Source organism: Staurois parvus, unplaced genomic scaffold, assembly GCF_062004578.1.
Source record: "Staurois parvus isolate SC_StPar_1 unplaced genomic scaffold, SC_StPar_1.0 ptg000443l, whole genome shotgun sequence".
NCBI lineage: Eukaryota > Metazoa > Chordata > Amphibia > Anura > Ranidae > Staurois > Staurois parvus.
The window spans coordinates 158,287-262,611 of record NW_028318239.1 but is presented as its reverse complement, the minus strand read 5'-3'; the positions used below and the strand labels follow the sequence as shown (position 1 = coordinate 262,611).

Genomic DNA, 104,325 nt, shown 5'->3' with positions numbered 1-104,325 from the left:
GCAGGTGGTCTAAATCAGGCAGGACTGGAGCAAGAAGTTGCTCTTGGCCTGGGACTCAGAGAGCCATAACTGAGTGAGCTGTGGATGAAAGTTTGCATTGTACAAGAAAGGAAAAGGTTTGCATACCGTTTGGATTTTGTTGGTGACAGGGAGAAGCCCTTCACCGGTGAGATAGGAATCTCTTGTGTTTAGTTAGTGCCTGGATGGCAAGAGTTTATTTTCTGTTTAGGTTTGTTTTTGATGCATGCAACCTTTTAAATAAAACTGACAACAAGTCGGATTTTCCAAAAGCCCTGCTGTCTGGACTACCTTTTTCCCAGGGAAGGTGATCCCCCACCTGAGCTACTCCATATATATATATATATATATATATATATCAATACAGTAAAGAATTGTTAGAACCCCTGTTAAAGTGATTATGTCAGTATTTCTGTGCTCAAAGCGGTAGATTTTTTTACATGGAAATAGGTCGTTCATTTATTGTAGGCCTGTAATCTTTAGGAATAACTCACTGAACAAGAGTCTAGTAAACATCCCGGGTATGATAAAATTTGAAACACGAAAACATAAATTATAATATAATAATCATAAAAAGTAATAATATAATAATACATTTAATTCAATAATATAATCAAATCAAAAACACTGAAATTTAAAATCGAGCACCAAGTTTGCACATCACTGAGCAAAGTCACAAAATCGTTTTCAGTTTCTGACGAATTTCCCCACAAATCATCACTCAATTCTGCAAGTGGTTATAATTTACTATCGCTGTTCTCTAGCCGGTCTAAAACCGCTTTTGACCTAAAGGGATGCTTTTTGGACGCCATGGACATTTCTCAGTTTCCAGGCAAAAAGAACGGTAAAAATGCACAGGACAAAGCACTCGGGACAAAATGTATGTGAAATGGTTTGATACAGAAATGTTTTACTATGTGATTTTAGTGTATTTAGTGAATGTCACTTTTTGACAATTTTAAATTTCCCGCCTGTTCCGTCCCCCGTACGTCCCCACGTCACAGGGAACGGAATCCGGAAGACAGATGCCGACATCGGCCAGAGGGGATGGCCAGGGACACTGCAGTGTCAGAATATCCACCGCAGTCCCACTAAAAGTTGCTGATTGCCGCCAATGCTACTAAAAAAAAAAAATCCCAGTATCTATACCGCCATTTGTAAACGAAATAATTTTCACATAAACCAATTAATTTACATGTATTGGTATTTTTTTTAGCAAAGACATGGAGCATTTTTGCCTAAATGTATGACTAACTGAACATGTTTTACTGAACATGTTTAATAGCAGAAAGCCCAAAATATAGTCTTTTCTTCTCAAAATTGTCAGTCTGTTTTTGCTTATAGCACAAAAATAAAACCACACAGGTGAACAAATACCACCAAAAGAAAGCTCAATTTGTGGGGAAAAAAAGGACGTAAATTTCATTTGGGTGAAGTGTTGCATGACCGCGCAGTTGTCAGTTAAAGTAATGCAGCGCTATAATGCAAAAAATGGCCTGGTTATGAAGGGGGTAAATCCTCAGGAGGGCAAGTGGTTAAAAAGGGAACTAATGCATGTGTCGTGTCTAAGGACTTGTAAACTGCAATTGATAACTTTTTTTTATTTTTCTGTTTGGGTAGGTTTAAAGTTGAACTCCAGGCAGATATAAAAGATGCAATTTAATGCAGCTCTGTAATAAACAATTATACATAGTCATATACTTTTTTTCACACAAATAGAGCTTTTTTTTTATTTTTGCTAAATTAAAAAAATTTCAAAACTTTGGGGGGAAAAAAGCATTTTTCTTTCATTTCTGTTATAAAATTTTGTAAAAAAAAAATCTTTCTTAATAAATGTAGGCCAAGATGTGTTCTGCTACATTTCCTTGGTGAAAATGACTCAAATTGGTGTATATTATTCAGTGTGCAGAAAAGGTATAGAGCCCACAAACTATGGGATATATATCTGAAAAGTGATTAATCTTGATGTACTGATGGTCTATCTAATTTTTGAGACCCTAAAATTCCAGAAAAGTACAGATACCCCCCTAAATGATCCGTTTTTGGAAAGTAGACAGTCCAAGGTATTTAGTAAGAGGCATGGTGTGTTTTTTGAAAATTGAGAAATTTCATTTTTTTTTTCTGTCACCAGTGCAGTACAGCATCATCATATAACTAGCATGGTGTGAGCAGGGACACCAACTGGTGACAGTATGTAAAATATTTTCTATTTTTAAAAAAAAAAATTTTTTATACATACTGTGACCATAGTAACATTGAACTACACTGGGGGGGGGGGGGGAATCAGGATTTTTTTTTCTACATACTATGATTGCTTATAGCATTGAATTTAACTCCAATAAGCAAGCATTTTTACTAAATGAAATAGATTAATTCAGTGTGTATTGTGATTGGCTGTGATTGGCTGCAGCTAATCACATGGTACAGATGGCCTGTGATTGGCCCTGTCTTTATCATGTGATCACTGTGACCAATCACAGCTAGCAACACAATTGAATAGCATGAATTGTCATGTGATCTGCTGTGATTGGGCACAGTGATCACATGGTACCAGCAGCGGTCCGGTAGACACACCAAGTGATAAATCGTGCCAGAGCAAGGCCTCTTCTGGGGAGGACGTCATATGGCAAGCAATAGGGCTCCCGCCCGGCCATCATTTTGATATAACCCGGCTGGGAAGTGGTTGCGATATTTGAAACCTCTAAAGGGTTTATCTCTACCTAGATGGGAGGGTGAATGGGGTGGCATCGGAAAGAGTGTAAACAAATCTGGTGAAGGGGGGATGCAAATAAGCAGAACTTGGAGACACTGTGTGCAGACACCTTTATGCCTCAGTTACTAGGAGATTTTTGCAGAGCAAAAGCCCATCTGTTTAACCTCACTGACTCAGCCGTACTCTGTAATAATTACGGGCCCCACTATTTGTATGGAAGTATAGGAGCAAGATTCTACCTCTTAGCAACTGTTTTTGCTGACTTTTGTTCTACTTTAATCACTGGCCCTCCAGAGGATTTACCCCCCCCCCCCCTCCTGACCAGGCCATTTTTTGCTTTTCGGAGCTGCTTTACTTTAACTGACAATTGTGCAGTAATGCAAGCATGTGGCTGCAGCCACATGAAATTTACATCCTTTTTTCCCACAAATTGAGCTTTCCTTTGGTGGCATTTGATCACTTGTGCGGGGGTTTTTTTGCGCTTTAAAAAAACAACAATTTTGAGAAAAAAACAATATTTTGGACTTTTGCTTTTAAACATGTCCAGTAAAAAAATCAAATATATATTTAGAGCAAAATGTATTCTGCTACATGTCTTTTGCTAAAAAAAAAATCCCAATATGTGTAAATTAATTGGTTTACGTGAAAGTTATAGAGTTTACAAATGGCGGTATATATACTGGGATTTTTTTTTTTATTACTAGTAATGGCAATCAGCAACTTATAGTGGGACTGCAGCGGGCATTCTAACACTTGGGGGGAACAGACTTGGTTGCACTGACACTATTAATGGCACTGGGCATGAAGGGGTTAACATGCGCTATGCAGAGCCATACAAAGTAGTGTGCTGGAGCTGACAGCGGAGAGAACTGTATTGTTTAAGTACAGCTCTCTCCCTCCATCGGTAAAGATCCTCGATCACCGGGTGCTGCCAAGTAATCCCCAGCCGGGACCCGGTGATTGACAGCTGAGGCCGCGAATGGCGGCGCAGGTAGGGCACGCGCACGCCCCCTACCCGGAAATACAAAATCACATCTATATATACATGATTTTGCGCACCCCAACTTTTATGTAGCACCCTCTAGTTTAGGTAGGGTTTTTGCGTGATAGAGGCTTGTTAGATGCCTGGGATGAGTCAGCCTGGGAGTGAGGCAGTGAGGTTACCTTAGGGCAGGCTGAGAGGCTATACAGTTCAGGGCGTCTGGAGCCCTCCCATCCTTCTAGAAACAGAAGGAACTTTCTAGCAGAGGGGCAGAGGACGGGAGGAGGTCTAGACTTGTGTGTTTAAGGGAATTTGGCCAATCCCCAGACAGGAGGCTGGACATGGTGCCTTAGAGCAACTCTTAAATATGAGCAAGCCTGTGCAGCAGTAGTAGTGTTGTTTGGGTGGAAGATAGCGTAAGGAAGGTGCTGGAGAGTGGAGCCTAGGAGGGTCTCCAGGGAGAGGACAGGCCTACCTAGAGGCTGAAGCAGACAGGAGGATCTCAACTGCCCTATGGTCTCCTTGTGAACACAACCTGTGAGCAGGGAAGGAGCCAGCACAGCTTTAAAGCCTGAAAAAGCAGCTGCAACTCACTAAGCTACAGGACAGTGTGAGTACTTCTACACCCCTTGGGACACAGAAGGGTGAGGGCGGTCAGGTGCAACACCCAACTAGTCCTCATCTGGAACTGCTTCACAGTAGATTCTGGAATCCCTTGCCCAAGGATACCCTCAGGACAGCAGGGTGGATGAGGAGTTTCATCTGGGGTCTGAGGAGGTACACTTCAGTGCTTTTTTAAAGAGACTGTTGCTGATTTTTGATTTACATTTTGTACAGTCCTTGCTAAGAAGTGGTTTATAGTTCAGTGGGCATCCCATGTACACTTAGACCCCATCCAAGTTGTTAACCCCTAATTTAAAACAAAAAACCAAGCTAAAGGACTGTTTTACTGACTCTCGAAGAAAGTGTGGAAAAATGCGTGTTGCTTGGCTGTGCACAGCTTAAGGGGGACCCAAAATCCAGCAGCTCTCAAGAGGGTAATGCTACATTTATAAGGATGAAAAGGATATAAAAAGATATCAAAAGCCTTGAATATACCAATCAGTACTGTCCAGTCACTTAATAAGTGGAAAATTCGTGGATGTCTTGATACCAAGCCAAGGTCAGGTAGACCAAGAAAGATTGCAGCCACAACTGCTAGAAGATTTGTTAGGGATACAAAGAAAAACCCACAGATGACCTCATGGGAAATAAAGGCTGCTTTGGAAGAAGACAGAGTGGTTGTTTCAAGGAGCACAATACAACAATACGTGAACAAAAATGAGTTGTATGGTCAAGTTGGCAAAAAGAGAAAGAAGGCTTTACTGTGCCAATGTCACAAAAAAGCCTGGTTACAATATGCCTGACAACACCTTGACATACCTCACTGGGATTTTTTGTACATTGGAGCATTATAGACTTATTTCTGCCAACTTGACCATGCAGCTCGTTTTGGTTAAAGTATTGTCTCCTTGAGACAACCACGCAGTCTTTTTCCAGAGCATCCTGTAGTTTTTTGGGGGGGGGGGGTTTAGGTTACCTGTGGGTTTTTCTTTGTATCCTGAACAATACATCTGGCAGTTGAGGCTGCAATCTTTCTTGGTCTACCTGACCTTGGCTTAGTATCAAGAGATCACTGAATATTCCATTTCTTAAGTAATAGAACAGTACTGACTGGCATATTCAATGTTTTGGATATCTTTTTATATTCTTTTCCATCTTTATAAAGTTTCATTGCTTTGTTATGCGGGTCTTTTGACAGTTCTTTTCTGCTCCACATTGGTCAGTATCTAGCCTGTTCAGTGCATCCATGTAAAAGCTAACAAAGGCATTGGTTACTTATACACTGACACTAATTGCAGTTTAAAAAGACACAGATGTGGGAAATTAACCTTTTAATTGCCATTTTAACCTTTGTGTGTCACCTTGTGTGTCTGTACCAAGGCCAAATATCCCAGGGTATGTAAACTTTTGATCAGGGCCATTTGGGTAATTTGTTATTATGATTTAAAAAGGGGCCAAACAGGGGCAGACTGACAACTCATGGGGCCCCTGTGTCCTTGCCCAAACTCAAAAAAGCCTATGAAAAAGGTACCAGGGGCATCTCATGGGGCCCGCTACTGACCTCGGGCAGTGCCCGAGTTTCCAAATGGTCAGTCCGCCCCTGGGGTCAAACATTTACAGTATGTGATAATAAATGGCTTCATATGATCACTATCCTTTAAATAAAAGACAGTTTTTTGGCATGATCAGTCATATTTTCAATATCCATGCCAAAATTTAACGATTTCTGCCAGGGTATGCAAAATTTTAAGTAAGCTTTATATTGCAGCTTACCAATTATTAGATGTGGTGGCTGCATTAGTTTTCTTTTGTAAGCCTTTGTACTTTATTTTCACATGGTGATCAGGCCAGTAAGTCTGGTATTTTTCAACTTTAACAGACCGAGATGTCCAGCAAAAGTGGCAGTTAGTGATTTGAGACAAACCATTTAACACTGACCATGGTCAGATTGCATGTATTAATGTAACACCTTTTTTGCAAGAGGAAAAACAAAACTGTTGCTTAACCGCTTGCCCGCCGCCCTATAGCAGATGTACTGCTACAGGGCGGCAGGGCTGCGCCGAATCGCACACACACACACATACATTTATGTATGTGTGTGTATATATATGTGTGTGTGTGTGTGTGTGTGTGTGTGTGTGTGTGTGTGTATATATATATATATATATATGTATGTGTGTGTGTGTGTGTGTGTGTGTGTGATTTGCATTTCCGGGTAGGGGGAGCGCACACCGCTATTGGCTGCTGGGGATGTCTGCAAAGCTGACAGGGGAGAGACCTGTGTGTAGACACAAGACACAGATCTCTCTGCTATCAGCATTGACATGCTGCTTTGTATCTCTCTGCACAGCACACAAGGCACACAGCACAGTTAGTAAAACACACACCGCACACAGTTAACCCTTTGATCGCCCCAGATGTTAACCTTTTCCTGCCCAGCATCATTAGTACAGTGTCACTGCTTTTTATTAGCACTGATCATTGTATTAGTGTCACTGGGGATGTCAGTGGCAGTTAGTCAGTTCCCCTCAGTGTCAGAATGCCCACCGCAGTCCTACTATAAGTTGCTGAATACCGCCATTACTAGTATAAAAAAAAATTCCAGTATACTGTATATACCCCCACTTGTAGACGCTATAACTTTCATGTAAACCAAATAATTTACACTTACTGGGATTTTTTTTTTTTTTTAGCAAAGACATGTAGTGGACTACATTTTGGCCTAAATTTATGAAGAAATTTTATTTTTCTAATTTATTTTTATTGGATATGTTTTATAGCAAAAAGTCAAATATATATATAATTTTTCTTTTTTTCAAAATTGTCGGGGTTTTTTGTTTATAGTACAAAAAATAAAAAATGCAAAGGTGATCACATACCACCAAAAGAAAGCTCTGTCGGGAAAAAAATTGGCATAAATTTAATTTGGGTACAGTGTTTCTGTACCATGCAATTGTCAGTTAAAGTGACGCAATGCTGTATCGTAAAAAAAATGGCCTGGTCAGGAAGGGGAGTAAATCCTCTGGAGAGCAAGTGGTTTAATTGATTAAAAAGTGTTAACGGGAGTTCAGTTTTCATTTACTGCCCAATAGTGTTGACAGTTGACATTGCCGTGTCCAACAGTGCTATCACAATGCCTATTATTATTATTATAAAAGATTTATATAACGCCAACAGTTTGCGTAGCACTTCACAATATAAGGGAGACAGTACAATTACAATACATTTCAGTACAGAAGGAATAGGAGGACCCTGCTCATGGAGCTTACAGTTGGTAATCCAGTGCAAGCAGTGCTATCAATGTGTCTAGTTGTCATTCTATGGTGCCAAGCAGTGATTTTGCCATGTCCAGCTTCTTGCACATTCCCCATCAGTTCTCAACTCACACAGCAGTTCTCCAACACCATTCCCAATCAGGGGCGGACTGACAACTCATGGGGCCCCCTGGGCAATAGGGGATCATGGGGCCCCTGTGTCCTTGCCCAAACTCAAAAAAGCCTATGAAAAAGATACCAGGGGCATCTCATGGGGCCCCCTACTGACCCCTGGCCCTCGGGCAGTGCCCGAGTTTCCAAATGGTCAGTCCGCCCCTGTTCCCAATGCAACATTTTGGTTCTCCGTGACATTGCAACAATTTTTATGTCCTTGTGCATTGGAGGAAGTATACAAACTCCAGCAAAAGCTGTCCATAGACGACATGTTACATGTTAGTTCCACATAAATAAACACATTACATGTATACTCACACTTTCGGTGTTTGGTGCTTGACTAGTGCACCCGAGATAGGTTCATCCAGACCCCACTACACCACCATTACCCTTCCATACCAATCCCCTTTACTTACTATACTTACAGAAAACACAACACCAATTTTGGAGTAAATGGCCAGCACGGCCTTTTATTAACCAATCAAGTTTAAACACATCAACCATTCCTTATAACAGAAAACATAAAGAGTTGTCGTTGGTCTTTGAAGGCACCACCAAAACGATCCGAAATGCACCTGCGGACAACCATATTCCACTAGGCCTCCAGCCGCAACCAACCAGCTCGGAGACAACCATACTGTCCGCAGTGCAGCACCACCACCTTCCAGTTAAACCTCGGTTAACTGGGAATGTTCCCGGGCACACCATACCAACGATGGGTCCCACACCATTTTGTACCTCCAAGATAAGAACCGCCTCCAAAGACCAACCACCGCCCAGGAACCAAAATCACCCCCCCCCCCAGGAGGAACACAACATTCACCAAACAGGGCGGGCGGGAGGGAAGCTCTCTTTCCCACGTCCAGCTCCCAACTGACGCCCCTCCCCAGAACACTCCACCCTAAAGTGCAGGAGACCCCACCTACACTCTCCTCTACCAACCAGATCCCCCAGCTATCCTTTACCAACCCTAATACTAACATTAACCCTTACACATCTTCCTTCCCACTCTGGGCCTAGTCATGCCTGCCCTGCGCTAATTCTTTTCTTCTTTTTCCGCTGCGGGCATTTCTTTCTAAGTGTAGATCCAAATGTAAGCCTCAGGGAGTGTTTTCTTACAAAGTCCTGTGGATGCAGCTATAGTAGCTTCTCATACTGCCTTTAGATCTCTAATCTTGGGGACAATAATGTCCGGTTGTATAAAAATACAAGATTGTAAAGTATGCAAAGCAGCTAAACCATGTCATTGACACTACTAAAAGTCTTACAACATCATTTAACACCAATAAAAAAAATCGTATTTGTGTTGGCAGTTTAAACAGGCTGCCTTTTGCTCTTTGCTTCAAGCCGTTGTCTTGTTAATGTCTTTTGGTTAAACATTTGAAAGTGACCTGTGTACAGGGCCGGGACAAGGGGTGGGTAGGAGGGGCGGCTGCTCTGGGCACTGTAGTATCATGTGAGGTTGGGGGCAGTACTATGAGAATAAGAGGAGGGGGGTTTTGATTTGTGTTGGGAGGGGAATGAATTGTTTTAAGAGGGGGAATTTGGGGAGGTGCTAGGAGTGGTGAGTTGTGCTGAAAGGTAGAATGGGGGGGGGGGTTGTACTAGAAAATGTGATATGGTAGGGGGGCAGGGGATTTGTGATAGGGGAGGAAATGTATTTATTTATTCTGGAAGGGATTTGTCCTAGTAGAAATGATTGGGGGTATTCGTGCTAGGAGGAGACATTTGGGGGGGACGTGTGCTAGGATTGGGGAGGGGAATTTGTGCTGGGAGAGGAGGCATGCTCAGAGGGGAAATTTGATGAGTGGAGGATTTGTGCTAGGAGGGGGGAATTTTTTTTTGGGGGGGGGGATTTGTGCCGGGAGCATATGGGGAGAGAAAATATATGCTGGGGGGCAAAGATTTGTGCTGAGAGAGGTGATTTCTTTTTTTGGGGGGGTGGAGGGATTTTTTTCTGATACATAATGGTCACATATCTTGGAGGGGGGTGGTTATGCAATTTGGTAGGTGAATTGGATCCTGTCTAAATTGGCCCTAGTATGTGTATGGATGTAAGTTAGGGACCTTAGAGTGTACGCCCCTTGAGGGTTAGGGACTGATATGAATGTACAATATATATGTTAAGCATTGCGTAAATTGATGGCGCTATATAAGTAACTGAAATAAATAAAAAATAAATATTTGGGGAAAATGACCAATAACGAACAGTGACAATAACTTTACACAATAGCAAATAGCTGTTGCAATAAAAATAATTCACAAACAAGATATTATCAAACATAATTTCACAGAGTACCTGAAACCTGGCTCAAGGGGCAAAATTTGCACCTCCTGGGCCCTGACTGATGGGGAAGTCCTTTAATATTGAAAATACTGTGTACACTCAGGGGTCTAAAAGTCAGTTCCCTATTATCCCCTTCAACTAGATAGTGGTAAACCTGCCAGTGGCCAACGTTGGGGCCCAAACTGCATTGGTGTGCTCTCCAACAGTTTTTGTAATTCCAAAGGAAGGGAAATATTTTCAAATTAAATCCCAGAGGGGTGCAAAGTTGGGATGGTTCTGTCTGTTTTCAGAGGAGAGTAACAAACTGTACAGCAGACCATCTTGCATCCTCTCAACGTCTTTCACTCTTTTAAGCTTTAAGCAACATGTTTCCCTTTAAGCTTATTTGTATTTGCTCTACAAATAACTTCATGCCTATATGGGAGCACAGAAAAACGCTATATATATCCTTCTAAGCATCTGTAAATGTACAAATCCAAATATATAAATAAAACCATGCTAAGAAATCAATCCCAAAATTGTATTTGCAAAAGGGTCCTTTAATCTCTCACCAGATGTGTGTCTTCTCTTTATTTCACCACCTTCCACCCTTCCTCAGAATGTAGGTCCATATATTGCAAAAATAACAAAGAAACACAACACAAAATATACAGTATAGTGTAGTATGCTCCAATTGTATAAAAAAAAAAACACCAGCCAGGTCATATTGTTTCCACATTAAGCGAAAATAATTGTGCCAAAAATCACCCAGTGCTTTCAGTGCTGACCACTTCTTCTCATTGTCTCATCTACGCTTACCAAATACATAATTTCGGCTGGCATATATCACATGTTCTCATCCGTACTTTTCCCACTGAAGTTCCCAGTCAGTGTTGAAGATACCCAAAAAGCAAAAATCTATAATATCATCTTGCTATATCAACAACCATCCATACATGGAGGTGTTCACATTTTAGTATAACTTATAGTGCAAAATAGAACCATCTAGCTCCTGTATGTTTAAACATCCACATATCCATGCATCCCCTTGTGAATTAGTGCTCCTTATTGGACCATATGTCCACTGTTTTACGTGCTATATGTGCACATTCAATATAATCCAATATTTCCCCAATTCCCTTGTATCAGATACTCCCAGGGGCGGACTGACCATTAGAGCACTCGAGCACTGCCCCAGGGCCCGGGGTCAGTTGGGGGCCCCATGAAATGCCCCTGGTACTTTTTTTATAGGCTTTTTTGGGTGTGCTTTGAGTGAGGGCAAGGACACAGGGGCCCCATGATCCCCTATTGCCCAGGGGCCCCATGAGTTGTCAGTCCGCCCCTGGATACTCCTCTAGAGTATAGTTAGTAATACCATGCAAAAAATTCAAAAATTGACCATAGTGTAGCATTTGAATATTTAAAAAAAAACTTTTACTGCATATCAATAAACTTATGCAGGAAAACCATGTACAGCCCAAATCCAAGATGGCCAAACAGGTAATTCTGGTTTCGGTGTGTATCTGAAATGATTTACTGACTTTTCTCAAAGGATGTCTCTACAAATAAATTCATCCCTCCAGACCTTTTGCAACCACTTTTTGAGGATGTTAAAAATGTGTTTTCTGGTACTCAGAAGCCTCTAGAAATTTCTGTGGTGGGTTATAAAACATGGACAGGACATTATCTCAGATGGGTAGACAATGGCAAATAGGTGAATTTGCAATACAGGGAATAGGTGGGACTGTGATACAGAGCCAAACGTATAACAGGCAATAGTCAGTTATTCTAGCAGGGGTCAACATTACTGGGCCTGTTGGAGCCAACAAAATATTAGCTGGGCAAGTTAAATAGCAAAATTTACATTCAATTGTTAGGCTTCTTGATAAGTATTTTAGTGTCTACATAAAAATATGCTAGCCCCTCATCCTTTCTCTTGAACACTGGTCTTGAAATAACATTCTATGAGCAATATGTTCTGTAAGCCATGTAATCAAGGGCTACCACTCCCATGCAACAAAAATATTCTGGCTGTTCAGACAATATTTATGGGTATCCACAGTCTTAGATTGACTAGTAGGCAACATAGATTAAAGGAAGCCTTTCCTTATATAGTTGATGACCCCACTATCTTCACCATCACAGCCATCTCATAAAAGTTTTTTATACATTGTTAAAACATTGTAACACAGGCTAGGAGCAGGAAAACTAGAATGTTTTCTGTAAAAGACATGTTCCTCACATAAGGGTGTCAAAGGTTGAGTAGAAGATATTCCAGTGCTCAAATCCTAATAGTTTATACATGTAAATATAACCCTAAAGGGAGGGATCACGTTAAGTCAAAATTCTAAATGGATCTTCTGCATACTGCTTTACACCCTTTCTAGCAAACTTTGCACAAAAAAGGGTTTATTAGTTCATGTACATTGCAATACATGTTTAGGCTGGCCAACTGTGTCTAAGTAATCCTTCTCTGGCCCCTACTCTACTCTGCAAACTGCAATGCTTCAGTGGATTAAGTGCCAATGTGGGACAAATAGATACAAGTTGTAGGACAGCTACAGGTTCAGGTCTGGCCTTTGACCTGCACTATGCAGTAGAAATAAAACATACTGTTGAATATATTTTTGTTTTTGAAAATGTTATACATGTACAAGAAACAGTACACAGGATTAAGACCTCGATTCATATCCTCATACAGGATTAAACACATGGTATGGAGTGAAAATAAGGCAATAGAAGAAAGCATTAACCAGGTTGCAGAAATTAACATGTATGTCCACACTATGTAAGATTTCTGAACTAATATAACAGAGAAAAGAGCTCTCTCAGTGATGAATTGACTTTATTAGGAAAATCCTGCATGGAAAAATCAATCAGCAGAGAGAATCAAGAGGGAATAGGAGGAGGGGGTAGAAGAGAAAAAAGAGACAGTCTAGGCTTGGTATCAAAGCAAGAAATTGAAAAAAAACAGGTGCAGGACAAGGTCAATGACAGCTGGGCAGAGCGGGACAAAATTGGCAAGCAGGGCAAGTCCAGGAAGCAGGCCAAGGTTGAAGATAAACAGATGACCAGTGGTGATGCAGGAGGTGAATTTCAGGGGGAAGCCTGATCTAAGCATATGCAATGGATTAAGGATATGGGAACAAGCAGGTTTTTTAGAATAACTTGTACTCAACTGAAAGGACTTGCTAGGTAACCCAAGACAGCCATTAAGTATCAAGTCTGTGTTTCAGAGAATCTGAGGAAGAATACCAAATCCTAACTTACCATTAGGGAAGAAATTTGTCAATGGAGTCTGGATTGAAAGCTGGGAGTTCCACCATTTTCATTATGTCATTTACCAAAAGTACCCAATTTAGGATGGAAGGTAAACTGAGGGGCATCCAGAGAGAAGGTATGAATTGTCTACATGCTGAAAGGAAATGTCTTAGGGGTTGTTTTTAGTCAGGTTGTGGACATTGGGAGGATGGATAGTAAAGCAATGTCTCGAAAAGGAGATAACTCTCCATAGAGTTTGTCATAGATGTTGAAAATGTAGTGCCAGAAAGGAAGGGGTTTGCTACATTCCCATCATATATGGATATAGGTGTCTCTTGAAATGCCACATCTCCAGCAGACGTCTGAAACCCTAGGTTAAATATGGTTAAAAAAAAAAAAAGGTTGAAGGGAAGTGTGATAGGCAGAGTTTGGGGAAAAAAATACAGAGGTTTAGGAATCAATGCCTATTTTTAAGGTATTGATTCTTCCAAAGCAGCAAATATGCAAGAAATGCCAGGGATGGATCCAATTCCCTACATATTCTAGAGACTTAGGGGCCATAGTTGAGAGAAGATAAATTAGAAAAGCAGGCCAGGATGGCAGTATCTAAATAACTGATAGATGTGTACTTCCATTGGAAAGAGAAGTTGGCCTTCAGTATAGAAAAAGGCAGGTGTAAAGGAAACATTGAGAGCCTCAGTCTTTTGATATATTGATTTAAGAATGACTAAACATACCAAATAATTTCAAGTGTCGTCAGAAGTATTGAAAGGGTCTTATGAAATTTGGTCTCAGTCCTATTAGTTTAAGCAAAAGGTGTAGCAATTGCCAACTGACCCTAATAAACACCTTTTGCAGCACCGAAAGAAAGAAATCAAGACCGTAGACAGAGGCGGCTCTATAATTAGGCAGCCACCTAATTTGCATAACTAACGCCAGGGCTTTTTTTCTGGGCTGGCCTGAAGGCTGGAGGCAGCTAAAAAGTGAGCTGGTCGCCAGCTATTGACAATAGGGGATAGTGTCGGCTCAACAGTTCTGGCAACTGTACTGCACTAGAATGGAAGGTGAAGTGATATCAACGGCAATGCAGAATGGATGCATTCTTGGTGGCAGTCACACTTGGGAGCTCAGAGCTGTGTGGAAGTCTGGAAGAAGAGCGACTCCGTAGCCTCACTGACTGCTTACTGTGATCATCACTGTGCAGCACTGCTGTAGTCTGTGGAAACAGCAGTGAGTAGGAAGGAGTTGAACAGTGTCCACTGCCTTGCTAAAGGTAAATTATTGATGATTGGCATTTGGATTGGCAATGTTGCAGGGCAGAGGGCTAGACAATTAATGCTGCTTGGATGTGGGTCCCTCTGTGACTGTCTCTTAGTTGGTTTGGGCTGTCTCTTAGCTCAGTTGGGACTGTCTCTTAGCTGGATTGAGCTGTCTCTTAGCTGGATTGAGCTGTCTCTTAGCTGGATTGAGCTGTCTCTTAGCTGGATTGAGCTGTCTCCTAGCTGGATTGAGTTGTCTCCTAGCTGGATTGAGCTGTCTCCTAGCTGGATTGAGCTGTCTCCTAGCTGGATTGAGCTGTCTTTTAGCTGACTTGGGCTGTCTGTTACCTGGATATATGGGGGTTGTCTTTGCTGGATATATGGGGGTTGTCTCTTTGCTGGATATATGGGGGTTGTCTCTTTGCTAAATATATGGGGGATGTCTCCTTGCTGCATATATAGGATGTGTCTTTGCTAGAAACTGTGAATTCATAGTTCATAATATTTAAGGCTCTTAATATATGCAATTTTTATACAGCTCATTTTTATCACTTGAATTATTATTCCCATTATGGGCATGAGTGGAGCCTTGTGTCTAAGTTTTGCCTAAGGCCTCGCAAAGCCAAGAGATGCCTTTGACTGAAGATTGTTTTTGGATATAAGATGAGATGTAATGTTTTAGTAGTGCTGTCCTTAGCTTCATGACCAGGGACAAACCCCACCAGGTCACTGTGGATCAAATCTGGCAAAAGTAGAGAAAGACGGGTCACTATAATTTTGGCTTAGACCTTAAGATCTATATTAAGGAGGAAAATTGTCTGATATATTTAGGAGGGAAATTGGATATTTAATCGTTTAGAGACCCTGCAAATACATAAAAATACCTGTAAATCTGCCAGAAATACACTAAGCTCCTAATTTTCTTTTGTGGACTGAGAACACCCAGTATTTTATTCAATGAAATCACAAGAAATTCTGTTAGACCTGCCTAGTTGTCCTTGGTTAAACTACAGAATTTCTCCCCTTTCCTCATCTCTGCAACATAGAAATTTAAAGCCAGCCATACACTGCGCAAATTGCAGCTGATCCCAATGAACCTGCAAACATTTGATTGGTGGGTAGTCTTGTCTGCATCACTCTCCGACATCTTATGATTAAAAAAAATCAAAGGAGCCGGGGAGAAAATTTAAAAGCTGGGGTGTAAATTGTGTTGGAGAACAGGGTACATGCCCTGCAGCTTCTGGTTGGGGCCATTGCTTTCCCAACCACCTGCCCCTGCTACATAATGTCTGTGATCTGCACTGTGATTAGATCATAAGGAAAGACTTCGAGACAATCAGATTGACTTGGTGCCTTGTCATTGTTGCGCTGGCCAGTCACAGTATTCACAAATGTGTTTACGTTTAAAAGAGTGCCCTATCCACTTCTGCCACCAATCATAATCCTATGCCTACCCTTCTCCATGGTTCAAAAATGAGGTAAGTGTAATGATGATCCCACTGACCCCCAACATAATGGGGGCACACTGACCACTGACATGGAGGGGGTGGCATACTGACCTCCACCAGCTCTTTACACGTTACATGTTACAGTTTACTTGATTCTACCCGAAGGCATGGAGGGAAGCTGCTGTATACTTTGTTGCCTCACACACCTGTGGTCCAGGCATGATCCCTAGGACGGTTCTGTTACACAGTGAGCCCTAACATATGGACCCTGCAGCTTACAAAGGTAGAACAAATAGCCACCAATCCACCATTCTGACCATCTATTTTACCAGTCCCCACTACCAGCACCTCCCCTGCCAAGCTGACTGCTCCTCCTTCCTTTTTCTTTTTTCTTCTCTATCACGCAGAAGGTTAGCATAAAGGCTGCACTTCATTCCCCATTGCCATTTACGAATGTACAATCTCACTCTCTTTTGGCAGTAAATCAGACCAGTTGTAACTTACTCAAAACTCTCTTTATTTAAATTAAAAGCATAAGTAAAAGTTCCTTTTCATCTCCACAGTACAGCTCTCCAATAGTTACATTGGCAATGGAAAATATTAGCAAACATGATGGTACTCCCTCTTTCCTTTTTGTGTACTAAAGGGCTCATATCTTAGCTCATGGTATTTTCCAACCAGTCGAGGCATGGCTTTAGCTATACAGTCCCATTGGACCAATGCCTAATGGCAACCCCGCTTAGTTTGAACACTTCATCTTCCTGTGCATGCTTTTTGCTTATATAGATCCCTTCTACGGGATCAGCACAGTCCAAACACCAGACACAGTACAGCATCTGAACCCCTGAGTCACTGGACAGTAACCCTATAAGTGAAGATAAGAAGTAACATTTTAGGCCTACAAGTGAATGTATAAGTCCGCAAGTCTTTTCCTAGTATACAGCAGTGACGGAGTGCCATTGTGGGTGCACTGTCTCTTCATAATGTTCTGTAACAACTGTAATTTCCCATAAGGCTGTGCCCTTCATCCTTACAATATACCAAATCTGTTCTCTCTGACCTCACATCAAAAAATGTGCACTATTTGTTTTCTTTTTGCTACATCTTTTTAAAATAGTAGTAAACTCAACATTCTGATTTTCGTCAATTAAAGTAATTTATAAACCATATACATGGCATTGTGTTTGCATTCTTTCTAACCTTTGCCGTTCTGTAGAAATCGAGCCAGGTGCAATTTCATGACATCACTGGCACATGCGCACGTTTGAAGCAATTCACGGCATGCTCTGTGTGCCATCAGTCTATTCCGGAGGATGCCGTGCCTACGTCATGCACTCTCTGAGGCATTGCAATCCCGTGAGACTACGGCACGATATACAGCTTCTTCAAGCAGCCCCCAATGAGCATGCGTGAGATTCTGGCCCTTACTACAAGAAAGGGTGGAAGTTTCTCACAGGATAGATGCCGGAAAAGAAGAATAAATATGGTGCTGGCTTTGGACAAGGAGCTTAGAAAAATAAAGCAAGAACACACAGAGAGAGATAATCAGTGAGGCAGAATGGTATAAAAAACATTTGTGTACAAGCTGTATTGAATTTTAGGAACTGAATGGTTGACTTTACTACCACTTATAATAGTAATAGATTTCAGTCATTTCAAGTTGAGTTGAGTCTCTTGGCAAACCATATAGTCGACTTACATCACTCTGTAAAATCCGTGAAACTTCTAAACAGCAGTTTAGAAATCTGTTTCACATGTCACCACAAGCAATGCTTTTGAAAACGATCTTTGAATATTTTTGTTGCAAAGGTGAAAGGCTGTTTTATTTTTATTTACAGATTGCCAGTTTTGTTCTACAGGCTGTTAATATTGTTATGAACCTTCTAGTTTTTTGTGTGATCCTTTTCAGTTTTATCTTTAGGTGTCAAACTCTCTCATGTATTTTCACCATGCACTCTGTAAGAGATGGATATTAGAACCAGATAATTCTAGACCAAACATGGTACCAATTTAAAAAAAACAATTAAGATGTATAGCAGGAAACTCCTGTCCAGTCAGCCTAACATCAATAGTATGTAAGATTTTGAACGGAAAGTTAAGGGACTTTATGAAGTAATTTGTCTGTGATAACCAACACCACGGATTTATGAAAGACTGTACTTGTCAGTCCAACTTGTTATCATTCTATTTTCTGCAATCTAAAGTTAAACCTCCTTTCTCCCAATCTTAAAATTGTCTTTTCTGTTAGAGCAGTAAAACCTGGGCACCCCCCTCTCCCAAAAAGTAGTATTAACTGAGAGTGTCAACAACTTCAAAAAAGGTTTATATGCCTTCCTCAGGAAGCAGAATATACTGTACATGGCTATGAGAATTGTTAGAGAAAAAAACTCACACATAGGTTGAACCGGATAGACCTGTGTATTAGATCACTTTTCAATGAACTGAGCAGAATTTTCAGGGTGTCACTGAGGAGGACTACAGTTATTTATAATACATTCTTTGCTGTCTTCCTCAAAAAAATATACCTGTTTTCACACAAAGTTTCCGAAAGTTTGCTGTCTTGGAGGATTGCCATTTGAATAAATTAATTCTGAACTGTTTGGGATGTATGGAATTAGAATGGGTTTGCATAATTACATCTGGTGTTTATATTAATATGAAGGCAGGTGCAGTTAACCTTCCCACCTGTAGTTGGCTGTATGCCATTATTGCATGGAAAGGGGAATCCCATAAGGGAATTGAACCCTTACAGATTACATACAGTGCCTTGAGAGGAGAAGTGGCCTGCCTGGACATTGAACTCTCAAGAACGTGTGGTGGACTTTTAGGTGAAGGAACCTTTTCAAAAAGGAACACACTTCATTTTGGCATGCTCCTGGCAAGTGTGTGGTAGGGACAGGAAACCTCTTGTGAGGGAGAGAGCAAAAACAATGTTCCCGAGAGGTAGGGATGGCTCAGGGAAGGCTCCTTGGCCATTGCTGGTACTCTTGAGTTCAGAAGCCGGTAAGAAGTGCTTATAAGTGCTACATAAAACTTCTTAGGGAACAGTAACCCTGATGAATGAAGCCATATTCTGGTAATGTCAATGCTGAATATTGCACTGTACTCTTACAGTACATACTCTACTTTTTTCTGTGCATACTTATGTAAAACCCTGCAGAAATACTGGTTGCAGTATATTAAATAGACACAAGATGGCAATGTTCTGCAGTCTAGTTATACAGACTCTGCTAAAGAAAAGCTTTGTGGGACTTATAGGCTGATAGACTTCACTGTTTACTATGGAGCGGACAAACTACATTTCCTAAAGGAGCTGGCTGATGGGCGAGGGTAGATAAATACTCAAAGCCCGGGAACCGGAGAGGAAGTGGACAGTGTGGGTTGGAGAGGGAAGGTGTGCAAGAGGAAAGCTGTGTGGGACACTGGAGGTCTGGGCTGGGCCAGAACTTCAGAGGGTGAAGGAGTGAGAAAGAGTTGGTGACCGCTGATCACTGGCAAGTTGGACTGACAGCCTTCGCAAACAGGAGTGCTGGGCCCCATTTGCAGAGAGACTATCTGCTACCTAACCACAGCAAGGGATCGGGTTTGACAGCTCCATAACTCAAATTATCTATCTAAGTTACAAAGGACATTGCTGAACTCAGTTACACTCAGCTTAGTATTCTTTATTGTACAAGCTACACTTGTTGCGGCCTAGATTGTTTGGCCCATCTTGCCTTGTGGCCTGCTAATCATTGCACACTCTGAACTTACTAAATCACAAGAGCCCACTGCAATATCTGAACCCTGCATGCCCTGGGGTCTCAGACTCAATTTGCACCACTCACCAAGGAACTTCTCTAGCCTTACAACTTGCTGCCTTTTCCAAAAGAGGTAAACTTCCATTCTGATATAGAAGCGTGTTCTGCCCGCCCCCCTTTCTTAATCTCAGCCTCACTTCATAGTTTCACCCCAGGAGTGCTAAAGGGACACCATTCAAATTCAGCATTGCTTAACGGAGCAGCTTCCCTTACTTTATGTTCACCTTCTTTAGAGAATTCCTACCCTTGCATCAAGAGAGATTCAAATCTTTATGTGCACTAACTAGGGTTCCATCAAGCGCTCAGAAAATTGAACATTTTCAAGGGACATTGATCCATCCTTTTTCAGAGCTCTTCATAATTCAGAATTTACCCAGCTACTGGTTATCTGAGGGCCCAATGTGAGTTAGTCTGTCAGTTTGCTTGCTTCCCATTCTGCTCACTTGGGAGAAAACATCTCAGGACTGGGGTTACCATTTGAATTGCAGGACATCAAAAATTGATTTGGGTGTGTGTTGTTGCACCCTTATTTGACAGTGTTAACTGTCATTCCATGCACATATTTTCTTATTTTATTGTGCTTAATTTTACCGTGCTTGCCATTTGATCTTAAATAATCAGTGTTAGATCACTCTAACCTGTGTGAGAGTCTATGGTAACTGCCAGAGGGTTCTTCTGGCCAAAGGTCTAAGGTGGTGTCAGCAGGGGTTGGGCATCCAAAGCAGGCTCAGGGAAGACAGGGAACCCAAAAACAACTCAGCGGCTCTCAAGGGGTTAGTGCTAAACTTATAAATACCTTTGTACTGCATTATCAAGCAAATCAGATTTTGGCACAATTATACAAACTGTGTGAGTGGTTACTCCCAAATTAAGGTACCTAATTTAGGCCCCACCTACACCTAGGTTATAAATCGGAGACTACACGACTCCAATAATACGGATACAGACAACACATAATTACGTGAAATTGAGTATAATGCTATTCTCTCTTGATCCTGCAATTGAACACTAGAGGAGAAAAAACACCAAACAGCAATTAGTACAGGTAACCTGTTCTGCTGTGTACCTGTGTTCTAATAAGCGTAGACATGCATAAGTATTGAATATATGCAAAGACCATAGTAAGTTTCCATGTTTATTTTAAATAATTGCTATTGTATCAGCACTGAAAATGTTTCTTCAAAAATGAAAAAAAAAGTATTGTAGCATTACCCCCGAAGAAGCTGTGGGTTAAGATGGGTCCTCTGTTCCTGGCCTTGACCTCAACAACCTACATTCCCCTGACACATTAGGCTGAGTACGCCAACACAAGAGATCACAGGAAATCAGTGACAATTAATAAGTACCCAGCAATAAATGTATTGAAAAGAAACACAAACACCTAATCAATTTGACAAATATATATTGGGTTTGTTTTTTGTTTATTTTTTTCTAAAAAAACTTAGAAAGTTATGCAGAGACAAAGGGCAAAGTAAATAATAATGGCAATAATACACTTTAGTATACAGGGTAATAAGCCAAAAGGACAATGTGTAGAATAACACTTGCTGTCCAGATCAGCATAAACCGTAACAATGCCACCTAAAGTACATCAGTGAGCACTAATAAGACTGCTCACTGGTAAAAACACTACAGCTAATCTTCCAGAGTGCACTAATGGTAGCTATGCTAGGCCTAAGGCCATCTGGGGGAATTTGCAGGCAGGTTACGTAATGGGTCATCCTTAAGAGGTTTCCTCTGCTGGCTATCGTTGGTGTCCTTTAACAGCATTGGTGCACTTCGTGACAGTCCTAATGAATCTGCATGCAGTTTAGGGTTTCTATAGGGGTGGTATAGTCTTTGTACAGATGCAATGTAGATGTGGGACAGGTACTGAGTAGAGATGGGTCAGATGCAGTGACAGTTCCGTATAGTGGTGCTATAGAGTAAGCAGGGATGAAGTATAGGTGTACTATAATAAATGTGCTATGAACTGGGTGTATTTGGCATCCTGCTCTCCATGAATCTCTTTTTAGAAGTATAATTAATGGAAAATAGCCCTATCACTAGTTCCCAGGATACAACTGAAGGTGTCCACGGTCGAAGGGACCCCCTCTGTCTTTCCCTGAATCCTCCAATGAACAGTGGTATAAGCAGAAGGTGGAAAGATGCCCCAACCTCTCTGTGGCAGGTGTGCAGGTGGTGTTGGTGTGGCCAATGCTGTGGAGCAACAAATGTCCTTACCCAGTCACTTAACATGGTCTCCTCTGGCTCGACTTTCAGCGCACAGGAGGGCATACAGACAGATCCTGGGCACAAAAGCCTCAAGCTTTTCTGGGAGGTTTGACAACACATCCTTTCCTCCTTGGTCCCTAGTTTATGGGATTTGTAGTTTTGCAGCCCTCCCTGTGTCAAGCAGCAGCCCTTTTCTGAAAGCGACAACTATTATGTCCTCCTCCTGCTACTGATTGGTTGAGCTGCAGCTGCCAGAAGGGAGGGAAGGAGGGATACAGAGCAGGCAGGCAGGAAGAAGTCTCCCACAGGTACATGCTGCCCCCTGCTGGCGTTCTGTGTCCCTCTGTGCATCCAGCACCCAGCTATAGTATGTTTTAAAATGGCTGTTTTGTGGCTAGTTCTTTGTGTATACTGACATTCTCTTTAATAAATGGCACCTTTAAAGGATAGCAAAAATTTTAATATATACATGTGAAAGTTAAAGGATACCTGTTTCGAGAGCATATACAGTATTTTGCAGCTGACCTCTTCTCTTGGAAATACCAGTGCTAGCAGTTCTTCCAAACTGGCTTTAGGGCATTGACTAATTGAAATACAGTACAGTATGTCAAGATGAGAACTTAGCCCCCCATCACCTTCACTCTCCCCCACACACACACAACCCATTCACAAGTTCAATCTTAGACCCTCAACCTAACAATTTCAGCCGTACTGATAATATGTGAGAGAGGTGTTTTTCTGTATAATTAAAAAATGTATATTTTCAATTTTGCTGCAGATCTTATATTGTATGCAGAGTCAACCATGAAGAAGGAGCTGTGCCTCCGAAATGCGTCGGGTACTTTGTCTAGAGTCTCTGCTTGTATGATAAATTTCTGTATATAATTTTTGTAATAATTGATTGACATGCGGAAACTATTGTGTTTTACCTTTTAGATATTCTGTAATAAAAGTCATTCTTAATTGTCTTTTAAACCTTGTTCATATATTGCCTAAAAAATCCCACCCTTAGGGGGAGTTTTTTCTTGATCAACAATGAGGCTCTAGTCATTGATTGATAAAAGGTGATGTCACTGGAAAATCCTGTTTATAAATCAGGGACTAAGAATCAAGGTTTCTGTATAGCATTCACCTAAGAATGAGGGAAACCATGCATAGATAGAAGGCAATCTGAGGTTTAACAAAACTGCATGTAAGTTTTACCTGTCTGCACATATATGGTGTTTATTTGTATGTTTATAATCTGATTAGTTCACTTTTTAAGAATCAGTGGATGTTAAAGTTACATGAAAGGTTCATGTTAGGTTTTCAGGTACGGTTAGGGTAAGGGGATGGTTTCACTTTTAAATAAGATAAGCCTGAACCAAAAAAAAATAAAAATTAGGTGAAGGGTGGACATGACTGGGTGAACAGGGGAGGCAAGAAAATATAGGGTTAACATCGGTAATAAGGTCAATAGCTGGAGTCAGGAGATATGAGGTTACTCATTGTGATTGTTAGAGTTGAATTTTAGAGGGGCTCCAAGAAGGATCTTGTTGTGATAGAGAAAATTTCAAGCTTTTGAAGACGAAGAAACTTCCCTCCCTCCCACCCAGTGGTTTTGAATTGGTGCTCCTCAAAGGTCATAGTGGTCAGGCGATTAGGATATTTGAAGGCGGTCTAAATTAACAGTCTATCTCTTACTAGGGACCCATCTAACGTATGGTGTCTTCTGGAGACGTTCCAGTTAATGATGGGTTAACTAGAAAGTTGGTACATGGAGGTATCAGCAGAGAGTTGGGCTGTCCCCGAGCCGGTGTCTTGCAGCTGGTGACCTTTAAGTGGTTCTGCAGATTTAAAACGATTAGTCTTTTGGTGCCTTCAAAGACTGGCACCACTGCTGCTTTATCTGTTTTGTCAATATGTTTCTTGTTTCTGTTTAAAGGAATGTTACATTGGTTATTTATTAATAAATGGCTGCTACAGTCAATTTTCAGCACAATCTTGTGTTGGTCTGATTTTATTTTGGGCATATTAGATAAGTATTAAGGGAAAGTGGTATTGATGGTGAGAGATTGGTGACATTCGTTTTAACCTAATCATGAGTTTAATCAAGTTTGTCATACCCATTGAAATTATAAATTAGAATGTTAAAAACAGATTTTGTAAAAAAGTGTTGATCCTGTTTCCTCCAGGGCTCAGGATGTGTAAATTAGGCCTAAGACTGTCTTGCAGGTAGTTTTCAGACATATAACAAAGTTAAGCCTGGCTGAATTAATCAATTGATTAATTTCATGTTAATTTTTAGAAAGGCAACACATTATTTTCTGGTGTACTCAATTCACATTCCACTGAAGAAATCTCAATAAGGTTTACTGGTCTGCCCAAAGAATATATCAAATGAGGTCTGCTCTCAAATCATCTATAGCAAACAAAGTAACAAGTAAAATGTTCGGTGCTGTAACTAGTTGCTTCTCCACCCAAAAAGGTCTCACAGAACTATCAGTAAAACCATAAATAAAGCATCACTCTAAAATTGATATTTGATTAATATATTGTAGTATACAGATATAGTGACAATGTAATACATACAAACATATACTGTGTGTGTGTATGTGTACATTATATATATTATTATGTGTACATTATTTATATTACTATACAGAATTTATGTAGCGCCAATAGTTTTCCCAGCGCTTTACAAAATGATATAGATTTATTTTTTTTTGTACCCCAGGTTAGCTTAGTTATGCTATACAAAAAGTGCTACTTATAGCTATAAGCAAGCAATAGTCATAGTACTGTATAAGACAATAGGGAAGCATTAAATATATAAAAAACATCATGATATGAAGGACTAACCATAGATATAGAGCAGACAAATGGAACTGGTAGAGGTGAAAAAGACAATTCCCTTTCTCAAGTTGAGCCCCAGTCCAACACATTAAGAAACCTTTTTTTGCAAATAGTTATCACTTTTAGAAATACAACCTAAGAATTTTACTGATATTGCTAAGTTACTGATTCGTAATAATTAGGAAGCAATCCAGTAGAGAGCTGATCCAGCCCATAAAATATGCAAGTGACAGGTGCTCTTTATTAATGGATTGGTCAAGGTTTATAAACGTTGCCTGGATATGCCGGTGGTGGTGGCGGCGGCGGTTGAGTATAAGTTGTAGTTACAGGAATGGGAATGGCACCAGGATTCATGGCAAGGACAACATCATTCTGTAACATGAACACCTTCAGAAGAGAAAAGAACATTAAAATAAAGGATATTATTTTTGAGGAAGAAACCAAAATATTCTGATCAAGGTTTAAGGCTAGAAGGCATGAAGACAAATTTCTGAGAAATGTGATTCATAGAAGGAAAGCTCTTAGAAATGAACATAATCCACAATAAATAATAACAAACCAGATGAAGCTTCGATTAGTTTTACTACTAGGTTTTCAGAACAATCTACGAAGGCAAAAAAATCTCCGCCATTGATTTCAGGAAGAACCAGTTATATCTAAACTTGTCTGAGGCAGTGGATATTTGCTGCTGGAACCTCAGGTGGATGTTAATTGGTAGATGTGATTGGTTTTATCAAAACCATACTGATGCTATCTTGATGGGTTATCTGGGTGATATGTGGGCTGCTTTTCTACACTGAAGAGCTCCCATGAAAACCTTGGAATCTAAATGTAAGATTTAGATCATGGGCTGCAACGTACTATCTGTCGAAGGGGACTGAGATTCAAATGTACAATTTTACAGATTTTATCCATTACCAAAGTCCTTTACAGCAGTCCTTTTAGGCGCTGAAAAAGGTACCAAAGTGTGCACCCCCCCCCCCACAATGTGTTGGCTATTACGTTTGCTACATGCTTGGAGTAAAACCTTTTTTTTGAACTTCAACATTCTGTTGTGGTGCTTCAATCTTCTGATCTAGTTATTACACATGTAAACTTGTGACAGCTTTCCCTTACCATCTAATATATATATATACTGTGTATGTATTTATGTATGTCTATATATATATATATATATATATATATATATACACACACACACACACACACACACACACACACACACCTCCACGCTCGATAGCGGATCAATAAGGCGTCATTTTGGAGAAATTACCAATTATGCTGCCGAACTAAGGACACCTATAAGTGTGGGGCCTGTTCAACTTGCAAACATGGAAACACTGTCAAATGGATTGATTTATCGAATGTAAAAAACTTTGACTCCTAGACATTTTGTTAATTGCAACAAAAAGGAAGTTATTTATCTCCTCCTTCGTAGTTGTGGTGGCTTTTATGGTGGTAGGACAAAAATGTCCATTTAAATGGCAAATTTCAGACCATATCACAAATATATGTTCATAAAATCTCCAATCACCTATGCTTTATACAATCACAATGACATGGCATCCCATTTTTTGGGTTCTGGATGGAATCCATAGGAGAGAAAGAGGGGGTGAATTTGTTAAATATATTTTGATATAGGAGAGCAGGTGAGTATACATTTTTCTTGGCGTAAATCATTCTAATAATGTTGTCCGGTTTTTGGATTCTTAGATTTTACTTTGAAATTTGGAATAACGAAGGTTATTTTTTTTGGGAAGTGGAAGAGGAAATGGTACAAATTTGTTTTCAGTAAGTTCTATATTGTTTTTTGTTAATATGATGATGCGATATTTGTTTTGCCTTTAAGTCCAATGACTGCACCATGACAACTTTGTTGGCTTTTGTTGGATTTTGTTTGGTTTGTCATCCATGTGATGTATAAGTAGTGTATAGGTCTTGATGTCAAGGTACATTCAAGTGTTACATTGCAGCATTCACATGTGGCACAATGCCATCTGCATAACCATGACCCTTGTCTAGCATCATTTTAATTTACATGTACACATGCTATACACTACAATTCTTACATAGTTAGTCCATCTAGTTTAACATAAAAAAATTATAATCCTATAACCACAGCTGATCCAGAGGAAGGCAACCCCCCCCCCAGTAAAGCATGATTCTGTTTGCCCCTGCAGATGAAGATTCCTTCCTGTTTTCCTGAGAGGCAATAGGATATTCCCTGGATCAACTTTACCTATAAATGTTTGTATCCAGTTATATTCTGTGTATCTAAGAAAGAACCCAGGACTTTTTTTTACACCAATCCACTGAGCTGGCCAGAACCAACTCTTGAGAGATTCTAGTCCACATTTTCACAGCTCTCACTGTGAAGAAACCTTTTTGTATTTAGTGATTAAAATGTCTTTTCCTCCAGATGTAAAGAGTGCCCCCTTGTCCTCTGTGATGACCTCAGGGTGAATAACTCTACACCAAGATCATTATATGGACCACTGATGTATTTACACATGTTTATCATATCTCCCCTTTATCTCCTCTTCTCAAGAGAGAATAAATTAAATTCCTCTAATCTTTCCTCATAGCTGAGCTCCTCCATGCCTCCTATCAGTTTAGTTGCCCTTCTCTACACTTTTTTCAGTTCCCCAATATCCTTTTTGTGAATTGGTGCCCAAAACTGAACTGCATATTCCATATGAGGTCTTACTAATGATTTGTAACTGGGAAGGTGATCTCTCTCTCTCTCTCCCTGGAGTCTATACCTATTTCAATACAAGAGAGGATTTTGGTCGCTTTAGAAACTACAGCTTGGCATTGCATGCCATTATTAAGCGATCTACCAGAACCCCCAGATCCTTCTCCACCATTGATTCCCCCAGTTGTACCCCCCCTACTATGTATGATGCTTGCATAAACCTCATTTGCCACATAGTTGCTTTGGTTGGTACGTTGGAGACATCCTGTAAGAACGTTATTCCACAGCACAGCTTGGTGTCACCTGCAAAGACTGAAATGGAATTTGTAATTGCAGACCCTATATCGTTTATAAATATGAAAAAAGTAAGGGTCCCAACACTGAACCTTGGGGTACACCACTGACAACCCTAGACCATGCAGAGTATGAATCAGTCTTTTAGCCAGTTTTCTATCCATTAACAAACTGTTTTTTGCAAGCCTGTAGACTTTACCTTACACATTAGCCATGTGTGGGGAACTGTGTCAAACGCTTGTGCAAAATCCAAGTATACCACGTCCATCGCCACCCCTCTGTCCAAGTGAAACAATGGCTTTGAAATTAGAGAGCTCAATTCTTTAAGGACCCATGGGTGTATGTCATCCAGTCCAGGGGCTTTATTAACCTATATTCTCTCTAAATATTTCTGGATCATATTAATTTTGAGCCATTGTGGATCATTTGGAGCTGTGTCAATATCATGCCCATTATGGACAAGAGCTCCCCCATGCTCCTTTGTATACGCAGAACTAAAGAAAGTATTTAATACATTTTCCTTCTCTTTGTCACCCACTCTAGATTGTTTTGTAAAGTGCCTACATGCTCGGACCTGACCCTTTTACTATAAATATATTTGAAGAATTTTTATGAGGTTTGTTCTCCTATCTTTTGCAATCTGTCATCCATTTTTCATTGCTTGTGGCCTTGATTTCCTTTTTTACATATTCTGTTTTATTTTTTGTATTATTTAAACAATGATAAGGTTCCTTCCTTTTTTAATAATCAATAAAAACTCTTTTCTTCTCATTTATAGCTTTTTTAACTTTGGCTGTAAGCAACATAGGTTTTAGTTATAGCCTTTTAACCACTTCAATACCTGACACTTTTACCCCCTTCCTGCCCAGGCCAATTTTCAGTTTTTAGCGCTCTCACACTTTGAAAGACAATTGCGCGGTCATACAACACTGTGCCCAAACTAAAATGTTATCGTTTTGTTCACAAAACTAGAGCTTTCTTTTGGTGGTATTTAATCACCGCTGGGTTTTTTAATTTTTGTTAAATGAACAAAAAAAGATCGACAATAAATAATTGTCATTATTGTCATAAATTTAGGCCAAAATGTATTCTGCTACATTTCTTTGGTGAAAATAACCCAATCAGTGTTTATTATTTAGTTTGTAGGAAAGTTATAGAGTTCACAAACTATGGGATATATCTGAAAATTGATCAATCCTGAAGTACTGACAGCCAATCTAATTTCTTGAAGCCCAAAAATGTCAGAACAGTACAGATATCCCCCAAATTACCCCTTTTTGCAATGTAGATAGTCTGACATATTTCATAAGAGGCATGGTGAATTTTTTGAAATTGTAATCTTTTTGTCATTTTTTTGGAAAATTAAGAAATTAAAATAATAATTTTCACAATTTTTTTTTTTACATACTGTCACCAGTGCAGTACAGCATCATCATATAACTGGTGTGGCAGTGATCAGGGACACTGGTGAAAGTATGGGAAAAAAAATGAGTTTTTTTAAATTTTTTAAATTTTTTATTACATTTTATTACATTTTTTCTCTTTTTTAAGATTTTTTTTCCATATTAAACTATGACCAAAGTAGTATAATGTTACCATAGTAACATTGTTCTATTTTGGGGAAGTGATCAGTATTTTTTTTTTTTTACACAATTTGATTGCTTATAGCAAAGAATTTCTTTGCTATAAGCAAGCATTTAACTGAATTAAATTGATTCATTTAGCTTTTTTTGTTGTGATTAGCTGTGATTGGCCACAGCTAATCACATGACACAGATGGGCTGTGACTGTCCCAGCCTTTGCATGTGATCACTGTGACCATTCACGGCTAGACACACTTTTATACATTGGATGGCATGAAAGGAAGCCATCCATTGTATACAACTGTCATGTGACCTGCTGTAATTGGTCACAGCAGGTCACATGGGACTGGCAACAGGGCTGTTACACAGATCTGTCATCGGCCGTGTCCGAGGTAAATAGTCAGTGACAGATCTCACCACAGCGTGGCCCTGTGGGCACGCACAATGTACAATCCGGGAAGGACGTCATATGACACCCTCCTGGAGTGACGGGAGGTTCGCCCGGCCATCATTTCACTATAGGCTGGGTGGGAAGTGGTTAACTTGCTGCCCATGGGATTATATATTGTAGTGTGTTCACATATAGACTTTTTGAAGAATTCTGGAGAAGGTTGCCATGCTGGCAATACTAGCTGGTAGCAGTATTGTTCTTCGTCACATCTCCTAGCACTGTTATCCTCTGAGGCAGCCTTTTTCAACCACAGGGTGCCTTCAGGTGTCTTCAGGGATGCCTTGGCAAACTGCTTAAAAATTGCCCAAAAATTGCACACAAGCCAACAGATGGATCAGACTGCCTTTTAGTCACACAAAGCCACATGTTTTCATTGTGAACTACTCCACCCTTCTAACCGCCAGTGTCCTAAGAACTAATGATGTGGCGGTTGATAAGGAGGATGTTTGGTGCATGCACAGCATCCTTGTTTGCCCCTTCCCTACCCCTCTCCATCAGCACTGAGGTCACATTATCTGAATGAGGGAAGGAACTAAGCCAGAAGGGAAACACTGGAATACTAGTCAGTACCAGTGTACAAATTTGTGTTTGCTTTGGAAGAATAAATCATCTCTAATATTGGGTGTCCTACATGTGCGGGTGCTGCTGTGTTATACAAAATTTTTTAGTTTTTTGAATTTTACAATGGAGTACCGTGGGATTGTGCAGAATTTTAAAAGGGTGCCTTGACTTAAAAAAGGATTATAAGATATGGAAGACAATTACACAGAGTGGATCATCTCAAAAGAGTATTTTTGTTGGGGTTAAGTATAAATATCATCATGGCATACATTTGCTGAATATTTTTGATCTTGTACATATTTATGGTGGATTACTTTGTGAAATTTATGCACAAGATTAATGTTCATGCAATAGTTTAGGCACATAACCCATGTTTTATGGTCTATGCAAGGGTTGTATAAATGAGACCTTTTGGTTGGTTTGGTAGGAAGAAGTCAGCATTGGTGAATTTTGACATTTTGAATTATTGGGGGGTATTTATATTAATTTTTTTGATCTTGTACATTTTTGTGGAGGATTACTTTGTGAAATTTATGCACAAGATTAATGTTCATGCAATAGTTTATGCACATAACCCATGTTTTATGGTCTATGCAAGGGTTGTATAAATGAGACCTTTTGGTTGGTTTGGTAGGAAGAAGTCAGCACTGGTGAATTTTGACGTTTTGAATTATTGGGGGGTATTTATATTACATTTTTTAGCTTCTCCCAAATCAACAGTCTTTTAAAGGCTCTTAAGCAGCAGTTATTCCATTTACATTGGTTCCATCCAGGTTATATGGTGGATTATACTTTAATCTGAGGGTTCTATTTTGAGGTTTTTGTTACTTTAGTAACTTTTCTTGATTTTTACATTTTTATATAGACACATAAGCCCTTTCTTTTGAAGAACATATGAAGGTTCACATATTTGAATGAAAATAAATGTGGTCAGTAGGTTTCATAAAGACATAATGCCTAAAACATACCATTTACTTTGGAGTGGGGAAGAGGTTGGTTCTAGCAGGATCCCATTTCTGTCTGTACCCTCATTGGGGAGTTTTTCCCTCATTTATGATTTTCCCTCATGATATGCACAGAAAAGTAAGGGAGCTGTCATCAGAGTAAGGCATGGACCTTATCCTGCTAAATATGTTTTTGTTTTGTTTGTGTCCCCATTGGAGAGATTTCCCATTTTAAAGACACAAGCAGCAATAATTATCTGGCTAAGGTTTTAACTTTCCTGCGCTATATAAAACCGAATAAAACATTTGGCTGGCATTCAGTTTTAGTTTACTGAAACTTGGTATGACAGTTTTGGGTGATGGTTTGTAAACGCCTTCTAAAAACATTAGAAGGAACTGGGGTGGAGACAAACAGCACAAAACTATCTCCCTTTTCTTGTTTAGTGTTGTGTATGTTTAAAGTATATTTAAAGTGGTTGCAAATGCTTAAGGTTTTTTGCATTCTATGCATGAGGGTAAAAAACCTGTGTGCAGCAGACCCCCCCAGCCTCCCCAATACTTACCTGAGCCCGACTGTGATCCAGCGATGTGCATAAGAGCCTTGGCTGTTAATCACAGCCAGTGTGCCACTGAGGAAAGAGAGGGGGCAGGGTCAAGCTGTGGCTCTGTGTGTGAATGGACATGCAGAACAGTGGCTCGAGAGCAAGCCTACTTGGGTGTCCCCATTTAAAGTTGCTTGCTCTGGTGGCACTCAGCTGGAGGGAGGGGCCAGGAGCATCAGCGGGGGGGGAGAGGAGGAAGATCGGGGCTGATCTGTTCAAAACCAATGTGTAAAGCAGGTAAGTATAACATATTTGTAATTTTTTTTAAAAAAAGCCTTTCATATCACTTTAAAGCCAAAAAAATCATTTTGGATACAGTAAGTAGAGTAAAGGTTAAAACCACTGCCATTTTAACTATCTGTGTCTTCATTTCCTGTAGACTTACTAGGACGTGAGAGGATATCATTCCAATGTGAGGGAAATCCCCTTAGGCAGCTGTCATGGAAACAAGTGTCATCATTGGAAGATTTTCCCTCTATTCCTGTTCTGGTGTATTTTATCCTCACTTACATCTCACTTCCTGATGACACTAGAGATTGGGACAATTAAAGAGACTGAATCTCCGTAAGGAGGACTAAAACAGCAATACAAGTCTGACAGTTGTTCTAACCTTTCACCATTCTATCCAGATCTCAAAAAAAGAAGCTTAGCCTCTGGTTTGCAATTTAAATAACTCCATCCATAAAGTGTAAATATAGTCCGAACATTTTAAAGTCTTAGCCACTTGCCAACCTGCCTCAGTACATATACTGTGGTGGGGCGACACGTAGAGGCCCAATCACGTACATGTACTTCATTGTGCCTGTTTGGGCTAAGGGGGGCACCCCCTGCAACTGTTGTATCTGGTGGATTGTGGATCCCAGTACTTGGTACCTAGGCCAATCACAGCACCCTGTGCCATGTGATTAGCTGTAGCCAATCACAGGTCACTAGTGATCACATCTGTCATGAATATATAATAAAATGCAGCGCTATATATTTACATTACTGCTATGTCCTGAGGTGACCTTTATGCTAGCAGCTAGTACGTTTCTTGTTTATGTATTCATTGTTGTGTCTCTTTGACCCAGCGCTTGATTTTATCATTTTTTACAGCTGTCATAAATGGTTAACCCATTCATGACAGTGGAAAAATTTGCTGTTACTTTGATCTTCACTGTAACAGCAAAGTGTAAAAAAAGAATCCCTGATCACTTTAAGTAGTACAGTGTTGCTATGGTGATGGTGAACTACTCTGGTGAAAGTATGTAAAAAAAGAATAGTAAAAGAAAAAATGGGAAAAAAGTTTTAAAAATCTAAAAAAAAAATTTCAAACAAATAATGTGTCCCTGATTATCGACACATCAGATATTTGATGACATTGTACTGATCCAGTGAAAGTTTGTAAAAAAAAATGTGAAAAAATGCAAACTTTATTCAATTTCTTAATTTTCACAAAAATTGTGACAAAAAATTACAACTTCAAAGAACTCGCCATGCCTCTTACTAAATGCCTCACACTGTCTACTTTTCAAAAAAGGGTCATTTGGGGAAAATGTGTACTGTCCTAGAAATGAGATGGGCCATCAGTACATCAGAAATAATCTAATTTCAAATATATATATATATCATAGTTTGTAGACGCTATAACTGTCAAATAATCAAATTAAAATACACTTATTGAGTTTTTTGGGGTTTTTTACCAAAGACATGCAGCACAATACATTTTGGCCTAAATTTATGATGGAATTTAATTTTATTGGATATATATTATAACAGAGTAGAAAAATAAATTTATATATATATATAATGTTTTTTCATTTTTGATCTTTTTTGTTTATAGCGCAAAAAATTAAAGTATTGATCAAAGACCACCAAAAGAAAGCTTGATTTGTGTGGAAAAAAATTACATAAATTTAATTTGCTTACTGAGTTCCAGTTAAAGTAGCGCAGCGTTGAATAGCAAACAATGGCCTGGTCATGAAGGGAGTAAAACCTTTCCGGATAGAGAAGGGTAGGCTGAAACCCCTTACCAGGTAAGGGACGTGACTTGACAATTCTTTTTACAGTAACCCTGTACGTCTCTTACCTGAGTGGCGGGTTGTACTTTTGAGAGAGTCCGGCATCCAAAAATGGAGGTAGAAAAGGTGATACAGAAGAGCAGCAGATTTATCACAAGAAGTAGAGCGAGAACAGCATAAGAACCATTCTGGAAAAAAAAAAAAAAGAAAACCTGCTAGTAAATCAGTGGCTATTTCTGATGGGGAATTTTTAGTCTGTAGTTTATATATTGCACAGGACACTGAAGAATCTCATGGCTTGGGTTCTGGTCTCTAACCCTTTTGCTGCCAAAGCTGTTTTTTGCATTTTTGTTTACATGTCTAAAACATTATTTTAGGCCTGAAGATTACGTTGTACATAAAAACCCCCAAAACATATCATTTCTAATAGCAAACACCCTAGAGAGTATATTCTAGTTCTAATTTTTTGCCACATGATATTGATGCAACTGTTTAGAAAGGGGTTCTAAATCCTCAAGTTTTTTTTACCTGAATGCATTCTATGTGTCTCCTACTCCCCCCTCACCCCCCACCTTATACTTCCGTGAGCCCCACTATGATCGAGCACTGTGGCTCTTCTAACTTTGTACCTCCTCCCGGGGCAGATCAATAGCAGCTCCTATCAATCAACTCCAGTGACAAGGTAGTGCGGGGGTGGGGCCGAGTCTGTATCAATGGACGTAGAAGCGGGACTTGGGAGTGAGTCCACATAAGTGCCCCCATGGGAATTGGCTTCCTATTGGGGGCACTGCAGAGAGGAGGAGCCAGGAGCGCCGGCTGGGGACCTGAAAAGAAGAGGATCGGGCCGCTCTGTGCAATTCTATTGCACAGAGCAGGCAAATATAGATTTGTTTGTTACATTTTTTTTCCTTTACGACCATTTTAAGTTTAGGATACAAAAACACAAATTACTCAAATTATTTGGTCAAATATAAACCATGAAGTTGTGTTGAGTACCCAATAAACTGCATGCCAACAAACTTCAGTATCTTATATTTTCCATAAACACAAAACAAAGAGAGAGTGGGCTGTTCTAAGTGTACTATTAGTGTGTAGTGTGTATTATAAGTGTAGTATTATTTTCTAAATAAAAAGATAAATGATAAAAATGCACTCGAGGGGCGTGTCCAAGATGGCGATCGGACTAGTCGCCTGACCTGGAGCTCCGGCGGCTCATCTCCTCATCCACCGGCATCCAGGTTGTATCAGAGGGTAGGGGTGAGTGTGAGACTCACCCGTCCCTGCGGCATCCCTGCTAGGCAGCTTCGGTGCTTTTGGCGCTGCTTGGAGGCAACGACCCGGTGTGGCCTTGTTGCGGCCGGGTGAAGCCACGGAGTCCTCCGGCTCACAACGGGTCGGTCGGCGGTGACATAGCACGCGGTGCAGAAGTGGGAAGGCTGGTCACCCCCCCCTTCCGCTTGTTCAGTGAACGGTCCGCTGGTCATCCCTCCGTACCAGACGGGACGACAGGAGCATCAGTGTCACCCTCCCTCCCCCCATATGTGATACAGGGGCGGTGTGGCTTAGAGAGGCCTAGTGAGCCCAGGACCTCTCCCATCAGAGTACAGGCTGAGTACGTTCCCATTCAAGGGAGGATCATCACATAAGTGCATACTCCTTCTCCCACAGAGAACTGCCAGCACTCCACGATCCATTGGGACACCCCCCACACAAACCCAGGAAACATCGGCATATTGTAAAGGCCTTGCTACAGCCCTTACAACAGGGAGCTGTGCTGAGGATAGGCCTATAGAAGACATCCCATACAGATTCATATAAGGGGAAGGCAGTGGTAATCCCTGCATCCGCACTTCCGCACAGCAGAAACCATTGTCCCCCCTGTTTTGCCTATCCTTTCATGCACGCTGAGGCATACAGTGCAATTTTGGGCCTGTTGTAAACTACCTATTCTCATTTTCACATACCTGTTCTGGGGGATCCAGCTTGACCCCAAAGAAAATGGCAATATAATACCGTGAGCCTTGACACACGTAGGTGGGGCTACGCAATCATAACAGAGAGGCGCCGCAGATATGGGGAAGGCAGGTAGGAAAGCTACTACTCCTAGCTCCAGATCCCCTCGCCGTACAGGTGGTCCTGCTAATCGCAGTATCCCAGAACTATTCCGGTCTCACACTCCGGATCACGCAGAATCCTCCTCTATTGCATCACCACTACATTCGCCTACAAAGGAGATTCCTTCACAGTCTATGAGTTTGACAACAGCTACCATAACTGGACATTCTGAACCTCCCCCTCTCACCATAGGGGACTTGAAAGCGGTTGCATCAGATATTAAAGGGACTCTTTCAGCGGTAATAGCTGAGCTACATATTGACATGCAGGCAGTGGCTCATAGGCTGGATGCAGTAGAGGATAAAGTTAGTAAGCAAGGCCTTGCTATTCATGATGTGCGCAAGCAGGTTGACACGCACACCATGCACCTAAGAGAGCTTGATCGTCATATTGAGGACTTGGATAATAGGGGAAGACGACATAATTTAAGGGTGCGCGGTGTACCGGAAGCAATAGTCTGGCCAACTCGCCCAAGCTCTTTTATCCATCTTTAATGATCTTTTAGAAAGACCGCATGAATCTGCAATTGAGATCGAACGTCTCCATAGGGCCCTACGTCCCAAAGGCAGAGACACTGACCCACCGAGAGATATAGTTTGCTGCCTAGTCGACTTCCGACTTAAAGAGGAAATATTACGCAGAGCTCGGGACAAACAGCGCTTGTTTTACCAGGAAACGGAAATTAAATTATTTCAGGATCTCTCCCATCTCACCCTGCAACGCAGGAAAGACCTGCGCCCCTTACTAGATCTACTTCGCTCTAAAGGTATCGCTTACCGTTGGAAGTTCCCATTTGGTCTTGCTGCAACACATATGGGGAGATCAGCTCTCATGAGATTTCCGGAAGATCTTGCACCATTCTGTGAAACCTTGAATATCCCTTTACCGGATATACCTAACTGGTCCAGTGAATCTTCTTTACAATTGCAGTTAGATGAAGGCCCCATGGAGGCACAATCCGCTGGCCACTCAACCAGAGAAAGACGACGCAAATCATCACACCAAGCTTCAACTTCCCCGGTACGAAGAAGACTTATTACTGGTGACAGTTTACCAGCATCGCCTGCACACCGCAAGGCATGTCATGAATGACCTTTCCCCGTTTTCATATATCCATGCTCATGAGTATAAACACCCCCGCAATCTGAGGCTGCTTTACTAGTGGATCGAGTATGTTTCGTTATTTTTTATCCACGGTTCCTTTACATGACATACCTAACATCACCTGTACTCCTTAAGGGTATGTGTATCGCATCAAATTGTCAAGCTTCATATGTGTAATATTTATCAGTCATATATATTCGTTTTGTGGGCATGTAAATGCTGAGGTATCCTCATTTGTGATATGGAAGAGCGATGTTGGGATATGTGGAGCTATTGATTGTGTCCCTGCTGGTATTGAAGTTTTTTTGCTTGGCCAGTGATGGTCTAACGTTTCACATTACGAACCCGGCTGGACACGGGAGTGGAGGTATGGTTGGGATCCAGTGACACAGGTTAAGCCCCCCCCCTTTTTTTTTTTTTTGGACTGTTGCCTCGGGACTAGCCTTTACACTTGTACTTACTATCTTTGGTGGGGCAGGGGATCGGGGCTTGTACGGATCAGTATCGTACTGAGATGTGTATATCTCTCCTAATGCATCCTAAGCAATAATACCGTAATATGGTTTCATGAGATTTCGTACCATCTTGGTGTACTGGTGTACGTGCATGCCTCTGACCCTTGTCTCATAATTAGATCAATGCTAACATTATATTAATAGTCTATTCGCATTATTCATTTGCTCTCCCTAAATTATGTTCATCTTACATAACTCTTGGAATACCTCTATCTGCAATTCAGTTTATGATATGTTACATGCCTCCTAACTAGATGTGAATACTGTGGTATTTTAGATTTGGAGTCTGAGCCCGTACTATATGATATTCACATGTATAGTTCACTCCGTGGATGGGTACAATTTGGCCCTATACATTTAGCTGCTCTGCTTTGAAGCAGGCTCATATTGGGCCACAGATTTTAGATGCTTCTTCCCCAGCAACCTATCTGTTTTGTAGGCGACGGGGTGTTAAACACTACTTAGGATACCTTGGTTGGGATTATTACTTACATTATCTTTGGAAAATGGTTTAAGGAGATATTTGGCCCTTGGCCTACATCTCAGTTTCGTCATAAGTGATCTTGTTGCTACTGCCATGCATTGTTTCATGTACAGTAGATATCTTTATCCGAAATTGAAATGGCCTATGAAGACCCTTTTCAAGTGACTCGAGTGTTTACGTAGCACGGGTTAAAGTATCTTTCAGGAAATGACAGATTACAGATTGCATTATGTATAACTTGTGATAACATAATATATATATGGTAAAATATGCTACGCTCAATTGCATATCGTATTTCCAATGACTGACCAAGTTATTATGTTGTACAGTCTTAAATATTGGGTCTTATCCTTTTGGCTTACATTCACTTTTACACCTATTGTTGCACATCAACGTTTACGAGCCTTGATAGGGTCCAAGTGACTACCTACAACATTTGGTTTATCATGATGTTGCATATAATACTTCTAGCATACATCCCTCCCCAGCTACACTCCACTTATCTCTCGATACAAGTTAGCCACTTCCCACCTACGTATATGTGTCAAGGACACCTCATGTTGGAGTATTCCCCCTCTACACCTTTTATTCAGGAGAGTTAGGCCTCTTTAGAATTATACTGTATATTCTCAATACGGCCGTCTCTGGGTTTGACACCTCTCCGACAGTAAATTTCAGATTTCCATACAACGTCTTGCAAACAACCATTTCATAGGAGCTTTACTATGAGATAGAATAGTTGGACTATTCTGCCTCTGGAGTCGAGTTTTTAAAGGAAGTTGAAGGAACATAGATTAATACATACATATGGGCATATATGAAACGCACCTGACACTTCTTTTCTTCTCTGCCAAATTTTTTGACTCTGTTCCTCTATAATTGCGTTTCTATTTCAACAGTTTAGAAACTCTATACTAATCTTTTTTCTTCTGAAACCCCCTTTTCCCCCCCCATCACCACTCCTGCCCCCCTCTCCCCCCCCCCCTTTTTTTTTCTCTCTTCTCCTTCCCCTTCCTCTCCCTGCCTAAGCGATACGTATCGGGTACACTTATAGCCCTCAAGCAACCGGTTCTGGTAGATTTCATAATGGCTGATAACCACGCATCTAAACAGTCAATTCGCACACTCTCTGTGGCCTCTCTCAATGCGAGGGGCCTAAATGTACCTGAAAAACGCTCGCAACTACTCACTTATATGAAAAGCCTACGTGCAGATGTGCTCTTTATCCAAGAAACTCATTTTCGAGCAGACCAAGTCCCTAAATTCTCTAATGTTAACTATCCCACGGCATATTACTCAGTTAATGCAGAGGTAAAAGCTAAGGGGGTAACCATTTTACTTTCTAAAATGCTCCCGTTTGAACTTACTGAGTCTCTTGAGGATCCCGAGGGAAGGTTCCTTTTTCTCAAAGGCACCCTCTTTAATAAACCACTTACCCTAGTCAACATTTATAGTCCCAATACTGCACAAGTAGGCTTTTTTCGTAAAATTACCAAGTTACTTGCTACATTTCAATCGGGTATTTTGATTCTGGGGGGCGATTTTAATGTAGCTCTGAACCCACTGGAAGATACTTCCTCTGGGTTTTCATCCATACCGTTCCAAGCACTCAAACAAATTAAAATTGAATTGAAAGACCTTCTCCTTCATGATACATGGCGTACCCTTCACCCCTCGGACAAAGATTATACCTTTTACTCTGCTCCTCACAAACGCCACTCTAGAATCGACTATTTCTTTCTCTCGCAAAAAGATTTATATACCTTGCAGTCTTCCTCGATCGAACCAAAGATCCTCTCAGATCATCACCCGATTATGATAACTTTGCAATTCCTGGATACACCAGGCATATCCAAAATATGGAGATTGGATCCATTTCTCCTTACGGATTCACCAGTTACCCTCCAGATCCGTGATTCTTTGACGAACTACTTTCAAGAAAATACATCCTTGGAAACGACCCCTCTCGTACGTTGGGAAGCGCACAAATGTGTAATACGTGGACTTATAATGTCAATCTCAGCTGCGCGAAAATGTCGGGCTCAAGCATCATTTTATTCTTTATTGCAAAAAGTTTGCACACTTGAGTGCGCACATAAACGATCTATAGCCTTAAGATCGGCTACTGAACTAGATCGAGCACGACAACAACTCCGCGATGTCGTAGAAAAGAAAACTAAGCGTAATTTTACTCTACAACAGAAGCTTTTCTATGAACATGGAAATAAGAGTGGCAAATTTCTAGCCCGGGCTCTACAATCTAAAAAGGCAGCTCGGCACATTTATCAGCTCCATTCCAAGCATGGACGCCTACTGAAAACATCGTCGGACATTGCGGCGGAATTTGAAGAGTTTTACTCTAACTTATACAACTTACCTTTACCGCCCAAACCAACAGGTGATATTAGGCCACGCAAGACCATTATACAGGCCTTCCTCACGCAATATCTCCCCAAATCAGTTTCAAGGTCACAAGCAAAAGACTTAGAGGGAGCTCTGACGTTACGGGAACTACAACAAGCTATTACGCAGTTGAAACCTGGTAAAAGTCCAGGACCTGATGGCTTTATCAACTCTTATTACAAGTCTTTTTTTGACATTTTAGCGCCTCCATTTCTACAGGCCTTCAACACATTAGACACGCCAGGACAGTCCATGAGCCATCTTTCTGAGGCCCACATTACGGTTATACCCAAAGAGAATAAGGACCAAACTTCTACAGCGAATTATCGTCCGATTTCGCTATTAAATGTTGATCTAAAGATCTTTGCTAAAATTCTGGCTAACCGTCTACTACCTGTTATAGAATCCATCATATCACCGGACCAGGTGGGCTTTGTTCCGGGCAGAGAGGCCAGAGATAACACAATTAGGGCCATTAATATACATCATTGGTTACTCCAAAAACGACAGCCTGGATTTTTTCTCTCTTTAGATGCCGAAAAGGCGGTTGACAGACTAGCATGGGATTACCTCGAGGCAGTTTTGATTGGCATGGGACTGCCTTTGCGCTTTTTGACTTTTATTATGTCTCTATATATAGCCCCCCCAGCGCGAGTGCGAGTTAATGGTCGCCTTTCGGACTCTTTCTCAATCGGCAATGGGACCAGACAGGGATGCCCCTTATCACCCCTCTTATTTATCCTTACACTGGAACCTTTATTGAATTGCATTAAAGATAATGCTAACATCAAGGGGATTTTGATCAATGGCAAACTACATAAAGTGGCAGCCTTTGCTGATGACATACTTCTATTCCTAACAGACCCACATATCACGTTACCTAACTTGCTACAAGATTTCAAACTATTTCAGTACTTGGCTAACTTTAAAATCAACTTTTCTAAATCTCAAGAACTTAATGTATCATTAACTCCGGATGTGATTAGACAAGCGACATCAAATTTTCCTTTTACCTGGCAACGTGACGCTATCACTTATTTAGGAATCCAATTACCAACCCATCTTTTGGAATTATATGCAAAAAATGTTCTACCCCTCTTACGTAACATCGCCAAAGACCTACAGACGTGGAATAAACCCTGGTTTTCTTGGTTTGGTAGGGCGGCTATACTTAAGATGAACGTGCTCCCCAGAATATTATATCTATTGCAGACGATACCAATTCAATTACCAAACTCATTCTTCAAATCTTATAGAACGCTCTGTACCTCCTTTCTTTGGTATAATAAAACACTCAAGAATTAGCTTCACCCAACTCACCATGCCCAAGAAGAGTGGAGGTATAGGACTTCCGGATATTAACCGTTATTACAGGTCTTGTCACCTAGCCAGAATAGTGGACTGGACCACAAACCACATTCGTAAGGTCTGGGTTGGTTTGGAGGCTGATTTCTCAAAGATACCACTCTCCACCTCCCCGTGGCTGAAAACCTCTCACGTCCCTTCCGAGTTTCGAGAACATCCACTTATAGGTCCCACTTTATGCTGTAGTGCTCAGTTGTTCCAGAAAAAAGACCTTTCTTCCTTTCCGAGCCCTCTTACTTCGATCAAAATGAATCCGGACTTTATTCCAGGGATCTCTCCGACCTTTCTCGCTGGGTATAACCGTGATGATAATCTCACAGTACGTCAATTCTTCAAAGATTCTAAGCTCTTATCTAGAGAAGACATTGGAAAGGCGTGGCCATCCCTTACACTAACACCGTGGATGTATAGACAAATCCACCATTTTTTACGTAACTCCCCACATCTAAAAGACTATTCAAGACCGCTTACTGCATTTGAGAAGCTCTGCTTTACGGACATCCCCCAGAGGCATGTAATATCCAAGCTCTATTCCTATCTTGAAAGTACTAACTCATCACACTCGCGGAAGACCTGTGCAGCCTGGCAACGTGATCTACAACTTCCAATCTCACCAGAGGACTGGGACCACATTTATGACCACATGCATAAAGGTTCCATATGTGTCTCTACACAAGAAGGCAATTATAAATTATTTTCCAGATGGTACAGAGTTCCGTCTGTGATTCATAAATTTGATCCTAACGCCTCAGATTTATGCTGCAGATGTTCCCGGGCAACAGGTACTCTTCTACATATCTGGTGGGATTGCCCGAGGCTGCAGCCCTTCTGGAGAAAAGTTTTGGACATAATCACACAAGTAACTACATACACCCTAGACTTTACCCTAGCACAATGTCTACTTCATCACTACTCACTTTCTGTGAGGACTTATCGTAGGTCGCTTGCATTGCACATGATAAATGCGGCAAGGCAGTGTATTCCGGTTCATTGGCGATCGGACTATGTTCCCACCGTGCGAGAGTGGATTCTTAGGATCATCAGAATCGCGGAGATGGAGGAGCTGATTTCAGTGGCAAAAGAACACCCCGAGAGATTCAGGAAGACTTGGGCGTGTTGGATTCATTTCCAAACTACCGATACTTAGCATTGCCTAATGAAGGAATGAGCGAGAGGAGATTTGGAGACACGGAAACCCCTAGAACATTCACCTCAGGAATAGTTCCATTATTGGACTTTAACGAAATTGTATTTCTAATTAAAGATTGAATCTGTTTCAGCCTGGAAGCTGCTTATTGATATGACTGGTTTGGTTATGCCTATTTAATTATAAACCTCATCCTCCCCCCCCCCCCCTTTTTTTTTCTCTCTCTCTCTCCCCCTATGTATTTGTCCCCTACGTCCCTCCTTGCCCCATTATGATATTTCCCCTCATACTCTTCCTCCATTCCCTTGCTCGTCTCTTTCCCATCTTTTCTTTCTCTCTGTTTCACCTCTTTATCATATTCTAACTATATTTTTCATAAGGTACAGAGTACTTATAGACACACAGGTGTAACAATACTCCTCAAAACGAATCTACAATGTTCAGATACGGAAACATAGGACATATATGCCTTGAGTTGACACTAATATTGTTTTGCACTTCACAGTCCTGTTATTTGAGATCTCCCTACACAAGGACTAATGTACCCCGTATTTCTATAAATTACATACTGCTAACATCATTGCTATGGTTATATATTATGCCTTCCCTTTAGGACTGTACTTCAGGTTGAACTACAATTTACTTACATGTCCTGATCCCGTCTGCGTTACGGGAGAACATGCTTGAAGACTTGCGCGGACTGCAATCCGTATTTGTATATGACTTGTTATGCCTTTCATATTTCAATAAAACTTTTTTGGAATAAAAAAAAATAAAAAAATGCACTCACATGTTGGCATTATATCATGGGTCCCAATGGATAGTCAATCCAAGAAGGTCATAGGTAGAGAAGTATGCCAAGAAATGTTTCTTCCTGGTTTTCATCCTATGAGAGACTATAGTGTTTCTTGGCATACCTATACATCTTTGGCCATCTAGTCTACTAGATGAACTAGTCTCCTAGTGAACTAGGAGGGGTACGTATTTTTGAAAAGCAGGCTGCTAGAATTTTAGCATACATTTTTATGTCCAAATTTAGGAGAGAGATGGGTTATCGGTCAATTTCCCAGGTTTGGGAATAGTCAATATAGGTGCCTCAAGGGATTCTTTAGGAATCTTGCCAGTGGATGAAAAGTGGGTAAAGGTGTTTCAGAGGTGGGTTGACAACAAATCAGCATATTATTTGTAATATACAGTGCTAAACCCATCAGGGCCTGGGATAGACATGAAATTGTTTAGATAATTTTGGAACCAGTCCTAGATGTCCTAGAGAGGTCTGTGAGTTGATCAGATTTTACAGTCAGAGGGGTTAGGGAAACCAGGAATGTTAGATGGAGTTTGTGTTGGCGAGTGGTTCAGAAGCAGAATTGTTTATGTAGCACTACCCCTTTAGGAGTCACTGAGTTATTTTCAGGCTCCCTGGCATTCTGGACCCATTTCTGAAAGCCCAATTACTGCTGACACCACATGATTCTTTTGACCAGAGTCAATTACCACCAGAAAGTAGACTAACCGATTAATATAAAGCTCATATCTGTTTAAACTTCAATGCAAACCTGGTTAAACAGTACAAAATGGTATTGGTACTTAGAGTTGCTAATAGTAATCATTGCCATTCCAAGCAAAGAAACAACGCATATAGCAGAATCTCAGTGTAAGAAGGCCTGCTTTTTAGAAGGTAACCCACTACCTTCGACCTAATATGGTGTCAACCCCAGTGAGCAATAAAAAACAAACAATAGAATTAGCTCACTTTGGGCCCTCAAGAATCTGATGGCAAGGTTTAAATGTGAGATAAAAGAGCTCTTTGACCAGGGTATTCAATGTCCCTCTAAATGCAGTGAGGACTCTTTTTTGCACTCCCTGGGGCCCAGTTGGTGCACAAGTAGGGAGTCAAATAGGTGAGAGTTCCTTACAGGATTAATACAAGGGGAAGAAGAAGAGTAGAAGAAAAGGGCAGATTTAGGCAAATAAAGTGTCAAACTGGCAATAGAGCTTGTTGGCAAAAGAGCAACTCACTCTGGGCTGCAGTGACCAATGGCAATGGCGGTAGTAGTTCCTTTTTGGAGGATAGGCCAATGATTAAGGGAGCACTGATGTGGTCTGGCCTGAAAATTGCAGTCAGCTCTACTGATTGGACTATGCTGCAAATGTGTTCATCTGTAGCGGCTATGGGAAAAATGGAACACGTGGTAAATGAACGCAATGCCCGCAACTGTGTTGCCAGTGTTCTCTTGCTTGACTGGTGTATGGGACTCTCTCACCCGATCAATGGCTTCCAGCAGGTCCTGGCTGTCTCTTTCTGTTAGCAGATGGGGGCTCCCAAAGGTTCTCTGGCCTCACGTGCGGTGTTCCGTCTGGTCACCCCACTCGGGGTCTCCTACTGGCAGACTGTCTAGCTGAACAGGTTGGCAAGGCCAGTGGTCAGCTACTCCTTGTCTCTCCTCTGTCTAGATCTGTGGCCAGCTCCAGTTTCCCCATGCTTCTTACAGTCTGCGTATGCAGAAAAGCAACGAGGGAAACATTTGTGCTGACAAACAGGGGCTTTCCCATTAGCAAAATGTGTCTCCTGGGCACATAGTATGTCAGATCGCTGGGTGAGAGCCTCCTTCCATATACTTGTCATTTAAATGGGCTGTTAAGTGCCGTAATATTAAGATTTTATATTACTTGACTTTTATCCAGCCTTGCACAGTTTAGTAATATATTATTTGAATCAGTAGACATTTCCTCCCACACTCCAAAGACATGCTTGTGGGTTAATTAGATCCTGTCTGAATTGGCCCTAGTATGTGTATGTATGAATGTGAGTTAGGGACCTTAGATTGTACGCCCTTTGAGGGTTAGGAACTGATGTGAATGTACAATATATATATGTAAAGCGCTGCGTAAATTGACAATGCTATATAAGTACCTGAAATAAAAAAATAATTGTTTTTAGTGATTAATGTATTAAAGGAATTAAAAATATATAAAAAACTTTATATTCCATTTATATAACTATCAGAATAACACAGGAGGAGCCTGAGCATGGTGCCGGCAAGGTACATGGTATGAGAGCTTCTAAGAACTGCCAGCAGTAGTGCCTAGGAGAATTTGAGCTATTTGAAGTGCCTCAACCCTACCCTGTCCGAGGGGTGTCCTGCTCCTGTGTCCTGTTTGTTGTGGCTGTGTGGATGCTGAATTAGTGGTGCGAGCCAGGCATCGGCCGTAGTAGAGGCAGGCTCCAGTGGAGTGTGGTGTGGTGAATGCTGGGAAAAGTCACCTGGCCACTGTGGAGGAGTGCTGGGTGATGCCAGCCAGGTATGAGAGGAGGGGAGCCGACATGATGAGAACCGGATCGAGCAGGTTCCCACGGAGGGTGACCCCCACAATCTAGACCACTTTAGACCACCCTGGAATGCCCTGAATTGAGCTTGAGAGTTCTGAGAGCTCCAGCGGTGCTCTGTACATAGGGTAATAGTAAGGGTGGAGCAGCAGAGTTGACGAAGGCTGAACGGAGGTGGTGTACGAGGTGCTGTGGGAAGTGGTGAGTCTAAATTAACTTGACATTATATTGTCATAAGAAATCATTTGAGGGATCACCTAGTGGGTCCAGAAGAGGCAGAAGAAAAGAAAAGTGGCATAAAAAGCCCAGAGGGAGGAAACTGGAGGGGGGACATTTAAGTTAGGAGCTACTATCTTTGTATGCCAAAAAAAAATTAGAGTAGCCACAGTGGACTATAACCCTAATCTTTTCTGTGGAAGTTGTTTTTTATCTAAAAAGATAGAGATATCACACGAACGATATGAAGAGTAAATCTGTGAAAGGGGGAGGGACTAAAACACCCCAAATAAGCACAAGCACAATTAAAAAAATATATGCCCCCACAAAAGAAAAGTCCAGAGGGTCAAACGCCAGAGAAGCAATATGGAGCAAGTGAAAGACAGGAGGCAGAAAATAATGTTGGGGATCGCTCTATACTGTCACTGGGAGTATCCAGTTTGAGTCAAATTGAAGAAACCATTTATATGGAGATGGAATTGGATATAGAAAATATTGAAAAGAAAGGGAAAAGTTTACAAATGTTGCTTACTAATGGACGGCGCCATTAAACATGTGTGGGATGTTACTCCAAAAAAAACAAACACGCAGGGGGGAGCAGCTATCTAATATTTGGGAACCCAAAGTCATACAGCACAATTTGTTATTTAGAACAGCGCTCCTCAACACCCTATTAATGTGACATGGCTGTACAGACCATCTTAATATGTGAAAAATATGAAATATCTAATGTGCAAGAAATAACAAAAAAGCAAAATGTTAAATGCAAGAAACAAAGTACAAGTGCTAAATTATTGCAATATTGTGTACATCCACCCAATATTACCATAGTCTCATATATATATATATATATATATATATATATATATATATACTGTATATACTAATTCCCATCTCATATAGTGATAAATGTGCTGATTAATAAAAACAAATACATATATATAAACAAATAATATACATGTAACAACAATTATATATCATTAATTGTGTATACACCCAACCAATATATCTATGTTAAAAGTCCATAATATCATGTGAAAGGAAGAAAAAGTCCTTCAATTAATGTATAAATTCTATCCATGTGTATCCTGAAATACCACCACACAGTGCTAATCCACAACCAAAACAAACTGAATGAACTCACCAGAGCTCCGTGCTGGTAATATTATTAACCAGCTAGTGCGCAGTGGCTCTGGGAGCAACGATCTGCAGAGATGTCAATGACTCCTACACCTTCTTAGCTGGACAATCCTTATGTAAATATATGGAACCATATGAGAGGAAAGGAAGAGAAAGCTCCAATTTTTTTTGGTGGTGGATTATCACGGTGTGGTGGTGTTTCAGGATATACATGAATTGAAGGACTTTTTCTTTCTTTCACATGATCTTATGGACTTTTAACATATATATATATATATATATATATATATATATACAGTATACTGGTTGGGTGGATACACAATTAATGATATATAATTGTTGTTATATATTATTTGTTATATATTTTGTATTAGCACATTTATTACTATTTGAGATGGGAATTAGTAAATATGAGCTTATGGTAATATTGGGTGGATATACATAATATTGCAATAAGGGTTTTTTATGCTCTTAGAACTTTGCTTCTTGCATTTAACGTTTTGCTTTTTTGACATTTCTTCCATATTAGAGAGATTTCATATATTTTACATATTAAGATGGTCTGTACATCCATGTCATATTAATAGGGTGTCGAGGAGCTCTGTTCTAAATAATTGTGCTGAAAAGTCCACAAATACCTACAATAACTGAAATAGCAGAAATGTTCACGAGATTAGAACGCTATAAAGATGGAGGATCAAGAGAACAGACATTAGGAGGAATAACCTGAGGATTCGGGGTCTGCCTGACGAATCTCAAGGAATAGATTTGATGAAGATAATGAGGAAAGTGTTTAATGCAATGATGAATAGATCAATTGAAAATCGATAGAGTACATAGCATTGGAAGACCCCAAGGAGCAGTGAGCGAAACCCCCAGAGATGTGATTGATGGATATAACAATTTAATTAATATGAAGATAAAGCAAATCTATGGAAGAAGATAAGAGAGATACCAGAAATAAAATATGAAGAAACAAATCTACAAATCTTCATTGATATAGCATCAGAAACATTGGCTAGAAGGAGAACTCTGAAACCATTACTGGGACAGATGGGAAAACAAAACGTACAATACAGATGGGGGTTTCCAGCATGTCTAATCAGATTGAAAGATGAACGCTTTGCTAGACTGAGGTTCCCAGGAGAACTACGGGACTTTTGTGAGAGATTAAAATTACAGATAACAGACATTCCAAGATGGGTAGAAGGGGTTAAGGAAAATGCGGGAATAAAAAGAGATGGCAGTCAGTTTTTTTTCTCCTTCCTCCTCTCCCTCATGAAATTGGAAACGTATAAATGAGTGTAGTTGAAAAAAGAGGGAAGGGTGGAGGTGGAGAGAATTTTTTTTTTTCCCTAGGTAGGGTGAGAATCTTAGAAGACAGGTGGGGAACAGGAGGTCACACCTGTTGGATTTGTGACCCAGGGACTGGAGACACGGGTTTGGTTGGGTGTGTGTGGTCAATTTTCACCCCAAAATGGAATCTACAATGGGACTAGGACCACAAACGATCCAAAGGCAAGATAAGGGACAAGGGCTTCCAAGCTGGGGTGAGAGAGGGTGGGTGGAAGTGTACGGGGGGTAGAAGGGGAGGTATGGGATGTATGAACTATGGTGGAGATATCTTCTTGTTCCTGATTGTAGATATCTGCACTTATCTTGGGACGAATATAGAAGGAAAAAAAGGAAATAGAGGAGGAGGTTAATTTTATCACTTATAATGTGAAGACAATGAATACCCCGGTGAAGAGGCAAAAGATTCTTAAAGAATAATATCAACATTCTATTGAAGTAGTGTTTTTACAAGAGACTTATTTATCTCAGGAAAGAAATATTAAGTTATATTCTAAATACTATCCAACTTGTAGACTCACCAACAAAACGTGCCAAAGGGGTAGCAATTGGTATAGCAAAGAATTTAAGATTTAATACAGAAGATAGTTTGGTGGATCCTGAAGGTCGATTTTTGTTTTTAGGAAGGACAAACTAATTGTGGCAGGAGATTTTAATTTTTGCATGGATCCCTGGATGGTTACATTGGTCATGTGTGCAGTGGGATGGAGGTAAATGTTTAAAATCTATTCAAAAAAATGTTATATCAGTGTCAACATATGGATTCCTGGAGAATTAAACACCCCAGAGAAAGAGATTGTCAGGAATGGACTCGCCAATGGTGGTGGGACTCACCTGCCTTGTGGGCTGCAGTACCAGGGCTGGCCAGCGGGTGCTCTCAGCAGCCAGAAGCTTACTCCTGCAATCAAGCCATCACCTGAGGCTGATTGCAGGAGGTGTATTTAAGGAATGGCCAGGCCTGCAGTCAGGACCTTGGTGTATTGTTCCCATGAGCCCCTGTACCTGCATCCTGTCTGATCCTGACTCTGCTTGATCCTGACTCTGCTTGAACTCTGCCTGCACCGACCTCAGCTACTCCTGACCAATCTTCTGCCTACTCCTTGTACCTTGTCTGCCCGTTAGCTACCGGCCAGGCCCGCCTGACTATGTTGTGCTCCATATATATATATATATATATATATATATACAACAAGGTTTGTTTCACCTTGTTGTACGTATTTGTGTAAGCTTTGGGTTTGGTTTGTTGCACTGCGTTTGTTTGTGTTGCCCTTAATAAAATATATTGTTTACATGCTATACCTGAAGTCTTTGTTTCCCTGTGTAGGTTCACATACCTCTGGTCATTCCCGGAGCCCTGACATTACACCAAGGCCAGTCCTGACCAGAAGTGGCTGCACAGGGAAGCCATCTTGGCTTGTTGTTGGGAAGAATGCATCCTGAGGAGGTTTTGTACTTGTATCTGCTAGTCTTAGATGACAGAGATTATGCCTATCAGACTCTGAAGGAGTATGCCAGGGATCAGCTGCTAGAATGCATACGGATCGCTAATTTCCTAGTAGATCAGGGCACAGAGTTCTCTGAGGTGCAACCATTGATTCAGGCTTGTGCGGAGTTGGCTTTATCTAGTACCCCTGAAAGCAGGGATGACTTTTTGCCGCCATTTAGTGCAGACCATGTAGAGTCACTGGTATGGTTATTGGAGGATGATCCGGATTGCTTCTTGGAGCATTATTCAGCATGTTCACAACAGGTGCTAGTGGATTGTATAAACGCAGTACAGTCTTTGGTCAGACAGGCTTTGTGTAAGCTGAGCTTTGTTCAACCAGTACTACAGTCGTGGTCAGATTTGTTACACCCAGCCTCAGTCAGCTTGCAACAACCCAGTCCTGCTTCTAATCATTCCTATGCTCAAAGCTCTCTTCCTCCATTTCCCACAGCACCCCCAGTGACAGCCCAGTATACCCTGCTATCTACCACATGTCAGTTCCCTGTTCCCATTCCCTGCACCTATCCTGCCTTTAACCCTGTAAAGAAGTCATCTGTAGAAGCTGCTTCCTCCGTTTACAGACCTGCGTTTACTTACAGTGCTCCAGTAACTAAAACCAAGAAGAAGCGAAACTTCTTTTCAACCAGTACCATCCTGCCAGTATCCAAACCGGTCAGCCTGAGGTCTGAGAACCCGCCTTCTGTTATCCAGCCTGGTGCCCCGGTGCCCGCTGTTTGGCCTGATGCCCGGATGCCTAACGACCCAGTGTACGTTACCCAGCCTGATGATCCTACCCAGCCTGATGATCCTACCCAGCCTGATGATCCTACCCAGCTTGATGATCCTCCCCAGCCCGATGATCCTCCCCGGCCTGATGACCCGATCCAGCCGGATGACCCGATCCAGCCGAATGACCCGATCCAGCCTGACGCCCCGGTGCCTGCGGTCCAGCCTGATGCCCCAGTGCCTGCGGTCCAGCTTGACGCCTTGGTGCCTGCGGTCCAGCCTGACGCTTTGTTTCATTTCAAATCCATTGTGGTGGTGTATAGAGCCAAATATGTTAGAATTGTGTCGATGTCCCAATATTTATGGACCTGACTGTGTGTGTGTGTATATATATATATATATATCAGTTAAGGTTTGGGTTTGTTTCACCTTGTTGTACGTATTTGTGTTAGCTTTGGGTTTGGTTTGTTGCACTGCATTTATGTTTGTGTTGCCCTTAATAAAATATATTGTTTACACGCTATACCTGAAGTCTGTGTTTCCCTGTGTCTGTCCACACACCTCTGGTCATTCCTGGAGCCCTGACAGAGATTATATGTTCTATTCCCCTGCACATGGGATGTATTCCAGACTGGATTATATAATGATAGAACATAGACTTTTGGAGTCTCTGGTCAAAGTGGATATAGATGTTATGTCAATATCGGACCATGCACCTGTCACAATGAATTCACAATGGAGAAGAGGACAAAATAAGATAAATATGTGGAAATTAAATTAGACGCTCCTCACGAGACAGAAATAAGAATAAAAAATGAAATAGAACAATATTTTAGAATAAATTAGACTGAAGAAGTCTCAATTGCTATGGTATGGGAAGTGCATAAGGCATATATAAGGGGAATACTGGTCGCTATAGGAACAGAAAAAAAAGAGAGAATGGCAGAAGAAAATAAATATGTTAATAGGGGAATTATATGAACTAGAACAATCACATAAAAAGAGAGCAGTAAAAAATATTCATCATAAAATAATCCAAAAAAGAAATGAATTAACTTAATGGAACAAGAATTGAGGACAATATTTAATATGATGGCAAGAGAAAGATATCAGTGGGGAAATAGACCTGGTAAATATTTAATGAGAACATTAAGGAATAAGAAATCGAGGAACTTTATAGAGAAAATTAAAGATAATGGAAAATTGGTATACTCAACCACTGATATCACTAATGTATTTCAAAAATATTATAGGAAGTTATATGATGTAAAAGCAAAAAATCTAAAAGAAGGGGAGGTGGACAGAACTAAAAAAAAGACAGATGTATTTAGAGGAAGTGGGTTTACCGAGATTGGGAGAATAAAGTCTGGCAACTCTAGAAAAACCAATATCACAGGAAGAAATTCAAGCTGCATTGAAGAGTACCTGGACCTGAAGACTACACAGTGAGATATTATAGGAAATTTAAAGAACAAGAAGTCCCTAAAATGAGTGTATATATGAATGCACTAGGAGATGAGATGAAAATGAGTCATTACAGGCACATATTACAATTCTACCCAAAGATGGGAAAGATAGGTCATTACAGGCACATATTACAATTATACCCAAAGATGGGAAAGATGGGTCCCATTGCGCTAGCTATAGACCCATATCGCTGCTGAATATTAATACAAAACTATATGCAAAGGTCTTGGCAACTAGGATGAAAGACTTAATGCCAGAATGGATTCACTTAGATCAAGTGGGGTTTATCCCAGGAAGAGAAGGAAAAGATAATGGGTTAAGATCATTACTTCTTCTGCAAAAAATTAAGAGAGAGAAATCAATGGTCCTGTTGATAGATGCTGGGAAAGCTTTTGACAGGGTAGACTGGGGATTCATGATGGATATGCATTGGATTTCATATGCTACCAATACACCTAACGGGAACTTATTTTAAAATAGTTTAAAAAATTATACTGAGATATATATGGGGGAATAAAAAACAGAGAATAAAGGAAGGGTAATGGGGAAAATATGTATAGGAAAATGTTTTTGTTGTGATTGGTAATGTGTTGTTTTTTTAATGTTTAAATTAATAAAATATATAATAAAAATAATTTTTAAAAAATGATCGCTAGAACATTTAACTAAAAAAAAAGAATAACACTTACAAGTTTCTCTTGACATCGCCTCTGAGCTTCATAGCTATTATAGTACACACCATAGCTACTATAGTAATAGGAATTGCGGCAGTTGATGGTCCCCAAATCAATGATGTTTAAGATCACAGCTAACGTGCTGAAAATGGAGCTAATGATGTTCAGGGACAGAGAGCCTTTGATCTGTAAAGTGAAATCAGGAAGAATAAACCAATGACATAACAATACCATAAACAGCCTTATTTATAACATTTGCAAAGTGTTTAAGCTGTATTAAACCCAAAACCGACAATAAAATATATTGCAGCTTACCAATCATTAGACTTGGTGGCTGCATTTCTTATTTTAGGCGTTTTTCCCCTCTGTTTTCACCTCATTTGGCCAGTAACACGCCCTGTATTAGAGCGCCTCACTCTGGATGATCAAGTACAGGGGACACCTTTGGACAGCAGCATTGTCCGTTTAAATGTACTAGCAGATAGAAATACACTAACAAACTGAAGCCAAACACCAGCTAACAATTTATAAGTTACAACAAATAGTCTTGTTCCTTTTGGGTGAAAGATTTGACATTAAAATATGAAAGCTGACCACATGCTGCAGCCCTCCAGGCATTTCAGAACTACAAGTCCCATTATGTCTCTGCCTCTGGGAGTCATGCTTGTAACTGTCAGTCTTGCAGTACCTCATGGGACATATAGTTCCACAAGAGCTGGAGGGCTGCAGTTTGCACTACCCCTTTAACTGCTATATATGTATGTATATATATGTGTGTGTGTGTGTGTGTGTGTGTGTGTGTGTGTGTGTGTGTGTGTATGTATGTATGTATGTATGTATGTATGTATGTATGTATGTATATATATATATATATATATATATATATATATATATATATATACCGATCAGCCCTGTCCAGACAGCGGGTCACGGGTCATGCAGACTCACAGGACAATCAGAGGAGAATGAAAACTCCTCCTACAAGATTTGATAGAAGTCACAAGACTGCTCTAACTGCTGATGAGAAAAGGACCCTTATGGTCTGTAATTCAACAAGCCCTTCCCCCCTTTTTAATGAAAATGTCTTTTTTGAAAATGCCTATTCATGTGCGAGCTAGCTGGCCTTTGTAGTCCGCCCACCTGAGTTGCCCTTATAAGCCACACTCAAGATGGCTGATCTTAAGACCTGAGGAAGGAGCGTGCATGCTCCGAACACACACCAATCAGTGATCCTTCTTCTGCCTTCCGCTTCTGGTGACGTCATGGCTGTCGGCTTCGGATCTCTTGGAGTCCTGGACACCACCAGTGCGGCCAAACAATCTGTGGACCTCCACCCTTACAGTACCTGAGGTGGACTTCGTCCGAGGAGCCATTTGTATGCATTGCAAGTTTGAATTCATTTCTTGTCTTTTATTGCATTGACTAACTGCTTCCCGACCGCCCTATAGCAGAAATAATGCTACAGAGCGGCAAGGGTGCGCAAAATCATATATATATATATATATATATATATATATATGTGATTTTTATATTTCCGGGTAGGGGGCGCGTGCGCCCTACCCGCTCCGCCATTCACAGCCGCGACTGTCAATCACCGGGTCCAGCCAGTGATTACTCGCCGGCGCCCAGTGATTGTGGAGCATTTCCGAGGGGGGGGTTTGGGTAGAACTGTTTGTAAACAAAACAGTTCTCTCCCCTGTCAGCTCCTGCACAGCCATGCAAAGCGGTGTGCTTACAGTGAAGCACACAGACACAGCCCCAGAGTAAACCACTCCCAGCACACAGTTAACCCTTTGATCGCCCCACATGTTAACCCCTTCCTGCCCAGTGCCATTAGTACAGTGTCAGTGCTTTTTATTAGCACTGATCACTGTATTGGTGTCACTGGGGATGTCTGTGACAGTTCCACAATAAGTCACTGATCGCCGCCATTACTAGTAAAAATTAAAAAAAAAATCCCAGTATACAGGTGAAACTCTAAAAATTAGAATATTGTGCAAAAGTTCATTTATTTCAGTAATGCAACTTAAAAGGTGAAACTAATATATGAGACTCATTACATGCAAAGCAAGATAGTTCAAGCCGTGATATGTCATAATTGTGATGATTATGGCTTACAGCTCATAAAAACCACAGATCCACAATGTCGGAAAATTAGAATATTGTGAAAAGGTGCAATATTCTCAGCTCAAAGTGTCCCACTCTAATCAGCTAATTAAGCAATAACACCTGCAAAGGGTTCCTGAGCCTTTAAATGGTCTCTCAGTCTGGTTCAGTAGGAGTCACAATCATGGGAAAGACTGCTGACCTGACAGTTGTGCAGAAAACCATCATTGACACCCTCCATAAGGAGGGAAAGCCTCAAAAGGTAATTGCAAAAGAAGTTGGATGTTCCCAAAGTGCTGTATCAAAGCACATTAATAGAAAGTTATGTGGAAGGGAAAAGTGTGGAAGAAAAAGGTGCACAAGCAGCAGGGATGACTGCAGCCTGGAGAGGATTGTCAGGAAAAGGCCATTCAAAAGTGTTGGGGACTTTCACAAGGAGTGGACTGAGGCTGGAGTCAGTGCATCAAGAGCCACCACCCACAGACGGATCCTGGACATGGGCTTCAAATGTCGTATTCCTCTTGTCAAGCCGCTCCTGAACAACAAACAATGTCAGAAGCGTCTTACCTGGGCTAAAGAAAAACAGACCTGGTCTGTTGATCAGTTGTCCAAAGTCCTCTTTTCTGATAAGAGCAACTTTTGCATCTCATTTGGAAACCAAGGACCCAGAGTATGGAGGAAAAATGGAGAGGCACACTCTGCAAGATGCTTGAAGTCCAGTGTGAAGTTTCCACAGTCTGTGTTGATTTGGGGAGCCATGTCATCTGCTGGTGTTGGTCTACTATGCTTCATTAAGTCCAGGGTCAACGCAGCCGTCTACCAGGAGATTTTGGAGCACTTCATGCTTCCTTCCGCAGACGAACTTTATGGGGATGCTGACTTCATTTTCCAGCAGTACTTGGCACCTGCCCACACTGCCAAAAGCACCAAAACCTGGTTCAATGACCGTGGGATTACTGTGCTTGATTGGCCAGCAAACGCGTCTGACCTGAACCCCATAGAGAATCTATGGGGCATTGCCAAGAGAAAGATGGAGACATGAGACCGAACAATGCAGAAGAGCTGAAGGCCGCTATTGAAGCATCCTGGTCTTCCATAACACCTCAGCAGTGCCACAGGCTGATAGCTTCCATGCCATGCCGCATTGAGGCAGTAATTGCTGCAAAAGGGGCCCAAACCAAGTACTGAGTACATATGAATTCTTATGCTTTTCAGAGGTCCGATATTGTTCTATGTACAATCCTTGTTTTATTGATTGCATGTAATATTCAAATTTTCTGAGATTGTGGATTTGGGGTTTTCATGAGCTGTAAGCCATAATCATCACAATTACGACAAATCACGGCTTGAACTATCTTGCTTTGCATGTAATGAGTCTATCTCATATATTAGTTTCACCTTTTAAGTTGCATTACTGAAATAAATGAACTTTTGCACAATATTCTAATTTTTCAAGTTTCACCTGTATATACTGCCATTTGTAGATGCTATAACTTTCATGTACACCAATTAATTTGCACGTATTGGGATTTTTTTTTTAGCAAAGACAAAAAATGGCCTGGTCAGGAAGGGGGTAAATCCTTTTGGAGGGCAGGTGATTAATTGACAATTGCACAGTCATGCAACGCTGTATTCAAATGAAATTGATGTCCTTTTTTCCCACAAATAGAGCTTTCTTTTGGTGGTATTTGATCAGTTCTGCGGTTTTTACTTTTTTGCACTATAAACAAAAAAAGACTGACAATTTTGAATTAAAAAAAAAATATTTTCTGCTATAAAACATATCCCATAAAAAATTTCAAAAATCAAATTTCTTCATAAATTTAGGTCAAAATGTATTCTGCTACATATTTTTGGTAAATAAAATCCCAATAATTGTATATTGATTAGTTTCCGCAAACATTATAGCATCTACAAACCATGATACGTATTCTTGAATTTTTTCATACTAGTAATTGCGGCAATCAGCAACCTATAGCGGGTCTGCGATATTACGGTAGACATTGTTACACTAACTGACACTTTGTGGGAAACAATGACATTAATACATTGATCAGTGCTTAACAATATGCACTGATCACTGTACTAATGACACTGATTCGGAAGGGGTTAACATCTAGGGTGATCAAAAGGTTAAGTGTATGCCTAGCTATATGCTTGGTACTATGCTTTTACTATGGGAACTGGAGGATCGTGTTCCAGATATGATTCAAGAACCCCCCCTTCCCCCCGTCCCGTCACAACACAGCCCTGTTCTTCCTCCCTGTCCAACGTTCTGCAGCAACTGCTTGCCAGTGCTTGTAGATCAGTTCATGCTGTGAAGATTTCCTCTGGCGGCACGCCTCCGTATCGCAGAAAATATGTGATTTTGCACAGGAATGCTGCCCTGAAGCAGTAAAACTGCTATAGGGCAGATGTAAAGTGGTTATATTATAAATAGTTAATTTTATCTACAACTATATAGATCAGACCAAAATGAGAGACAAATGAGATAAAAGGGACAGAAGGACTTTGTTATAAATCAGGGACAATTCCTCAAAATCACAGACATTTAGGAGGTATGACCTAGCCAATTCCTGGAGAGGTGTGCCCAGATGAAGCTAGGTTGCTGGTGCCCTGAGGAGATTGTGCTTTTCGTCCCCACCAGTGGGGATGGATCTGTGAGATGAGAGCAGAGGGGTGAATGCCCCCAGAGCCCTATGGACTGAATGCTGGATCACTTTGTAAGAGGCAGAATCTATAGACTGTATGTGTACCAGGATTTATTGAGTAAAGCCTTTGCCTGTGCTCAAACTACTTCATGGTCCCAAGCCGTGACCCGTGGACTGTTACAATCTTCTTTTACCTGTGCTCATACTACTTCATGGTCCCCAGCCATGACCTATGGACTGCTCCAATCTTCTTTTACCTGTGCTCATACTACTTCATGATCCCCAGCTGTGACCCATGGACTGTTCCAATCTTCTTTTTCCTGTGCTCATACTACTTCATGATCCCCAGCTGTGACCCATGGACTGTTCCAATCTTCTTTTACCTGTGCTCATACTACTTCATGGTCACCAGCCATGAATCATGTTCATGTGGACTGTTCCAGTCTGCCTATATAATGCTGCAGCTGCTAAGTAAGAAGTGTCCTCTGCTAGCATTACATTCTGTTTTGGAGTATTCTGCATCACCTCAAATCCCTTCCTAAGCTTTACTAGCAAATACATTTTCAAAAGTCACCCCCTAATCTGATTAATGAGCAGGCATGAATGGACTGTTGTTGCTGTGCTGTGCAGGGTTGGGGAAAGAACCCGTCTAACCAAAAACAGCTTCTTTGGGGGTAACATTACATGAAAACTCAGCAGCTGAAAGATCGGACATGTTATCAGGAAAGTGACAGGTTAGCAGATGTCAGACCTCAGGGTTCTCTCCTCTCTGCTTCCCAGGCAGAAGTGTTCTTGCACAATCCTTGGTACAAAATGTAATATATTTTTGTAGCACCCTCCACTAGGTACACTAGGTGAAGCTAGATCCCTGATGGTTAGACAGGAGCTGTTAGCAGCTGAGGTGCAATAGCCAGAGGGGTCAAAATTGGGTCAGGACTAAGAGACTCTGCAGGCCAGCCCCTCAGGAATTTCCCCCTGCCCTGAGACTTTCGGAGGAAGGCTTTGCAGGCAGTGAGTGGATTTCAGAAGTGGTTGGCTGCACTTGAGGTACCTCAGCAAATCCCCAACAGGAGGCTTGGCAAGGGCCTGAATTCTCTTAAAAGGTGTGGAAGCCTGCTCAGTAGCAGGAAAAGAATGGGAGATGGAGTAAGGAAGATGTGAGATTGAAGAATCAAGGCTGCCAGGAGGCCTGCTGTGATGGGGCCTGCCTGCGAGCCTGGAGTCACACAGGAGGAAAGCTCAGGACTCACTGGTCCCCTGAGAGAGGATCGCCTGTGTGGCATGGAAGGAGTTGCACAGCTGATAGGCCTGGAAGCAGCAGCCATTCCACAAGCTGTACAGGAGAGGATCTGAGTGAGTACACCTACACCCTCTGGACGAATAGAGGAAGGAGCACTATGGTAGGAAACCAGATTTGTCCCCTTCTAGTAACTGGGCACCTACCTAAAGGGAACAGAAGCCAAATAACCTGCTCAGGGAGTAAAGTTACCAGACTGGGTGAAGAGTAGTTCATCTGGTGTCTGGGGTACTGCAACTGAAGTTACTGGCTAGTACTCCAACAAGAGATTATGTGTCTTAAAGGAGAAGCTGTGAATAGTTCAGGAAGATTTGTCCTCAAGATTTTGGTTCCCTTGGGCTTCCTATACACCCCTTTACCCCATCAAAGTTTAATCCCCTTAATAAAACAACAAAACCAACGCTCAAGGTCTGATATTCTGACTGAAGATGAAACGCTGTGTGAAAAACGCTAAAGAACTGGCTGTGCAGGACTATAGAGAGATCCAAATTCATCAGCAACCCCCAAGGGGGTATTGCTACATTGTTTTTTTCCAAAAGAAACCAGAGTGTTTGCAGCCTTTTATTGTAAATTAAACTTTTCACCCCCTTGATTGATTTAGTTGCCTTTGCAACATCTTCAAACTTCTTTTTATTTTGCTTTTGCAGCTGCTGGCTGACATTGAGTTGTGATACTTACTGTAAATCAATCTAGCCCAAGTACATAATACAAATAATAATGGTTTCCAAGGTTTGGAGAAAATGTATGCACAGCTTTATAGCACTTTCTATCTACTTATAAAATGGGGGGGAGAACTCACCAAGCAGATGTTGGGTCTTCTCTGAGCTGCAATTGTCAGAGATCCGGCAATGATGTACTGTGATAAAATAACAAAACAAAGTAAGAACACAACTGTACATTATTCTAAAACATTAGTTATACAAATATCAGAAGCATCTGCGCAAACTGAACAAAATGTTACTATATATTTTTCAGAGAAATTACTGTATTGTCAGCTCCATCTCTTAAAGAAAATATGCTGATATTTCAATCAGCATGCTGAAAAGCTCCTGACACTCATGCAACTTGCAGAAGGTAGAACACCAAAGCAAAGGACCAGTAAGTGAACCCTTAAATGTAAGTGCCAAGTACTATCAGTTTTAACATCTACTTTTAACAGAATGAAGTCCACGAGATCTGTGCACAGAGTACCTGTATGATGTAGCAGAGCCAAGATGAGCCAGCGGGCTGTCAAAACTCCAGCTGATGGAAGTGAGAGCGATGGAAGAGTATCACTGAAGCTGCTGGTTCTCCATGTTCACGTTTTGCTGAAGTCAAGATAGAAGTCCTCCTGGGTGGTGGGGTAGCGTGGGGAGGTTATAGGCAACATGTTTCAAAGTGCAGCTTTTTTATGAAGGTTTGCCAAGGCAAATCAGATGTTCTGTGTGATCTTGTAGCCTTCATTCTGGGACCCCCTAAATAAGCACTAAGTACTATCAGTTATAACACGTACTTCTAGGACTTCATTTACTGATCCTCTGCGTTGGATGTGCTACATTCTGCATCTCGTGACACGTCTGGCTGCAGGACCAGCAGTTCTCACTGATCTTTTTGTGTTAACCCCTTCACTGCTCATGTACCAATAGGGCTGTGATAGCACCAGTACAATTCTGTTTTTGTTCTTTTGACATTTGTCTAATGTTTTATAACTAGACTTCAAAGTGTTCATAAACATTCTCATAAGATCCTCTACTAGGGGCAGAGTAAGAGCCTTCATATGAATTCTGGCAGAACTTCAGCCTCTTGCCAATCCTACTGCCCTGTCCTTCAGGAGGTTGTAGCAGGGATTTATAATGCTTTGGACCCAGGAAGGTGCAGTGCATTTTCTCAAGTATTTTATACCTAGAACTGGCATGTATATTGTGATATACATTCACCAGCCATGTTATTAGGTACATCTGTTCAATTGCGTGGTAACGCAAATTGCTAATCATCCAATCACATGGCAGCAACTCAATGCATTTAGGCATCTAGAGGTGGTGAAGATGACTTGCTGAAGTTCAAACTAAGTATCAGAAGGAGGAAGAAAGGGGATTTAAGTGACTTTGAACGTGGAATGGTTGTTGGTGCCAGGAGGGCTGATCTGAGTATTTCAAAAACTGCTGATCTTCTGGGATTTTCACGCACAACCATCTCTAGGGTTTACAGAGAATGGTCCAAAATAGAGAAAATATCCAGTGAGCAGCAGTTGTGTGAATAAAAATGCCTTGTTGATGTCAGAGGAGAATGGGCAGACTGGTTCATGATGATAGAAAGGCAACAGTAACACAACCACTTGTTACAACCAAGGTATGCAGAATACCATCTCTGAATGCACAACATGTCGAACCTTGAAGCAGATGGGCTACAGCAGAAGAAGACAACACCGGGTGCCAGTGTGCCCATCTTCTGATGGCTACTTCCAATGCACCATGTCACAAAGCTCAAATCATTTCAAACTGGTTTCTTGAACATGACAATGAGATCACTGTACTCCAATGGCCTCCACAGTCACCAGATCTCAGTCCAATAGAGCACCATTCTGATGTGGTGGAACGAGAGATTCGCATCATGGATGTGCAGCCGTTAAATCTGCAGCAACTGCGTGATCCTATCATTTCAATATAGACAAAAATCTCTGAGGAATGTTTCCAACACCTTGTTGAATCTATGCCATAAATAATTAAGACAGTTTTGAAGGCAAAAAGGGGGTCCAACCCAGTACTAGCAAGTTGTACCTAAATAAAAATCAAATTTTTAGGAACAAATTTTAAGGAACAGTGTAATAAATAAATACATTTTTAAAAAGTTTTTACGGTGCCTCCACCCTCTACCATGCTCTCGCATAGTGGTGAATGCATATGTAGGCCACGCCCACATATGTAAATGATGTTCAAACCACACATGTGAGGTATCGCCACGAATCTGAGCAAGAGCAATAATTCTAGCACTACACCTCCTCTGTGACTTTAAACTGAATTATCTGTAGAAATTTTTAAAGTGTCACCCATGGAGATTTTTAAGTACCGTAGTTTGACGCCTTTCCATGAGCATATGGAGTTTTAAAGCATGACATGTTTGGTATCTATTTACTCGGCGTAACATCTTTCATATTTTACAAAAAATTGGGGTACATATGGTTTTGTTTTTGTTTTTTTAAATCAAAGTGCATTTCTTTCCACAAAAGTTAAGTTTGAAAAATATATATCTTGATGTTTCGGTTTCGACACCAGAATTTTCATTTCGTTGCACCACTACTTTTCAGATATTTATTTGTTAAAAATTTTGAAAACCATTTATCATTTTCCTTGCACTTCACAATTATGTGCTGCTTTGTGTTGATCTATCACATAAAATCCCAATAAAATACATTTATGTTTTTGGTTGTAACATGACAACATGTGGAACATTTTTAAGGGATAGGAATACTTTTTCAAGACACTGCAAATTGCTTTTGGCTTCTATAATTCTTCTCTTTTGGTGTAAACTTTGTTAGCTATTACATCATAACTCATGCCACAAATTCCCCATTAGATCATGTGTTTCATCAGTATAAATATATATTTTATATCCAGTATTTTTTTTTTTTTTTAGACTTAAAATACATCTGTTGTCTTTCATCAGTTTTTTGTAGGAACATCGTTCAAAAAAATTCCATTGAAACAATGGCTTTACATGACTCGTTTCAATGTCTTCTAATTGAGAAATAGATACTGTTGTGGTATATGGAAAAATTTAAATGATTGGTCAGGCAATTTTTACATTTTGTAGCTATTTCCATTGTATTTAGAGGAGCTTTTCCCCAGCACTGGGCCCAAGCTACACTATATTGCCTAAAGTATTGGGCCAACCCTCCAAATCATTGGATTCAGGTGTTCCAATCACCTCCATGACTACGGGTATATAAAATCAAGCACCTAGGCATGCAGACTGCTTCTACAACCATTTGTGAAAGAATGAGTTGCTCTCATGAGCTCAGTGAATTCAAGTGTGGTACCGTGATAGGTTGTCACCTGTGCAATAAGTCCATCAGGGACATTTCCTTACTACTAAATATTCCATGGTCAACTGCAAGTGGTATTATAACAAAGTGGAAGCAACTGGAAAAACAACAACTCAACCACCAAGTGGTAAGCCACGTAAAAAGACAGAGAGGGATCAGCGCATGCTGAAGCGCACAGTGCGCAGAAGTTCCAACTGTCTGCAGAGTCAATAGCTAAAGACCTCCAAACTTTGTGTGGCCTTCAGATGAGCACAACAACAATGTGTAGATATCTTCATAGAATGGGTTTCCATGGCCGAGCAGCTGCATCCAAGCCTTATATCACCAAGTGCAATCCAAAGTGTTGGATGCCGTGGTGTAAAGCATGCCGCCAGTAGAGATTTGTTCTCTGGAGTGACGAATCACGCTTCTCTTTCTGACAATCCAATGGACTTGTCTGGGTTTGGTGGTTGTCAGGAGAAGAGGACTTGCCTAATTGCATTGTGTCAAGTGTAAAGTTTGGTGGAGGGGGGATTATAGTGTGGGGTTGTTTTTCAGTGGTTGGGCATGGCCCCTTATTTCCAGTGAAGATAACTCTTAAGCCATCAGCATACCAAGACGTTTTGAACAATTTAATGCTCTCAACTTTGTGGGAACAGTTTTGGGATGGCCCCTTCCTGTTCCAACATGACTGCACACCAGTGCACCAAGCAAGGTCCATAAAGACGTGGATGAGCGATTTTGGTTTGGAAGAACTTGAGTGGCCTGCACAGAGTCCTAACCTCAACCTGATTAGAACATCTTTGGGATGAATTAGAGTGGAGACTGAGAGCCAAGCCTTCTCATCTGACATCAGTGCCTGACCCCACAAATGAGCTTTTGGAAGAATGGTCAAACATTCCCATACACACACTCCTAAACCTTGCAGACAGCCTTCCCAGAAGAGTTGAAGCTGTTATAGCTGCAAAGGGTGGGTCAATTCAATATTGAACGCTACGGACTAAGACTGGGAGGCCATTAAAGTTCATGTGCGTGTAAAGACAAGCATCTCAATACTTTTGGCAAGAAGTATAGCATCCTCCTAGATAGGTGCTAGGTTTAGATAGATAGATTTGTTTGTATTTTGATAGACCACATAGTTGTAATTGTTGTTCGGTAAAAGCAAAACTTGCACTCTGTAATCAGTGTTGCTGTGTTCTAGTTAGGTCTGCTCTGTGTGTTCAGCTGGTGCCAGCCTGATTGCTCCCTCTGCATTCAGAAAGCTTGAGAAGCTTCTGGATAATAGGTGTGGAGCTATGCAGATGGCAGCATCAGGGGCGGACTGACAACTCATGGGGCCCCCGGGCAATAGGGGATCATGGGGCCCCTGTGTCCTTGCCCAAACTCAAAAAAGGCTATGAAAAAGGTACCAGGGGCATCTCATGGGGCTCCCTACTGACCCTGGGCCCTCGGGCAGTACCCGAGTTTCCAAATGGTCAGTCCGCCCCTGGGCAGCATGGATATTGATACAGTCCCAACCTATCCCAGAGAGAAAGGCTCTAATGGCATGCTGGGTAACTGTATATATTCAGTGAACACACTGAGTTCTTTCTTTCCTGTATTGGATTGGTCCAGCCAGGAGGGGGCATGCTGCCCTCCCAGGCAACTGTCACCCAATTTGGTGATTTCACCAGAGAACTGATTCCTAGCTGCTGGGACACAGGACCAAGGTATTAAAGCTGGATATCTCACCCAAGACTAGGTGACACTAGCTTAGGTGCAAAACTGGAACTCTTTATTGAACAGAGATACAGATTTTTATATACTTTAGAAATAGGGGCAGTCCCCACACGAACAATGAAAACAAATATTACATATTGAGATAAACATCACACACTGATTAGATAAGAACTTGATCATATTATCCTAAACAGTGCAAAAGGTAAACAGTACAGCCAACAGCTAACAGTGACCTTATTAACAGTAAGCTAATTAACAGCCAAGCACCCAGACAGGCCAGGGCCCCACCCCATAAAGTACATTACACACTTTCAGGTGTTTGCTTACACTTGTATAATCTGTCCCTCATAAGACAAAACTCGTCTGAAAAAGATTTCTTGAGGGAGATTGTAGATAAATATTTCTGTCCCAAGCCGAGCAGCTTCTCCAACCCAGTCTGCAGGAGGGCCATTAACCTGTACAAGATTCATATTACACATTTCCATCCACTCCAGAAGGAAAGCTTTATTGTCTTTACACAGATAATGAATTCAAGCTCCACTCACAGAGTTCATCACATTATTGTCCATTATTAGAGAATGGACTGCTCTCTCCATGGGCCATAATCAGTGGGTAGAAGGTGAGCCTCTATTCCCTTCCGAAAGCCCCGTCCTGGTTGGGTCTGTCACAGATTCCTCTGAAAGTATCTTAGAGACTTTTTGCTGCTAAAACCCCTCTGGTGCTAGGGAGTCAGCTGTGGGTCTAAAGGGGACACTGGATGGTGTTTTCCAAAGAGTTTTGTCCTCTTAATTTTCTTCCTGAAGGGTAGCTTTAGTCTGCTACTACTACTGCTGTCTTAAAGCTGAAGTCTACTGTTTGCTTCAAGCACAGGCTTCATCATAGCTTATACCAAAGAATACCTAAAGTCCTCAACTGTGTGTATTTTTGGAGTATCCCACCTAATTCTCTCAACCCTATTTAGATTCTCCAAAAATAAAAATGACAAAAACAACTGGTCATCGAAGAAACATGTGAATGGGCCTATGTGGGGAAAACCTGGACAATATTCCTGAAGCTCCTACGAGAGTAGCTCTACATAAGGATAAGCAACAGTATGACCTTTTGATATACATGCCATGTATGATACCATAGTGCCATCTAAGATTTGGAATTAGGAAATGTTTCCTCAAAGAAATCGATGTCCATTTACACCCTCCTACCTCCGAGTCCATCCAGCTCTGGAAAAAAAATTGAAAAAGACGCTGTCCTTTTCCATTTTTCCAGATGCAAACATGACAGATCAATGGTAGCCTGATGTAAATGGATACTTTTTAGTACATTTAGGAAAGCATCCAGATATTTTATAAAACATTCTACTGAGCTGGCCAGAACTAGTTTTTGAGGTAGACTATTCCACATTTTCACACATCTCTTACTGTGAAGAGGCCTATCCATATTTGGAGGCTGAATCTCTTTTCCTCCAGACGTAAAGACTGCCCCCTTTTTCTTAGTGTTGAGTTATTCATCTTCAGTTCATTACAAAGTTCACTAAATGGGCCACCTATGTATTTATACATGTTGGCCATATTTCCCCCTTAATCTCCTATTCTCAGGAGAGGGTAAGGGAATTTCCTTAATGCGGAAACATACAGCAGGAGGAACCTGACAGGTGTTCTGATACCTCTCCGCTCTATCCTAAACTATAGAAAAAAATTAAAACAAACTTTCATTATTTATATAACCCTGGTAAAGCAGACCCTAACATTAAAGTATCTATGACATTTTGCCCATTTGGGCCTTCTTAGATGTTTGTCTTCCATGTAGTCCCCCACTGCCTCATTCCCCACGGGTATGGGTTAGCATGTCTGATGGGGGGCACAGTCTCTGATGGGGGTGCTGCTTATGATTGAGTGCGGCTTTGAACGAGTGCGAAGCAGTTAAACACAGCAATCTAATTATGCCTTCTCTACTTTCACAGGTAAATGCATCTTTCTCCTACCTCCACTCAACTCAAAAACGCATTGACTCCTGCTGCTTTCCTCCTAGGTAAATGCATCTTTCTCCTACCTCCACTCTTAACTCAAAAACGCATTGACTCCTGTTAAATTCTGAACAAATGGTGTATTTATATTTGTGTATATGTTGACCAGTCCTCACCTCTAGGTGCACTCAGGTTTATGACTGTAGCCTGGTTCCTAAGAAACATCCCCCACTATTCATGTGAGCCTTATCAGCTTCTAATTAGGGCGGAGTTGAATGCTCATTTGAGCATCTCCCTATAAATTTAGATCAGCTCATGGGGGGAGATCTCTGATGGGGGTGCTGCTTATGATTGAGTGCGGCTTTGAAGGAGTGCGAAGCAGTTAAACACAGCAGTTGAACTAAAGCAGGAGAACTTAAGCAGCAGGAAGACACAACAACAACAAGAAACTCTACTGCACGCTGGACAGACTGCAAGCAAACACCCTGGGAAACATCTCTTACATACCTGAGTCCCACTCCGTGTACCTTTTTATATAATACGTCCCCTCTTCTATGCTGTTCCCAAATCTCATTTCTTTACCCCTCTGCTCTACCCCAAAACTTGTACATCTCCCCCTCATTGCTATCATCTCCCTACTATTGCTCTCTTCACCTCCCCAAAATGCCTCTTCCACTCCTCCTTCTCATTTTCCTCTCCTCCGTTCCCAATATCCATTCACTATATCCCTCTGCTCCTCCCGAACAATTGTATATTGTGTGCTCACTGCTTCCTTCACCCCTCTACGGCACCCACCACCTCCTCCTATTACTCCACTCTCCCACTGACCCGAACACCTCCACTAGTAGTTTCTCACGCTCCTGCACATCCCGCCCCCCATACCACCTTTCTCACCCTTCTCCTCCTCATAACCGCGGGGGACATCTCCCCGAATCCTGGCCCTCCACCACCTCCCTCACCCGCACAACACCCTCCCACCTCCACGTCCCGCTGCAACCCCCGCAACTTAGTATCTGTCCCCCTGCTCCCTAAAATCCCCCCCCCCGTTTTCATGTGCACTCCTGAACGCCCGATCGGTGTGCAACAAGCTTACCGCCATCCACGACCTCTTTGTTTCCCGTTCCCTCAACCTCCTGGCGATTACGGAAACCTGGATCCAGCCCACTGACTCTACCTCCCCTGCTGCACTCCTACGGAGGTCGCACCTGGACCCACTCACCCAGGCCCAAGGGCCGTAAAGGTGGTGGGGTTGGTCTGCTCCTGTCACCGCAGAGCACCTTCCGAGTCCTCCCAAACCCCCCCTCCCTATCCATCTCCTCCTTCGAGGCCCACTGCGTCCGACTATTCTCCCCAACCCCCCTGAAGATTGCTGTGATATACCGGCCTCCTGGATCCATACCCCGCTTCCTGGATGACTTCTCCTCCTGGCTACCCTTCTTCCTCTCCTCTAAGCTACCCACCATCATCCTTGGGGATTTCAACATCCCTGTCAACCTCGACAACCCGGACAAAGCCCGTCTCCTCCACTTAACCTCCTCCTTTGCACTTGCACAGTGCATACAATCCACCACCCACTCTGACGGTAATATCCTTGATCTTGTCTTCTCCAACCGCTGCGCTCCCCACAACCTCACTAACACCCCCTTCCCTCTCTCTGACCACAACCTGATTACCTTCTCTATCTCCTCGTCCTCCAACGCCTACCCCTCCAAATGTCACAATACTACCAGCCGTTACCTCCGCAACCTTAACCCTGCCTCCCTCCACTTTGCAGCTGATCAACTCCACGACCGCATCCTCCCCCTGTCCTGCCCTGACTTGGATATGACCGCCTACAACATCGCGCTCTCAACAGCCCTTGACTCACTAGCGCCTTTAACCACACGCAACATCAGACCCCGACCGCTCCAGCCCTGGCAGACTGATCACACCAAAACCCTCAAACGACACAGTCGCAAAACCAAATCCCAACAAGCCTTCACCCTCTACAAATCTGCCTTCCACACCTACACCTCCTCCCTCCATGCTGCCAAACAAGCCTACTTCCTGACCCTCATCAAGGCCCTCTCCTCCAATCCTCGCCGACTCTTCTCCACCTTCAACTCTCTACTCTCGCCACCCCCACCTCCACCCAGCACCTCACTCACCACCCTTGAGATTGCCAATCACTTCAAAAACAAGATTGACACAATTCGCAAGGACAATGCCGCAACTCACATGCCCTCTCAACCCGTCCCCTCTCACACAGCTACCCCCTCATCCCCCCTCCCCCTTGCATAACCCGCAGGGACTTCGTCGCTGCTCAAACTCTCTCCAACCCCCTTCCCCCTCACTCAGCTACCCCCTCATCACCCCTCTCCCTTGGCCCCACCACTGCTCTGACCTCCTCTTCCACCCCACCCTACATTCCTCATACTGAAGCTCCCCCAACACTCTGCACCTTTGACCTTACTACCATCGAGGAAGTCTCCAAGATCCTCTCTGATGCCCACCTCACCACCTGCCCCCTCGACCCTATCCCCTCACAACTCCTACGACCTCCCTCCCCCTCCATCCTAAGCTCCCTCACCCACATCTTCAATCTCTCCCTCTCCTCCGGCACTTTCTCCTCCCCTCTGAAACATGCACACATCACCCCCATACTTAAAAAGCCCTCCCTGGACCCCAATGACCCGAACAACCTCAGACCCATCTCCCTGCTCCCATTTACATCTAAACTCCTCGAGCGCCTAGTCTACACCCGCCTATGCTCTCACCTCAACGACAACAACCTCCTCGATCCCCTACAGTCCGGCTTCCGTCCCCTACACTCCACCGAAACTGCCTTACTCAAACTCTCCAACGACCTGCTAACCGCCAAAGCTAATGGCCACTATTCAGTGCTCCTACTCCTTGACCTCTCTGCGGCCTTCGACACAGTCGACCACCCCCTCCTCCTCAAAAAACTACACTCCCTCGGCCTCAGAGATTCTGCTCTCTCCTGGCTCTCATCCTACCCGTCACAACGCTCTTTCAGCGTTACCTATAATGCCACCACCTCCCTCTCACTACCCCTCTCTGTTGGGGTCCATCAAGGCTCTGTCCTCGGGCCCCTTCTCTTCTCCATCTATACCTCCTCCCTTGGCCAACTCATACACTCTCACGGCTTCAACTACCACCTCTATGCCGACGACACACAAATCTATCTCTCAACCCCCCACCTCACCCTCTCGGTCTCCGCCCGAATCACACACCTGCTGAGCGACATATGAGACTGGATGTCGCTCCACTTCCTTAAACTGAACCTCTCCAAAACAGAGTTTCTTGTCTTCCCCCAGCCCGGACCCCACCCCCCATTGACTTCTCTATCACATCGAACAACGCTACCATCAAACCCTCCCCGCAGGCCAGAGTACTTGGTGTCATTCTGGACTCCAACCTATCCTTTCAGCCCCAAGTCCAATCTTTAACAAACTTGTGCAGACTCCACCTCCGCAACATTGCCAAAATCCGCACGTTCCTAACTCCAGAAACCACTAAACAGCTCATCCACTCCCTCATCATATCACGACTCGACTACTGCAACTCCCTCCTCACTGGCCTGCCTCGCCGCTGGCTATCCCCGCTTCAGTCGATCCTGAATATGGCTGCCAGACTCATTCACCTTTCCAACCGCTCTGTCTCCACCACCCCCCTATGCCAATCCCTCCACTGGCTTCCGATTGCGCAATGGATCAAATTCAAAATCCTAACACTGACGTACAAAGCTGTCCACCATACTGCCCCGAACTACATCACCAACCTAATATCCAAGTACCACCCAGCACGCACACTCCACTCCACACAAGACCTCCTTCTCTCTAGTTCCCTGGTCTCCTCCTCCCATGCCCGCCTCCAGGACTTCTCCAGGGTGTCACCCATCCTCTGGAACTCCCTGCCCCAACCCATCAGATTATCATCACCTACTCTCCTCTCCTTTAGGTGCACCCTGAAAACCCACCTCTTCAGGGAAGCCTACCCCACCCCCTGCTAACCTGCCGACCTCCTCCACTCTTCCTACCACTCCATCCCCCACAGCTATCTCCTCCTGTACCACTATCCCCTCCCTCCTAGATTGTAAGCTCCAAAGAGCAGGGCCCTCAATCCCCTCATGTTTTGCATTGTATTGGTATTGTTCTGTCACATGTTCTGTCCCCCTCTGTAATGTACAGCGCTGAGCGAACTATTGGCACTTTATAAATACTGTATAATAATAATAATAATGTGATCCTCTCCTATTCCTCCTGTGATGTAGTTCCTCACACCTCACCTGTCAAATGCCATTCCCCGACTTTGTTTCATGAGAACATGGAAAAGGTCCTGAACCCTATGCAATCTCCAACAAAGGCTGACAATGAGCTAGAGATGAGCACAAAGGAAAAATATGTTTAGTTCCGGATTCGTTCATTAAGTTAATAATTTTGTTTTGTCATATTCATTATGTTTGATGCATTTCTGGAATTTGTTTTGTATATTCACTATTTTTTCATTGATTCTTTCTATATTTTTTCTATTCTAAAATTGAAATTTTGGAAGATGGCTATATTCTTTCTATTTTATTATATTCTTACATAGTTACATAATTAGTCTGGCTGAAAAAAGACAAAAGTCCATCCAGTTTAACCATAAAAAAAATCTATTCTATTTAAAATTCACATTTCGGAAGATGGCTGTATTCTTTCTATTCTATTCTGTTCTATTCTTTTCCATTCTATTCGAATTCAGATAATTCATTTTGTTATCATTGATTTTGGACTCTTTGAAATTTGTTTACTATTGTGATTCAGAAATTCGGATACAAGCAAATCTCCGAATAATGAAAATGTTGTCCGAATTTTGATTCGTAACTAAATTAAATGCACATGTCTACAATGAGCCTACACAGTCCTACCTACCTACAGATCCAACAAGAATGGTAAGTATTGGTAGTAGAAGAGGTGGGCTTTAAAAAGTATTCATCACTTTGCCTTAAATCAGTAAAACCCTATATCAGAGTATAAATCCCCTAACCTAAACTTACCCTTGAAATAAACTCATTAGTCCAGCCATTTTCAACCAGTGTTTGGTGAAACCCTAGGGTTCCTCAAGAAATTTTTGGTTCTTTGAGCAAACTGACCTCCCATCTGTTGGTGTGTGCTTAGTTCCGGGGCCAAAACCACTTGGCAGAATCAGTAGTATGACACCAATCATTTTTATTTATTATTTATTTCACATACTTATATAGCTCTGTCAATTTACACAGTGTTTTACATATATATTGTACATTCACATCAGTCCCTAACCCTCAAGGGGCGTACAATCTAAAGTCCCTAACGTACATTCATATATACACATACTAGGGACAATTTAGACAGGAGCCAATTAACCTACCAGCATGTCTTTGGAGTGTGGGAGGAAACCGGAGTACCCAGAGGAAACCCACGCAGGCACAGGGAGAACATGCAAACTCCAGGCAGGTGGTGCAGTGGTTGGGATTTGAACTGACAACCCTAGTACTGCCAGGCGGAAGTTGGCTGTATCTGTAAGGGAGGCTTGGTCACCAGTATAAGGGACATTTTTCCCGCTGGCTATCAATGGTTTGAGCAAGGGTTCCACAAGATCTGAAAATTATTAAAGGGTTCCTCAGGGGTTAAAATGTTGGGAAAGGATGCTCTAGGCCTTCCTATATACTGCAGTCATTGTGCACCAGCTGCCAACCCACCAATTGTTTAAAGTTTTGTCAATAGCTCTGTCCTGAAACACACAGATATCCAACTGTTAGAGACAAAACCAATCCATGTTGGAAGGCTTAGCCTGTATATTGGCATTCATCACACAACAAGGGCTTAATCTGTTGAAGCACTTGTGCATAAATGGCAAATTTTTCACTTATGACCTTCTTAAGTGGAACTCCAGGAAAACTTTCTTTTTGGATAGCATAGGAAAGAGATAAAACTTTTTCTGGCTATTCTGTCTTATTGAGGAAGATTTAAATGCAATTTCCTGTCCCGATGATCGAATGGCAATGGTCAACAACATCTCACATTGATTTAAACCTACCCAGCTACAGTGGTGAACATTGATCTATGATTGGCCAATAAGTGGTCCTGCAGGCCGGTGCACCAAGTTATTACACATTTCAAACAGCAAATTGTAACGTTACTTACAAACACAGGACCCCAAAACGGAATGCCACTTGGAAGCGTGATATTAAAGGTAGTGAAAATCAATGCAATGCCAAGACCAATCTCCAGGATGGCTGCCACAAGGACCAGAATCTGAAGGGGAAAAGAACAAGGCTTAATTAGTTTTGATGCAGCTTTGAACAATACTTTGCTAAGTGCCATTGATGTTGCATGTTCCACCAGAGATAGATGAATAGATTTGTTTGGTTGATGATTGAACCCAGATGGGAATTCTTTGTAGCCAAGTTCAAGTTCCTCAGAGAACTTTTTTAATTTTTTTCCGGTCATACTAAAAGAGAATAATTTGAATCTGATGTGGCATTTGGTAGGATCCCTGTACAGCATTATATCTAGCCCAGTGTTGGCCTATTCCTTTTCACCTTGTTCAGAAACCAATCTCTAGCACATCTCTGGTGTATTCTGGCCTTGTGTTGTCAATTAACAAAAACTTTAGATTTCTTTCAAGTAACCTTGACAGGTTTTTCAGTCTCGGATTGTTCTTATTGAAATGCCACTTTTTGCATTGATAAACCTCTTTAGACCTAGTCTGTCCAGACCTGCTGTCACCTACTGACTTGGCACTATCCACAGGCAGCTAAACTCTTCAATAACATACAGAATTTGAATCCAGCACAATTTTACTTCAGCAAATTGTAGTACACAGGATGTATTTCCAGTTTTTTGAAGTGTAGGAAGACAATGACTTTCCTAAGCCCAGTCTCTGCAAGGTACTAACACTGCCTGAGGGAACATAGAAGATTTGGGGAGGGTCTAGCTGGAACTAAACCAACTAACACTAAAAAAAAGGGGGAGGACAGAGGAGGATACCAAAATCAACCTAAATCTCAAGAGACCCATGTGTCCAATCAGACACAGGCTCCTCCAAGTTGGGACTCAGAATCCATGGCAAAGAATACACTGGCGCCAGGCCTGACATCTTCTTTAGAAGACAGAACAAAAGGGAAGTACTTCTCCTGAACTGATTCCAATTAGTGAACTAAGGATACATGGGGACATTTAGTGGAAGAAAGTGAAAACTATACCAGAAATCTCATGAGAGGAAACAACAACAGGTACATTGTCTAGCATAGTCATTGAGGCTCCTCTTCTGTACTTAAATTGATTTCACTACACATTGTTAAATTATCACCGTGTGCATTAGAAGCTGCAGAAAGTCAGATAGAGTCTACCTCATTTCCTGGCAGAATGATATTCAACGTCATCTAGAACTTTCCTCCCCAATCATAATGTCTCTTTGTGCCTCAGGCCTATTGGACATTTGTCCAGCAACTTCAGCTGTGGCCAGGTCCTTGATCAAGGTACTAAATTGTGTGTTTTAGTGTTACTAATTTTATTCATTAAAGGTGTTTTAGCTTCTATTAGTAAGAACAAACTGATAGAGGGTCTAAGCCTTCTCCTACTCAATTTTCTCTGAATCTGACTTTTCGACTTGGGAGTCGGGAGTCAGTTGTTTCCTGCCAGTTGAAACATTTGGAGCAAAAAGGAGGCAGCTCCATTTTTTTTTTTTTTTCCTTTTTCGGTTAAAAACCATATCTTGATCAGAAAACCCTGCTCCTCCAATTGGTGCAAAAAGGAGGCAGCACTGAGCGGTAGTTCCCATGTTCCTCAATAGTTGGCGCTGCCTGTTAAAATGCTGGAAGGAAGAATGAGGCAGCTCCAAAATTTAGAAATGTGTCCTGTGCTGCCTCCAGTTAACCACTTGCCTACTTTTACCCTCTTTCTGCCCAGGCCAATTTTCAGCTTTTAGCATTGTCGCACTTTGAAAGACAATTGTGCAGTCATGCAACACTGTACCCATATGACATTTTTTTCACACAAATAGAGCTTTCTTTTGGTGGTATTTAATCACCACTGGGGATTTTTATTTTTTGCACTATAAACAAAAAAAAGCAATCAATTTGAAGGGAAAAAGTTTTTCTTTGTTTCTCGTATAACATTTTGCAAACAGGTAATTGTTCTCCTTCACTTGATGAGGCAGCACTGATAGGCATCACTGATGGGCACTGATGAGGTGTCACTGGTGGGCATTGATGAGGAGGCACAGCTGATGATGCACTGATATGCAGCAATTCTTGGCACTGACAGGCAGCATTGATGGGCACTAATAGGCCGCACTGATGGCCGGCACTACTTTGCACTGATGGGTGGCATTGCTGGGCACTGATGGGTGGCACTGATAGGCCGCACTGATGAGAACGGATGAGGTGGCACTGATAGGCAGCACTGATGGGCACTGATAGGCAGCACTGATGAGGAGGCACTGATGATGCTGCACTGATATGCAGCAATTATTGGCACTGATGGGCGGCATTGCTGGGCACTGGTGGGTGGTACTGCTGGGCACTGATTGGTGGCACTGGTGGATGGCACTGATAATCAGTGCCGATCTGCTCTACTCATTTGCCAGTTATCAGCAGTACTTTCCTCACTCTGTGACAGTGTGAGGAAAGTGCTGCCGATAACCGGCAACTGTTTTTACTCTGTGATCATTGCACACAGCTGATCATGTGGTAAAAGGCCACTGTGATTGGCCTTTTACCTAGCCATGTGATCAGCCGGGGGGGCACATTCTGAGAGGACGTCTTATGACGCCCTCCCAGAACTGGTCAACTGTGCTATAGCTGTCTTTCGTAAAGTGGTTAAATGGCAATGTAATTTCATCTACTGTATGTATATAGCCTATGTTGTTTCCTTTGTTAAAGAGTACCTCCACTTTTGTTGAGAGAAAAACATTCCCCTCTGGGTGATCTATGTACATTGCAGCAGATTCCTACCTTTTGCTATTCTGAATAAATAGCTGTTTGTCTGTGGCCATGTTAAAATGAATGAGAGTGATTTTATAATTATCAATTAGCTGCTCCACTTTCAGGGTTCTAATGTGGAAAGTGTAAGGGTCTGCATCCCTTGAGACATGATTTTACTTCGGGAGTACGTCACCAAAAATGACTGGGTTGTATCAGGGAGCACAATACGACGATACTTGAACAAAAATAAGCCTTTACTGATCCAATGCCACAAAAAAGGATTATGTCTATATTATTTTCCATCTTTATAAAGTTCCATTACCTTGTTATGCAGGTCTTTTGACAGTTATTTTCTTTTTTCCATGGCTCAGTATCTAGCCTGCTCAGTGCAACCGCGTGAGAGCTAACAAACTCAATTTATACACAAACACGAATTGCAATTTAAAAAGACACAGAAATAGGAAATTTACTTTTTCTTTCAACATTCTGTCACTGGTCAGTATCCCTGATCACCACCGCACCAGTCATATGATGATGCTGTACTGCACTGGTGATGGTGTGTAAAAAAAAAAATAAAAATGTTTTGAAAAAAAATATTTAATTTCTTTATTTTCCAAAAAACTGTGACAAAAATTACAACTTAAAAAAAAAAAGCCATGCATCTTACTAAATACTTTACACCATCTAATTTCCAAAAAGGGGCCATTTAGGGGGAATTTGCATTGTCCTGGCATTATGAGGGCCTCAAGAAATGAGATTGGCTGTCAGTACATGAGAACTGATTGATTTTCAAATGTATTTGTTGTAGACATTATAACTTTCACAAAAACCAATTAATATACACTTACTGGGATTTTTTTTTTTGCCAAAGACAAAGTAGTTTTGTTTTTTTTTTTAAATGTCGGGCTTTTTTCATTTATATAGCAACAATTAAAAACCCAGTGGTGATCAAAAGCAAAAAAAAAAAAAAAAAAAGAAAGGTCTATTTGCGTGAAAAAAATTATATACATTTAATTTGTGTACCATGTTGCATGACCTCACAATTGCCAGTTAAAGTAGCTCAGTGCTGAATAGCAAAAAATAGCCTGGTCATGAAGGGGGAAAAACCTTCTGGAGGGGAAGTGGTTAATTGTTAATGTTTATCCTGCCCAGGGGCGGACTGACCATTCAGAAACTTGAGCACTGCCAGAAGGCCCGGGGTCAGTAAGTGACCCCATGAGACGCCCCTGATACCTTTCATAGGATTTTTCGGGTGTGGTTTGAGTGTGGGTGAGGAGACAGGGGCCCCATGATCCCCTATTGCCCGGGGGCCCCATGAGTTGTCAGTCCGCCCCTGATCCTGCCACTTTGTGGTCATTGTTTTAACAACATGTAATTTTCTGTAATTGCTCCTGTACTGTTCCTGCAAGGCACCCATTGAGGCTAGGGAAAGAAAATATTCATTGTGACCATTTTAAACACTTCAGTGTCGACATCTACTAAATCACATTGTTTGTCTGAACCTTTTGCATACAATGAAGATATTGGTGGATGTTTGGTGAGTTCATCTATTTGATTATCTCTGCTATATTCTGGCCAGGCATAGAAGACTCAGGAAGGGATCAGTCAATATTAGAACTGGAGTCAGAATATTCCCTGCTTTAGGGGCCAGTTAACACTACATGCATTCCAGTACATTTTTCTGCATCCAAAAGGCATAGAAAGTAGGTTACATGGTTTTCAATGCATAGTTCACGCCCTTAAAGAAAATATATTTGTTGTGCTGAATTATGGATTACATGGAAAACACACATAGACAAAAAGTGGGTAAAACACTATGAACTCAACTGAAGCAAAAAACTGAAACATTTTTTTTTTTAGTTTGCTAAAACCATTTGCCCCACTCCTAAGTGTAATCAGCTTTAGCAATTATAAGGCTACGTTCACACTGAGGGGTTTTTGAAGCATTTGTGAGTTAAAAAGCGCGTCTGAAAAGCTCAAGAAAAATGCTTCCCTATGTATGTGAATGTATATTTATGTATGTTTTCACACTGAGGCATTGCACTTGCAGTGTGGTGTAAAAACTGCTTGCAGCATCTTTGGGGCATTTTTTGATGCTTAAAGTACACTATATTGCCAAACGTATTGGTCCAGTCCTCCAAATCATTGGATTCAGGTGTTCCAATCCCCTCCATGGCCACAGGTGTATAAAATCAAGCCCCTAGACATGCAGACTGCTTCTACAAACATTTGTGAAAGAAAGGGTCGCTCTCAGGAGCTCAGTGACTCCAAGCGTGGTCCTGTGATAGGTTGTCACCTGTGCAATAAGTCCATCCGTGACATTTCCTGGCTACTAAATATTCCATGCTCAACTGTTAGTGGGATTATAACAAAGTGGAAGCAACTGGGAACAACAGCAACTCAGCCACCAAGTGGTAGGCCACGTCACATGACAGAGCGGGGTCAGCGCATGCTGAAGCTCACAATGCACAGAAGTCCCCAACTGTCTGCAGAGTCAATAGCTAAAGACCTCCGAACTTCATGTGGCCTTCAGATTAGCACAACAACCGTGCATAGAGAGCTTCATGGAATGGGTTTCCATGGCCGAGCAGCTGCATCCAAGCCTTACATCACCAAGTGCAATACAAAACATCAGATGCAGTGGTGTAAAGCACGCCACCATTGGACTCTAGAGCAGTGGAGACGTGTTCTCTGGAGTGACCAATCACGCTTCTCTGTCTGGCATTCCGATGGATGTGTCTGGGTTTGGCAGCTGCTAGGAGAACCGTACTTGCCTGACTGCATTGTGCCAAGTGTAAAGTTTGCTGGAGGAGGGATTATGGTGTGGGATTGTTTTTCAGGGGTTGGGCTTAGCCCCCTAGTTCCAGTTAAGGGAACTCTTAAAGCATCAGCATACCAAGACATTTTGGACAATTTCATGCTCCCAACTTTGTGGGAAGAGTTTGGGGATGGCCCCTTCCTGTTCCAACATGACTGCGCACCAGTACACAAAGCGAGGTCCATAAAGACATGGAGGAGCCAGTTTGGGGTAGAGGAACTTGACTGGCCTGCACAGAGTCCTGACCTCAACCCCATAGAACACCTTTGGGATGAATTAGAGCAGAGACTGCGAGCCAGGCCTTCTCGTCCGACATCAGTGCCTGACCTCTCAAATGCACTTCTGGAAGAATGGTCCAACCTTCCCATAGACACCCTCCTAAACCTTGTGGACGGCCTTCCCAGAAGAGTTGAAGCTGTTATAGCAACAAGGCGCAGGCCAACTCAATATTGAACCCTACGGACTAAGACTGGAATGCCATTGAAGTTCATGTGTGTGGAAAGGCAGGCCGACCACTACTTTTGACAATATAGTGTATTTGTGAACACAATGCTACACAAGCCAATTTAATATTAAAAAGGCATTTTAAAAGTAACCTCTATCACTTTTGTAACACAGTTTTTATTTACTTTTATTTTTATGTTTTTTTCCATGCTCCTGGGACCGTATGCCCCCCCCCCCATTGTCCTCCTTCCTCTTAGTAAGCAGACTGACCTCACACTCAGTGAGTGGGGAAGTACTTTCCCCATCTATGTATTGGGTATGGGCAGCTGCTGACTGACAGTGAGACACCTGTTGGGGGTACTGTCAAGTCAACTGAGATACAGGTGCACTGTGTGTCAGCACAGGGTCCTGTATCTCCAAAAATCGACCTGTATCTCTATTTCCACTCTCTCCCTATACATCATATTGTCTATTGCAAAAGGACATGTATGCTTTTAGATGAAGTTCTCATAATTTCCTGAGCTTGTGGTATGACTAAACTGTCCATGCATGGTTACCTTTAATACTTACTCCCAGAGCCTTTGGTTTACCCTTCAGAAATGTTTGAAAAAATGGTAAAGATGGGTCTGTATTTTGGGGTATGATAGTGGCGAGATGCCATTGTGGTACCACAGTGGGGACAGTACTTGTCTGGGTTGTGGGAGGGATGTAGTACATGGGGGGCGGAGGACCGACGCTCTGCAAAAAAGCTGCTGCAGGCATATTCAACACTGGGACTGCGTATGGGACTGTGGATGGGACTGCAGATGGGAATGAAGGAGTGTTGATCCTTATAGCCTCATAGGTATGAGGTACACCTTCACCCGCAGGATCTGACATGATGAAATCTGAAATAGAAAAAGGATGTTTGGAAAGTTAAAACCAGGATTTTTTTTGTCTTCCCAAATGTATCACCACAACAGTGCGGTAGTATTTTACTAAGCCTCTGTATTAGGAGAAGGATCTTAATATAAAAATACATGTTTTGCTTTGGATACAGTAAAGAATGGTCGGAACCTCTGTAAGTTAAATCTCAAACAATGTTTTCAGCTTTCCAAGCTATCTTTTTAAATGGCACATCTTATATAATGAGATGAGAGGGACAGGTGGTTGTAATCCAAACAAGGAGCATAGGCTAGGGTGACCACACTGCTTTTCCATAGACACAGTTTACAGTAGCTAGTGAATATTGACATCCTGGGAGTGGTGTATTTTGTTTTTGCACTGCCCTAGGCAACACAAAAATCAGCTGCCCCCTGAAAAATGTTGCCCTAGGCAAACATGCCCCTGGTGATTCGTATGGTATCCTGACCCGAGACCTGATGACCTATCCATGGCCTGGTGATGCAGCATTAAATATTGTGCATTTTAAACGCACATCATGCGTTTTTCATCCATTCGTTTGGTTTGCACCTGTTGTCACTCCCGGATCAGGACGTCCACACACCTGGAATTGTGATCTCTTCATGATCCACACAATCATATTGAACTAATTATATCACTAATAATCACCTTAAGGTAATACCACGTATCCACATATGTTTGAAATAGCATGATATCGTGTATATTAAAGTGTATTACTATTTAGCGCTGCACCAACTTACTTGAATAAATATGCCCCTGCACCCCAGGACAGGTTACTGGTAGGATCACAAGTTTAAAAAAAAAGATTTTAAATAGTAAACTAATGTATCCACCACATCTAAGGACCTGCTGCCCTATACTGCTTGTAAATGGCCTTGTTGCTTGATGTTCACAGAGATTACATATGTACATCACTTCCTGTCTCTGGAGGCTGACTTTAGAAGCCCCAGAAGGAAGAGGTGGAAAGATAGACAGAGAACTGAGTCACATGGGGCTTCTGCTGTATTTTCACCCAAACCAGATGCAGAGTCTATTAGGCAAGTATCCTTGTGTTCTAATAGTTTAGCCACAGCTGACCGTAGCTTCTTCACTGTATATCAAAATCTTTATGACAGATTTATCTCTGTCCTATTGTTATTAGTAGAGTAGTAGGCTGACTCTGAGTTCCAATGCCACACCACAGCTCCTGCCAGTGAGAATCTCCATTCCTTGCAAGTTGGACAACAGGATCTCCGCATAATTGCAGATATTGTCTTCATGTCTTCACCAAGATAAGCTCTACAACTTGGTCATCTTCAGGGGCCCCTGTAACTGATCCTTCCTGCAACATTCATCTGGTATATGTGCCCAGTATATGTGCACAATGCACAAGGACTCTTGTTGGACCCTTTGGTTTGTACATTGGATGTATGTACTATTATTAACCACTTGCCCTCCAGAAGATTTACCCCCCCCCCCCCTTCCTGACCAGACTATTTTTTGCGATACGGCGCAATGAAATGTATGTCCTTTTTTCCCACAAATAGAGCTTTCTTTTGGTGGTATTTTACTTTTTGCACTATAAACAAAAAAAAATGTACAATTTTAAAAATATATATATAATTTATTTTCTGCTATAAATAACATATGGCAAAAAAAATGTTAAAAATCAAGTTTCTTCATATATTTAGGCCAAAATCTATTCTGCTACATATTGTTGGTAAAAAAAAAATCCCAATAATTGTACATTGATTAGTTTGCGCAAAATTTATAGCATCTACAAACTATGGTACACATACAGGAATCTTTTTTTTTTTTCTTTTTATGCTAGTAATGGCGGTGATCAGCGACTTGTCAGTTGTCAGTTAGACATGTCCCGCTACACTTTGTGGGAACCAGTGTCACTAATACAGTGATCAGTGCTAAAAATATGCACTGATACTGTACTAATGACACTGATTGGGAAGGGGTTAACATCTAGTGTGATCAAAGGGTTAGGTGTGTGCCTAGTTATGCGCTTGGTGTACACTAGGTGGAGTTTTTACTAGGGGAAGTGATGGATCGTGTTCTCAGCTCTGTGGAGAGACACAATTCATGGCTCCCTCCTGTCACAACAAAGCTATGGCTATGTAAACATAGCCACAGCCCTGTTCTTCTTCCCTGACCGACTGCTCTCAGGGACTTGTAGATCAATTTGTGATCTGACAGAAGATTTCCACGGCGGTGCGCACATGCCCCCATGTGGCGGAAGTGCAAAATCCCATATATTTATGTGATTTTGCACAGGAATGCTGCCCTGTAGCAGTAAAACTGCTATAGGGTGGATGAAAGTGGTTAATCTTTTCTTATAAAAGCCTGTACTATTTCCACACTGGTGTGCATCTATATACTTCTGGTTAATGTTATATGCTGGTTGCACTAGTTTTTCTGCCTCCACTTACTTTAAATTATATTACTAGTTATTTCCTGGGATGGAAATCCCCTTTGTTCAGGCCCTGTCCTGGGTAGCGGCACTGCCAACTTTATTATCAACCTCTCTTCCACTTAACGAAGGTACAGGTGTAGCACAATATCCTGTTTGGGGAGGGCCATTTTTCATAACCTCTACAATTTATACATCATTAAATGTATTTTTAACCGCCTCCCGCCTGCCATATAAGGTAATGACAGGTGAAAGGCGGTTCTCTCGTTCTGGGAGGACGTCATTTGAAGACCTCCCATTCTAACCGTGCATGCGCAACTCTGGGAGCGCACAGCGTGGTGATCGGTGGTGCGCTGTGTCCCTCGTACATGGCGGATCACCGATCAAAGGAAAGAGCCGAAGATGTTGGCTCGGTCATGTGATCAGCTATGTCCAATCACATGAATAAGAAGAAACAGCAGTGAGCGCTAATCCTGAAAGCGGCTAGGCACTCTAAGCAACCAATAACACTTAAAAGCAATAACATAAAATAGTGCAGCGCTGAAAAAAATGACAAAATGACAAAAAAGTAGTCCACTAAAAGTCTATGACATATAAACGTATCCAGTGTCAGATGTGGATTCAGAATAGGTGATCCGTGTGGAAATGGCTGGAAAACGCACTCACCAGAAGTAAGACACATAAACGCAGTGTGTATGTAAAACTCAAGGATCTTCAATCCAGAGGGAAGTAAAGCTGATCCGATTACAGGAATGGTGAATCCCTCCTCCGCAGGTGCAGCAACCGATCTTCCTTAACACGATTAGATGTAGAAATCCAAGACCAAGGTTCTGCAAGCAAAAGCTCCTCAAGGGAGTTTTAGGGAAGGACACCCATAGTGAAGTAGGTAATAAAAGGCAGCTTTATTCACAATAATGATATCCAATTCAAAGCAGGCAGGTATCATACAGATGTGTCAGCAAGACAACTAACCCTGATACTTTGAATAGTGGCCGCCGGGCCTCCACGTGGCACCGGCGGCGTAGCGTCTCGACGTCCAGGCTCCTCCTTACGCGTTACGTGCGCACGCACATCTTCAGAGGTATGGAACCATACCTCTGAAGATGTGCGTGCGCACGTAACGCGTAAGGAGGAGCCTGGACGTCGAGACGCTACGCCGCCGGTGCCACGTGGAGGCCCGGCGGCCACTATTCAAAGTATCAGGGTTAGTTGTCTTGCTGACACATCTGTATGATACCTGCCTGCTTTGAATTGGATATCATTATTGTGAATAAAGCTGCCTTTTATTACCTACTTCACTATGGGTGTCCTTCCCTAAAACTCCCTTGAGGAGCTTTTGCTTGCAGAACCTTGGTCTTGGAATTCTACATCTAATCGTGTTAAGGAAGATCGGTTGCTGCACCTGCGGAGGAGGGATTCACCATTCCTGTAATCGGATCAGCTTTACTTCCCTCTGGATTGAAGATCCTTGAGTTTTACATACACACTGCGTTTATGTGTCTTACTTCTGGTGAGTGCGTTTTCCAGCCATTTCCACACGGATCACCTATTCTGAATCCACATCTGACACTGGATACGTTTATATGTCATAGACTTTTAGTGGACTACTTTTTTGTCTTTTTTTTCATTTTTTACAGCGCTGCACTATTTTATGTTATGTCCAATCACAGCTGATCACATGTACATAGGGAAATGCCAGTTATCGGCATTTCTCTCCTCGCGAGCTGTCAATCGGTAAGCCGGTAATCGGCTTTACACAGAGGGGACATCTACACCGATCATCAGGGCACTGATGATCAGTGTAGCCCCAGCAGTGCCACCTGTCAGCGTCCATCAGTGCCAGCTGTCAGTGCTCATCAATACCACCTGCCAGTGCCCATCAGAGCCACATATCAATTCCTACCAGTGCACATCAATGCCACATATCAGTGCCCATCTGAGCTGCCTTTCAGTATTACCGATCAGTGCCACCTATCAATGCCAGTCAGTGCTACCTATCAGTGCCACCAATCAGAGCCAGTCAGTGTGCATATCAGTGCCAGTCAGTGCCACCTAACAGTGCCAGTCAGTGCTGCCTATCAATGCCACCTATCGGTGCCACCTATCAGTGCCATTTATGAGTGCTGCCTTTCAGTGCCCATCAGTGATGCCTGTCAATGCCCATCAGTGCCACCTACCAGTGCCTCCTCATCAGTGCCCATCAGGGCCACCTATCAGTGTCCATCAGTGCAGCCTATCAGTGCCCATCACTGCAGCCTCATTAGCGCACATCAGTGAAGGAGAAAAATCCTTTATTTACAAATTTTTAACAAAAACTAAGAAAAAACGTTTTTTTCAAAATTTTCAGTGGCTTTTGGTTTGTTTAGCAAAAAATAAAAAAACACAGAGGTGAATATATACCACCAAAAGAAATCTCTATCTGTCTCAAAAAAATGATAAAAATGTCATATGGATACAGTGTTGCATGACCACGCAATTGTCATTCAAAGTGCCACAGCGCTGAAAGCTGAAAATTTACCTGGGCAGGAAGAGGTATAAGTGCCCTGTAGGTGAGGGGTTAAATGCTGTATTGTATGTACCTGCATTTAGATTGGCACCAGCCAATTGCAAGGGGACAGCCAGTTCATGTGCTGACAAGAAGCATTCTAATAGGAGGAAAAAGCAAAATGATAGGGAGATGAGCTCATCACTGAGCAGCCTCTGCTTTCATTTTCCAATCAAAGGCTGGGGCAAGTCAAGGAGAAGTTGAGAATGATCCATGAAACACCCTTTAGATGTCACAAAATCAGGGAGGTAAAGTCCCTTGTGTGCTAAAGAAGAGAACATCATAATGGTTTCTGACTTGACAGAATGGCAACCTCGGCAAGGTATGGCTGGCTGTAAAACTCCTGAGTGGCATATGAGGAGGTAGAGCAAGCTCCTGTTATGAATGTGGAGTAGAGATGTTCCTGTGAGCTATACCATCCATGGAAATAAATGAGTAGAGAATAGTGCCACCAAGAAGAGGAGGTAGAACAGTGGAACTGCATTCTCATAAAGTATATTGGCACTGTTTATTTGCTGCTCACACCATCTTCTGAGATCATGTAGTTCTTGGGCAGAACAAGTTATATTACACCAAAGACAGTAATATCTTCTGCAGGCTTGCCAATAAAGCTGACCTTGTTATTTGTTCCACCATCAACCATATTGGATTTGAGGCCTATATTCCATCTAATCCCAATGTAAAGCCTAATTCCATCTTTCCTTTCACTTTAAATAGTTGGTTGGGCCACCTTGGCCTACATTTACTATTTGGAGTGAAGGGAAGATTGGGTTAGGTTTCAAGTGAACTAGTGAAGAGGTTCATATAAAGGAGATCTATGGTCACAGTGTACCCTTTCACTTTTTAACATCATCATTGTTAAGCAATACAAACAATGGCTGTAATTGACAATCCAGTACTTGGTAAATCTCCTTTCAATTTGTGTGTTCTGTCTGTTTGCTGGCCATTTATCTCAACAACTTGCCAGATCCCTGCATACTTTGCAGCTTCTTCTCTGCTATTTACTTTCGATTTTTAAGGACGACCCCATGGTACCTCACCGCCAGCAAACCAGGATTCCTGTGCTGACTTCACCTCCTGAAACTCATCTCAGCACCTATGTAGTTCAGAAGGCACGCATAGTGAAAGCCTCTCGGGGAATCAGGAGGGAATTTTTTCCCCCCACTGGAGCACTTTACTGGGGGTGTTTTGCCTTCCTCTGGATCAACCGTGAATAATGGATAGTGTGTAGTGTGTGTGTGTTTTTTGTGTGCTTTTTTTTTCCTCGGTTGGTTGAACTGGATGGACTTTTTTCAACCAGATTAACTATGTAACTATGTGTCACAGAATTCAAAGAAGTAAATGTATGGGGTGCTTCTCTGTAGGGTGCAAAACAAACCTCCTCAATCAACCCTTGTAGGATGTTTGCTTTTCACTGAAGCACAGGTTCCCTCTCATCAGTATGAGCTGGAGTTTATGGAAACCTGCTTATTATTTTTTTTTCTTCTCAATAGTGTTTAATTTTTTTTTTGTTAGCCAATACAAGAATCTGCACATAGATAAATGGGGACATAGCCACCATAACTATGCTATGACATTAATTACATCTGATGTACATTATACAATACAGCGAGTCATTATGACATATGTGTTCTTTTCTCCAAGTTCTATCCTAAGGCAATAAAGCAATAGTACAAGGTATTACTCAAGCAAAAAAAATAGCTAAGGTAGCATTATGTACAAGATAGTCTGGGATGTAATTACAGTCGTAAAGAGGAGACCTATCAAGTGCAATATTAATAGGCATAAATCAGGCTTTATACCAATTATACCATTATATTCTCAAAGGCAGGCAATGTGTCAGATTGTACAGCAAGTAATCTTTCATATGAGTATTGTTGGTATGTAGTATGCATAGCTTCTGACAGATTAGGAGCTAGCCCTTTTTTTCCAGTTTCTTGTGATGGTAGGAAGAATGCCTGAGATATCTGACAAACTTTGGAATATTTTCCTCCAGAAACTGCAAATACTCCTACGAGACCACAATATGTGAAACCAGTTACCCGTCGAGCCACATCCACTACAGCAGGGTTTCTCAACCAGGGTTCTGTGGAACCCTAGGGTTCCTCCAGAGGTTGCCAGGAGTTCCTTGAGCAATGAGTAATTTTTGCCTCTCAGGTAAGTTTCCACTGACACCATTGATCTTTTAGCTATCTGTAAGGGGGTAATTCTTTCCAATGACCACACGTGTAAGGAGCATTCTTACCTCTGACTATCACTAATGTATCATGAATTGTAGCTAAAGTCCTTTTTAGCAGGGGTTACCTGAGACCGGAAAGTTATGTCAAGGGTTCCCCTGCGTTGAAAAGTTTGAGAGAGGCTGCTCTACAGCATAAGGGGGAGCAATCAGGATATGACATAGCCAACAGATAAGGTGTAAGGTACCATCTTGTGTTGATTTTCAAAGCCAGAAACCTTCTTATTTTAACACATACAGGACAAGAATCCCTGAGATGTTACTGTCCTTATAACAAAGGACTACACTTCCGTACCAGGTTCTACCCTAATAAAGAACTACAACAATTTCTAATTAGAGCACTGACATCAGTCTTACCCCAGAATTGCCTGTGCTGATATACATAAGTGGGATCTCTATTGGATCCTCCTCATATTGGTGGTCATAAATCATCGGTAACCTGCAGTCAATAAAATACAGTCTTTCTATGTCAAGGGCATATCAAGCACTCAAAAGGAAGAGGTTAGTGGTTTGATGGAAATAGTCTTGGCAAAGCACAGGTTCGCTAGTTCACCCAGACGTATTTTCTCTGTGAAAGGTGTATGTTCAGATCTGATTACCAGGTAGGCACTGATGTGTGGTAGAAAGACAACTGCTTTATAAACAATTCACAGCAGGAAACCGACAGCATGCACAAGGTGGAGAACCAACAGCTTCAACAAGCTCTCAAACATATCCCCACTGAAGAGAGTGCACATTTTGGATGGTTCAAAGGAGGTGTAAAGGAGGACATTTAATTCATATTAGAACAACCTTCTCTAATAACTTATTCTAATATCTTTCTCATTCTATAAACATTGAAGTAGAGCTTCAGATCCAGGTTTTGTTGCTGAGACATCTTACATAGACATGATATGAAGGTGTGATTATAGGTTAACCTTTTAAATCCCCTGTCACCCATATTGGTATTGTATGTCTAATAAAGCAAGTCACTGATCAGGGGGTTACTGAATAAATGCAGGGAAGAGGAAGCCACATGGTCAATGGGGTATTGCTGCTGGTTACTCGTGTTTGGAGGTCAACCAGTATGTCCAATTATCACTAGAACCCCAAGTTTCTCCCAATGCAAACAATGGTAGCAGAAATAAACAATACAACGTGCACTTCGAATATGTATTCTGCTAACATCAAGAAATTACAGGCTTGTAGGAAACCTTTATCCTGGCACCTTTGGTCAGTACACTCAGCTCTGAAGTAGACCTGGCACACAGGATTCATGCACACTGCTCTCACTATCAGTGACAGGCTAGCCAAACAAGGCAATATTACTTCTATGGTTCGTGCAAACACCCTCTCACAGTCTCTTAGCACCAACCACCAAAAGAGGAGACTCACCCAAAATCTAGCTGGCAGGACACATGCAGGCAAATGCAAATGTTGCATCCAATCTGATGTAATCTGATGGTTGTGTGGTAGGTAATCTCTAGCTGGGTGATTTCCTCATTCCTCGGATGGGTGTTTGGTAGCTTAAGTCATTTTCTCATTCCTCTGAGATGCCCTCCAGCTATTCTGTGAACTAGAATCACACACAAACAACACACACACACACACAAACACACTGATGTTGATCTAGTAAAACTGGAGAGAGCAATATCTGGTTTGGGTGTGCATGGTAGCCAATCAGGTTCCAGTTTTTTGTCAAAGCTTAATTGAGCAAGTTAAAGTAAGATGCTGATTGACTACCATGGACAGCTGCACCAGTTTTTGCACTCTCCAGTTTTAGTAAATCAACCTCACGGTCTGACAATGAGATCTTTCATTGCCTAGGATAACTTCCACACACTGCTACTAATCTGTATGCAATCCAAAAAGCTATCTTGTTCTCTGTCAACCAACTGCTGCAATACAGAGAACACGGGAGTACATCCACCCAATGCAATCTGACACAAATTTCCAACTGAGCTGATGGTACAACCAGGGCTGCTGTTAAAAACCATGGGGCCCCATACAGCCAACCTGACAGGTTCCTCCCCCATACACACAGTTTACTATGCTTCAATTATGAATGAACACTGATTGGTATCAATCACTCATTGTGTTCATTTACGAAAGGAAGGGCTGGTAAATGTGACACATTTAACAAACTCTCCCCCCCCCCCCGCTTTCCATCCTGAAGGATCCTATTGTGTGCTTGCAAGTGCTGCTGAGAAAGAGAGGAGGGAAGCCGGAAGCAATTCAGGGGTGGGGGCACACAGGGGGGCCTGGGCAGCAGAGGGAAATGTATGGTGCACAGGGAGGATGAGGGGTGCGGTGGGGGTGCAATTGCTGGAACCGATCCCCTGTATGGTTTCTCTGCTGCAGCTAAAAAACATTGGGAGAGTGAGGAGAAGAAGCCAGCTTTCAGTTGCTGCAGAGAGAACCATACAGGGGATTACTTCCAGTAATGGCCCCCCTCCCCACCAAGCCGATCACTCTTTGCCCACATCTGATTCACCCAGCTGCCTGGGCCCCCCTGTTGGCCTGGGCTCCGTACAGGAGGACTGGTGGTACCCCCCCTTAACCACAGCCCTGGATACAGCTCAATAATCACACAACAGTTCTTTTTCTTTACCAAAATGTTTTACTGGAAGGAAAACAACATGGGCTCATTGGTAGGTCAAAGCACATACATAACACACCAAGGCAGGGGTACATGGCAAACACCTTACCAATGGAGTCATTGGATGTCCAAAAGACATACATAACACACCGAGGCAATGGTACATGGCACATAGCATACCAATGGAGTCATTAGATGGTCAAAGCACATACATAACACACCAAGGCAGGGGTACATGGCACATAGCATACCAATGGAGTCATTGGGTGGTCAAAAGACATACATAACACACCAAGGCAGGGGTACATGGCACATAGTATACCAATGGAGTCATTGGATGGTCAAAAGACATACATAATACACCAAGGCAGGGGTGGATAAGAACATTCTGAGACAAATTCACATATACAACTTAAAAAAGTCCTTTTTAACACTGAGGAACCCTTAAACATAATTTTCTGGCCTCTGGGAATCCATGATAATTATTATATCTACAGCTCATGGTACATTGATCATCACCGGGATGACTTCTCCTTACATTTGTGATAAGTGGTAAGAATCCCTCCTTATAGATAGTTAAAAGATCAGTGGTTTCAGTGGTTACTTTTCTGAGAAGGGAGAAATGGTCCCTTTTCAAGGAACCCCTAGCAACCTGAGAGGAATCTCAGGATTCCACAGATCCCTGGCTGAGAATGGCTTCTAAACAGCCTATTAATATTATATTTAATATCCCTATCCAGGCAGTGCAATGACTGTTCCAAAATCAGAAGTTAACAAAGTTAAGAGACATAAAAACACAATAAAGTGCGACTTGCCACGCAATTTCCAAGTCGCATGGCATGGAAAATCGCATGCTAAGTCGCACTCAATGTGACTGGGGTCTTAGAATCATTTTTAGTTTTTACTTTACCTTCTGCTGTACAAAGACTGTTGTTGTTGTTAAATAGCTCATGCTGAAACTTACAAACGCAGTTAAAAAAATCAGGCCAGTGATTCTTTCCTCTTCATCTGTACAGCTTCCTCCAAGGTGTCTAAAAGGAGGCAATGACTGGCATCATTCATCATCTCTTTTATGATAGTCCATAGTGCTCTATGAATCCTTATCATGTGATAATGTTTAGTCATAAAACAAATATTGTATACCTATACTACAGGGGTCCTCAAACTTTTTAAACAGGGGGCCAGTTCACTGTCCCTCAGACCGTTGGAGGGCCGGACTATAGTTTAAAAAAAAAAAAAAACTATGAACAAATGTGGACACAGTACAGGAGATGACCAGAGTCTGCGGACATACAACGGCGGTGGGCATACTGGGCCAGCCGCTCCATAAGACACACAGACATTTCCCCCCAAGTGTGTATTATGGAGCGAAATAGTGCCCCATCATTGATGTCAGTGGGAAGAATCATGCCCCATCATTGGTGTCAGTGGGAAGAATCATGCCTCATCATTGGTGTCAGTGGGAAGAATCGTGCCCCATCATTAGTGTCAGTGGGAGGAATAGTGCCCCATCATTAGTGTCAGTGGGGGGAGGAATAGTACCCCATCATTAGTATCAGTGGGGGGAGGAATAGTGCCCCATTGTTGGCGTCAGTGGGAGGAATAGTGTCCCATCATTGGTGTCAGTGGGAGGAATAGTGTCCCATCATTTGTGTCAGTGGAAGGAATAGTGCCCCATCTTTGGTGTCAGTGGGAGGAATAGTACGTCATTGGTGTCAGTGTGGGGGGAATAGTGCCCCGTCATTGGTGTCAGTGGGGGGGATAGTACCCCATCATTGGTGTCAGTGGGGGGGGGATAGTGTCCCGTCAGTGGGGGGGGATAGTGTCCCAACATTGGTGTCAGTGGGAGGAACAGTACCCCATCATTGGTGTCAGTGGGGGGTGGAATAGTGCCCCATCGCTGGTGTCAGTGGGGGGGAGGAATAGTGCCCCATCGTTGGTGTCAGTGGGGGGGGGAATAGTGCCCCATTATTGGTGTCAGTGGGAGTATGAATGCCTCATCATTAGTATCAGTGACACCAATGATGGGGCACTATTCCTCCCACTGACACCAATGAAACTTGCTGACCCTTGCTCCAGCATGGTGCTGCTGCAGCCAGCATACCTGGTTGCAGCAGCACCATCAGTATGGCACACTTACCTGTCAGCTGTCCTTCACCCGGCCTCTCCCTCACTCCATGTTCGCGGGGCCGCTTGGCTCCGCTTTCTCACAGGCAATTGGCCGCCTGTGTGCCTTTCCTGAGCTACAGTAGTAGCGCCCAATCACTGGTGAGGAGGCGGAGCCGAGTGACAGGAGTGAGGGAGTGGCCGGAGTGAATGAAGGGGCAGCGCTTCCTGGACTGGATCGTCATGGGACTGGGACCGGAGCCAGGTAAGGTACAGCAGCCCCCTGCCCACCCCTGTACTTAGTGTCCTTTCCTCGTGGAAAATACGTCCCTGCCAGCAGGCCGGATAAATGGCCTTGGCAGGCCTCATGTGGCCCGCGGGCCGTAGTTTGAGGACCCCTGCTATAGTACAACAAGTCAAAAAGCATTAAAAAAAAACGACACATTCTTTTTTTTTTCCCCAAAAAAAAATTTTATTAGAAGAAAGTAGGCATAACAATACATATACAGATGTGAATCCAAAATCGGACATATTACTGTATGTCGCCTCCCGTGTCGTATTCGGGTCAAAGCATAACAGGCAATACAAAACATAACGTTGTAAAACATTTTGTCGGGGAGGGCTTATGGTATGGTAAAACGGAAAAAAGGAGTATATTCTTGCGGGTAGGTGGCTCTCAACATGTGAAACGTGCCACAATAGAAATATCAGCTTATAGTTGAAGCCATGGTGCGAATCAAGACAGTCAACCGTGTAATATGCGGATACAAGTTCGAAGGGAGAAAGCCTTGGTGAAGGACAAAGGTATATCTAGGCATAGATCGAGAGGTATCTCAGAAAAGAGAACATTCCCCAGTGTCAGAATAGGTCTAGTCAATCATTGCTGCATTAGTAGGTGGTAGGTAGGGGTGGTTTTAAAATGCTTCCAACAGGCCCAAGTTCTCCTGAATCTCTCGGGATGTTCCTTGGCAACAGAGTTCCTCCATTTCCTCAATTCTATTGATCCTCGCAAACCATTCACGGATAGTGTGGATAATATTTTTCCAGCACCAGTGGACTGGGACACATTGTTTTGCAGCGTTAACCATGTGCATGGCAAATGATTTCCGATATGTCTGGGATGGGAGTGAGGAGTGATGCAGTAGAAATTGTGCAGGGGTGAGCTCCAGGCTATACGTAGCAATTGTGGATTGAACTCTCCCCCAAAATGGCTGCAGCATAGGGCAGTCCCACCAAATGTGCATGAGTGCACCCTTAGCCAGGTGACATCTCCAACAAGAGTCCGAGACATTGGGATCGAACTTGTGAAGCAGGGCTGGGACTCTGTACCATCTAGAGTATAGTTTAAAGTTGCTTTCCTGTGTGGAAACACATATGGAGCCTTTGTGAATAAGTGCGTAGATATGATCCTAGTCTTCTGGCATTAGTTGGAGTTGTAGATCAGAGCTCCAGACTATACAGGTTTTCCTAGACTGAATCTCAATAGTGTTTTCAAGGTAAGAATAAAGCTATATATAACATGTCTCTTGGGAGAGTCTGTAAAACAGAGTTTTTCGAATGGGGTAAGACGTCTAGTATATTGGTTAATGTGTGAGGAACTGTGAACGAAATGGTGTAATTGTCTATACATCCATGGCATCAAGGTCAGGAGTGGCCACTTGTTTAGAATGATGTCTCTAGATAGAAACGTCCCATCTTTAAAGAGTTAGTGTATACACAGATTATTTGGGTTGCTGGATCCTGCAAGAAAAGCAGGTGACAAACCTGGAGGGAAGTCCGGGTTCATAGTAATGGACGAGAGTGGGCCCGGGGTGGAAGAAAAGTCCGATGACCTAATTATCTGATGGTAACAGGCTAAAGTGGGGCCTATAAGAGGGTGTCCCGTGAACTCAACAGGGAGGTGTGTACCTTTCAGCCAAGGAGATGAGGCAAGTGGGGTCTTCGAGAAAGCAGCCTCCAAGTTAAACCACGCTTTTCGACTATGATTCGTAGACCAATCTACTATTCTAGCCATTTGGCATGCTCTATAGTAGCGGGGAATGTCCGGTAGCCCAATACCTCCACTGGTTTTGGGCATAGTGAGTTGGCCAAAACTGATTCTTGGGCGTTTGTTACACCATAGGAATGAGGTGCATAAGGTTTTCAAAGACTTAAAAAGGAATTAGGCAGTTTAATTGGAATTGTTTTCAATAGGTATAGAATTCTAGGAAGCACATTCATCTTAATAATCGCTGCTCTGCCGAACCAAGAGTAGAACTGTTTATCCCAAGTCTGCAGGTCTTTAGTGATGTTTCAGAGGATGGGTAAGAAGTTCTGGGCAAAAAGATCTGTAAGATTGGCCGGTAGTTGGATTCCTAGATACTTGATGGCTTCAGACTGCCAGGTAAAGGCAAAATTAAGTTTTGCCTGACAAAGCGTATCTCATGGTAGGGAAATATTTAGGGCTTGAGATTTATTGAAGTTGATTTTAAAATTGGCTAGATACTGAAACAGCTTGAAGTCATGTAGTAGGTTAGGCAATGTAATATGTGGGTCTGTTAAGAAAAGTAAAATGTTGTCAGCGAAGGCCGTGATTTTGTGTGTTTTGCCATTAATTGCAATCCCTTTAATGCTGTCATTTTGTTTAATGCAGTGCAGAAACGGTTCAAGTGTGATGATAAATAGGAGGGAGGATAATGGGCATCCTTGTCTTGTTCCATTTCGTAGTGAAAAAGCATCTAAGAGGAGACCATTCACTCTCACTCTAGCCGTTGGTGTCGTGTATAGGGACATGATGAAGTTGAAGAAGCAGGGAGGAAGCCCGAGACCAGATAGAACAGCCTCCATATAATCCCATGCCAGTCTGTCAAAGGCCTTCTCTGCATTTAGAGAGAGGAAGAAGCCGGATTGTCTCTTCTGTGTCAGCCAATGGTGTATGTTTATGGCCCTGATGGTGTTGTCTCTAGCCTCTCTGCCAGGGACGAAACCTACGTGATCAGTGGAAATAATAGTGTCAATAATGCTCAGTAGACGATTTGCCAAAATCTTTGCAAAAATCTTAGTCGACATTCAGTAGGGAAATCGGGCGGTAGTTTGCCGGCGATGTCTGGTCTTTATTGTCTTTTGGTATCAATGTAATGTGGGCTTCAGATAGAGCATGGATTGACCTGGTGTATCTAGCGAATTGAAGGCCTTTAAAAATGGGTGTGCTAGGATATCTATGAAGGATTTGTAGTATGTGGTTATAAGACCATCTGGTCCTGGACTTTTGCCCAGCTTCAGTTGAGCAATGGCCTGTTGTAGTTCCGTCAAAGTCAAAGCCCCATCTAGATCTTGTGACTGAGAAATAGCTTTAGGAAGATATTGGGCCAGAAAAGTCTGGATGATGTCTTTGCGTGGTCTATCATCTCCTGACGGTTTAGGTGGTAGGGGGAGGTTATAAAGCTCGGTGTAATATCGCTCAAATTCGGCTGCGATATCTGCAGATGTTTTAAGTGGATGACCTTCTATCGAATTAAGTCGAAGAATGGTGTGCGCTGCTTTTTTAGCTTGCAAATCCCATGCCAGAAACCTGCTGCTTTTATTGCCATGTTCATAGAAGAGTTTCTGGGTTAAAATAAAATTGCGTCTAGTTTTCTTTTTCACTAAATCTCGCAATTGCTTGCGTGCCTGGTCAAGTTCTGCCACAAAGGCTACAGCCTTCGAGCACTTATGTGCACCTTCCAGGTCCCTAACTTTTAGCAGTAAGGAATTGAAACAAGCCTGGGCTATCCGTTTACGGGAGGCCGAGATAGAAAGCAGGAGTCCACGTATCACACATTTCTGTGCTTCCCATTGAATGCGAGGAGACGTTTCCATAGACATGCTCTCTTTAAAGTAATTGGTCAGAGAGTCCAGTATTTGACGGGTAACGTCGAAGTCAGTAAGGAAAAAGGGATCTAATCTCCATGTTTTGGATGTGTAAGGGGCGTCGGGAAGTTGAATAGTCATCATGATTGGGTGATGGTCAGAGAGAATCATTGGTTCTATAGAGGCTGACTTCAGCGTATGTAAATCTTTTTGTGAGAGAAAGAGATAGTCAATTCTAGAATGACGCCTGTGAGGAGCTGAAAAAAAAATGTAATCTTTATCGGAGGGGTGTAGGTGTCAGGGATCCCGGCTCCGTCTGCCGCAATCGCGGCTCTGTCCCCCGCGCATGCGCATTGGCGGCAGATCACGCCGGGACACAGGAACTAGGTCCGGCGAGCCGCGGCTGACAGGACGCCGCGCATGCGCAGTAGAAACCGCGGGCGCGCCTCAGGCGTCCAATGACAGCCGGGGGCGCGTCCTAGCCAGCCAATGACAGTGCAGGGCGCACTATTTAAAGATGCCCTGCACTGTCACAAATTGCCGCAAGGTCTATATGTGTTCCTGAATACCTGCTCCTGCTGTGACCCTGTTTTTTGACCCTGACTACGCTGCCTGCCCCTGAGATTGACCCGGCTTTGTTCTGACTATTCTACCCGCTCCTGTGATTGACCCGGCTTTGTTCTGACTATTCTGCCTGCTCCTGCGTTTTGACTCGGCTTATCCTGACTGTTCCTACGGATTGATTTACCTGGCTGACCCTGCGTGTGACCCGACTACTCCTAGCCCGCCGATTCGGTACCCCGCTTACCCCACGGGTCCACTATCCATACCACCCTGCTGGGGCCGCCATCCTCTTCACAGCTGGCTCTCCTGGTACCTACATACATCCCCGGAGGCCTCCTCGGCCGCTGGTGGCCCGCTCAGAGGTCGTGACCTGGCCCGGGACTGTTTCAAGTCCATCCCCACCATCAGGGGCCCTGGTGAAAGCACAGCCCGGGCTTAGACCCCACGCTCTGGGTAGGTCTACCAGCTGGCAGACGGAGGGCTCCGCCTGGCGGATCCTAACAGTACCTTGCGGCCATGACAGAGCCAGGAAGTGGACCGGCGTCCCTAGAGGATATTTGCCAGCACCTGGCAACTTTGACCCAGGCTTTCCAGAACTTCCACAGTCGCTGCGCCCGACTGGAAGACCGCATGGAGACATTAGCCCCCCAGACTCCCCCTGCTCAGAATTCCCCGTCTGTGGAACCTCCCGCTACCCCGGTATCCGGAGCGGTTGCCACACCCTTAGCTCCTGAACCCCGCGTTCCCCTGCCGGAGCGGTTCCGTGGGGACCGGAGCCGCTTCCGAGCCTTTCGGAACGCTTGCACACTATATTTTGACTTGCAGCCTCGCACATTCTCCTCCGAGACCGTCAAGGTGGGGTTTATAGTCTCTCTCCTTCAGGATGAGCCCCAGGATTGGGCCCACCGTCTGATGGAGAGGCGCGACCCCCATCTTGACTCCGTGACCGAGTTCTTTCAGGCCATGGCCGTTTTGTATGACGACCCTCAGCGGGCTGCTTCCGCAGAGGCTACCCTATACTCTCTGTGACAGGGCCGCCGGGCAGTGGAAGAATACGCGTCCGATTTTAGGCGTAGCATGGGAGACACCAGATGGAACGATGCGGCCTTATGTCACCAGTTCCGCATTGGACTGTCTGAGCCTCTCAAGGACGAACTCGCACGAGTAGGCCTACCTGACTCCCTGGAAAGATTGATTGAATTGGCCATTCAAATTGACTGTAGACTAAGGGAACGTCGACAGGAAAGGAGCGGCCAGGGTCAAAGGGTGGCATGGATTCCATCAAGAGATACAACTCCAGCCCCAGGGAACCATCCGCGAAACACGGAGATGGGAGACAACTCGGAACCCATGCAACTGGGACTGGCCCGTTCCCACTTATCGGTCGAGGAACGCCAGAGGAGGCGCTCACTGAACCTGTGTCTGTACTGCGGGGAAGCTGGTCACCAGGTGCGCTCCTGTCCTGCAAAAACGAGTAAGTCCACGCCCGTTTCTTGTTCCTTACCTGCAGGCAGGGATGATCAGTCTAGTTACCTGGCCATTCCTGTGTCTTTACAGCTCCCCGGAGGAATATTGTCGGTGACCGCGATCGTTGACTCAGGAGCCTGTAGCCGTTTTATTGATCTGACTTTTGCCCACCGGCAAAAAATCCCTCTCCAGACCAAAGAAAGGGGGTTCAACATTTTCTTGGCAGATGGGTCCAGTATAAAATCTGGGGTGGTGGACCAGGAGACACCACCCATTTTCACCACTATGGCAGACCATCACCAGGAGTTCCTCCGTTTGGACGCCATCGCCTCCCCCCTTTTTCCAGTCATTCTGGGGCTCCCTTGGCTGAGGGCCCATAACCCCCAGATTGACTGGGAAAAGGGAACGATTCATTTTCGGTCACCCTATTGTTTGAGTCACTGCCACGTCACAGGACCCATGGTTCCCCGGTTCCTCCTGTGCTTGGACGGAGACACCAATCTATCCCAGGTGATTCCTCCGGCCTATCATGACTTCTTGGATGTCTTTAGTAAGCGGGGAGCTGACGTTCTACCTCCACACCGTCCCTACGACTGCCCCATTGACCTCCTACCCGGGTCGAAAATCTCTTTCGGCCGTATCTTCCCCTTGTCCGAAATGGAATCGGGGGTGCTGAGGGAATATATCGACGAAAACCTTCGGAAGGGCTTTATTCGTCCTTCCACATCCCCAGCCGGGGCCGGGTTGTTCTTTGTAGAGAAGAAGGACAAATCGTTACGGCCCTGCATAGACTATCGTGACCTAAATAAAATTACGGTAAAGAATCGTTATCCCTTACCCCTAGTCCCCGAGCTCCTCCAGAGACTGAGATCAGCAACGATATTCACTAAATTAGACCTGCGGGGGGCCTATAACCTTGTTCGTATCAGGGAGGGGGATGAGTGGAAAACGGCGTTCCGTACAAGATTCGGTCACTACGAATATTTGGTGATGCCGTTCGGGCTCTGTAATGCCCCGGCGACTTTTCAGCATTTTATCAATGATGTTTTTTGCGATTTTCTTGATATTTTCGTGGTAGTTTACTTGGATGACATCCTAATTTTTTCCCCCTCACTGGAGGTTCATCGGGGTCACGTGTCACGGGTCTTAGAACGGTTGCGCCAACACGGGCTATACGCTAAGGCTGAAAAGTGCTGTTTTGAACAGCACGAGATCACATTCTTGGGACTGGTTCTCTCTTCCGCGGGGGTCGCGATGGATCCCCAGAAGGTCACGGCGATCTTAGATTGGCCAATACCCGCCGACAAAAAGGGGGTACAGCGCTTCATCGGCTTTGCTAACTTTTACAGAAAATTTGTTAGGAACTTCTCCGGTCTGGTCTCCCCGATCACGCAACTGACGAAACAAGGGGTCCGCTTTAAGTGGACCTCCGAAGCTCAGTCGGCCTTCGATAAGCTCAAGAGACTATTCACCTCTGCTCCCATTCTCTGCCATCCGGATTCTTCGCTCCCATATGTGTTGGAAGTTGACGCCTCTGAAAACGCGGTAGGAGCGGTTCTGTCCCAAAGGAATGGTACCAAGGAACTACTGCACCCTGTGGCGTTCTTCTCCAGGAAGCTGACACCAGCGGAGCGCAACTATGACATTGGAGATCGGGAGCTCCTGGCCATTAAAACCGCTCTGGAAGAATGGAGGTATTTACTGGAAGGGGCCACTCACCCCATCCTAATATTTACAGATCACAAAAACCTAGAATATTTAAGGACGGCAAAACGACTGAGACCACGCCAAGCGAGATGGGCTCTTTTCTTTTCTCGATTCTCATTCCATATAACGTACCGACCCGGTACTAAGAATACCAAACCAGACGCCCTGTCCCGCATGTTTGAGGACCCCGACGACGCTGCGGTACCAGACACCATCCTGCCTTCTGGAAGCTTCCTCGCGCTACAAACGGAACTGCGCTCCCGGCTTCTTGATGCTTCGGTAAGACTACCCGTTCTGTCTGGGTCACCCCTCCAGAGCCACGGTGGCCTGTTTTGGAAGGAAGACCGAATCATGGTCCCAGAAGAGGTGCGAACCTTGGTCCTAGGGCATTGCCACGACCATCCAATGGCAGGTCACTTCGGGGTGACGAAGACTCTAGAACTGCTACGGCGCTCGTTCTGGTGGCCGGACATGATCAAGGATTGTGAGCGTTACGTCCGGACGTGTCCCACCTGTCAAAGGAACAAACCCTCCAGGTGTAGGGCATGGGGATTGTTACGTCCATTACCTATTACCCAAGCGGGCCTGGCAAATGATAGCCATGGATTTTGTGGTCGAACTCCCACCATCCCAAGGCCACACAGCGATAATGGTGATCGTCGACCGCTTCTCGAAGATGGCGCATTTCGTGCCCCTGGAGAAGACCCCATCGGCACCGGAAACGGCACGGATCTTCATTCGGGAAGTGGTAAGGCTTCATGGAGTCCCCGAAGACATTGTGTCGGATCGGGGGGTGCAATTCACCTCCAGGTTCTGGAACGCCCTATGTAAAGCGCTGGGAATCAAGCTGTCGCTCTCATCCGCCTACCACCCGCAGACCAACAGTCAAACCGAGAGGACCAACCAAACGCTGGAACAGTATTTACGATGCTACACCTCCTATCTCCAGGATGACTGGCTGACGTTGCCTTCTGCGGAGTTCTCATACAACAACTCAAGTCACTCAGCTACGGGTCAATCGCCATTCTTTTCTAATTACGGGTATCACCCCACATTCCTCCCTGATCTAATGCCTGAAAATCTGGTACCGGCGTCGCAGGACATCTTGAACTTCTTTTCCGTCAACAACAAGACTATTCAGGAAGCCATCGCTAAGGCCCAGGAGGACAGTAAGAAGGCTTTCGACAGAAAGAGAAGAAGAGGAGATTTACTGCTTCAACCAGGAGATCTGGTTTGGCTGGCAACAGCCAACTTGAAGATGCTGTGCCCCTCAAAGAAGCTGGGACCCAAGTACATTGGCCCATTTCCTGTTAAAACGAATGGTCAACGAGGTGGCCTACGAACTCGAGCTTCCGCAGACTTTCAAAATACATCCTGTGTTTCATGTATCTCTCCTGAAGCCGTCCAGACCGGATCCCTTCCCAGACCGAGAATCCAGACCTCCCGAGGCAATCGCCATAGGTGACCAGGAGGAATTTGAGGTGGAGGCTATCCTCAGTTGCCAAAGGAGGGGGGTCCAGACCCAGTTCCTGATAAAATGGAAGGGTTATGGTCCTGAGGAGAACTCCTGGGAACCCGCCCAGGACGTTCACGCGCCCAGGCTCATCCGGGAGTTTTTTCGTGCTCACCCGCGGTGGAGAGATCAGTGGGGCTCCCGGAGGGTGCCCGTTGGGGGGGGGGGGGGCAATGTCAGGGATCCCGGCTCCGTCTGCCGCAATCGCGGCTCTGTCCCCCGCGCATGCGCATTGGCGGCAGATCACGCCGGGACACAGGAACTAGGTCCCGGCGAGCCGCGGCTGACAGGACGCCGCGCATGCGCAGTAGAAACCGCGGGCGCGCCTCAGGCGTCCAATGACAGCCGGGGGCGCGTCCTAGCCAGCCAATGACAGTGCAGGGCGCACTATTTAAAGATGCCCTGCACTGTCACAAATTGCCGCAAGGTCTATATGTGATCCTGAATACCTGCTCCTGCTGTGACCCTGTTTTTTGACCCCGACTACGCTGCCTGCCCCTGAGATTGACCCGGCTTTGTTCTGACTATTCTACCCGCTCCTGTGATTGACCCGGCTTTGTTCTGACTATTCTGCCTGCTCCTGCGTTTTGACTCGGCTTATCCGGACTGTTCCTACGGATTGATTTACCTGGCTGACCCTGCGTGTGACCCGACTACTCCTAGCCCGCCGATTCGGTACCCCGCTTACCCCACGGGTCCACTATCCGTACCACCCTGCTGGGGCCGCCATCCTCTTCACAGCTGGCTCTCCTGGTACCTACATACATCCCCGGAGGCCTCCTCGGCCGCTGGTGGCCCGCTCAGAGGTCGTGACCTGGCCCGGGACTGTTTCAAGTCCATCCCCACCATCAGGGGCCCTGGTGAAAGCACAGCCCGGGCTTAGACCCTAACGCTCTGGGTAGGTCTACCAGCTGGCAGACGGAGGGCTCCGCCTGGCGGATCCTAACAGTAGGGTACGCCAGGTATCATGTAAAAATAGGTCATTTAATTCTGCTTTAATCTGTTTAAGTGCTCGGAAGGGTTTTGATGAGAAGCCTGTCGAGGTGTCATCTAGGGGGTTCAAAGCCACATTGAAGTCACCTCCAAGAATCAAGATACCCGCTTGAAAGGTAACGGATTTTGGAGATTTTACGAAAAAAACTTACTTGTGCAGTATTGGGACTGTATATGTTGGCTAAAGTGATCGGTTTGTCATATAAAGTGCCCTTACGAAAGAGAAACCTTCCCTCTGGATCCTCGAGAGATTCAGAGATTATGAGCGGAAGCGTCTTGGAGATTAAAATAGATACACCTTTCGCTTTTACCTCTGTATTGACTGAATGATATGTTGTTGGGTAGTAAAAATTGGAGAGTTTAGGAATATGATCCGCATGAAATTGAGTTTCTTGAATGAAGAGCACATCTGCACGGAGATGTTTCATATAATTCAGGAGTTGTGAGCGTTTTTCGGGTATATTTAGGCCTCATGTGTTCAGAGATGCGACGGAAAGTGTACGGTGCGCACGTCGGGGTGCGTGATTGGTAGACATGGTCAAGTATTAGGGAAACTGAATTGCTTAAGACTCCTAATCCATAGACAGGGGAAGCGAAAAAAGAAAAAAAAAAAAAAAGGGGGGGTGAGAGAAGAAGGGGAAAACAGAAAAAAGAGTGAAGTTAGGAAAGAGATGAGAGGTAGAGTCAGAAAGCCAGCAATTAGGAAAGTTAGCAAGTGTTAATGGTGTACGCTCAAGAATGGGCGTGTAAGGCGAGAAATATCCTTAACATTACTCTAGGAGAGCAAAATCCGGTGACTAAGTAGTCCAGCTACACAGTCCTGTGTCGTATACCTGAGTTATCAATAAGATAAATGACGTATTTGGTATAACTGTATAAGTAAAATCAGAAATGTGTCGGACCCAGAGGTGGATGTAGTAAGGGAGGACAAAACAATCCTAACAAGATCGTCAGGGATCTACCAGATGTCGTATGGGTAAAGAGAGTGTGAGGGAAAGGATCCGGTACAAGATGGCAGAGATACACAGAGGCGAATATATGTCAGCGAATTGTAAGGAGAGATATTCAAGTCAGAGTAGGGTGGATATCAAAAGGTAGTATAAAGGAAAGGATGTGTTATCAGTAGTGTTATGGGTCAGCAAGTGCATATAGCTATAGGGGTGTTATATCTGGAATGATAGTAGTAATATATCTATAAGGACGTCGCGCCTTCCTGGGAAGACAGTGTGGTAGTGTTAGGTAGTAGAAAGTAACATAGGTATAAGGAAAACATACAATAATGGCTATAGGGAAATCGAGAGCATGAATGATAAATTACATTCTGTAATCATACAGAAATCCTGTAATGCAATCAAGGAGGAACAATTGCAAGTAAAACTCATTCCTACTATGTCGGGTCAGACAGAAAATATCAGCCCTGCAGGTACTCAAGCGGTGCAAACAAAGATATATAGGGCCCCAGTGAGTGGAAGTGCAGGTCGCGGTCTGACCGCATAGCGGAACCGCGTTCCCACAGTCCCAATCCAAGGGGTTTAGTAGTCCCAACTAAGACTCGATACGCTGTACAACAGGTCATGTCAGGAATCTAGGAGTGACCAGAAAGGTGTGGACTGACACAGGGAAACGCAGGTTTCAGGTATAGTATAATAATACAGTTTATTATTAGCCACACATATATATATAAACGCACAGTGAACAAACCAACCTTCCACTAACCTTAGTAGGTGCAGGAACACAGGCGTAGTCAGCTGGAGAGGTGGAATGGTCAGGCCGGCCGTAGGGTTCTGTAATGACCGTTCGGTGGTACTTCTAGCGGTCCTCAGGACAGGATTCCCCAGGGCGTGGAGTCTAAGTCCCAGTCTGCTTATTCACCAGGGCCCCTGATGGTGGGGATGGACTTGGAGCAGACAGGAACCAGGTCGCGGCCCCTGAGTACACCTGCTCGTGGTAGAGGGATCCGCCAGAGGTATGTGCAGGTAGAAAGCCTGATGTGAAGAGGCAGAAGGTGTGAGCAGGGACGGCTGGATCCGTGCAGGATGGATGGATGGCAGAGTAGCCAGCG

The 104,325-nt window shown here is 42.9% G+C and overlaps 1 protein-coding gene across 1 annotated transcript; it reads right to left on the bottom strand.

Moving 5' to 3' along the window:
• Window positions 1-24,507: 24,507 nt before the first annotated feature.
• Window positions 24,508-89,021, bottom strand: LOC149453973 (membrane-spanning 4-domains subfamily A member 8-like). The gene is made up of 7 exons (XM_089687987.1): window positions 88,882-89,021; window positions 79,993-80,309; window positions 73,378-73,488; window positions 60,334-60,390; window positions 53,496-53,666; window positions 34,026-34,145; window positions 24,508-25,214 (listed from the first exon to the last, which is right to left on the bottom strand). The coding sequence occupies exons 2-7, from the start codon at window positions 80,299-80,301 to the stop codon at window positions 25,083-25,085; spliced, it is 900 nt and encodes a 299-aa protein (XP_089544113.1). The 5' UTR covers window positions 80,302-80,309; window positions 88,882-89,021; the 3' UTR covers window positions 24,508-25,082.
• Between the last annotated feature and the right edge of the window lie 15,304 nt (window positions 89,022-104,325).

Coding starts and splice junctions, on each gene's coding strand:
- LOC149453973 (XM_089687987.1), bottom strand. CDS start 80,301: ATGTCAGATCCTGCGGGTGAAGGTGTACCTCATACCTATGAGGCTATA. Junction 73,489..79,992: donor GTAAACCAAAGGCTCTGGGA/GTAAGTATTAAA, acceptor TTTCCCCTTCAG/ATTCTGGTCCTTGTGGCAGC. Junction 53,667..60,333: donor GAAGACCCAACATCTGCTTG/GTGAGTTCTCCC, acceptor TTCACTTTACAG/ATCAAAGGCTCTCTGTCCCT.